Source organism: Pleurodeles waltl, chromosome 3_2 (assembly GCF_031143425.1).
Source record: "Pleurodeles waltl isolate 20211129_DDA chromosome 3_2, aPleWal1.hap1.20221129, whole genome shotgun sequence".
Classification (NCBI taxonomy): domain Eukaryota; kingdom Metazoa; phylum Chordata; class Amphibia; order Caudata; family Salamandridae; genus Pleurodeles; species Pleurodeles waltl.
The window spans coordinates 43,520,926-43,665,104 of record NC_090441.1 but is presented as its reverse complement, the minus strand read 5'-3'; the positions used below and the strand labels follow the sequence as shown (position 1 = coordinate 43,665,104).

The 144,179-nt window shown below is 45.4% G+C and overlaps 1 long non-coding RNA gene across 1 annotated transcript; it reads left to right on the top strand.

Annotated features, from left to right (window-relative positions):
• The first annotated feature begins 42,415 nt into the window (after positions 1–42,415).
• On the top strand, positions 42,416–135,744 carry LOC138286747 (uncharacterized). The gene is made up of 2 exons (XR_011202048.1): positions 42,416–42,941; positions 134,331–135,744. It is a non-coding gene; the product is annotated as an uncharacterized lncRNA (long non-coding RNA).
• The last annotated feature ends 8,435 nt before the right edge of the window (positions 135,745–144,179 follow it).

The window sequence follows — 144,179 nt, the reverse complement described above, 5'->3', positions numbered from 1 at the left end:
TCCTTGTAAATCTCACATTTGATGATGGAACACAGGTTCTCAATGGGGTTCAGATCAGGTGAACAAGGAGGCCATGTCATTAGATTTCCTTCTTTTATACCCTTTCTTGCCAGCCACGCTTTGGAGTACTGGGACACGTGTGATGGAGCATTGTCCTGCATGAAAATCATGTTTTTCTTGAAGGATGCAGACTTCTTCCTGTACCACTGCTTGAAGAAGGTGTCTTCCAGGAACTGGCAGTAGGACTGGGAGTTGAGCTTGACTCCATCCTCAACCCGAAAAGGCCCCACAAGCTCATCTTTGATGATACCAGCCCAAACCAGTACTCCACCTCCACCTTGCTGGCGTCTGAGTCGGACTGGAGCTCTCTGCCCTTTACCAATCCAGCCACGGGCCCATCCATCTGGCCCATCAAGACTCACTCTCATTTCATCAGTCCATAAAACCTTAGAAAAATCAGTCTTGAGATATTTCTTGGCCCAGTCTTGACGTTTCAGCTTGTGTGTCTTGTTCAGTGGTGGTCGTCTTTCAGCCTTTCTTACCTTGGCCATGTCTCTGAGTATTGCACACCTTGTGCTTTTGGGCACTCCAGTGATGTTGCAGCTCTGAAATATGGCCAAACTGGTGGCAAGTGGCATCGTGGCAGCTGCACGCTTGACTTTTCTCAGTTCATGGGCAGTTATTTTGCGCCTTGGTTTTTCCACACGCTTCTTGCGACCCTGTTGACTATTTTGAATGAAACGCTTGATTGTTCGATGATCACGCTTCAGAAGCTTTGCAATTTTAAGAGTGCTGCATCCCTCTGCAAGATATCTCACTATTTTTGACTTTTCTGAGCCTGTCAAGTCCTTCTTTTGACCCATTTTGCCAAAGGAAAGGAAGTTGCCTAATAATTATGCACACCTGATATAGGGTGTTGATGTCATTAGACCACACCCCTTCTCATTACAGAGATGCACATCACCTAATATGCTTAATTGGTAGTAGGCTTTCGAGCCTATACAGCTTGGAGTAAGACAACATGCATAAAGAGGATGATGTGGTCAAAATACTCATTTGCCTAATAATTCTGCACTCCCTGTAGACACATTAGAAGTTAGTGATTAGCATAGAAAGCAATGGCAAATAGTGAAGGCCCTGGGTGACACCAAACCATATACTAAGTAAGTTGAATGTGAAAGGCAGCCTCCCACCCAGGGAAGTGGAATCAGTAGAGGGGGCTTGAGGAACTAGGAACCCCACAAGGTAAGTACCCAGGGTGCCCCCCAACAACCAGGAGAGAAGAGGTAAGAACCTGTTTTTTTCCCCAAACCCACAGGAGAGCTTTGGAAAAGGACTATGCAAGACTGAGACAAGACTGGGTAGAAACTAAAGGTGGATCCTGACAGAAGAAGACCTGCAAAAGAAGGGAACCATGTTCAGTTCGAGTTGGACAAAGCCTGAAGATCCCTTGGAGGAAGAACAAACAAGCCTTGATAGCTGCAAGAGTTGTGGTGCACAGGGGTACCATCCTGCAAGTAGAGGTAAGTGTTTACCCTCTCCCAAGTTGGACAGCTGGTAGAGAGGTCCAGGGGGACCACTGCAAAATGCCACCTGTGGTGCAGGATTCCTGCAGTTCCCAGAGGAGAGAGGATCCACGCAGCTGGTTGTCGTTGCAGTTGGTGCCTGTGGATGCAGGGGAGTGACTTCTTCACCCCAAGGGAGATTCCTTCTTACTTCTTGTGCAGGCTGAAGACTCATCATCATCAGGGGATACACAGCCAGGGAATGTTGCAATTGCTGGAAGGAGTCAGAGAAACAATGTTGCAGAGTGGAGTTGCAGATTGTCGGTTCTTGGGGGGGTCCAGTTGCAGTCCCATTGGCCAGAGGATGAAGTAAATGAAGCAGAGGAGTCCTGCTGGAATCTGGCACGTCGAGTCTGAGGACCCACCCGAGAGGGAGACCCTAAATAGCCCAGGAAGGGGGATTGGTCACCTAGCAGGGTGACCACCTATAAGGAGGGGGCTGTGATGTCTCGTGCCTGACCTGGCTACTCAGATTCTCCCAGGCGCCTCTGCCCACCTTGGATTCAAGATGGCAGAATCAAATGACCACCTGGAGGAGCTCTGGGAACCACCCCTGGGGTGGTGATGAACAGGGGAGTGGTCATTCCCCTTTTCATTGTCCAGTTTCATGCCAGAGCGGGGTATGGGGGTCCCAGGACTGGTGCAAACCGGTTTATGCAAGGAAGGCACCAAATGTGCACATCAAAGCATACAGGAGGCTTCGGGAGGCTACCCCTCCCAAGCCATGTAACACCTACTTCCAAAGCGCGAGGGTGTGGCCTCCCTTTCCCAAAGGAAATTCTTTGTTCTGCCTTCCTCTGCTTGAACTGATCAAGCAGCAGGAGGGCAGAAACTTGTCTGATGGGTGGCAGCAGCGCAGGCTGCCCGGAAAACCTCAGAAGACTAATAGGAGCAATTCTGGGAATCCTACAAAGAGCACCCAGAGTTCATGAAATCCTACAATCAATACTGGCAACAGTATTGGGGTTTGATTCCGACATGTTTGATACCAAACATGCCCAGGTTCAGAGTCACCATTATGTAGTTGACATAGGTAGTGACCTGTGTCCAGTACACAGGTAAAATGGCTTCCCTGCACTTACGAAGTCCAGTGTAATGAAGCTGGAGTTCATAGGGGCACCTCTGCTCATGCAGGGGTGCTCTCTCACACAGGTACCTGCACCCTGCCCTCTGGGCTAGGAGGGCCTACCATAGGGGTGACTTACAGTGACCCTGTGAAAGGGTGATTGCATCTTTTCATGCAGGCTTCAATGGCAGGTCTGCAGACACATTCTGCATGGGCTCCCATGGGTGGCACAATACATGCTGCAGCCCACGGGTAACCCCTGGTGCCCCAATGCCCTGGGTACCTAAGAACCATATACTAGGGACTTATATGGGGGCACCAGTATGCCAATTGTGGTGTGTGCTAAGTCCTAAGCAACCAAATTTATAAGTAGAGAACACAGTCACTGGGGTCCTGGTTAGCAATCCCAGTAAACACAGTCAAAGCACACTGACAGCAGGCAAAAAGTGGGGGTAGCCATGCCAAAAAGAGGGCACTTTCCTACACTAACTGACAGCCAAGTCCTGATTTTACTCTGATGTCTGAATGTTGCTCACTGTCCTTTATATGATTATAAGTCCAGGTTCCACTCACTGCTATGCCCTGATTGCTAACTTACTGCAGAGTTCAGATTCCTCTCACTACCACCGTGACTGCTAATTTATTGTTAAACCAAGGCTCCTCCCATTACCACATTCTGATTGCTAATTTATTGTTAATCCCAAATTGCTCTCACTGCCACTTGCTGACTGCTAACCCTGCTAAGCTCAGATTCCTCTCACTGCTACCCACAACGTGCTATTTATTGTTTCCTCCCACTGAAATTCACAAATTCTATGTCAGGACCGGAGGCTCAGATTATGCTTCTCTTTCCATGCTTTATTTTAACAGCAGCCAATGAAAATCATGGAAAGTAAAAAACTACATGACCCAACATTAGTCATATCACATGATCAACCATAGAGGAGGAAGCCTATAAAGTGTTGCATCACACCCAGCCACTCCTCTTTCTTTGCTGCTTCGCAGCCAGATAAGTGTGATTTATTTTATTTGCTTAACTGTATTGAGATTTTAAACAATGTTGGAGCGGGCTTTTCCCCTCCCCCATTAAGCGCCCCTTGGAACGCTTTCACGTCTGGTGGAGTGGGAGCAGGGAGCGTGGTCTCGCGCTTCCAGCGCAGTCCCTTGGCAAGCTGGTGAGGGTTTTCTTCCCTTTCTCCTTCCCTGTATTTACGATCGGCGCTCAGCGTGAGCGCGTTTTATGACCCACGTTCAATCTCTTGTCCGGCTCCACCGCGTGTTTATTAGACGCGCGTGTGAAGCCTGTTTCCCCCACTGCAATTGCCGATCCTCCGTCTCTGCTGCGATCGGAGCGCTTCGGCTTGGGCCCTCAATCCATTTGGTCACGCTCGGTCGGAGCGCTTTATTTGCTTGACTCGCGCGCTCGCACAGAGCACCTCGCTTAGTTTTCTTTCGATCCCCTAGAGGGCCGGACTGGAACGCTTGCTCCGAGCGCAGCCCAGTTTTCTCTCTTCACCTCGAGGGCGTTTAGGAGGCACTGCCTCGAGTAGATCAGCGCTCCTGCGCCGATATCATATCATTATTTGTGGAACTTTTAATTAGAGGTGTTACCTCATAATCGCTAAGCGTTTTGCAATGCTCTTAAGACCCTCTGAGAAATTCCTACACCGGCTCAGCTCCCATTACACCCCAGTGCTGGGACACTGGGGTTGGAACAATTTTGATTCAGGCTGGGCCTGGCTTAAGGGTTTTAACCCTTTCAGGGCAGCTCCCTCCACATCTTAAAGACTATTTTTGTGATTCCTGCCCTGATTTATTTTTCTACTGTTGTTACTATTTTATTTTTTATACTGCTCCTCTGGAGCTTATCTCTGCTGCAACTCAGTATGGCTGGCTATGATGACCCAGCCGAGGAACTGTACTATATGGATGATACTGCTGGCTCGTTTGACCAGGACTTAGTTTATGCGCTTGACGCAGGTGTGCGTCACTCAGTTAATCAGGCCTTAGTTCAGGCCATTCAGCCCATCAAACATCACCTCTTGGGCCTGGTAGAACAACAGGCTTGGGCAGCGCCAGGGAGTGCATCTACCTTGGAGGACCCCTCTTTTGCGGCAATCCCGCAACCCGAAAAGCAACTTTCCAACCCGCATGCTGCGGATTTCCAATCCCTTATAAGGAATATGGCTAGAGAACATGATTACAATGCAGGTTCGCATAAAAAGGGTAAGGATGTTCCACCCTCATCATCTTCTTCCTCTGAGCCCTCCTCAGAACAAGAGGACGCGCCTCCTCGTAAACGCAAGAAGAAAGCTCATCACGAGGAGGAACTTTTGAACCAGAGGACATTGTTCACCCCAGATCCTCTCTTTGGCTACCGCCCCCTGAGGTGGCGGATTATGTTGAAGCCCATATCAGGTATGGCTTTGATAAAGATATTCGTTCGAGATTAAGATCAGAATGTCCCAGACCAGATTTTCCATCCAAGGTTACAGAGACTCCGGAGTTAGATCCTACCCTAGTAACTTTTCTCAAAAAATCTGCTAAAGATCCTAAGAAGGGTATTGATCGCGCATGGCGTGGCTGCCAAGATAAACTCTTAGACATTTCTGGTCCACTAACCAAGATCCTCGAATTAGCCTTTCAGGCCAAGGAATCGGGTGATCCTATTAACCCTGATATTTTGGTAGGCTGGGCTCAGAGAGCTCTATGTTTCTTGGGCAATGCTAATTGCGCTATTTCGTCTGAGCGACGCAGGTCGGTTTTGATGAAATTGGATCCCAAACTAGCAGACCTCGCTGTTTCAGAATCAGGACCCGTGGCCCAGGGTTTACTTTTTGGTTCGCCTTTTATGAAGGAACTATCTAAATTTGTATCCACCTACGCCAGTCTGGACAAGGCACAAGGATCCATCCGGAGAGTGCTACGTCCACTTTTTCGAGGGGCCGGACGCTACAGAGGGCGTGCTTTCGGCCGTTTCAATCAGCAAGGCCCCCATCGTGGCTCCTTCCAACAAAAAAGAAGGGGTTATCAGGGATACGATTCCTCTACAGCTACCTTCTACCCATCAAGGCCTAGGTAAGGTCGAGGCAGATTCCGCAGAGGGAGAGCCAAAGGTCAACAATCTTTCTCCCAAGAGTCGGGAGCCACAGGTGAGCTTGGTCTTGAATTCAAAAGTGATTTTGGGGGGCAGAACTCAAAAATTTTGGGGGAATTGGCGTCTGATTTCATCGGATGCTTGGGTCCTAGAGACCGTGCAGGGGTTCAAGCTGGAATTTTACGAATCCCCTTATCTGACATGCCTTCCCAGACAGGGACATTTTTCCCTTCAAGAACACAGTCTTATTTCCGCGGAAATTTTGTCTCTTCTCAAAAAAGGTGCCATTATCAGAGTTCCCCATCATCCGTCAGGTTTTGTCAGTCCAGTATTTCTGGTAGACAAGAAGGGGGGCGGCTTGCGCCTAGTTCTCAACTTAAAAGACTTCAATGGTTTCTTACTTTATCGCCATTTCAAAATGGAAGGTATCCATTTACTGAGAGATGTTCTCCAAGAAGGAGACTGGTTAGTCCGCCTGGATTTAAAGGACGCTTACTTGACCATTCCGATTTTTCCTCCCCATCGGAGGTTTCTTCAGTTTTGTTGGGAGACAGACTATTACGAGTACAAGGTTCTCCCTTTTGGTCTATCCTCCGCCCCTTGGTGTTTCACAGAAGTGATGCGCCCAGTAGTGGAATTCCTTCGATCTCAAGGGGTCAGGTTAATTGTATACCTAGATGACATTCTTATCATGGCCCAGGATCAAGACCTCTTGTTAAATCATCTCGAATGGTCAGTGTCTCTACTACAAGATCTCGGTTTCATAATAAATGCTCAAAAATCAGTTCTAGTCCCCTCTCATCGAATAGACTTTCTGGGGTTCCAGATAGACTCGCTGCAGTCTCTTCTGATTCTTCCATCAGGGAAGATACGTTCAATCAAGAGAGAATTGAGGTGTCTATTATCCAAACAGACTGTTTCCTTGAGAGCGATTGCTCGCATGGTGGGCCTGCTCTCTTCTTCGATTCAGGCGATCTTCCCGGGTCCATTGCACTACCGAGCCCTTCAACGTTTGAAGATCTCTCACCTTCAGAAAGGGCTTCGGTATGCAGACCAGATTCCTCTGTCAGAGGAAGCCAGGGCAGAGATGCTTTGGTGGCTCGAGCATATGGAAGCCTGGAACGGCAGAGCCATATTCAACTCTCTCCCAGATGTAGTGATAGAGTCCGATGCCAGTCGGTGGGGTTGGGGAGCCCGGTGCGGATCAGTGTCCACGGGAGGCAGATGGTCCAACTCGGAGTTGAGTCTCCACATAAATTGTTTGGAACTTCTAGCAGGTTCTTTTGCAATCAAGAGTCTTTCCCCCGTCAAGACGAATTGTTGTATTCTGCTTCGCATGGACAATATCTCAGCAGTGAGATATGTCAACAAGTTGGGGGGAACTCGTTCCTGCATTCTGGCTGAGATTGCCAAGGAATTCTGGCATTTTTGCCTTCAACACAGGATTTCAGTTGTGGCGGAATACCTTCCAGGGACCAGCAACTTAGTGGCCGATTGGAACTCCCGTCACCTGAGAGACTTCAGCAAATGGAGGTTACATCCCAGAGTTTTCCAAACGCTTTCTGTGAAGTGGGGCCCCTTCTCGATCGATCTGTTTGCATCTCAACTCAATCGTCAGATAAAATGTTTTTTCAGTTGGAGACCAGATCCAGAGGCATCAAGGACGGATGCGTTTCTTCAGGACTGGTCTCTGGAATTGGGTTATGCCTTTCCTTCCTTCCTGATGATTCCCAGGGTCTTGGCCCAGATCAGGCGCCAACAAGCGGAGTTAGTTCTAGTGACGCCTCTTTGGAGGTCGCAAGCGTGGTTTCCGGTAGCTATGGAACTGAGTTGCGATCATCCGCTACTTCTTCCATTCCGAGAGAATCTTCTCCAGGACCCTCGGGGTCTGTCTCATCCGTTGATCCTGTCAGGCAAGTTATCCCTGATGGCATGGCGTCTTTCAGGGAAAGATGGGTCATCCCAGGACTTTCGCAAGAGTCTTCCGACTTCATTGCGGGTGCCTGGTCCTCCAGTACTCACAAAAGATACGCTTCAGCATGGAAGCGATGGAGTGCTTGGTGTAGTTCTAGGAGTGCAGATCCTTCTTCAGCAGGCATCTGTCTGGTCTTGAATTTCCTTTCCTCCCTAGCAGCGTCAGGGTTGGCTTACCGTTCTATTAATAATTATAGATCCGCTATTTCAGCAGGTCATGTACCAGTGGAGGGTAAGCCCATCGGAGAGTCTCCTATTGTATGTAAATTAATGAGGGGTATCAGGTTAGCTAATCCCCCTCGTCCCCGTTATTCATCCCTTTGGGATGTTAATGTTGTCCTTCGATTCTTAGAATCTTGGCCTGCTAATAGATTTTTGTCTAGGAAACAATTATCAGCTGAACTCACCATGTTATTGTGTTTGATATCTTGTAAGAGAGTTTCAGATGTTAGAGCTCTTGATTTGGCTGGGAGAGTGTTTTCTCCTGAAGGAGTATCGTTTTCCATTTCGCGTAGAACAAAATGCAATTTGAAGTCAGTATCTTATAGAGTATCTTATAAGAGATTATCTTATACAGTATCCTGTTTTGTGGACAATCCCAAGCTTTGTGTGGTACAATGTCTTAAAGCTTACGAGGTGAGTACGGAAGAGTTTCGTTCTGATATGGGAGGTCAATTACTAATTTCTTTGGTTAAACCATATCATCCTGTTTCCTCAGCCACACTCGCTAGATGGATGCGTTGGTTGCTGAGTGAAGCAGGTATTGTTGTTTCTAAATTTGGTGCACATTCGGCCAGAGGAGCTATGGCATCGAAGTCTTTAGGTTTGGGTTCTCGCTTAGAGGACATTTTAAAGGCAGCGGATTAGTCCTTGCCTTCAACTTTTAAAACGTTTTATTATAAACCTATTGTGGATATAGCATCGGTGGTTGTAAATCAGCTTTGAACAAGCATAATCTGAGCCTCCGGTCCTGACATAGAATAAAAGAAATTCTAGCATTTGCGCTAAGAATTTTTCAATTCTATTAAGGACACGGAGGCGAGGATTATCCCGCCGCACTGTGTAAAATATGTATATATAATTGTAAAGTTTCATGTTATTTGATTTGTGTGCAAGTGACTGTACTTCAGTGCTATCCCTCCCTATTGAATAATGGATATATAAGTATTTATTGTATTATTCAGTTTTTATGGCCTGGACTTTTTTCATTTTTTCTAGGAAATGATGAGAAGTAATGCGGACTGCCGCGATTTCGTTCTTCTTCCGGTCAAGTCGGATGCCAGTTCATCTGTTCTCAGGATTTTTCGTTGGCGTATTTCGTTAAAACTTTGACTTTTCTGTTGCGAATTTTGAACAAAGAAAGAGGAGTGGCTGGGTGTGATGCAACACTTTATAGGCTTCCTCCTCTATGGTTGATCATGTGATATGACTAATGTTGGGTCATGTAGTTTTTTACTTTCCATGATTTTCATTGGCTGCTGTTAAAATAAAGCATGGAAAGAGAAGCATAATCCTCGCCTCCGTGTCCTTAATAGAATTGAAAAATTCTTAGCGCGAATGCTAGAATTTTTTTTATTGATGACTGTTAAACCCAGATTCCTTTCATTGTCAGCTCCTGATTGCTAACTTATTGTTAAGTTCAGATTCCACACCCACAGTCCCCCCCCATATGTCTAACTGATTGTCAATTATTACTTCCTAATTGCTAACTGACTGCAAAGTAGCCTGTCGCTGTCCATCCTTAATTGTTACTTTTTTATAAAGTTTTTTTTAATGCAAGATACACCAACACTGTTATCACCTGCACTTTAATTCACTATGTAGGTATTTGCATTGATGTTTGTTGAGGTGCAGCACTCTACAAAACATGTAGCACATAATGAAATGCAAGACTAGATGAATAAAATATATTTTGATTGTATCTTTCTAACACCGTCTACTGCACAGACTGACACATCCTGCTTACATCAGTGACAAGTCCAGAATTTTGGCGAACTAGGGATTACTATTGAGGACCCTATTCCTATTGTTACATCAAAAAAATATACCTTTTGATGGCTAACTTCCTCAATACCTGATGGTCCTCTCCAGGGTCAGGACAGGCTGAAGAAAGAGTCAGCATCCAGGCCCTCGCTCCAGAAGGGTTTTGTGCAAACCAAGGCATTCCTTTTCTTCTGTGCTGTGGTCAGTAAGTTCCTACTTCTATCACTGCACTTCTTAGATGCTGCTTCCACTAGCTGCAAATAGAATCCGGAGACCACCAGCAAGCCCTCACCCCAACACCAGCTATACACAGACCGACAAACTTATTTGTTGGAAGAAGTTTTATTACAAATTTTTCCTGATATTTTACTACACATCTAAATCATAAATCACTTCAAGTAATCTTCAGTCATATTTACAAAACATAAAACACATCCATGAGATACAATTCGATAACCATAAATCATTTACTTATGACAGGATCCCTTCCTGTCCTGAACCACCATTGGACCACACAATTGAACCGTACCTCACCTGTATCCCTAGGAGGGGCGGTTGCCCTACCTACACCGTTACTTGTCCACACGCTCAGGGTTCCCCCCCCCCCCCTCCAAACACCAATCTGCCTAGGGGTGTAACGGGGCGGCCAGGAGCGGGAGCCCCATGGCCCCCCCAGCGATCTGTGCTCCCTTACCTCTTAATCTGGTGTGTATATCCGCAGGTTGGCTCAGAACTTCAGGATCCTATCTCTGGTGGTCTCCCGTGGCCCCAGCCTTGGAGACCCCTCTGTTGTTTCTAGTTACTTTAATACCTCACTTTCCGCTAATACCTTCTTCACAACCTAAATTGAGAAGAGGGTGGGTGGGACAACCACGCGCCGTCCGAGAGTCCAGCCGCCGCGCTACTGAAGAGAAGGGTGAGCCTTTTTGGGGGGGGATGCTTAAGTAGCCCCCCCCCACCGGTATGCAGCGGCTGGAACCGGCCGGTGGCTATCGCAGCCGCAACGTTCCTAAACCTCTAGACTTCCGCCCCCACGCCTCATGAGGCGTGGGGGCGGAAGTCGCAGGCCAGCCCAATGCACAACTAGTGCGTAGGGGTTCTTGGGCCTCGGCGGCCCCGTCTCCTAAAGGGCCGCGCCCTCCCATCTTGGGGGACGCTTTTCCCTAGTCGCATGTGTTTGGCAAGCGTTGCTGAGATTGTCATTTGTATTCTCCTTAGGGTGGGTGTAAATCGCATAGTTCTGTGTAGCGTAATCATGCACTAGTACCTAAGAATTCCGCAAGTCTATGCTTGACATGCGAGAAGAGTAATTCTGTGTTTATTGCTTTCTCTTAGCGCCAAAATTATCCCTCGCATCCAAGAGAGATGCATCCAAAAGAGATGCAAAAGAGATGCGAGGATGCAGTTTGTGATGAGAAATATTGCTAAATGCCACAGAACAGGAATAGCAAGAGCTGGCTAAATGTGCTCCTGGGGTAGGATTTTTTCCTAACTTACAATTGCCATTTAGCCCTATTTTCTTTGCGCAAAATGTACCCTCAAGTCCAAATTGGACACGCGGGTGCATTTTGCCTAAGAAACACCTCTAAATGCATCCATTCACGCTCACTTAATGTGCTCTTGAGGCAGCATTTTCCCCCAAATTACTCTTAATTACGCGAGGAAAAGAAATCACGCAATTAACGGCAATTCCACGTGAAAGATTAACACAGAATTACTGAAATTACCTTGATTACTCCAGCCCAATCCTGCCCAGGCCTATGTCTGTTAACTCAATTTGTTGCAGTAACATAAAACTCTCATTCAGTATTTCATGGAACATTTGCTGTAATGTGGTATTACTTGATTCGTAACGAGGCGATACCGCATCCCTTTAAATAACAAAAACACATACAACATGCAGTAAAACACTTACTGCACCATTAACTAAGTTTTGCCTCTCTCCCCTTTCACAGATCACTCTGTTCTTTCAGATCGTTTAACCAGCCTCTGGAACAAATGCTTTCAGGTGTTGTTCTGCTGTGTTTTAGCATTTCCCTGGTTAATGGGCCGTGCGTTCCTCGTATTCAGCTCTGCTGGAGAGCTGAGAGGTGCCTGAAAAAAACACCCTTTCACTGCCTCTGTTCGACTTAAAATACATGTAACAACTGCTCTCCAATAATGCAGATGGACTGCAGTTCACATCCTACAAGCACTGCCTTTCATTAAAAGACAGGGGTCCACAAAATGATGGGGCTCCGTGCAGGGGTTTCGGCAGGAATGTTTTACACACAGGAAAATCGGCACCCACACTCTGACTGGAAGCCCTGGTTATTTTACAGAATATTGCGTTTTCTCCCTTAGAACTCCCACCATACCACATTCCTCTCACTTTCAACTGCCCTTTGGGCTCCTCTCATGCAGCCTGCTTGTGGTATAATGTATTTGAACATTATATGCCAGCCTGATTGAAGGAAATTCTGAAGCTCACACCCCCAAAGCGATCTTACTGACCAAGCTATGACCCCGGCTCCCTGCAGAATGTGAAGAGGAGGCCTTTAGCCTCCCATATCTCACAGGCAGTAATTGATCTTGGGTTAAATAGGGGTCCCTTGCAGGTTTGAGGGGCCCCTGCAAGGGGCCTGCATCAAGCCCCCGAGGAGTCCTGCAGGTTAATGGCCTCCAGCTGAGGCGCATCTCTAATGGCCCCCTCCCTGCCCTCATACTGTTCTTTTGTACACCATCCTGAAACACTCCCCTGCACTATTGAGAGTGCCTCATTGTATCTCACGTAGGCTGGCGCTATACACAGACCAGTAGATGATCTGTCAGGGACCATGTTATGCTCATTAGGTTGACACCCTGAAGAGGAGAGGGGGCCCCGCATTGGGTACCAGACTCCTGAAGGTATTCCTGCCGTTGAGTTGTTTCTTCTGCATCACGCACACACACCCTTTGGGATAGGGACATCCTACTAGTGGAAACCACGATCTAAAAGCTTCCCTGAAATGTGTGGCCTTTAGACCCTCTTGAAGACCAATAGTTTGGATTTTAATGTCGCATCACCTGCGTCCGAGACATTGGAGCATTAAACATTAACTCACTCGCCCCATGCTTGTGAGGTTGGCTTGTGTGATGGGCTAAGCGTCAGAACTAGATCTCAGCATTCCTGACATTGTCTTTTCTCCTGTATAGTTTACATTGGTATGTTTGCTCAAATTTATATATGTGTATTTAAGGGTATTTCCGAAGCAAACAATCGCCATGGCCTCTGCTTTTAAAAGGCGAGGTAAGGCTGCAGCCTTAGGTCGTGATGAATTGACTGAAACAAACTACAAGAAAGGGACAAGAAAATGGTCCTAAGTGACAGAGGCCACACCAACAGCAAATTGAATTTCTGCATCAAAGCACAAAGCACATCAGGGAGCGTTGTGTAGCCCCGAGCGAGCAGATTACTGCTTTACAATGGTGTAATAATCAAAAGTGTCCAGCAGATGGCAGCTGCGTTTCGAAATAAGGAACCTGCACTCAATTAAAGGTAAAAAAGCAACATATTCTACACAATAAGGGGTGAAAAAATGCCTAAAATTACATTTAATCTGAAGGATTCCGCACGTTTATCTATCCTATAGATTTAATTCCTCAGTCTAAAGGCCACATTACAAGTAAAGGTGCTATTTATCAAACCTCGTTAATAACGATACATTCGGGTTATTGATTGGGTGAGATAAGTAGAACCTATTACGAGTTATTGGGGAATAACGTGGATGTTTATGTTTATCACACCAAAGTCTTCATGATATGGTAAAAAGAAAGTGCACGTTTCCCCTGTTTAATTTTGGTAGGTTTGACCTGCCGAAATGTAGAAGGCTTGAGGTACTTAACGCATCCAACATTTATAGGATGCGTTAAATAATTTTTAACTTGTAATTCCTCCCCTGCATTAACAGGGGTTTACGCATGGGTCGGAATATAACATGCAACTCAAAATTAGGTCCTAAGTGTTGGTGAACGATCGACCGCACAAACAGGGTGCAGGGGAATTACCGCTATCACACGTATCAAGTTGGAACCGGTTAATGAGGAATGACGTGCTGTGACATTCTTTGAGACTGGTATTACCATGCAGTAGTACCATTAGGATACTGCTTTGGCTATGTAAATTTCTCCTGGTGTTACCTGGCGGAAATTGTGCAGGAAAAACGCTCACCAGGCACATTTGCAGAAAACATTAGGGGCCAGTTGTAGCAAAATCCGAATTTGCGACTCCCAAATTGTGAGTCGCAAACCCGGATGCAGGATGGTGTCCCTGACACCATCTGCGAATCGCAAGGGGGTCGCAAAGACCCACCTCATTAATATTAATGAGGTGGGTCGCAATTTGCGACCCCATTGCGATTCGCAGCACTCACAGGGATGTTGGCCTGCTGGAGACAGCAGACCACCATGTCTGTGACTGCTTTTAAATAAAGCAGTTTTTTTTTGTATTGCAGCCCATTTTCCTTAAAGGAAAACGAGTTGCAATACAAAAGAAAAAATGAAACGTTTATGTTTCATTTTTTCAGAGCAGGCAGTGGTCCATAGGACCACTGCCTGCTCTGAAAAAATATTTTCAGGGCCATTCACAAAGGGAAGGGGTCCCATTGGGACCCCTTCCCTTTTGCGAATGGGTTACCACCAGTGTGACACTGGTGGTAACTCACGATGCGAATCGCAAATAAGAAGGGGAATACCCCTTCCTATTTGCGACTCGCATTCCCATTTTGCGAGTCGGTAACCAGGTTACCGACTCGCAAAATGGGAATGAGCATCGCGATGTACTTTTTGCATGTCGCAAACAGTGAAATTCGCTGTTTGCACCATGCAAAAAGTTACGTACATCTGGCCCTTGGTAACAAACAGCCAAAAATTGCAGGTGCCTTATATTACAAGAATTCAATAGTGTACAACAATGATAACACAAAGACAACAACATACAATCTGCTTATATAAGGAATTGCATAGTATATTCAGGTAGAAGACTGATAAACTGTCAGGATTTCAAGGGAATTCAGGATCAGGCCAGGGTCAGTCCAGGGACTGCAAAGCTAACCCCACACCTAGCCCTTTCAGTCAAATAAGATCAGTAATGAAATCTATAATCTGTAGTGAGTGTACAGGGTTTAAAAGGGGAAGCGAGGTAAGGAGAAAATAAATACTTTTCAAGCGCCTCGACCCACCGACCTTGGGAGCACGGACTGGTGGAATGCATTTGGCAAGGAACCTCAGTCCACAACGGAGTGGCTGGTGACCCCCCTTAATGCTATAGAACAAGGTGCCAATAATGTCAGTACACTTGTGAACAACAGGATACAATGTCTTGCCAGTATCAGTAGAATGAATTACCATGAGGATGGAAGTGGAAAGGTCGTGACAAGCCCTCAGATAGCCTGGATACTGTTCGGGAACTGAATACGAAGGTCCGCCTCCAACAATAGAGATGCTAGGATGATTTGAGTGTTTGATGTTGGAGCAGGAATTACAGAATGGCAGCAAGGAAAGTTCAGTATCAGTGGAAGGAAGGGTTAAAATAAGTTGCCCTAACCACACAAGGCAACCGAAGGACAGCAAAACAGCAAAGGTGCAGGGAACGCAAACAGTATAAACTATGCAACCGGAGTAGAGAACCCATCAATCGCTGTTGCCAGGCAAAGTGTAATACAGTGACTGGTGATTAAATCTTCCCAACTCTTGCTGACGCAAGAGTGTCTGAAAAGATCTAGCTCCTTCATAATTTTACAACTTTTCCATAATGTTCTGGCTCTTCTGGAATGTTCTGGCTCTTTCCACTTTAGCCCGGAAGTGCTGATCTGTGACTCTACTCTTCTTCATCTCCCCATCCACGACTGGGCCGTCTGCCACAGTCTCCAAGGTTGGATCATAGCAAGCTTGTGTCATGGAGCCTGAGAAATGTGACCGAGTCCCTGCGACACTGGACACAATGCCTGGAGAGCACAAGCTACAGGATTCCTGATGTACACAGCATGGCAACTGCCTGATAAATAGCATGACAAACTGAAACTTTTTAGCACAACCTAACGACTAACAGTGCAAACAGAGTAGCATTACCCCCATCTGCAAAGCACTTCAGGAACTCTTCAGGGGCAGTCACCTTATAAGTATATATACGATACTATTTGACCAACTCATTCACTGTAAAACTCACACAGCCACTCACTAACTAGCTCACTCAAACAGCCAGGGACCACCAAGTCCCATTTAAGCCAAAATGGACCAATTCACAGCTCCTCTGAAGATCATTGCAGTGGACCGGTTTGCACAGGGCTAAGTACACAGTGATTGTTTTTTTAATTTTTTGATGCACTTAGAAAGATGCACATTTTCGATTAGAGAGGAGCTCTTGGTTTAGGAAGAAAATACTAAACAAACCCTCATTGATTTGATCCTATTTGTTGGGGAAAGGTTTGTGTTAAAATAAAGCAACCTGAATTCCTGATCTAAAGGGAGTGAAACACTTTTCCACACTTCTCCAGATATTCACAACCAACCATACAAAATGATGGTATGTTGTTAGCAGCACACCTGGTGAAAGGTAAATGGCATAGGAGACAGACTAGAGACACTGGATATCAAGACTCTTACTGGTGGAGACACCTACTTTGCGGGTGCTAACATATGCCGGTTCATTCAGGAAATCTAAAAACGAGATTCATATTTTTAATAGATGATCTCTACTCTGAGGCCTTAGACCTAGCTGTAGCAAATTATATATATCTACAACATATTCATGCCACAGACTCCCTGTTGAAGTGGGGGATCTTTGACGTTCCTGAAACTGAAGCACAACTAGAATTTTTGTAAATTACATACTTCTGTCTGTCGTAACATCACTGTCTTTTCTGATAGAGTAACTGCATTCGGTTGTGTCAGCATACTCTCTGGGTTTCTACAATACACTCAGGGATGCGTCTTAAACTGCAGCAAAAATAAGCAGGTTTATCTCTGAAAAGGTGCTTTGAGCTATTAAAGTATATATCCAAAGTATACTTTTCCTCAGCTTTAACTCCAAAATATGCTTCCAAAAGAAAACAAAAGACCTGTTTTAGATTTTGGCCCTTTGTCCCATCTGCCGAAATTTATATCTCATAGGAAATAATGGGATTTATATTTCGGAAGAAGGTATATCCGTCACCATTGTGATGGAGTAACCCGTCAGCCGACATCTAAATCAGGCCCAAAATGTCTCTTAGTTTTTCGCACAGTGACACAGTATCTTGATTGCCTACCAAGGACGCACTGAACAATAAGGAAACATACCCTCATTGATTTGATCCTATTTGTTGGGGAAAGGTTTGTGTTAAAATAAAGCAACCTGAATTCCTGATCTAAAGGGAGTGAAACACTTTTCCACACTTCTCCAGATATTCACAACCAACCATACAAAATGATGGTATGTTGGTTAGCAGCACACCTGGTGAAAGGTAAATGGCATAGGAGACAGACTAGAGACACTGGATATCAAGACTCTTACTGGTGGAGACACCTACTTTGCGGGTGCTAACATATGCCGGTTCATTCAGGAAATCTAAAAACGAGATTCATATTTTTAATAGATGATCTCTACTCTGAGGCCTTAGACCTAGCTGTAGCAAATTATATATATCTACAACATATTCATGCCACAGACTCCCTGTTGAAGTGGGGGATCTTTGACGTTCCTGAAACTGAAGCACAACTAGAATTTTTGTAAATTACATACTTCTGTCTGTCGTAACAACACTGTCTTTTCTGATAGAGTAACTGCATTCGGTTGTGTCAGCATACTCTCTGGGTTTCTACAATACACTCAGGGATGCGTATTAAACTGCAGCAAAAATAAGCAGGTTTATCTCTGAAAAGGTGCTTTGAGCTATTAAAGTATATATCCAAAGTATACTTTTCCTCAGCTTTAACTCCAAAATATGCTTCCAAAAGAAAACAAAAGACCTGTTTTAGATTTTGGCCCTTTGTCCCATCTACCGAAATTTATATCTCATAGGAAATAATGGGATTTATATTTCGGAAGAAGGTATATCCGTCACCATTGTGATGGAGTAACCCGTCAGCCGACATCTAAATCAGGCCCAAAATGTCTCTTAGTTTTTCGCACAGTGACACAGTCTCTTGATTGCCTACCAAGGACGCACTGAACAATAAGGAAACATACTTGATAACTTAAAAATCACCACAACCATTTCTAAATATCATGAAAGTTCAGTAGATTCATGGGAAATGTAGTTTTATGTTAATTTGCCTATGTGTAGTGCGTCCTCCAGAGCAGTGGAGTATTTTCCTAAGCGGTGCCAAAGTTCCCCAAGTAGTGCCAGCCTTTGCTTCCCCACAATGAAAGCAGCACTAATGAGTATAGTGCCCACATGCCGAATGAGTGCAGTAAAGTGACTCTGGGCCACAGATTAAGGAAATGACTTCAACTAGGTTACACCAGGTATACTTTACTGCCAAGAAATGCAGATCTGCGCTCATATTTTGTAAATCATCTCTTTTACACCATTTCCTTATTTTCAAAGGATACATTTTTGCAATGCTCTTCAAACTTTTCATTTGCACACTCCCTCATCCCCCTTGTGTAAACAAAAAAAAATTCATGCTACCCCCCCCCACCCCCGAACCATAGCTGTTCCATAAAATTGGCTGCTATGACATATTTAGTAATTTAAACACTGCAGTTATGTTTGGCTATCCCTTTTAAAAAATGCCACTGAATATGCTAGTGGTAGCCTGAACTCCCTAAACCCTTAAAAATGTCCACAATGTGTTCTTTTATCAGAAATACGGGAGGTAGCCCCTACACTTGGACACCTACTTCCATCCAGAATGGCTCACTCATACTCTGTTTTCTTTCACTGTAACACAGACCTAAGCATGATGTATGTCTCTGTTGTCTAGGGGTATAATAAATGCTTCTCTTGAAATGACCATTCTCCCTGAGATCAAGTCAGGCACCCCCAACCCGCCACCTCCCCAGAGCCCACCACCCCACTCTGAAGGCCCCTACTTTATGGACATGTAGCACATATGTATATGTCACTTGCACATTTTTCTTTTGTCAATCATGCATATTTTACGCATACTGATCTTAAATATATTTGCTACTCTTAAGTTTGTCTGGGAGCAACAGATACTGCTGGAGGCTTATTGGAGGTAACAGGCATGTTTTCCTGTATTTGTTTTTTGTATTTATTGAACAGTGTCTATAACCTGGACTCCACTGTCACCCGCCAGGAAAACAATCTTGAGTATTTCTTAGAAGGGTAATGGTAGTCCAACCAACTCAAGGATGAAGGTTTTTCATAAGCCCTTTGTCCCTATTGTGCATCGCAATCCTTATCTTTCAGCGGGACCCATCAACCTTAGATAGGCGCTTTGTTTGGTGCTACCACAACTAAACCTGTTTTCAAACTCCTCCTCACATCCCCCACACAAAAGAGCTACTCTCCCACAATGCATAGTGTTTTTCCTCATTACCATGATGCAGTATCTTGGTGGGTTTGACCACTAGCTCACCGAAAATTAGTATTTCTCCCAGGCAAGGAGCATGCTATATGGTCTACCCAGATTTGTTTGTTTTGGATCACCCTGTTTTTGACCTTTTACTGTGAGGAAGCTTCATAGAATGGGACTCACCCATGATAAACTCCTGGTAAAATGGACTGGGCGTGTTTACCGCTGGTGCCGCCTTGCTAAGTTGAGGCTGTGGCGATGCCGCAAGGGTAGGAGGCCAACAGGTGGTTAAACTGGAACACGTGTGCACCCACGTGTGCACCCTTGTGAGGGCTGCGCAGGGAAGATTTCTGTTAATGCGCAACCCGAGAACTGCACCCAGGTAGCCTGGTAAAGAAGGGACAATTCAGAGTGGGTGGTGACCTGGAGTAGGCCCTATGAGATGGGTGTACACATGTGAGGGATAGATAGTCAGTGTGCTTACTCTCTTTTCACTGTAGTGACACTCCATTAAATGTCAATGGGAAAGGCTGGCCTAAGGCCCAATTCCAGTTGCCTAAGTTCCACAGACTCCAGAGTTGCACCAATGAACACCTTAACCTCTATGACAAGAGTAATGCAGTAGGTTGCAAAGCCATATTTGTACAACTTATGGGTCATCCAGGAATGTGATCTTTCTCTGACTCAGCTCAAGATTAGGGCCAATTACTGCTCTGTCCGGCTGCCAGAGCAGGGCCTTGCATCAATCAGCCAGCTGTTATTCCGTAACAGGAAGCGGTCAGAGAGGCCCTGGAAGGAATGTCAGGGATGAGGGCTGAGACTTTCAGAGCACATGTGACAACTAACTCCTGGACGACTCCATTTTATGCTATACCAGAAGACTGTGCTTGAAGGAGGGGACAGGGACAAGGAAGTGAGTGATGTGGCACCTCTGGATAGGCCAGAGGTGTAGGTTTGCTGGTCACTTCTGTCCCCACTTAAAAGGTCTTGCACAGGGGTGGGCACATTCTCTTGGCTGTGGTTCCCTGCAGGACACTAAGACTGAAGATGAGAGTCATGGGCAACTGGAAGGCAAAACCCCCTGACTGCCAACTGGGGCAATAACTCTGCCCCTGAAAAACTCCAGACCCAGTGGGGCACACACTCCAGGACCAGGTGAGCTGTTCCCTTACACCCCCTGAGGCCCAGTTGGGGAAAAGACTGGGAGCTGGCGCAAGGAGGGCACGCAGCCCCAAAGAAAAGATGGCACCCAAATGAAAGGTTGGCACATGGAGTCAGTGGGGCTGGCTCCCCAACCAAGATTGGGATCTTTGAGGCAAGGAGGCCTGAAGAAAGTGCTCCTGGTGGGAAGGGCTTGCCACCAGAAGCAAAAAGACACTATGGGCCAGAAATAGCAAAAAAAAAATGTGCAAGTTGCAAATTGCGAGTAATAGCGACTTGCAATTTGCAACTCGCAAAATGTAATGCAGAAAGGTGTCTCAGACACCTTCTGCGACTCGCTATGGGGTCGCAAAGACCCACCTCATGAATATTAATGAGGTGGGTCGCAGTTTGCGACCCCATAGCGAGTCCAGGCACTCACAGGGATGGTGGCCTGCTGGAGACAGCAGACCACCATGTCCGTGACTGCTTTTTGAATAAAGCAGTTTTTCTTTTTTCTTTTTGCAGCCTGTTTTCCTTAAAGGAAAACGAGCTGCAAAAAGAAAAAATTCTGAAACCATTTGGTTTCGGTTTTTTCAGAGCAGGCAGTGGTCCGTAGGACCACTGCCTGCTCTGAAAAAATATTTTTATTGGCATTCACAAAGGGGAAGGGGTCCCATAGGGACCCCTTCCCTTTTGCGAATGAGTTACCATTCACTTCAAGTGGATGGTAACTGCGAGTTGGTTTGCGACCGGATTCGCGGTCCCAAACCAACTCAGCATGGCGATGCGGTCACAAATAGGAAGGGAACACCCCTTCCTATTTGCGAGTCGCAGTCTCAAATTGCGAGTCGGTACCGACTCGCAATTTGCGGTTGTGCATCGCGTTTGGCCTTTTGCGCCTCGCAAACTGCGTTTTTTTGCAGTTTGCGAGGCGCAAAAGGCTTCCTACATCTGGCCCTATGATCGTGCAAAACGTCCCATGGGGGCTCGAGTTATGAGCACTGGAAGGTCCATGACCTTTGACCTTTTCATCACGAGCAGCGAAGTGCGTGGGGCTCCGCCACTGTTGTGGTCTGTGCCACAGGGGTGGGCCAGGGTCCGGTGGCTGCCCGTGAAGAGTAATGGAGCCGGGGAGCGTTTTTGCATGTCACCAGCGAAAAGGAAAGTCAGAGTGAGCATCGTTGTGTTCCCTCGAAGATGAGGAGGGGGCTCAGGACCCCCATCCCGGGGGCCCACAAAGAAGTAAAGTCGGGGAGAGCTGTCACGCTCCCCGTGAAGATGTGGTGAGGGGCCCCAGAGTCCATTTCGGGTCGCCAAGAAGTCAAGCCCCCGTGAAGATGGCCGCCGGCTGCGGACTGGGCTGGTGGCCAAAGAAGCAGCCGTCGCACTCCCTGTGAAAATTGCCAGAGGGGCCCCGGATGCCATCCTGGGGCCCTGCGAAGGAGAGGAAATGGGAAAGCACTGTTGCACTCCATGTGAAGGTGAAGAGGAGCTCGGACCCTATCCCAGGGCCCCAATGGTGCAGAGGAGGAAGGGGGAGTGCCTCTGCACTCCCCCTGGCGGTGAGCCGATTGCAGCTGCACGTGCCTGCCTGCAGGAGCGGGCAGACTCCAAATAGAGAGCCGGCTCCTGCAGCCACATGTGGAGGTGCTGGCAGGACAGGGAACCGTCGGGAGCAGACAGGGGTGGGCTCCCTGCGCTGCCTCTTCAACAAAGAAACTCACCCGGTGTGGGGGAGTGTCTGGGTGGGACTGGGCACCCGCAGGGTGGTGATCCATCCATGGCAGCATTGTGATTCTTCCCAGCGCAGCGGGAGAGCTGCTCATAGAATATGCATGCTCCCAGGGAGCTCCCCATAATGCCCTGCAAGGCACAACAATTTGGCCCAGGGAAAGTGCTTTTTTCTCAGCTTGTGGTGGCCCCAAGAATATGGGGTCACCGCCATCAGAAAGCCAATGGATAGGGGGAGCTGCAGGTGCAGCGCAACCTCCCCCCAACAGAAAGTTTTATGTCCCCACCCTATGTTGGGTGGGACTTGAGAAGGATAAACCCAACACACCCTGCCCCCATACCCTCCCCCACCCAAGGGTTCCAAGGTGTGTTTCAAAACAGGTCCCAGCTGGAACTTTTGTTCCAGGGTTATGAAACTGCACCCTCTAGGGGCAAAGATCTTGGCTACAGTTCCTGTGGCCTGAATTGTGATAATAACAGGATTGTTATAATGGTGAACACCCTCTAGGGCTGAAAGGCTGTAATTGCGGGTGTTTTTACAGGAATGATGTCCTTTAGGGACAGTGGGACAAATGGTAGCATGTTATGCTAAATGTGTTTTTAAAAATATGTGGTCACAGTGTTAAGGCCAATGGTATGACTTGTAAAGGGTCATATGATAAGGCACCCCCTAGAGGTGACAGGGGTATTGCATATGTTTAACAAGAATAATCCAAGATTAATCTGAAACGCAACCGTAACCGTACAAATCATTCCAACCTGCCTATCCATGCTTCTTGTTCATGCTTGCTTGAGTAATGAGATTGACAGCCACCAGTGATTAAAGTAGATGCACTTTATTGCCAGAACTAGGTGCTCTCACAGACAAATGTTGCATTGGGATACAAGTAAATGTTTTGCCATGTGGGTTGTTGGACTATATCTCCCTGAGAGAGAGACAAGAATGATGATAACACAATGTCATCCAAAAGTAATTCCATCAACTTGTGTATATTTGTAAATTGGTGCGTAGTATTGAGCAGTGTGTGGGTAATAAATGTACCTTTGCTCTATCAAAAGAAAAAGCACAGTCTGGACATTCATTTATTGAGTGATGTCCTTGTGTGCTTGTTATCTATTTATCTATCTATCATCTTTGCAACATATCAATATATCTGTTGTCAAGTCTGCTTACCAATGTTTTAAAATAAATCTATCTATCTATCTTTTCATATATTGACCTATCTATCCATCTTTCTAGAAGACCCTCAGTATCTATCTTTCTCTATCGATCTGTCTAGACAAGCCTCTCTGTCTATCTGTCTTTCTCTGTCTGTCAAGTCAACTCTCTATCTGTGCATTCTTCTCAATGTATGCAACCTTCTCTATTTAGCTATCTGTCCGTGCAACCATCTGTGTAGCTATTTACCTCTCCATTTACACAACACTATCTATACAACCCTCTCTAGCTGTTTTTGCAAACACCTCTATTTATGTATCTTTTCACCCTCTTTAACTATTTGTTATAAAGATTTACAAAAACATGACAATAAATCATTAGTAAAAGCAAGAGGCTGGCAGCCAACGCCAGAATGATCAGCTTTTGTAGGTCTGGTGTTAGCCAAGACCTTTTGATTTTACTAAACGTACATGTATAACATAGTTATAGGGGTTTCAGCCATACTCCATCCATTATTGTGTTTTTGTGTCTTGCTAATTTTTCTTCCACCTCCTGCATGCATCATGGGGCAGTGAGTTAGTCCCCTTCAGCCATGGGCTGACTTCATAGAGAGTTACAAAATGCTTCACTTTAACAAGGTGCACATCCACACACAAAGTAGTTCCTTGAGTGCCAGGGACTACTATAGTAATGTGTGCTTTTTGGAGACAAAAACTATGTTTACCTTCAGCCAATGTTTCTTTAGATTGATGAGAGCCAAGCAGACTTCGCAACAATAACGTTTTGCAAAAAGCATGGCAGAACAAAACAAGAATTGCTAAAGACAAAAGGTTAGCAGGCAGCACCCCACTTATTTGCTTTGCCAGTGTTTGCTTCTTGTGTTAAGTTAGCTGTAAAACAGTGCAACAAATGCAATGAAGATGTTGCCATGTGTGCAGGTAGAAAAAGCATTACTTTGGGCTTTGTAGTTGCCTACGTGTGCACTGCTGCACCTAAAGTAATATTTACTCCTGCAAAAAATTCACTTTCTCTCAATTAATTCAATATTCAAATAGTGCTCTTGCATAACTGCCTTTTGAAACCATAACTTTTTATTCAATTTTTTTTTGTCAAAATGCGTTGGAAATGCACAGTTTTGCACTCCGATTTTCAAAGTTTTCATGAAAGAGAGACCTCTTGACACTACCCTTCACCAGGAATGAGGCGAGCTCGATGAAAATCACAAAAAATGTACACTGTGCCACTTTCAAATGTCACTTCATATAATTGGCAAGCAATCAGATTGCTTCCTGGGTTGCTGGAGGTTATTCACCAAGGTGCATGTCCATGAACGTCATTTAGGGGTCGCCAGGGGTCGCAGCTGCGACCCCCAGCTTGCCATTTGGCACTGGCACTGTCTTTGCGACCACTGTCTTTGGAAGTGGCAAAATCAGTGCACTGACCACAGTGGCAGCTCATCCTGAAGGATGTTGCTTGGGCTCCACTTCCCTTTTTCCAATCAGTGTTTTTTTTTATTATGCTAATAGTGAAAAATATATTATTCAATATTAGTGTAATAACGAATGGAGTGCAGTTAGCAGGAACATGACCCTCCTTGGGAGCTGAGGTAAATAAAAAACCCTTTTAAATGTTTATTTTGTGTATGCTTGTGGGTGAGATGTGCATATGCAGAAGTGAGTGTGTGTGTGAGTGAATGTGTGGTTGTGTAAGAACACGTGTGTGAGTGAAAGTAAAGAAGAAATGGGGCGTGATGTCACTTCCGCTACCTCTGGAATTTTGGCGAATTGACGTCCATGTACATGTCTGCCCTTGAGCTAGCTATAAGCGGGTAAGATGTTGTTGTTTTGTAGCAGTACTGTTGCCCCAGTGACAGTGGGAAGATGTCATTAAAGAGCGCGCTAAGAAACACCGCTAACAGTTCTAACTGTAACACCATATTATCAACAGCTGACAAAAACATTTTGACAAATGAACCCACATTAAAGTCTTTCTGTCTTTTTGCCTTCTAGGGCGTTATTACACGTCACAAGGCGCAGGGGCCCCAGGATTATTGGGGCTGGAGTCGCCAGTTGCAGCCAGTAATTCCACCCCTGCACCATGCTATTATAACTGTTCGGGTGTGGAATGGGGACTAGCGTGCTAGGCCCAGATTTGCCAAACCTTCACTGCATGCGTAAGGCTGATTCTGCACAGCAAGGGTGATTTTAGTGAGGAAACAGAGGTGGAGAAGGCAGGTACGAGGCCAGTGAACTAAGAATCGGGCAGGTGTTGGTTCACCGCTCCACCCTACTAGTAATCCATTAAAACACATTTCCTGCTGACCTTCCAGCTACCTCCTACCTTTTAGGTCAAGCGTGCAAGCGCTCTGACCTGTTGTAATCTATCTGTGGGCTTTTTAACCACGCCTACCACACGCCCCTCACTATCACTCATTCATGGGCCTGCCTTTCAAAAATCCATTGTTATCTTTGGTAAATGCTTTACGTTTGGCCGTGCTTGGGGCGGTTTTGTTACCGCCTTGGCCATCGACCCTATTACATGGCTTATTGCACTTTTGCAGATACTTTTGACAGCAAGCGGGCTTCTTTTTTTGTCTCTCTCCTTCGCACTCACACTCATGGCGGCTGTGGCGCTTTGAATGGGCTCGCATATGTCAACTGTTTTACTTTTCATTTTCAATTTATGTGGCAAGAAAAGTCCAGTTAGGAATTTACAACACTAATAGCTCGAACTCAAGCAAACGCGAGACCCATTGCATCGCAAATGCTTGTTTTAATTTTGGCCACCTTGTGAGCTCAGGGCCCGAACAGCGCCAACTCACCCACCTTGTTGGGGGGCGGGGTGGTCAAGCGCACCCCCTCCTATCCTTCATCTGTCCTTCTCATCGAACGCACGCGCACACGGCTTCAGACGCCCAACGAGAGATCAGAAAACATTTATACAAACTGTGCCTGTTTTGGCCAGCGAGGAGACCTCCCCCAGGCTGTCGTGAGCGGTTTCTGCATGTAGAGCGCTGACAGACATTACTCTTTCGCCAGAGGAGGTCTTCTCAGCTCTTTAATAAAGGAGCGCTACCTCTCGGCGCTCTCATCGATGACAAGGCCTGATGTCACGCGTATACAGGGCTGAATGAGACCCTGGGCGCTCTGCGGGAAGTCACGCCATAGCCGTCGTTACAAACCTGATAAATTGCAGGCCAGTTTGACTGGGAGCTACAGAGGTGTGCATGGGGCATTCGAGGATGGAAGTTGGGGTGAAACTCGTACGAAAGAAAATGTCACGTGCTAGGTGTGTGTGCGCGCGCATGGGTGGGTGAGTATGTGTGTGAATGATTCTGTGTATAAGCGCATCTGGGTGTGTGCGTGTTTGTATAGCGTGTGTATGTGTGCGTGGGTTTGATTGAGAAGATTAATGACTAATGCACTCAAGAGGCGAGTCCAGGGTTTAAAAAACACTTGAGTTGCATTTTTTTTTGTTAATTAGTTTCTTGTCAGAGAAACAACACGATAGATCTACGAAAACGCTACCTACTCGCAGACTATGGCCCGCTGCAACGACAGACCAATAGGGACCTAGCTGTCAATGGTGCAGCAGGTTAAGTAGCACTGGGGTCCAATGGCTTAGGGGGTGGAGGCAGTGAACCCTGACTATGACCACGATTTATTTCCCAGCCAGCTGCCACAGAGCCCATCTTCCTGACTTGCACTAGGGCCCATGGCTCCTGCTATTCCACTGCTGGCCAATATCTTTAAAATTGTTCCTGGCTGGGGGTTAGGAGCTGCTGTGGTCTGACAATCTCCCAGAACTCACTATTGATCTCAGGCAGATTTTAGTAAGAAATCTGAAGGTGGCAAAGGATTTCAAAATCCAGACCTTCTCTTCAGCAATAAGTAACACTCCTGTGCATGGTTGTCAGCCATGCTTCACTGTGAGTTGCTGTACTCCAGCAGTACTTCTCAGCAGGGCTGCTCAGCACTCATTGCCAAAAGTCCTCTACCAGCACTTATCAGGTCTGTGGTTCTTCACCAGCATTTCGCTGGGAACCGTCCTACACTTTTCAGCCGGGCTGCAGTACTGGCTAAAAGCTGGCTTTGCATGTTGGTGGTAATTCCCATCCTGTACAAAAACCTTCCCTTGCATATTGGTGGTAATTATTGGCACTTTGGGACAGTTCTGACCACCATGGCAAAACACTGGCTTTGACATATTGATGCTAATTCATGGTACATTGAGGACATGCAAAGAAAATCTATCAATATGTGGCATTAGTACTTGAGATGAGAACAATAAATTCCTGTTGGGACACTGAACATGTATTTAATAAAAATGATACGCTTTGTCGGAATCATTATTATTTTCCCAAACATTATAACTGTGCATCTGATAGTAAATGTGTGCATTTTCATAAACAGCCAGGCTGATCTCTGGGGTTACAATTATTATATTTCCCAGTACAGTCGAAGCTTGTCTCTGAGTGTTAATCACTACTGCAGTCCAAAATCTTACCTGGCATAAATGGTGTAATCTGCCAGCTTCCCAAACCTGTAACATCTCTGTAATTTAAGTAGTAGTACAGATGTAAGGGCCTGTAAAATATGTCTGGCTGTGCTGCACTGCCTTAGATTACGAGGATTGCCTAGTTTGGATTTTTCCACGCTGTCCCGTTCAAAGAAATTACCAGTTACAACATAGGATCGAGAATCCCCTTGGGAAAAACAGGCTGGCAACACCAATAGGAAACAAAATGTGAAAGTCTAGGTTGATGCTATGAGTTACATGAAGTTACTTTTTCTGAACTGCTTATATCACCTAATAATTTTTACACATTTGTATGGAAATTGTGGTGAAAAGTGCACCATTTTCCCAAAATTATGTTGTGGCACGAAAATACTTGAACTCTACTGAGGTATAAACAAGTTAGATTTTCTTCAATGTGAATAACACTTGTGAATGGTTCACTGCTGGCGTGCCTCCAACATCAACTTACATGGAGCGGGGGAGGCAAACACTACTATGATCAAACCTGGGATTACGATGAAGAGGGAAAACTCTCCAAAACCATGTCCTAGGGGCTGGTAGCCCTGATCCGCTTCCTGGTTCCTAAGATTGGGGTGAATATTAGATTAGGTCCTGATGAAGCTCTAGTTGACCCTTTTGGCCATACTCAGGTGTGAAACACGTAGACTAGACTAGAGGGACCACCAAACAATTAATGTTGTATTGGTCTTTGGGTTCTTTTAAATCTTGGCAGGGCTCCCCATCGAATAAAGCAAATGCATGAGGGACTCTTAAGTCAATTTTACCCTGTACATTTACTACACTCTATATTCACAATTGCCCGCCATATCACTGATGCAAGGATCACAGTAAGGGGCAGTGAAAAGATTTCCCATCAAAAACTGCCCTCCCCCCACTTTGAAGGTTGTAGGACCTGTTAGGTATATCAGCACCCGACTAGCATGGACTCGAACCCGATGATGAATATGCCACCTCGGTGGGTTCTAAAATCCTAATTTTGGGATGCCCTTGGCGAAGGCACACAAACACTGGGAGATTAAATACTGGACACTTTGTAGACTGATTACCCGTTAGGGTTGGGCTAACACTCTGGAACGTCATATATTTTTATTGTCCCATGGAAAACTGGAAGACGTGAGCCACACTGCACCATAGCCGTGGCTAAATCCGTGCCTCACTCACGTTAGCAGCCACCACCCTTTTTAATATATTTAATGCATGTAGTGTCAGTGTCCTCTTTTACTATGCATCACTGCCTCTAACTGTGCTCACGCACGCTAAAATTGTGCCTATCTACCTGATCTCGGTCTGTTAAAAATACTTCCTTTCTGTAATAAATACAAACACAAAGGGTGAGATACCAATAGAAAGTACATGCCACCAGCTCACACGATTACTAACCGCTTTTCAATACTTTGTGTTGCAGGTAAGACGAGAAGTTGGACACACACTGAGGGCACAAGCTCCCATTCATAAATTCTGAAGGGAGACTTGACAACAAGGCCGGCAGGGCGCGTGCAAAGGCGTACGTGACGTCAGCCTTCCTCAAAGCAGCTTCCCCGAGTCTCACCAATGGGCGGCGACATGACAAGATGGAAGCTGGTAACCGCGTGCCTGTGGAGAGCTCAGCGGACCCTGGGGCGCCTCCTAGTGATGTACACGCTCCTGCTGGGAGCGTTCCTGTCTGCTGCATGCATAGTGCACTTGCTGACAGTTGCCTTATAATGCACCCCTGCACCGGCCTAGTGATGTATAAAGGCTCCCCCTTGAGGGTTCCTGTCTCCTGCCAGGGCCGACTTCAGCGCTCGTGGCGCCCAGTGCCACAGTCTTTATTGGCGCTCCCCACCCCAGAAACTACCTCCTCCACGAATTCTCTCACTACTACAAGCCACCAGTGACCCTCATCTCTCCAAAGCCCCTCTCACACATGCATTTAATTTGTTCTATATCGCTTCTTAGCCCAATGTAGGGTGTCAGAGCACATTATACCACATACACAATACACCGAACTATTGAATCCTACTGTGTAAGTTTATGGGAAATGTTACATAAAACAATGAGGATTGCAAGGTGTAGGAATCATGTCACCGCTTCTAGTAGCCAGTATATTTTAAGAATGATTGCTATTGCGAAGCACTCACGCAGGATTCAAAACAGTGATTGGGGTTGGCCTTAACAATAATGATGTAATTCTACCCTAATGAACCTTTTTTAGCAACTTTAGGAGAATGAAACACTGGGGAAAAACATTACATCTAAGCTGCACCATGCAGCTTGCGTGCAGCTCTTTGATGCCAGTTCACAGCTCACTGTGCTATATTAGGGTTGTAACAGCTGAACTGCAAGTATTAGAAGGATCTATGTGACAAAAGCAGTAACCCACGGAGTATCCACGTAAAATACAGTTTAGTGACTTGTTTGGAACACATTCTCTACAGCAGGTACATTAACCCTCTCTGCTACTTTATCATGAACGGAAACCATGCTAACAAAAGATCTCTCTCTAGCAGGAGCATTAATCATCAGAGTTATCTTGACATTTTTATTGTTGCCTGAAAACTGCTGGGCACACAAGGAAATCAGCAGCAGGTGCTTTCTAATCCTGTATTATTGTATACACAGCACCACTTGAAGTCAGCACCAGGTGCGGCTGCACCGGTCACACTGCCCTAGAGCCGGCCGTGTCTATAGTGCACTTTCTTGTAGGAGTCTAATGATGTACACACACCTGCTGAGAGGATTCCTGTCTGCTGCATATCTATGATGCATTTTCTACACTGGGCTAGTGATGTACAGGCTCCTCTTGGGAGGGAGGATTCCTGACTGTTGTATATATAGTGTGCTACCTCCCTCCTGTACAGGCTCCTCCTAGGAGGATTCCTGTCCTCTGCACTCACAGGGGACTTCCGTATACTAGGCTAGTGATGTACATGCACCTGCTGGGAGGATTCCTGTCTGCTGCATTATAATGACTGCTTGCAGTAGACTAGTGATGTACACACACTTCCAGGGAAGATTCGCCTCAAGATTCCTGTCTCATGGTTTGTAGTGCACTTCTCGCACTAGACTAGAGATACACACACACCTGCTGGGAGGATGCCAGCCTGCTGCATTATAGTGCCCTTTCTAGCACTAGACTAGAGTTACACGCACTCCTAGGAGGATTCCCGTCTGCTGCATTATAGTGCCCTTTCTTGCACTAGACTAGAGATACACACACTCCTGCTGGGAATATTCCTGTTTGATGCATTATAGTGCACTTCTCGTACTAGACTAGAGATACACACACTCCTGCTGGGAGGGTTCCCGTCTGCTGCATTATAGTGCACTAGACAAGAGATACACACACTCCTGCTGGGAGGATTCCTGTTTGATGCATTATAGTGCACTTCTCGTACTAGACTAGAGATACACACACACCTGCTGGGAGGATTCTGGTCTGCAGCATTATAATGCACTTCTTGCACTAGACTAGAGATACACACACACACACACACACTCCTGATGGGAGGATTCCCGTCTGCTGCATTATAGTGACTTCCTTGCACTAGACTAGAGATACACACACTCTTGCTGGGAGGGTTCCCGTCTGCTGCATTATAGTGCACTTCTTGCACTAGACTAGAGATATACACACACTCCTGCTGGGAGGATTCCTGTTTGATGCATTATAGTGCACTTCTCGTACTAGACTAGAGATACACACACTCCTGCTGGGAGGATTCCTGTTTGATGCATTATAGTGCTCTTTTAGCACTAGACTAGAGATACACACACTCCTGCTGGGAGGGTTCCTGCTTGCTGCACATAGAGTACCCTTCCTGCACTAGACTTATGATGTTCATGGTCCTCAAGGGAGGGTTCTTGTCAGGATTCTTGTTTAATGCATTATAGTGCTGTTCCTCCACCAGGCTACTGATATACATGCTCCTGCTGGGAGGGTTCCTGCGTGCAGGGCTTATAGCACCTCTTAGCACTGGACAAGTGCTACTGAGGGGGATTCCTGTCTGATGGGTGTGAGTTACACTATCTGGCACCCAACACCAGATGTAGTGAGCACACTCACAGGAATATTCCCGCCTGCTGCATTTACAGAGCACTTGCTGGCACTAGGATACGTAGGTACTGTGCACACTAAGGAGACAATTCCTCTCTGAGGGGTCCATATTATACTTTCTGGTGCCGGATTTACTTCTGTACAGTCCATGTATTACATCAGATGAGTTCACTTTCACCACCCTAGGAATGCACTGTACTCACTCATTTCTGCTGGCTGCTTATTCTAGTGTAGGCACAAGACTAGTGATGTTAGGACCCTGCAACTGGAAGAACTTCAGTGTACATGGCTCTTGTGCTACTACCTAGGGTTGCGCAAGATTATTGTTAACGCATGTCTACTAGACTAACTTTTGTCTTCTAACCTGCCGGGCCTGAGTAGGTGATGGACAAAAAGTGTCACTGCTCTCCAAAATCCTTTCCTACCTTGCTGTAGAAGGAATGACCAAAGCAGTCAATGCTACTTCTGAAGCAAATGCAATTCATAGCGTTCCTGTTTGCACTGTAAAATGATTACCCAAGACAATGATTAAATCTCTTTCCTGCCAGTGTCAATGAACGGCCACACTTTCCATCCACTCCTCTGCAGCAGAACATGTTCTCTGATGCTATCACTTGTGCTTATCTTTTGATGTTGTCTGCAAGGCGTTGGATTACCAAACATGACTGCACGTTGTTCTAACTGTATGATGTTATGAAACCCATAAGCTTTAATTACCTAAAGTTGTTTTCCATCACCATTTCTGAGATACATATTGATGTGGTTCCGACCAGATAACCTTCACGGTGCTCAGCAGTGACATCCATGGATCTATCTTATCTGTACAACGCGTGATGCGTACATCCTGCCAATTTGTCCAGCATTAGGATGCATTCAATCTGCCTCGATATCTTTCATTTGCTTGCCAATGTCTGTTTCACATGCATATTTATTTATCTTAATATAAAACTAAAATCATTTTTTCCTAGATCTAATCCAAATATAACGTGTGCGGGTCTTCAAAGCAATCTCAAAAAGTGAATCAGTGTTTATGTTATAAAGGGTGTAAGCTCAAACCCTTGTTCTCAAATAAACTGCCTTTCCAAAGCTTGCCTATCTCACTATCAACACGAGTATTACATCAGGACATATCTGACAAAAAAGGTGAATTACATTGAAAGACATACCGAGAACTCCAGGGAGAGGAGGAGGAGACTTGGTAAAGGACATGTTTGAGCTGCTCCTAGATTTCAGGTCCTTTGTTAAGATCCTTCACCGGGGAAAAAACACTCTCAGCTGGCTGTGCCCAGATGTGTCTGATCGTCTCTATTGGCCTACACACCTCGCCTGGTTGCATCAAAACGATTTCAAATCTGAATAAGATTATTTCTCACAGTTTCAGGGCATGGTCACGTGCTGAAATCACGCACCAATGTACGCCAACATAGTATATGAGATTAAGAAGAAACACACATCATTCACAATCATACACACAGCCAATGCATCAAAACATATATATATTTATTAATGCCTGTTTTTGTGATGTGGGCTGTGAGCGAGAGTTCATTATGCACGTTTGTTGATTAAATTAACCAGATTACTACCCTACTTCATCGTACCCAACTACAAAATAAACCATTCATAGCTGTCACAGTTGAACTACAATTGTGCACAGTCGTACAACTAATTGTTTCAATAGCTGTACAAGAAGTGCAACAACTAGTCGAAGAACTAGAACCGTTGGACACAGTGAAACTACAACATACAACTATTCATTTCATAGCTGTCACAGTAGAAAAAGCCAGGACCTAATGACTACCAATATCTTCCCTAAACCACACCCCGGTGTTGATGACTACGAGTCATCATTAACCTGCACTTTAACACTGACTACAATATACTTAGGGCCAGATTCAAAGAAATGTGGCACAGCACAGTGCTGCACCACAATTGGCAGCACCGTGGTGTGTCACTTTAGAAATGCAGGGATGCGCCGTATTTAAGGAAATGCAGTGCACCCTTGTGTTTCCCCCTACGCTGGCGCTAAATTTGGCTGCCAACGCAGGCATTCTTGCACCATCGTGCAAAGATGTCTGTGTTGAGGGGATTGATTGTTTATGTGCCGGAAGGTGTCTCTTCCTGCACATAAACAATCACTAATGGCGCTTTGGCACTTCTGTGTGTGCTGCACAATGCAGCACACACAGAATTGCCAAAGCATAATTTTCAAATGATTGCAGGACGGTGTCCCGGTGTCCCTTCCTGCACATAAACAATCATTTGAAAATTACGCTTTGGCACTTCTGTGTGTGCTGCTTTGTGCATCACACACAGAAGTGCCAAAGCCCCATTAGTGATTGTTTATGTGCAGGAAGGGACACCTTCCTGCACATGAACAATAATTTCTGTCATTTTGCTTTTTCTATGTGTACGGCAGAATGCAGCACGCATAGAAAAAGCAAAAAATGAGGAGGAATAAAAGTTTTCCTCCTCGTTGCGCCTTGCTAGTGCCACCCCTGGGGGTGGCGTTATATTTTGGCGCTAAATCTGAGGCAGTGTCAAAATGCAGTGGGTGTTGCTGTGGCACGCCCACAACAATACCCATTGCACGCCCCTTCCACACACAGTGCTGCGTGGGAAGCGGCCATATTTGCAAGGTGGCCTTAAGCCACAAAAAGTGGCTTAACGCCACCTTGTAAATACGGCGCTGTGCTTAGCACCACAGGAGCATCACAAAAAGTGACGCTTCTTTGGCGCTAGGGGCCTATAAATACGGCCCTTAGTTTCCATTTGTAATTCACAATCATCTTGCACGCAGTTTGACATGGTGGTCTAGATTTGTGCGTTGCTTTGACAGAGATGCAGAACAGATTCCTAGAAAGGCTAAACTTGGAAGGAAGTGCTGACAACCAAAACAAAGGGTTTGTGGGCATGGACGGTGACAAGACTAGCAAGGAGACAGGGCCTGACTCAGGCTCCGCCCACATGATGCTTTTTTCCATATTTAAAAAGGGGAATCTTCTATACTTAAAAAGTCAGCGCAAAAACTGAAGCATATTTTGATATCGAATCTTACAATAAAGAGAGTTTGAGGCACTAAAGTATGAATGACAACACACTCACAAAGGCTGTCATGTTTAAGATAAATCACTAACACATAACAAAAAGCAGCATTTTGAGTACCACTGATTCTAGGTTCTTTTCTTAGCTCAACATTTAATATGTTTAATGACATGCAGAGAAGATGCTGCCACCTTCACCCAACTGCTCATTTATACCTTTCGTCTTTTTTAGCCATTTTGTCTCCTTCTACATATATTGCATGAAATCTTGTCTGTCTCACAGGAGGCATGGACTGGAGTCCAGTGAATAGGAAGCATATTGCTTGGGATCCTGGTTGAATGTTGCATTCTGGCTACATCCTACCGAATTTGCATCTGGAGGAAATGAAGACTGCGAGAGAAGCTAGGAGAGCAAGACTAGAGACTTGCTGATAGTTGTGGCAAGCAAGAAACCACAGGAAGAGGCTGGCTCCCGATTCTGCAGGTCACAACTAGGAAACCAAGATGGCTGCTACCAAACACCAGCCATGGAGGAGTTGCTGTGGCCACAGCAGAGCGATCTCTCTCCAATCTATATTGAGGAGGTGCTAGCAGGGAGCAAGGGCCAGAACGCTCAGCAGCTAAGCAGCAGCAAAGTGTGCAGAGGCAAGGTCCATACTTAAAGCGCGGTGGGCCTGCTCGATTGGAGAGTACCTGCTGCGAAGGTGAGAAAACTCCTACACGGATTCCACGTTCCATGGGTTAAAACAAACATTTAGGGACCTCTGGCTCGGGTAGGGATGAGAAGAGGGGTTTGGGGAGAGTGGGGGGAAAAAAACAAGAAAGTTACTTTGTTGCCACTATAGCCAAAATCTCGTGTAATGTTTTTGACTGGTTCAACCAACCAGCTGGCAAAATCTAGGTAAGTTCTTCCACTTCCAAAAAAACAGGTGCGGAAGAACCTAACATGTAATAATCAGGCGGAATAAAATTAAGACATGTAAGCATGTTATAATGTTCTCATTTCTGACTCATAATAGGGCCCTATGCTGAGAAGCAGGCCGGGAGACACAGGCAACCTTATCCCCAAAACAGTGACCCAACCAGGATGACAATAGGAAAGGCATGGGGAAAGAGCACGGTGCCAAACCTGCCAAGCAGCCTTATCCCAGAAAGTACAGGGAGGAGAAGAACAGACAGTCTCTGTTGACCTTTGGACAGTACACTAGTGCTGGGTGATTGACATGCCAAAGCATTAATAGCACTGGAGATCTCCCAAAAAGCACCTAGATGCTGAATACTGGAAAGAGGGGGTGGTAATAAAAGAGCCATGCAAAACAAAAACTGGCAGGACATTCCGGACCACGAATGGAATTCCACTTTGCCGGCAATGGGGTATCCTTCGAAAATGAAGGAACCAGTGACTCTCAACCGATGCACGTGGAAAGTGGGACCCTTGCATCACTGCCACTACCACTCACTTGAAAAATGCAGAGATACAGAGAGGAGATAAATTGATGCAACTATGGCACCTATTGTATCCACTAAAGACACTCTGGGACATAGGATAGACACAATGTCTATTTGATATAAAGACGGAGTCTGAAGAAAATTCAGGTGAGACTTTATTCCATCTCCAATGCTTCAACTGCCTATTCTCTTCACAGGTCTTCTCTCCAACCGTTCACGTCCCCTCACAGCCTACTCTTTGCCTCATTCCCAACATTCCGATCAACCCAAAATATAACACAGGGGGAAAAGGCACAAGGGAAATACCATTCCTATACATTGTTTACTCTAACACATATTTACACTAATATGCCACTATAAATATGTAATAAAATAATACTATACTATTGTGATAAAAAATACTACACTAACTTACTGCATCACAACACACCTTCCCCTTTAACGAATATTGATATAACACATTGACCTTTTACTAATAAGGTTATATGATAATAAAATGACAGGGTGACAAATAACTAACAACAGATTACAACTATATAGTCAAATCACAACCATATTTATATCAATATATTAACTGATAAATTATCATTTCCAAATTTCATCAGACCGTATTCATTTATGTTATATTGGAGGTCATTTCATAGTCTTTGTGCCATATTGGAGGGTTGATTTGTCGAAGTCCCAACCTCCTTTGGAACTTGCTTCCAAGATAGTTTTTTGCCAATCCCTCCAACACAGATTCTTCCACCATGTTCCCATCTTCTTCTTCACTAGATGCCGAAAACTTAACGAGTCTGTCCATGCTGCAGCATTGACCATTATCTAGTATTACCACATTTTTCTTAACTTTATCAATGCGGAAAGGGCCCATGAATTTGGTGTCTTTCATGCCTGCCCGTACACTACCACTAGGTTTCTTAACATACACTTGATCATTGATATTCCAATCCTGTATTTTCGCCCCTTGTGTGGTTTCATACCTACTTTTATATTTGTTTTGATGTTTGGAGATTCTGATATTACTAAGCCGGGTAGAGAAATTACACTTATCCCCACCCCCTAACCAGACAGGAAAGAATTTGGTACAAGGCTTTCTGCCTTTCAAAGCTGTAAATGGGGAAACATTTGTGATGGAATTGGGAGTGGTGTGATATGCCCACAACATATCCTTGATAGCATTCTCTACATTCAAGTGATTGATACTCGCAAGTTGAATGCAATCTTTGATCATACAAATTGTCCTCTCTGCTAGACCATTAGCTCTTGGACAATAAAGAGCTGTAGTAAGGTGTTTTACTCCAATGGATTCAAGGAAGTTCTTCATTGCCAAGGATGTCAATTGAACTCCATTATCCGTAATGAGACATTCCGGAATACCCTCCGCCGCAAAGGAGTCCTTGAGAAAATTAATAACCGCATAAGTATTTATTTGATTGACTAATTTGGTAGTTATCCAATGTGATCGGTAATCGATCAGAACTAAGCCAAATCTTTTACTAACACCTGGAAGATTGATAGGGCCGATGATATCAAAGGCTACTTTAGCCCAGGGTTTATCAGGTACTTCGACAGGAGAAATCGGGATTTTGTGAACTATTTTACTTTTGTCACTAAGTGCACAAATTGAGCAAGTTTTAACTTCACGCTCAACCATAGCATCCATGTTGGGAAACCAAAACCTTTCCCTCAATCTAGCTTTGGTAAGGCTTCTACCTAAATGACCTTCATGAGCTAACTTAATGATCTTGAGTCTCAAATCTTGTGGCATAATAATTTTATCATTCCTGAATATTAGATTATTATGCTCATTGATTTCGTACCTCACCTCCCAGTAATTGCTGATGATTTCCTCAACGTCCTTCTTTGACGTTGGCCACCCCTCCCTTGCCTTGGTCCTAAGTAAAGTTAATGACTCGTCCAGTTCTGACGCCGATATCCATTCCTCCCTACTGATTGAAGGAATGTTGATCATCATAACAGGGAATTCTTCAACTTCAAAGTCCTCTTTAATGTCTAATGGGACTCTGGATAAGAAATCAGCAGCTGTATTTTTGTTGCCAGGGAGGTATTCAATTTTAAAATAAAAAGTTTCTAAACCTAAAATCCATCGAGCAATTCTAGGTGTACTGTTGGGAAATCCTTTGGACGAGAAAATATAAATCAATGGTTTGTGATCAGTTCTCAAGTCAAATTGAATGCCCCATAAGAAAAATTTAAAATGTTTGATGGCCCAATAACACGCTAAAGCCTCCCTCTCTATGACAGAGTAGTTAGTTTCTGCTTTACTCAAAGCCCTGGACGCAAAAGCTACAATCCTTTCATTGCCATCCACAATCTGAGACAAAGTAGCACCTAAACCCCGTTTGCTAGCATCCGTGGTGAGGATTGTTTTCCTTTTATGGTCAAAAGTGCATAGGTACGGAGCATTAGATATGGCTAATTTAATTTCTTTGAATGCATTTTCATGGTGTTCAGACCAGTCAGATGGAACATGACTTTTGAGTAACTCCCTGAGACTAAATGATATCAAGGACAAATTCTTCACGTACTTTGCCATAAACTCAGCTAGTCCCAGAAAAGATCTTAATTCATCTTTATTTTTGGGAGCTTCTGCCTTTATCACTGCATCCACCAATGAAGACTTGGGTTTGAATCCATCCTTGGAAATAATGTGGCCTAAATACTCTACAGAATTAACTCCTTACGACACTTGTCTTTCTTCAAAGTAAGACCTGCTGCTTTCAACTTATTCAACACATTCATCAGATTATTCTTGTGCTCTTCCTCATTAGCTCCATAAACTAGGATGTCGTGTTGGAAACAGAGTGTGCACTTAGCATCCCCAATAATGTGTTGCATGATTTTTTTAAATACTGCTGCTGCTGAAGCCAGCCCAAAGGGCATCCTATTAAACATAAATTAGCCGAAAGGAGTGGTAAAAGCAGTAAGCATTTTGGATTCAGGATGCAATTGTACCTGGTGATATGCACTCGACAGATCGAGTACCGAAAAGTAACCAGCTTCACCCATTGTGCTTAACAATTCATTAATTCTCGGGAGGGGATACCTTTCTACCCAGATGTTCCTGTTCAAATCTCTAAGGTCTACACATAACCTAATGTCATTGCAATTGTTTTTCTTAGCTACGACTATGGGGGCTAGCCACTCTGAGCATTCAATAGGTTGGATAATTTCTAAAGACTGCAGTCTTTCAAGTTCTTTTTTGACTGCATCTTTCAATAGATGAGGAATAGGTCTGGTTTTGTGAACTATAGGTTTATAATTAGGTTTCAGTTTAATTTTGTGCTGAAAATCTTTAAGAAGGCCTAATTCTTCACGAAAAATTTCAGGAAATTTCTGAAAAATTTGATCATCAGCAGTAGAGGTGTCTACAACTAAAACTTGTTCGGGATCATTAGGATCTAACCTTATTCCAAGTTCCCTTTGATGTTGCCATCCTAGTAAACTAGACCCTTCCTCTACCACGTAAATTTTCCCGACTGTAGAGCGACCCTTAAAAGAAATGATTGCTTTGAACATGCCCCTGAGGAGAATAGGATCCTTATTGTAACCCTTAGGGTTGACATCCGGTTTAGTTAACTCAATCTCACTGTCATTCGTCACATACTTGAAATCATCAGCATTTACTATGGTGGACGGTGAACACGAATCAGCAAAGACCCTTATGTTTTTGTTATTGACCGATATAGTGCATTCAGGATATTGCGAAAGAGCAGAATCTTTACCTTTGACTTGAAGCACAATCTTCTTAATTGTTTGGGAGTTATCCTCCCACTTCTTATTATTGGAGTCTACTTTGGTTGGGTTCTTACATACCCTAGCAAAGTGGCCTCTTTTGTTACATTTCCTGCAAACTGCCGATTTTGCTTGGCAAAAGGAAGAATTGGCTAAATGATTATTACTCCCACAACGGAAACACAATAGCCCATTTCTGTTATTAGTTTGTTTGTGTGTAAGCTTATCACTAGTTTTCACCTTAAGGACATTCTCACTAGGGGCCAGATGTAGCAAAGTGTTTGCGCCTCGCAAACGGCGAAAATCGCTGTTTGCGAGGCGCAAAAGCCACTTTGCTATTCAGAAATGCATTTTGCGAGTCGGCTCCGACTCGCAAAATGCATTTCCGACTCGCAAATAGGAAGGGGTGTTCCCTTCCTATTTGCGACTCGCAGTGGGATGCAATTCCATTTGCGACCGCGTACGCGGTCGCAAATGGAGTCGCAGTTACCATCCACTTCAAGTGGATGGTAACCCACTCGCAAATTGGAAGGGGTCCCCATGGGACCCCTTCCACTTTGTGAATGCACCCAAAAATATTTTTTCAGGGCAGGGAGTGGTTCAAGGGACCACTCCCTGCCCTGAAAAAATACCGAAACTAAAGGTTTCAGTTTTTTTTTTAAGTGCAGCTCGTTTTCCTTTAAGGAAAACTGGCTACACTTAAAAAAAAAAACTGGTTGATTTAAAAAGCAGTCACGAACATGGAGGTCTGCTGACGTCAGCAGGCCTCCATGTTAGCGAGTGCCTATTCTCGCAATGGGGCCGCAATTTGCGACCCACCTCATGAATATTGATGAGGTGGGTCATTGCGACCCCATTGCGAGTCGCAGTCGGTGTCTGAGACACCGTACTGCACAGCAATTTGCGACTTGCAAATTGCGAGTCGCAGGGACTCGCAATTTGCAAGTCGCAAATTGCCAAGTTGCTACATCTGGCCCTAGGTGTGTTATCTGTAATCTCATTCACCTGCTCGATAGCAGAAGAGGACCTGATTTCCTGCAGGCAAATGGCCGTGTGCTCAATAGATTTTGCTATCTCAATTGCTTCTTGTAAATCAGGTTGTCTTTGGAGTAATTTCTCCTGTATCTTAATGTTATTCGTGCACCGAACTAATTGATCTCGAATGAGGGAGTCATTTAATTCTCCAAAATTACATAATAAACTTAGTCCTCTTAATGCAGCAACGTAACTGACTACATTCTCTTGTTTTCCTTGGACGCGAGAAAAAAACTTGTGGCGTTCAAGAACTACATTAATTCTATCTCCAAACTGTTTTTCAAGCTTTACATATGTGGTGACATACTCATCTTGCGCTTGCCCTTCAGGGATATGGGGTTCCGGTAGGGATTCATATATTTTTCTTCCATGGGTGCCCAAATTATGTAAAAGGATATGCTGTTTCCTAATTGGATTGAATTTATCCCCCCCAATAGCAATTAAATATGATTCAAATATTTGTATCCATTTTTTCCATGGCACATTCGGTTCCCCCATTTCATTCAAAAAAGGTACTGGTTGAGACATGCCTGCAGCTGCCATTTTACAGGAATTACTTATTGGTACAATCAAGTTTAACTTGAGATTAACTGTACAAATCAATACACAATTAACTGTATTTGTAAGTGAATATTCACGTTGTAGAGAAAAGAAAGTACACTGGAAAATCCTAAATTAAGTTTGGTTAACAGTAATAAATCAATAGACTCAGTAGTATGTACAAATATTTGCTTGAATATGTGTAATTGTGAAGACTGCCATTGGATTGTTAATTATAAACAGGGAAAGCTGTGCCTGTCAGCGTGCGAAGCGTAACAGGCTTCATCTCGTTATTTCTAGGTCAAGCTGTGCCTGTCAGCGTGCTTAACAGGCTTCGTTTGTACTTATTACCGGAGAGTTCCTGCTTTTCTGGGTTTTTCTCAGGTCCTGTTCAATCAGAACACTTGAGTCAATAAAATCTGCGTGCACTATGAAATTTCTATAAGCAGAAAATGCCGTTGTCTCTGAGCTCAGTGAACTAGTTTCAGAATGTGTACGATTGTGTGGAACGCCTTTCACCGCGCGTGCCACACTGACAGACTCGAAGAATTCTTTTCAGAGCCAGTTTAAAAAGCGTTCTCTAGTAAACTTCAGTTGCGGTTGTAATTAGAGCGGAATGCTCTCTCAGCGACGTGCGCACCGGCGCGTGCCACACTGACAGACTTAAAGAATTTTTCTCAGAGCCAGTTTAAAAAACGTTCGTTCTCCGGTTAAAAAAAAAATATGCTTACATGCTTAAATTGAAATCTGTGCGAGCCTGCCACCTGCTGTTGAAATTAGGCTAACACGTATCTCTAGTAAACTTCAGTTGCGATTGTAATTAGAGTGGAATGCTCTCTCAGCGACGCGCGCACTCGCGGAAAAGTTACCTCAGAACACTTCCAATAAAATGAAAGCAAGAAAACAATCGACTTGCTGAAGTGTCAGACGGAGTTCATACCGCTTGCTGTTCAGTCATATAATGCGGTTAAAAAGCACAGTCATTAAATACATTTACTTGTTAACATCATAGAGAGCACGCTTTTGTAACAGCTGTCAGCCGGATTGAGAGAAGAAAAATAATTTTCCTCAAATGTATAACGAAGAAATTCTAATTCACGAAGCCTCCAGACAGCAATTGAAGAATAATGAAAAGATAAACATCCTAGAGAGCACGCTTCTGTAACAACTGTCAGCCGGACTGAGAATAAAAATAATTTTCCTCAAATGTGTAACGACAAAATTCTAACTCACGAAGCCTCCAGACAGCAATTGAATAATAACGAAAAGAGGGGTGGAGATGGCGATGTCCCCTCACACACCAACTCGTCGCCAGTGATATAAAGACGGAGTCTGAAGAAAATTCAGGTGAGACTTTATTCCATCTCCAATGCTTCAACTGCCTATTCTCTTCACAGGTCTTCTCTCCAACCGTTCACGTCCCCTCACAGCCTACTCTTTGCCTCATTCCCAACATTCCGATCAACCCAAAATATAACACAGGGGGGAAAGGCACAAGGGAAATAACATTCCTATACATTGTTTACTCTAACACATATTTACACTAATATGCCACTATAAATATGTAATAAAGTAATACTATACTATTGTGATAAAAAATACTACACTAACTAACTACATCACAACACTATTGACTTGAGACTGTTGCAAAGGGGGCCACAGAAAAATGGCAGATCAAATCAGTAAAGCAGAGACCACATTAAGTGAACTAAAACTGAGCACTGAAGACTCCAGAAACAGGTGAGAGACCTAACTAAACAGCTAAGATTTATAGAGTGGAAGCACAGGCCTCAGAAAGCTGTGCCAGAAGCAGCAACATCCGAGTGGTGGGGCTTCCATAGAAAGTTGAGGGAAACTGCATGGTCTCCTTCTTGAAGCAATCGCTGGCGTAAATTGTAGCCTTGCGGAGCCAGCCTCCGTTCTGCACACTACAAAGAGTGTTGGCATTTCTGCCTCCGGCCAGGTCTCTCCCTTAGGCAGTTGTGGTAAGATTGCTGCACTACCAGGACCACTTGCTACAGAAGGTACAAGAGAATGATTGCTTCCCTGTTGATAACATCAGCATTTTAATAAACCTATATTTACCTCCTGCATGAAGGGTGGAGCGTTAAATGCTCTTAACGGATCAGTAAGCACCACTGAACTTGATAATTACCAAGACTACCTAGTTGTGGGGGAGGGGTCAACTGGAGTAAAGGGCAGAGATAGTGCTGAGCCATCCCATTGTTAGCTGTTTAATGGGAGTCTCTTTTTGGATACCAGGACCAGCATACAAACATCTGTTAAGTTAAATAGGGCCAGAGGGCAGCAGCGTTCCAGGCCAGGGAAGGGTTGTTGGTAAAGTTAATTGTTTAACAGTTAAGGAGGCCACATTTGTGGAAAACTGTACAGAGTGGGTTGGAGCCCCATTGTGCTCCTGTTTACGATTATATAGCATAGGTAGACCAGGTAGCACCAAACCTAGTTAAGGTATATAATACTGCAAGAAAAGATTGATGCCCAGACTGATACATGCTGATCAGTACATCCATGGGGTGCAAAATTGCAAACAATATCTGGAGGCCAATCCAAATTATACATCACTCATCAGATACCCACCCGAATGCCTCTTGAACCGAAAACTAGTGCACTGAGTTTATTGCACAAGAGAGATGCAAAGGAAGCGCTATCGTGTAGGGATTAGGGAATGGAGACCTTAGGAAAATTCTACAAATGGGGAACCCCTTGAGACTTCAGGGACTCCTTGGAGGGCTGTGGGCTAAAAGAGGGACACTTCTGCTTCATGGCTCAATCTGTGCTGCACCTCACAGGAGTTGGAAGACATGTCACAACGAGCCGGCTACACACTTTGGGGTCAGAAACCACTGATGTACCAGGCACTGGTGGGAAAGTCCAAACTCATTGCTCACTGGTCAGCCTAAGAGATAGATAAGCCTGTGACATTAATTAATAAAACAGCAACGAGGACCAGAGACGCATATTGGTTAATGCTCCAAGATATCCACAAATGCAAGATATCGATTAATACATCCATAGGATCTACATAACACCTAAAACAATAAGTAGTCGGTGCAGGAGCCTACGCAACATGCCTAAGATGTGGGGAGTTACATACAGATCACTAACATAAGGTACGGCGTAATCCTGGGATCTCTGATTTGTGGGCGGAAGTCTCTTATCTAATGAATGAGGCAACTGACAAGAACATTGAGGGGACATCAGGAGTTTGTATGCTCAAAGAAAGTCAGTAATAGACTTTTTGATATGGCCCTGGTCTTAGCAAACATCTGTTACAATGAACTGGAAGGCACCTGAAGGCCACAGAGTCACTCGTTGGAAGCGTAAGGTATTTACTTGGGTGGAATGTGAAAGTACCACCTTACACATGGATACTGGAAGATGGTTAAGGAAACCTGATCTTGCAAAGGCTGGGTACATCTTCCTGATTTCAGTCTCTGGAAATTAACCCACCAACATTCTCCCCTGCACTGATAGTAACACAAAGAGAATCGAATTGATACTGGACCCTGAAAGAAACAATTGATAGTCTGCATCTTGAAGAAGTTACAATCACGTGAAGTCGTATCTGTAGATGTACCCATAATGACCTAAGGTTGCTTATGTGTTTGTTAGAGACATCCTTATAAATTGCAATTCAGTGGTGACACCATAGGTGAGCTACTTTTTATTAATAATATTATTATTACTGCCCTCATGAAATAATATAAAAGATCATACTGCACCGAATGTGCTCTTAATGGTTGTTATGTGGTATAAATAATAATACATGTTCAACAAAAAGTCCTATCTCATCTCGACGGTAAATTGGCAAATCCGGTGGCCTAGCTTCCTATCCGCCCTTGTCAAGTTGGTAAGCTCCTGGTGTGCCATTTATGAGTTGCTTTGCCTGTTGCTTCAGTTTCCGTGGTGAAGGGACCATCTGTACCTAGTGTGTTAAATATACTGAAGTGGAGGTCTTTCAGGTGGTAAGTTAGTTTGACTGTTCGGAGTGCACTGTAGAAGTTCTAGGAATCAGTTTGGTTCATTCATTGGGTCTGTTTTAAGCTCTGGTAGGTGCTCTGGTTGGGTCTTCTTTGGAGAGCATGCGTTGTATTTGATGATGAAGGGAAGGAAGACTGCAGGGGAAGGGTCTGACGACAGCTGGGGCTGTATAGCTGCTTTGTTTCTTCAGTATTATCAGAAAATTCAAGAGAGAGAGAGATAGAGAGATAGAGAGAGTGAGAGAGAGAGAGACTCCTACTACTGGGGTTTCTGCTTGTTTTATCATTTAGGGACATAATTTACTATCCTGTGGACGTTACAACCCTGCTTTAATGAATCTGTGCCTTTAGTAATAGGCAGGGGCGGCTCCTCCGTAATAGCGGAGGTGCGAAACACCCCTCCTCAGTCAGGCAGTGACAAATAAACAAAATGGTAGTAAAATAACTTTGTTATAATTTTCTTTGCTACTGCCAGACTGAGCCATGCATGTCTAGGTCGGGGCCATAGGGAGGAGGAGTGGTGGGCACTGTAAAGTGCGCATGTCAGTTTGGCAGGCCGTCTTAGGACAGCCAAACCGAAACAAGCATTTGCAGTGCAACGGGTCTCGCGTTTGCTCGTGTTAGAGCTGATAGCGTTGTAAACTCCTAACCGGACTTTTCGCTGGTAATGAAACCTATTGGCAAAGTGCAATTATGTACGTAACCGGAAAAAGTGCAATTAACTGTGTAACAGGGTCGATATTATGTAAAGCGCTCGACTTTTGCAAATCGAGATCTCGCTGGGAAAATAGAGAAAAAGTAGTCCAGACGGGCCTCGCATGTTTTCTGTACTTGGTCGATGCGTTCGAGGAGGGCTATCCACTGGAAAAGGCATGACGTATGCATGCCTTCCATTAAAGAAATCAAGCAGATTCTGACAGGCAAGCCCACGAGCCAATAAAAGACACTGACGTGACATGGACAGGGCTCCGAGCCCTTTTTAATTCCTAAAGCGTCTTGCTTAGTGAAACGCATGCGCAAGAGCATGCGACGCTGGCTCGACCCTAAAAAATGGTAGTGGACATAATATTCGAGCTCGGCTGTTTGCTCTCCATTGATGCCTGCCTATGATTTCATTGAGGAGTGCTTCTGTTCTCATTCTCCAAAGGTGCATGACCTCATTTTCTTCTGCTTTCCACTATTTTGTATTTTTTTATTCCGACCTGTTCGTGTTTTTTCTGCTTTCCACTATTTGGCATTTTTATCACGGCCTGTCAATTTTCTTCTGCTTTCCACTATTTGCGATTTTTTATCCCAACCTATTCGTTTTTTACTTTCCACTATCTGGTATTTTTATCACGACTTGTTCGTTTTCTTCTGCTTTCCACTATCTGGTATTTTTATCACGACCTGTTCGTTTTCTTGTGCTTTTCACTATCTGGTATTTTTATCACGACCTGATCGTTTTCTTCTGCTTTCCACTATCTGGTATCTTTATCACGACCTGTTCGTTTTCTTCTGCTTTTCGCTGTTTGGTATTTAGTATCCCGGCCTGCACATTTTCTTCTGCCTCCTTCATTCTGCTGTTCTTTGGTTTCCTGCTCTTCCCCTTAACCTTCCTTTCGTTACTTTGTCACTTGCAGCTGTTTCTTCCCGTGCTCCCAGCTCTTGCTGACCCTCTTCTGTTTTATATCTGGAGTTACATCTACAGAGATGATCTTCTAGAATTATATTTTGCTCCACGTCTGACTTTTTTTCTGCACGATTTAGAGATTGCTGCTAAAGATTAGAGCTAATGTGTAAAACTGTTTTTGTGGAGCTTTGTGTGCGTTCCTGAAGGATTTTTGCCTGTTTTTGTCTTTTGCTCCGAGCTAAGGTGGTGGCAAAGCTTTACGTAAAAGCCAAGGCAGTAAATCATCTACAGAAGTATCTCCTGACATTAAGACTATGCACTAAAAACAGAGACTTAGCTATTCACGTGCACAAGGTACAGTGGCATTGGGGTCCACTTATCTCTCGTTATCGCCATATTTTACTACAAAATCCGCTTTCAGGAGGCCCATGTTCCTTTCTGGCGCTCGGGCCAATGACGTCACTGGTGCGCCACTGCCTCAATATCATCCCACAGTGTGTAGATTTAGGGCTGAATTTAAGAAAAGTGGCACTACATGCAATGCAGCGCCACATTCTTTGCGCTCCTTAGAGACCCCCTAACGCCACCATGTGTGCACCGTATTTAACATACGACACACCATGTTGGTAGGTAGGGAACTAGCGTCAACATTTTTGATGCTAGTTTGGCGCTTTGCCGGACTAGCGCCAAAATTGTTGACGCTAATCCTACAAAGCACATTGAGGCCCACTGAAAACAATGATGGGCCTCCTTTTCATGCCTGCTCTGAGCAGGCGTTAAAAATTCCATTAAAAATGGCGCAAAGAAATCTATTAAATTTAATTGTGCCACTTCTTCTGACCCCCTAACCGGGGAACACCCCCCTTGCATGCATTATGCCTTGCCCAGGCATAATGTGGTGCAAGGGGTTACAAAGTCGCACAATACATACATTGCACCATGTTGTAAATAGGGTGCAGCGGTTTTGCCATAATATCACCACATAAGCATTAAAAAATGACACTAATGTGGTGATATATGGCTCTAGGCCCTCTTAAATCCAGGCCTTAGTGTTATAAACTCAGATGGAACTATATTTTTGTAGATAATATGTTATACACAATATCTGTGACAACCAATATTGTGGCGATGATATTCTGGCACCATGCCTCGAAGGGTTGGCGGTTTCCCCTCTGCCTGTATTCAGCACCTAACCAAAAATGGATTTAAAAAACATTTTTTTCTCAACCTCTAAATGAGGCAGATGTCTTTGCTCCAAACCTCCCTGTAACGCACATTGGCCATGCACATCAATAGGTTGGGTGCAGGGTCTGGTCGCAGGGCAGGTCCTGCGCCCAACCTCCTATTAGCGCTCTACCATCAAAGCGTACGGCCTCTGGCCATGCGCAGCTTGCAGCTGGGCGCGGGGCTTGGTCACTGGCCCCCAACCCTCCCTTATGCTCCTCTCTGTGCTGTTTCTTCTCTTCGCCTCGACTACACCTCTCAGTTTCCTTTGCTACCGAATGCCTGTATGTTTTTTTCTCAATAAGATTCGCATATAGGTCCTCATTACAACCCTGGCGGTCTGTGATAAAGCAGCGGTAATACCGCCAACAGGCTGGCGGTAAAATAAATGGGATCACGACCACAGCGGAAACCGCCAACATAAACAGCCACTTTAACACACCGACCGCCACAGCGGTAGCAACAAACACTAAAGTGGTCACTGCCAACAGACAGGCGTAAAACAATGTACCGCCCACCCTATCGCTTTTCCGGGGTGGTACCAACGCCATCCAAAGCACGGCGGAAACAGGACTTGGAAGGGAAACCACTCACCTCTCGACAATCCACAAAGAACCAGGACGCCATGGAGCCCGAGCTGCAGGTCCTGCTGATGCTGGTCTACCTCCTCATACACGACGGATATCACACGCAGCGGCGACGACCACGGTGAGTACTGCACCTAGCACACACCCCCACCCTCACCCACAACACCATACACACAAAAACATGCATCAACAGTACATTTACACCCCGTTACCACCTGGAAGAACGCAGGGACAAAAGCAATTGAGTTCAAACTGTGATATTTTGAAGTATGCTGATATGGTTAACGATTAGAAAAACAGTATATACAAATATTTACAATATGTACAGAAGGCCATACACTGTCCTTTGCAAATGTCCGTGGCCCACTGGGCCAAAAATCATGGGCGAAGCCCACACTTGACTCCTGCCTCAAAACGAAGAGAACACTGCAGGGGCATCAGGTCATAAACACACAGGCACCTCAAGGGGAAGGGGGGGCACCTCAGCCGGAAGATGGTACTACGCCACTGCTCCTGCAGGGGGCTACATACCCACAGCAATGTCCTGGGGAGTGCAAAGCCACAGTCGCTCAAGTCTCTCAAGTGGGTGGTTTGCCCACTGCTTGGTCCTGGGGAGCGCAAAGCCACAGTCTCTCAAGTCTCTCAAGTGGGTGGTCTGCCCACTGCTTGCTCCTGGGGAGTGCAAAGCCAGTCTCTCAAGTGGATGGCTTCTCCACTGGTTCTGGAGAGGGCCTTGTGCCCAGTGTGGTTCATTCTGCTAAGGAGGGGCTGAGTGGATGCCTTCTTCCACTGGTTCTGGAGGGGACCTTGTGCTCAGTGTGCTTCATTCTGCTAAGGAGGGGCTGAGTGGATGCCTTCTTCCACTGGTTCTGGAGGGGGTCTTGTGCCCAGTCTGCTTCATCCTGCCCAGGAGGGGCTGAGTGGATGCCTTCTTCCACTGGCTCTGGAGGGGACCTTATGCCCAGTCTGCTTCATCCTGCCAAGGATAGGGTGAGTGGATGCATTTCTCCACTGGTTCTGGAGGGGGCCTTGTGTCCAGTCTGCTTCATCCTGCCAAGGATAGTGATAGTGGATGCATTTCTCCAGTGGTTCTGGAGGGGGCCTTCTGCCCAGTCTGCTTCATTCTGCCAAGGATAGGGTGAGTGGATGCATTTCTCCACTGGTTCTGGAGGGGGCCTTGTGCCCAGTCTGCTTCATCCTGCCAAGGATAGTGATAGAGGATGCATTTCTCTACTGGTTCTGGAGGGGGCATTGTGCCCAGTGATGCTGCACTTGGGGTGTGGCAGTTCACATTCCCTCCCCTGGGTGTCTGAGGCACGAGATTTGCAGGGAACAGGTAGCATGATACTCCATGGAGGCAGGGCCAGACTCCATCCTGCGGCGACTAAGGCTGCTAACTGGTGGTAGTGCCGGTGCTGGTGGGGGTGCTTCAAGTGGTGGTGGGAGGCTCCAGCAGCCTCAGACGGCTGCCCACTGGGATGCTGCTGCTGACAGTTGTTGTGGCACCGGCTGGGCATGTGGCGGTGCAGGCAGCGGTGCATGCAGTGGTGCAGATGGCGGTGCAGGTGGCGGTGCAGGCGGCGGTGCCCGCGGCGGTGGTTGCCGCGGTACAGGTTGCGGGGTTGTCGGTACTGATGGTGGGCACCAGTCCCTCACCTGGAGCCTCCGAGGCCTGAAGTGCCTTTCCTTGGGTTTTCTTCTTCTTCCCCACCTTGGCAGATGCTGCTGGGACCTTGGCACTGGCAGCTTGAGTTTTCGAGGAGGCCTTGCTGGGTGGGTCGTGTTCCTTGGCCGTGCTGCATGCTGGCCCCTTCTTCACCTTGGCAGGTGGTGGAATGGGTTGGTCCTTTGCAGGTGTCGGTGGCACACTGGCTGCCCTGACGTGTGCCCCTTTTGATCCTCTGGGACTTGCAGGTACCACAGCGTCCACCGACTTGGTGGCTGAGGTGCTGGCCTGAGATCTGGACACCCTGGCCCCAGGGGAAGGACGGGGGGGGGAGGTGTAGGGAAGAGGTCAATGTTTGCCAGGGAAAGTTTTTTAGACACACTGCAACGGGAAGATGGAGAGGGTTTGGGAATGGAAGAAGAGGGAGTGGTTGTAGGAAGTGTACGTCTGCTGAGTTTGGGTGAAGGTGCATGGGCTGGATGCTGTTGTGAGGTGGATGGCTGTTGGGTGGGTGTGTGCTTGCGTTTGTGTACTTTGGGAGGAGGGGTCACAGACACACTGGGAGAGGACACAGGGGATGTGTGCATGGTTGTGGGGGCTGCTCGTGAGGGCTGTGTGTTGATGTGTGTGCTGGTGATGGAGGTAGTGGATGAAGATGTAGTGCATGCAGGTGTGAGTGTAACGCTACTGGGAGGGAGGTGGACGAGGAGGAGGAGGGGGACACGGTGGAGGCAGTGGATGTTGGTGTGTTTGCATGGGCATGGTGCTTGTGTGAGTGCCTGTGAGATGAAGTGTGGTGCTTATGTTTGCCTGAGCCACTTTTGTGTGGTGATTTGGGTGCATACTGGTCTGAAGGTGTGCTTGGGATAGGCTGCGGTAGAGGGGATTGGGTCTGTGTAGTGGAAGTTGGAGCGGGAAGGCTGGACACAGGGACAATGGCTGCCATCAGTGCTGAGGCCAGAGCCTGAAATGCTCTCTGTTGGGCCGCCACGCCAGAGTGAATGCCCTCCAGGTATGCATTTGTTTGTTGCAAATACCTCTCGACACCCTGGATGGCATTCAGAATGGTTGACTGCCCAACAGTGAGGGATCTCAGGAGGTCAATAGCCTCCTAAGTGAGGGCAGCAGGGCTGAAAGGGGCAGGGCCTGAGGTGCCTGGGGCGAAGGAAAGGCCCACCCTCCTGGGTGAGCGGGCACGGGAAACATGCTGAGGAACTGCTGGGAGGGCGGTGCTGGTAGGGGGGGTGTCGGCTGTACCTGTTGTTGGGGTGGCCACGGAGGTGTCTGCCACCGCCAGGGAGCTTCCATCGGAGGAGGAGTCGCTGTCAATGGTCTCCCCTCCTGTCCCCGTCGTGGAGCTCCCCTAGCCCTCGGTCCCACTGGTGCCTTCACCCTCAGTGGATTCGGCCTCCAGGCCCATGTGGGATGCAGCTCCCTCCGTCGCAGGTGCCTCTGCTCCTCCGCCAGATGATGCTAATGCACACAAGGACAGGGTGACAAAACATAAAAGGGGGGGGAAGAGACAGAGGATACACTTGGTCAATGCTAGCAACACCACTAACGTTGGCGTACACAACACACAGGGAGCCGCCCTATGGACTAGGCCAAGCACAACCATTTACTGAGACAGTCACCAGCACCTGGGTTACAATGCCTAACACCAGCATCTGTACACCTGAAACCCACAGGACCCTGCACAGCAGTAGATGGCCACTTACACCAGTGGGATAGGAGTGCGCCAGAGCCTGCACCACAACAGCGACCTACCCTGCCATGATCGCCGTGGCCTAGGGGCACCCACAGCCCACATCCCCCACTCAGCCACCTCCTAAAGTGCACAAAGTCAGCTTTCAGAATCTGTACTCACCCCCTTGTGGCTGCTGTGATGCCCTCAAGCGCCTATCAAGCGCCCATCCAACTCCGGATAGGCCACGCCAGGATGCAGAACATCAGGGGGGTCATAGTGGGACGGGCACCCCTTCACGTTGGGATGCCAGCACCAGCTGGGCCTCCGCTGTTTTCTTGGTCCAGCAGGAAAGGTCCTCTCATCTCTTACGGCAGTAGGTGCTCCGCCTGTGGTAGACCCCTAGGGTCCGCACCTCCCTGGCGATGGCACGTCAAATACCCTTTTTCTGGTGGGCGCTGACCTGGAGGGGAAAGACAGCAGAAAAGGAAATTACTCACCCGCCCGGACCGTCATACTCATTGCCCACCAGTTGCCAACCATGCCCTGACACACATACACTGACCACCTCTCATGCAGCACTCAGGCCAGGACGCCTCAGCACCCCCCAACATGTGGCTTACATCCACACCACTCCAAACATGCATTACCCACACATCATGCTCACAGTGTACTCACCTGTTTGTCTGGAGGACCGTAGAGTAATGTGTACTGGGGTAGGACCCCATCCACCAGTTTCTCCAACTCCTCCGCAGTGAAGGCAGGGGCCCTTTCCCCAGACACATGAACCATTGTCGCTTCCAGACACAGGTCACAGCAGCACTTGCAGTGTAGGCCCTCTCCTGTTGACGGTCAGGTAGCAAGTGAGTGAATAGTTAGAAAATGGTGGTGATGTCTGCGGCGGTGCGTACCGTCACCGCCTGCGTACATCGCCATTGGTTCCTGGAACCCATAGAGCCTAATAATAACCAATGTGAATCTGCGCGGCGGTCATAGACTGCCTACTGCGACGGCGCACAACGCCAGCGCTCTTACCTCATTTCCACTTGTCCCTCCTCACAGGTAAGGCAGCCGCCATTTCAGGGGGCACAGGGCATGGCACCTAACTGCGTCACAGCAGACATTGGCACAGCAACTGACTCTCGACTTCACATACTGCTTCTGTAAAGTAAATTCAGCAACATTAGTGCAATCTATGTGGAAATATGACCCTCTGCTCACTATTCTCTTCCATTGGCTACAACCGCTGAGGCAGATTATGAGATGGTGGCATCCTCTGGTGTACAGACCCCTGGTGGACCTGTCGACAATGGAGTGCAGACACATTATCATCACATACAGATTTGATCGTGCCACAATCCAAGAACTGTGTGCCCAATTGGGGCCAGACATGATGTCAGCTATCCGCCAGCCCATAGGTATCCCCCCTCTAGTGCAGGTCCTGTCAGTGCTCCATTTCCTGGCAAGTTGTTTCTTTCAAACTACAGTGGCCATGACATCAAGGATGTCTCAGCCCCTGTTCTCCAATGTGTTGACCAGAGTGTTGACTGCCCTACTCAAACACATGCACAGCTACATCGTGTTCCCCCAGGTGGATGATTTGGCCACAGTGAAGGCTTACCTTTATGCCCTAGGACATATCCCCAACATCATTGGTGCCATTGATGGTACACATGTAGCATTCCTCCCCTCCCTCCCCCCTGGAGAACTGAACAGGTTTACAGGAATAGAAAAAGCTATCACTTGATGAATGTGCAGATGGTGTGTTTGGCGGACCAGTATATCTCCCATGTGAATGCCAAATATCCTGGCTCTGTGCATGATGCATTTATTTTGAGGATAGCAGCATCCCATATGTGATGGGCCAACTCCAGAGGCACCGGGTGTGGCTAATAGGTAAGCCAAAGGTCCCCACCGAGTATAAGTTGGTGTCTGGGTATGGGACAAGGGCAGAGGAACGTTACAATGAAGCACATGGGTGTACAAGTAGGATAATTGAGAGAACCTTTGGCCTCCTGAAGGCCAGGTTCCGGTGCCTCCATCTGACAGGTGGCTCCCTGTACTACTCACCTAAGAAGGTGTGCCAGATCATCGTTATATGTTGCATGTTGCACAACCTGGCCTTGAGACGCCAGATGCCTTTTCTGCAGGAGCATGTGCCTGGAGATGGTCTTGTGGCAGCGGTGGAGCCTGTGGACAGAGAGGAAGAGGAGGCAGAGGAAGAAGATGTTGACAACAGAACAGATATAATACAGCAGTACTTCCAGTGACACACAGGTAAGACACTGTAACTTCACTTAACATTTCATTAATCTGTTGGACATTGTACATGGCAGCCTCTTCCCCTATGTCTATGGCCACTGACTGTTCCCTTTGGATTCTCTATTTTCAGATCTGTGTTCCCCATTCTGGCTCCTGCTATATGTACTGCTGCCTACCAACGGTCATCCTGCAGTATATTTCACTGTACATGTACGTTGCAATGCTTTGAGAATGTTGTAGTACTACATTTGAGATTCATCACACTGACTCCAGTATGGTATTTGTTTCAAGGGTGTTTATTTATGTTCTAATAAGTATAGGGGTATGTTCAAGGGGCTGGGGTGATGGTGGAGGAATGTCCAGTTAGAGTCCAGTCTCTTGGCATCACAGGTGCATTGTCCAAGGGGGCATAGGAAGGGGAGCAATGGCAGTTCAAGGTGAACAGGGTGACAGAGTGGGACAGAAGGGTGACTATCGGGAGAGTCCTATTTCCTGGTGGGGGTCTTGGCAATGTTCTCTGTCTTCTGCCTGGATTGCAGGTCTCGTTTGCGGGGTGTTTCTCCTTCTGCAGGGGGTGGGGTGCTGGTGGCCTGTTGTTCCTGTGGTGGGGCCTCCTGTCCACTAGCACCGGCGGAGGGAGAACGCTGCTCCTTGGTTTGGCTAGTGTCAGGCACCCTTTGTTGTGCCACTGCCTCCCTCATGGTGTTGCCCATGTCAGCCAGCATCCCTACAATGGTGACCAGGATGGTGGAGATTTTTGTTAAGTCCTCCCTGATCCCCAGGTACTGTCCCTCCCGCAGCCGCTGGCTCTCCTACAACTTGGCCAGTACCTGGCCCATGGTCTCCTTGGAATGGTGGTATGCTCCCAGGATGTTTAAGAGTGCCTTGGGGAGAGTGGGTTCCCTAGGCCTGTCCTCCCCCTGTCACACAGCAGTCCTCCCTGCTTCCCTGTTGTCCTGTGCCTCTGTCCCCTGAACCGTGTGCCCACTGCCACTGACCCCAGGTCCCTGATCGTCCTCGGTTTGTGGGGTTGCCTGGGGTCCCTGTAGTGGTGGACACACTGCTCACTGACGTTTCCTGGGGACAGTGGAATGGGCCCGCTGGGTGGGTACTGTGCTGGTGTTTCCTGAGGGGGGCGGCTCTGTGGTGGGTTGGAACTGTGGCAGGGGAACCAACTGTCCAGAGGCCCCTGATGGGCCAGGTTGGTCATCCTGATCCAGGCGTGCAGAGCTGCTGTCGTCACTGTGGGCCTCTTCAGGGGGAAGACTGGATGTAGCTGGCACCTCCTCTCCGGTGACGTTGAGTAGGGGTCCTGTTGGGATACAAATGCATTGTTAATGTATCTGCATGTGCCATCTTGTACATGGGTGTGGTTCCCTGTATGATTGTGCTTTCCCTGTTAGCTTGGCCTTGTGTGGGTGGTGAATTTGTGGGCTGGCTGAGTCTCCCTACTGGGCATGCTTTGGTGATGGGTGTCCATGCAGGTCTGTGAGTGGTGTCCATGCATTGGTGTTGCATGCAGGGCTTGGTATTGGGATGGGTGGGTTGTGATGGTGGGGTATATGTGAGGTGATGGAGTGATGGGAGTGACGGTAAGGGTGGGGGTAAGTAATGGCATGCAGGTGGGGTGGGGTGGGGGGTGTAGTAGTAAAGATTTGACTTACCAGAGTCCAGTCCTCCTGCTACTCCTGCAAGGCCCTCAGGATGCATTACTGCCAAGACTTGCTCCTCCCATGTTGTTAGTTGTGGGGGAGCACTTGGGGGTCCACGCCAGTCCTCTGAACAGCAATCTGGTGACTTGCAACCACGGAACGCACCATCCCCCGTAGGTCGTTCCACCTCTTCCTGATGTCATCCCTAGTTTTGAGGTGCTGTCCCACGGCATTGACCCTGTCCACGACTCTCCGCCATAGCTCCATCTTCCTTGCAATGGAGGTCTGCTGCACCTGTGATCCGACTAGCTGTGGCTCTACCTGGATGATTTCCTCCACCATGACCCTTAGCTCCTCCTCTGAAAACCTGGGGTGTCTTTGGGGTGCCATGGATGTGGTGTGAGTGATATGTGTGAGGTTGTGTGGGGTGATGTGTTGTGGTGTATGCTGTGATGTGCGTGAATGGTGTATGGGTGAGGGTGTTCTGTGCCTCTGATTGAGTGGGTGCTCCTTGCTTGTCTCTCTGTGCTTGGTCTCTTTTTTTTGCTGTCAGGTGGTTGGGGGTATTGTGGTTTGTGTTTTATATTGGATTGGGTGTGTGGGTGTGGTGTATGTATGTGAGTCAGGTGTGTGTATTTTGAATTGTCCAATGTGGTGTAGTTTTGTAAGTGTGTGTGTATTTTGAGCGCGGCGGTATGTACCACCAATGGTTTACTGCGATTGAAAGACCGCCGCAGTGATTCGTGGGTCGTGGTACTGTGGGTGTATTCCTGTTTGCGTAATGGTGTGGGTTTTGGTACCGCCATTTTATCAATGACCTTTGGTCTGACGGACTTGTGTGGGTGTCTGTATTGTGGCGTAATTCTATGTGGGGGTCATAATACCTGTGGCAGATTACCACCGCGGTCACGGTATGTTGGCGGCCATTTACCGCCAGGGTTGTAATTAGGGCCACAGTGTCGCTTCTTGAGAAAGAGAAACCAAATGTGTCTCACCTTCAGTGCTAAGATCCCTAGTGGTGACCCCAGATGCTCCCTGCTTACCATGCATGGGGGGGCCCAGATTCCTGAGCCTCCCTAAGCCAGTATCAGGGGGGTGAAGGAGAGGTGTGTCAATCATCAGGAGCTCATACGGGTCCTACTGGTTATGATGCACTGCTTACTGTACCCATTATCTTGTTACCCTGTTTGCTGTATCCATAATCTTGTTACTCTGCATGCTGTACCCAGTATCTTGTTACTCTGCTTGCTGTACCCATTATCTTGTTACCCTGCATGCTGTACCCATCATCTTGTTACCTGCATGCTGTATCCATTATCTTGTTACCCTGCATGCTGTACCCAGTATCTTGTTACCCTGCTGGCTGTATCCATTATCTTGTTACCCTGCATGCTGTACCCATAATCCTGGTACCCTGCATGCTGTTCCCATTATTTTATTACCCTGCTTGTTGTACACATTATCTTGTTACCCTGCATGCTGTATCCATAATCTTGTTACCCTGCATGCTTTACCCAGTATCTTGTTACCCTTCTTGCTGTACCCAGTATCTGGCACCTTGCTTGCTGTACCCATTATCTTGTTACCCTGCGTGCTGTACCCATAATCTTGTTACTCTGCATGCTGTACCCAGTATCTGGCACCCTGCTTGCTGTACCCATTATCTTGTTACCCTGCGTGCTGTACCCATATTCTTGTTACCCTGCGTGCTGTACCCATTACCTTGTTACCCAGCATGCTGTACCCATTATGTTGTTACCCTGCTTGCTGTACCCATTACCTTGTTACCCTGCATGCTGTACCCATTATGTTGTTACCCTGCATGCTGTACCCATAATCTTGTTACCCTGCGTGCTGTACCCATTACCTTGTTACCCTGCATGCTGCACCCATTATCTTGTTACCCTGCTTGCTGTACCCATTATCTTGTTACCCTGCATGCTGTACCCATTATCGTGCACTGCGGTGAGACGTGGGTGTTTTAACATAACCTGCATCTTGCTTTCTCTGTCCTTGCTGCAGCCACTCGTTATTAGAAAGGATTATGACGATAATGAGGTTTAGGCTTCCCGAGACTTCCTGAGCTTCCTGGGTCTATTTATTATTACATGATGATTAATGGGACATTATTGGCTGTGGTTCTTTTAATGTAGTGGGTGACTTGAAAACCCCAGCCAAATAAAACGCCTGCTTCCTATCATGCCCTGCTGGGTTCTCTCTAGCTAGGTTTACACTTGCTATCGTTCCTGCTGGCTGCAGCAGAGGGTGAGCACAGTGAACTCAGGCCACAAGCCTTGTCTCTAGATCACCTATTTTAAAGTTAACTGGCAAGTTTATATATTGTAGGGTATGGTATGGTGCAGTACTATACGGTACAGTGTGGTTCGGTGTGGTGTGGTATGGTACCTATGAATGTCCTCCAGAAGGCTTCTTGGAGTTGTGAGAAAACGGATGGAAGAGCTAAAAGCTTGAGTTAGTGTACACGTGTGCAGGGTTTCAAGGGATGATGCTTTTTCTTGTAGCAGACACATTAGGGGCAGGAGCCCGGAGCAGGGCAGTCTGCAGAGAGAATAATCTGCCACCAGGCTGGGGTGTGCTCAAGAGGGGACCTGGAATCCGAGCGCTTAGAGCCGTCCCGAGAGAGGATACACGGTGGTGAGTGAACATATGGAGGAGAGGCCTGGCGACTCATGCAAAGAGACCTCAGTTTATGCAGAGACTGCCCCACGGTTCTATCATCCCTTTTTGGCGAATTGATGAGTTCATCGCTGTTGACCTAACTTAAGTGGTAATCGTATGGAAAAGCTGTATGCTGACAAGACACTGTAGTACAGTGGGAACCACCAGACCTCCAAGACTTTGTACTCCTGTAATACCAGGAGCCATCCTTCAGCTACACACATAAGGAGATTTGAGTCATAGATAGGGCTAGAGGGACTGAAAGGGCAGGTACCATTTTTATATCGAACATATAACAACTAATCCGACACCCAACCAGTGGGCAGCAACTACAACATAATACCAACTCCCAAGGGTTAATCTGGTATAGTTGCTCAAGACAGATAAGAAGATACAAAACAAACTGGCTCGATGCCATGACCCTTGAAGGCTTCAAACCCCAACTCTTACCGAATGCCAGATCACTTGGATTCTCTTTGGACACCAACTTCTCCCCTCAAGGAGCTCATTGCCAAAAATGCCAAAACGGCCTGGCACCATCTCTCTCTCCTAAAGAAAGTCAAAGAGTTTCTTACAGAAAGCCCCTTCAGAACTGCTCTTCAAGACCTTTTATTCTTACATCTGGAAAGTGGTAATGACCTGCTCCACAGCCTCCCAAACTTCACACTGGCACCCATTAGGGTGATGTAAAATGTGAGGTAATTAGCAGTGTATGGCACGGGCACATGTTATGGTTAGTTGAAGGTATGAGTTATAGTTACTTGAGAGAACTATAACTTGTGAATAGATCATTGTAGTAAAATGAGGTTTGGGGTGAAGCAGAAGCAATAGAGGAGGGAAGATCTACCCGGATGATTTACTCCACCATGACCCTTAGCTCCTCCTCTGAAAACCTGGGGTGTCTTTGGGGTGCCATGGATGTGGTGTGGGTGATATGTGTGAGGATGTGTGAGGTGATGTGTTGTGGTGTATGCTGTGATGTGCGTGAATGGTGTATGTGTGAGGGTGTTCTGTGACTCTCATTGAGTGGGTGCTCTTTGCTTGTCTTTCTGTGCTTGGTCTCTTTTTTTCGCTGTAAGGGGTTGTGGGTATTGTGAGTGTGTGTTTTATATTGGATTGGGTGTGTCCCTTTAGAAAGGGTTATATGGGAGATCATAGTAGAAGCATGAGGTTTGGGGAAGTCAAGGGGTGATAGAAGAGGGAAGACTCAAGAACAAATCTTAGGGAGATAATAGTAATAAAATGAGGTTTGGGATGAGTCAGAGAATGGAGATTGAAGATATACAGTATTGAGAGTCATAGGATGAGACATTGAGTAGTGCACAAGTGCACTGGAGGAAGTTGAAGGCTTTTTTCCTTCTTTCTACAGGAGGAGTAAAGTAATAAATATATAGATACATAACTACATAGGATATTTATTTCTAAGAAAAATAATAAAGAGATAAAATTGTATTGCATAAAGTTCTATATGTTCAAGTATGGATAGATAGTTAGAAATTCAGACTTTCAGGTGTTGCTGTACGTAAAAGCTAATTTATGGTATGGTTTAACTGAAATTGTTATCTAACTACTGAACCCTTTAACATTTGTTTTTTCAGTGAATTTCTAAAGATTGTTTTTTAATTTAAAGTAACAAGTTAACATATTTCAGTACCTTACAATAACATCACTTTAACCTTTGTTTTTTTCAGTCAATTTCTATGTTCTTTTAAGCATAAAGTAAAATGTTGATTGCCATGCATTTCATGGAGTTGGCCCCAGGCCAGTCCCTGTGCCCTACCCCCAATGAGCACCCAAGACATCACATGCGCCCAACCCCCCTGTTATGCACATTGGTCATGCACATCGGCGGGATGGGTGTAGGGCAAGGCTGCAAGGCAGGTCCTGCGCCCAACTCCCTATTAGCACCCTACCCCCACAGCACATGGCCTCTGACCATATGCAGCTTGAAGTTGGGTGCAGGGCTTGGCCACTGGCACCCAACTCCCCACTGCACATGGCCTACATACAAGCACTAAGTGGGGCTGGGTGCAGGGCCTGGCCGCAGGCCAACCTCTGTGTCCAATCCCCAAAGGTTGACCATGGGATGCTACAAAATAAAGGTGTCAGTCAGAACACCAAAATATAAAAAATGGGCCTATTAGCTTTATCAAGGAGTCAGCATATCAACATATATTAAGCAGATCTATTGTCTTTGTTAAAAAACATCAATAATTATAATCAAATCTATATTTCATTAATTCACTCATTGCAATGTTTAATAAAAATGATATTCATAAAATACTATAATAAAGTTTCAATAAAAAACATCTTGGGGGTTATTCCAACTTTGGAGGAAGTGGTAATCCGTCCCAAAAGTGACGGTTAAGTGACGGATATACCACCAGCCGTATTACGAGTCCATTATATCCTATGGAACTCGTAATACGGCTGGTGGTAAATCCGTCACATTTGGGACGGATTACCACCTCCTCCAAAGTTGGAATAACCCCCCTTGTCTTTGAGTCTTTCTTTTAACATTGTTCAGCCTACAAAATTTAGCCATAGCAAGACCCACAAGAGAGCCCTGCACTCCAACTGAAGAACATATAGCTCCAGCTATGAGTGCTTTAAACAATATGGTAAGCTCTCTTGAGTTCATGGATTTAATGGGTAGTTATAATTAGGACCATTCTTCCCTAGCAATTTTAGTTTCCCTAACTGGATATTTGCACATAGGACCATGTTTCCATAGGAAAAGTATTCCTCCTAATAACTTTGATGCCATTTGACGAATCATCATAAAACGTTCCAAAAAAACCCCGCCCATCCACCTCAGCTCCTTTCTGGAACGTTTTGAGGTAATCAATCAAGCAGAGGCAGAAGAAAAGGGTGGTTCCAAAATGCATTTTCCCCATTCATTTTTTCACAGGAAAATTAGACACAGCTAGTGCTAAAACCGCTGAATGGATTTACACCAAATATGACACAAAGGTAGATCTTAATCCACAAATTGAGCTTTCTGTGATTTGGTGTGAATTCATTCAGTAGTTTTTGATAAATTAAGGTTAATATAGCCCCATCCCCCAGGGCCAACATTATTTAAAAAGGGGAGCAAGAAGGGGGTAAGCATACTTCCTTCCCAAAACTACAAAGACCCAGGGACCCCATCCCGTAGTGCTGTGCAAAAATTAAAGGAGAGTGGCATGCACCCCACAACCTCGAGTCTGCAAAGACCCCAGGATCCCCATCCCCAGGGCTGAAATAATTTAAAAGGGAGGGGGGGGGTCACACCTCTCACTTCCTCAAGCCTAGTAAGGTCCTATGTACCCCATGTCCGAGACCAGGTCAAAATATGTGTCCCGGGGAGCCCACCCCTGGGACACAGTTTCCGTGCCCATAAGAGCGTAGGCAGGGAAAAAAATGTGAACTTCTACATGGCGGGTGCAGCAAAAATGCTATCGCTGGTTGGCAGCACATATTTCCTTCACTGCCCATGCTTGTGCAGGCAGGGGAATAGACATTGCTCCCACATGCAAGGAACATAGAAAAACACCTTCTTCTGTTGGCTGGGATTCAATGCCAGCTCCCGCTGCACCCAAGATGAGTCCCTCCTCTTTACTTAAGAGTGCCCGTGGGGTCCCAAGGGCCTAACAAAGCTCAGGGAGAGGTGCTACACAGCTCTCCTCCCCTTTACTTAAATTAGTGGCCTCAAGGATAGGGTCCCTAGGGCAACAATGGTCCTGGGGTGGGTGGGCCTCGTACCTCCCTCCCCCCTAATAATTATGCTCGACCCCAGCGGGTGTGGTCCCCTGGGCCGAAACCCACCCGGGAGGGGGGGTCGCATGTCCTATCCTCTGAACATGATGCCGGATCCTGGAGGATGAGGATCCCAGGGCTGAAATCAGCCCGGGGGAAAACATATTATGCCAGGCCCAAGGGGATGGGGTCCCTGGGGCCCCTGGGGCCAAAATTGGCCTGGGGAGGGGGGCCAACTGTCCCTTCCTCCCCTTTATTTAAAAGAGTGACCGTGGGAGATGGAGTCCCTAGGGCCTTATAAGACTTAGGGAGATGGGTCATTCAAACCCCCTTCCCTTTATTTAAATAAGTGGCTGTGGGGGGTGGGGTCCCTGGTGCTGAAAGGCCCAGGGAGGGATTCCCCTCTCTCGTTAAGAAAAAAAAGACCCTGGGGGATGGGGTCCCCAGGGCCAGGCACTGTGGCCAACTCCCCACTGCGCAAGGCCGAAGTCTGTGTGCAGCGTGGGGTTGGCTGCATGTGGGCATTGGCTGCAGGCCTGGCCACAGGCCAGGCTCTGCAGCCAAGCCTCCGCTGTGACTGGCTTAAGGCCAGGAGTGGCAGGGGGTTGGATTTATGCATTATAATTAAATATTAGCAGCACTAACTACAACATGTGACTCCCCCATGTACTGCTTATGTCCTCACATATGACATCACTCATGACATGTTCTAAGACATCATTTATGACATCACTGATTACATCACTAGTGACGCAAGCTTCTTTTGTTCACATTGCTCTTTAAATGGGTATACCATTAAAGCTATGAAAGCAAGTGCAAAATAGCTCAGGATAATATGAAGCTTCTTTACTGCTATCATACATACAACCACCATAGGTAAAGCTAGCATGAGTTATTTGCTATACTGACCCTAAACCATACTCTACATGGGTAGCCGAGGTAATGTTGACCATGTTAACCACAGATGAAAGGGTAACCTATCCTGTACATGGTGTTCAATCTGTATACAACTGTTCAGGGAAAACCAATTTCCTCTAGATACTCAAGCCCTGTTACATAACTAAAGCCCTACTACAAACACTCTTTACATGTATCAAACACCTGGTTAGTCACTAAACCTACATTGGGAAATGAAGTGGATATAAGTGGAATATTTGGTACTGTTAACATTGTTTACTCTACAGAGAGAGTTTATTGTGTACCATACTGTTTGCAGACAGTGAAACTCTCATGAGAAAAACACCACAGAGTATTATAAAGTATCTTCTAAGAACTGTGTACACTCAGTGCAAAACTGTCCAGAGTGACTATTCATTTAAGATAACCAAGGTCTGAAGGTGCTAAAGATTATACCACCTGCAGCCTTCATACTGTGGTGAAAACTTTACAGATAGCCCTTTTTCTGAAGCAACACAAGCACATGTACATAGTGTCTATGTTAAGCAGAAATTGTCATGCTGAGATGATTCTGTCCAATAACTCAAGTCTGCTTACAATGCTTACGGCCTCATTTACAAGGCCTTTGTGCCACCGCTGCATCATTTTTTTGGACGCAGTGGTGGTGCTAGCAGTGCTTTACACTGCTTCAGATTTGCAAACAGTTTGTAAAACTGTGTGTCACATTATACCTGCGCCAGGTACAATGTATGCAGGATAGGCATTCCCATGGGAAAAGCCATGCAGAACTAATGCAGTGAAATTTACATTTCACTACAACATTCTGCGACTTCACTGCATCAGAATTTTACCACCTGCTCAGAGCATTGCTGGAGTAGCATAATGTTTTTGACGCTAGCCCAGCAATGTGTGCATTTAGTGCCAACAAAGGCATCAGAATTTCTGACGCATCTGTGAAAACATGCACCATGGAGCTCTGTACTGTAAATACAGCAAATCCATGGCATCGTTAGGGGATCGTAGGGCAGCGCAAGAATCCTGACGCATCAGGCCGATGCGTCAGATTCTTGTAAATGAGGTCCTTAGTATGTAGTATGTACAGTCTTTGCCCTGTTGGAAACATTTTCTGCAGTACCAAAAAACTTGAGTGCAACATTATGAACAAAAGTCAACTGTCACCTGCACCTAGAGTTAGTCTTCAGTACAAAGATTTATAACGTGGTCAATACCTCTACACGCCTATGGCTCATTAGGAGCACATGTGTTTTGTATATACTTATACCGATTAGCTGGACACAAGCTGCGCAAAATATGCTAGAAAAGTAATATGGTAGACAACTGCCACTATAAACTGTAAACTATAAAACAAACTAGCATGCTCATTGGATGATGTCATCAGTGATGTCATTTGAGATGTAATTAGTGATGTCATAAATTATGTCATAGAACATGTCATGAGTGATGTCATATGTGAGAACAGAAGCAGTACATGGTAGGGTGCAAGTTATAGTTAGAGCTGCTAAGTATAACTGATGTATTTCTGTGTTTTTTTAGTTCAACCCGTTAATGTTGTCACTGACAAGTTCACCTACCTATAACGTTTCATTAACCTTTGTTTTCTTTTAGTGAATATAACTATAGATATGTTGGTATATATATATATATATAGTTCAAACCCAGTGAAAAGGAAAAGTCGCCGGACGGCTGCACAATGTCCCGGGGATAGCATAGGCTGGGAAGAAAAGATAAAAAATTCTCAAATCGAGATCATCCGTCAACTGTTTATTGTTTTAAAAATCCATATAATATAATCAGAACAAATTTGTGATCACTCTTTCGTGACCAAAGGTCTACGCTTTTCGGCAAACAAAATATGCATACATATATATATATATATATATATATATATATATATACACATATACATACATACAATTATGTCCATATATATATACACACACATATACACATATGCATGTATATATATATATATATATATATATATATGTATATAAACACACACACAGACGAAAAAAAATATGCATTAGTGACAATGAAATAGTGCTTCAATGAGCAAATATACCAGAGGAAGCCAGAATATAAAGTTGCCGTTTACCACATAAATAAGGCTTAGTGGGAAAACAGAACTCTGAGGAGGGACTGTATCAGGCAATGCGGTTGCACATGTCCTAAGGGACACCACGTTTCTAGTTCTCTCTCCAGTGTCTTTTATTCTAATTTTATGTCAACTTATCTGGAAAATGCATCTATTAAGATAATAAACTGTGTTCCATTTTGCATGTTGAAAAAGGCTGTGCTGACTTTCTCCCATTGCTCTGCGTTGAGTTCCCTTTTGAAAATGTGCACTGTTTTGTATCCTTGACTTATGGCTTGAGAGGCAAGACACCTGAAGATCGTATTTTCTACTGTGGCATCAACACCAGTAAAGCACATTGTCTCGGAGCTTTGACTTCCTTTTCGCATTCCTTGTTAGCCAACATAATCTTATTTTCACAAATCGCTCATTGAGTGACCATGATACCTCCATGGGGTGACCTCTTAGCAGCAGTCATCCAGTGTTCACAGAAAACTCCCGGTGGATTTTCATTTAGGCATTTATGTCTTTCTTGGTGCTGGGTCTAGCATGTTGTGGTATTTTTGAGGGGGTTCGCCCAAGTGTTTCCTCTGTGGTAGGGCATGAAATGTTATAATTCATTAAGATGGAATGATGCAACCAGGGTACCTCGAGTCAGCATTCTGAGCAGCTATGCCATGCTTTGCCCACTTGCTGGTACTAAGTGCTAGGATAGGTAGTCAGCAGGACTGACAGCTCCCTGCTCTAATTACTCATTAAACTGATATCTCCATAGCTGAGGAACCACGTTTAAATTAATCATTGGAGATTAAGACACGGACCCTTGTAACACGGGTTTATGAAGCATATGTTCGGTGATGACTTGGAAAGGATGGCCGTAGATATACAGATAAAAATTCTGGCATCCTCAGAAGATTGAATGTGTCACTCTTTCATGCTCTAGATATGGACCACCAAATTGACATACTAGATCACATACCGTTATATCTTTAAGCTAAGTATATATTTACTAAGTATATATTTTCCATTCCATATATATTTTCTATTCCAAACTCCACATCACCCTACTTAGTTTACCTTGCTTTGTGGTAGTAAGGTCAAAATAGTGGATGCTATATATTAGCAGTTTGTTATGTCGACCCTGGTACGGACATAGAACACCTCCTGCACACAGGCATTGTGTCCTGGTTTACAGGGTCTGGCATTGACCTCACCTTCCGTTGGCTGACTAGCCTTGAGCTATGCTGCGGTTGCGTGGTTAAATGCTTGATGGCCTGGGACACCTCTTGGAGCCTCACTGTACGCACCCACTTAGTTTTGTCACTGGGAAGCCAATAATATATCTGCCCAAGTGGCCGACTTCTTAAAGTGTCTCCTCTCTAGGTGATCATGCTCAAGAGGTTTCTTCTCACAAAGGTATCTGTGGTACCGACGCCACCATTATGTCACTTACCTTTTGTGTGTCTGCGGACTTACCGTCTGCTGTGAGTGACTATGAGTCCAAAATCTAGAATAGGTTTCAGAAATTAACAGGAAAGAATGAGTCAATCTTCATGGATTCTTCACAACCTTCCTCTTAGGTGCTCATGATGCTACGACTCTGATGTGGCAATGTCAGGAAGGTCAGTTGCAAAGCAGTCAGTGTTTGTGCACATTGACTTTGCCACTCGACCTTCATTTTGTTCTGGGACAGATAGTACAAACCAGCAGCTGCTCAAAGTGGCCGTACTGGAGGATTCTCATAGCTCTGCCTTATTAATATCAAAGAGGCAGGATTCTAAATACACAGCTCACTGAAGGTCTAAGAGATACACCAGACCTCCATCCCTGAAAGCACATTTAAATACAGCTGTTTTTTAATGAAGCCCCTCCACCTTGAAGGGTTCGGGCCTGCTTTAAAAAAATGTTGCCTTTTGTGAATGGGACCGGGGGAGCATGCAACAGTCTCTGGTCCAGTGTCTGCTCCACAATGCCCACGGGCCATATTCACAGGGTGGAAGCTGTCCCTCGAGGAATAGTTCCCCTGTTCCAACAGGCAACGCCCCCTTTCAGGAGCTATATCTGATCAATGCAATTATTATACAAAGCCCTTGATACATATCAACGATAATAAGAAGGAGGATAGGACGCAACCATCATCTTCTGAAATGTGAAGGGATCACATAGTGTACTTTGCAACTTGGAAAGCTGTTTCTGATTCACCTTTGTAGATTGAAACTGGGGTTTGCAGTCGCAAAGCTTGTGATTTGGTGACTCATAAGCTTAGCAGCTGCAAAACCTCTTGTACATATGGCCCACAGTATTTCCGAAGGTGCCAGAAAGCTGCCAAGTTTCTCAGGTCCATGCGTGATTTGGTTCGCCAGTTCAGGTTTTTTCTTTGAATTCTGGAACTTGTAGTCTTGATTTATAATGGAATTTACAAGACTACAAGTCCCAGAATTCAAAGAAAAAAACCTGGACTGGCACAGCCCGTCCACATGAACCTGAGAAACCTGGCATGTTTGTACCCAACTTTCTCTTCTCACGCATGTTCAAAATGGGGCCGGTTTTCTCCATGGGTAAAAGAGACCTTTCGAAACCCCACGTTGGTACATGGCATCTTCTTATGTGTCTTCCCATGCGTCTTCCTGGCCTCTCAGATCCGGAATCCTGACCAGAGGCCTGGATGATGTCATCTCCCAGAGTCTCCTCTTCTGCCATGACGTATACGCTTGCCAATGGCGGATTTCAGATGATTAAGAGCTGTATCCTTTCCAGCGGATGATGCCTGTTCTTACCGGCTCAGTGGAAGCCTGCTGCAGCTTCCTATAGCACGTTCCCCGCTAACACAAGTGAGAACCGAGCCAGCTGGAGCAGGCTTAATGGCTGTGCAAGCTGTGAGGACATTAGAAGTGCAGAAGTCGTGCTGAGTCCTGCAAGCGCAGATGTTTTAATAACATTTTTTAACAAGTGTTCATGTATTCTGAATAAGAGATTTGTGTGGAAAATATAATAACATAGAAAAATAATGCACGCATTTGAAAATGTGATTACGAAGAGTGGTCGCCAATGTTCACAAAATGTACTCACTAGTGAATTAATATTGTGAAACGTTGAATATATGTTTGATTAATGTAGTTGTATGTCATATTAAGGGTTATGCCTTACACTTTAGCTTTAATTAATTGTAGGCCTTAACTTAGCCAATGTCTTGGCCTAGTTTGCCAGGCCTCATGTAAAAGCTGTATTTCTTAAAGTTTAATAACTGGCTGTCCTTCAGATTTAAACCGTGATTTTCCATTTTGCATTATGTGCTCGTAGCTGAGAAACCTTTCCCATGAGAATGACTGCTAGAAGATGCTGTTCTTACTAAATTAACATTTTATGTGTAATGTGTGTGAGACTGACTTTCTCAAGAGAAGGACAATGGAGATACTAATTAGAGTGGAAGCTGCAACAATATTTTTACCTGACAAGCCGGATGATGAGGACGTTGCAGGACAAACCAATCAACGACATGTGGACAGAGTAATAGTAAAATTCACAGATTTGGAGTTTTAGTTTTATTGGACAAAGTGTGAATATGCGATTAACTGACTAATAGGAATTTGGGAAGTAGTTTTAGTAATTGTAATTTAACGATGCTGCACTGAGAAGAACCCAGCAGTCTGCCCTTGCATTTTGCCTTAAGCATCCTGCATTTTGCTATTACTGTCATTGCCCATTTTCTTGCTGGCCGAAAGGCTTATTCTTGTTTATCTTGCATCTTGACTTGACAAGAGACATGCTTAACTTTACTGCTTAAAGACTTTGGCCCATATTAATACTTTTTGACGCAGACCAGCACTGGTTTGCGTAGAAAAATGTACCGCCAGCTAACGCCATTCCAACACGCCAGGCGGGCACCTTATTTATGGATTGACGTTAGCCGGCACTGTGGGCTGGTTAGAGTAAAAAAAAATGACTCTCACCAGGCAGCGCAGGCGTAGGGAAGAATGGGGGTTGTGCATCAAAAAATGGTGCAAGTCAGGTGAGAGTCAAAAATCATAGCTCTAACCGGACTTGCGCCATTTCTTGACGCACAACCCCCATGGAAATGACTCCTGTCTTAGGAAAGACAGGAGTCATGCTCCCCTGCTCAATGGCCATGCCCAGGGGACTTATGTCCCCCGGGCATGGCCATTGGGCACTTTAAAAAAATATACTTACCTCTACTTACCTGTACTTACCTGGGATGAGTCCCACCATCCATGGGTGTCCTTCAGGGGTGGGCGAGGGTGGCAGAGAGTGTCCCTGGGGGCAGGGAAGGGCACCTGTGCACTGCTTCCATGGTCAGAGACCATGGAAATGAGCCCACAGGTCCATTAACACCTGCCCTGACCCATGCGTTAAAAAACGGCGCAAATCAGGCTGGGTGCCATTTTTTAAGGCCTGCCCCCTCCTGTGCATCAAAATGATGCAGGAGTATAAATAAGGCGCACACACCTTAAAGTAATTTTTTTGGACAGGAATGCCTACCTTGCATGTCATTAAAGCAAGGCAGTTTCCCGCATCCAGAAAATGATGCACACTGCTGAATTTTGACATTCGCGGGGTCAAAGTATAAATATGGTGTTAGGTTTGCGCCGAATTTGCATCAAAAATGTTGACGCAAATTCGGCAAAAACAGAGTATAAATATGCCGCTTTGTGTTTTCTGAACTTTGATGCTGAATCCTGGTGCCTTGCAGATCTACTGATGTCCTGAGGAGGAAGACTGACTCTGCTTGCTGATCCACACTGAGGATAGGTATTATGAGCTAGACTGTTGATTATTATGCATATTTGCTTTTTCTTTCTAGGTACCACCTGCATTGTTTTGATAGAGCCATAGTTAGATGTTTTTCCAAATTTATGTTACTAAATTGTTTTGCATGAAGCACAACATACTGATGCTAATCTGGTGTTAGTTAAGGATCCTCACTAATGAAATAACACTGACAGGGATTGATGCTTGAAGAATTTCTCTGCTAAACTTAATGTATGTGATTACTTTGACGCAGTTGACTTTGTCATTATTTTGCACCATAACCTTAGAATGTGTTGTAGTTCAAGCTTTGATTAGTTTATGTTTTATCCGCCGCTTTGGAGAGCCAGTGTTGTTTCTGTATGTGTTTCATTTGATTTTTAGATTAATCTACATGACTTTAGCAGCGTTAATATAGGGAAATAAATATTTTAACTTTTACTAAATGGTGTGGTTATTCATGACTGAAAGGTTATGGTGTGTGACAATTACTGACTCCATTGATTATTACTGTTATTGATTGTTGTTGATTATTGGCATTGTGTATTGGTTATTGATTATGTACTGGAGCTATGGTAAGAACATCTTAATTGCGAGTCAAAAGGTTGATCAGCCTATTCATGTCCCCTTGTAAGTTTACTTATTAAGGTCAGACGCACTAACAGACATGGTAACAAAGGCAATGGTTAGTCTCCTTAAGAGCTTACCATAGATGTCCGGTATAGGGTAACAGGTGTTAACAGTATTGGTAAAGAGAAGTGAAGGTTCATTATTATTGAGATTTGGATTTTATTTTTCAATGATGCTAATTGGAGAGAAAATGTTCCCTTAAGCCTGGAAATGACTTTCCCAGACTCCTGGATCCTGCTAATGGTTGTTTGAGGATGTTCTCTGTGTTCTAGTGATTGGGTGAGTGAAGTAGGTTGCTCTTGCACAGCTTATGCACATCGCAGGTGAATTGTGAAGTTTGTAAAGGTTTTAGGGAGTTTGCGTACTCCAGATGAAGTTGTAGAAGGAGTGTGTGTACTCCGCATTGTGAGAGTTGGGAAGTTGTTGAACTTCACATGTGTGTGGCGCTTTGTGCTAAAAAATTGTCCACCTGGTTTTTGATGTACGGACCCTGAGTGAACTAAGATTCCTAAGTAAATTGAAAAGTGTATGAGACACTTGGTTTTATGTTGTAATCTGTCTGGTTTAGTAGGTTGATCGGGCGTTGTCAACAAGTCAGAGTGTGAGTAAAGTGAGTGAGTGAAAATTTCGACTGAGATTTGGCGAGTCTTATGTGCACCAAGACAGACCCATTGATCAGTTGAGAGTAAAATTTGCGGGTTGAATTTTGCTTGTGAATCTGGGAGACCGAGAAAGGAGTAGCTGTAAGTGCGGGAAAAGCCTTTAGTGAAAAATCTGTAAGGTTTCTGAAGTGATTGTGTTACCTTCCGTGTCGTAAATCAGCAGATTTGTTTTGGGGTTTTTGTTTTTTGATTAGTGCTTGTAATTTTTGCATTAGTTTGTGTGAATCGGAGTTTGGGAGGACAAGCCGCAAGACTTTGTCAGTCGCAGTACGTGTGAGTGTGACGTCATTGGAGCCACGCTGGAATAAGTCGGTCAGTGAAAAGGGTCACACACGGATTGGCAGCCGTCCGTGAGAGGCAATTGGTTGAGAACATAGGTGAAAGGAATCTTGGGATTAAAAGTCACTTCCTGATTTGATTTTGAATAAAAAAAAGGTTGAAAAGATGAAATTTTTCAAAGCTTTAAAAAGTGCCCTAAGGGGAGATACCTATATCACATTGAGTGTAGGCGAGGCTACACCGCCAGAAGGTACACCAGCTTACATTGTAATAGAAGACAAAGGTGTCACGCCATGTCTTTGGGTAAAGCAATGGTGTAAATTGACAGAAAAGGACGGGTACTTAGCGTTTCCTACAAATGGGGCTTTTAAGTTGAGGGCTTTGGAGCATTTAAGGATGGTGCTATATGAATCGAAGCCCCTTCCGAGACCAGCACAGTTTGAGGCATTAGCAATTTGGGAGCTAGTAGTTTGGAGGATGGTGACTTTGCATAGAATTAAGTTGTTTCCAGCAATGACGCATGATAATGAAAAGGAAGGAAGGAAAGTTATTAGGAAGACTAACAGAAGTCTATCCGAGAGTAGGAAGGCGAAAAGGTCTTCAACAGAGGAGGAGGAGAAATCGGATGATGATGAGTTTATTACACAAATATTGAGAGATCGCCCACCACCATATACAGTACATGAGAGTGGTCCAAGTACCAGTGCTGATCCCACAGCTCTGACAGAGGTCAATGAGACAATGAATCCGGTGCAGGTTAATGCTAGCCTGACACAGAATGTGATGCAGAGTAGTATTATTGTGCCTACAACTCCTGTAGTGCAAAAGCAGGTGCAACCACCACAGGTTCAGAGAATTTACCCTGATGTGCCCATTATGGAAACAACTTCGAACTTAATGGTGTCTACGGAACAGGTTTACCTGAGACCGTTGTTGGTTCAGACTGAACCAACTCCACTTTTACTGCCCCAAGTGAAGCTGCAGGTAATGCCAAGATTTACTCCAGTAACAGGGACAGATATTACTCCAATGATGAATCAGAATATGGGAGTTACTCTCCCACAGAGTGTAAGTGCCAGAACAGCCTCAGATGCTATATCGCTACCTATTACTGTTGGTCCAGGTGTACCTTTATTTGCACAGACAAAACCTACTGTAGGTGAACAGGGAGAAATGTCACAGAGTATAATGAGGGGAGGACATAATGAAAATGTTCAGGTAGTCTCTCCTGTGGGACAGTCTTTTGATGGATCAAGATCATTGCTAGACCTTAGTCCATTTGTAGCACTTCCAGATACTATGGCAGGGTCAACCATTAGTCAGAGTTTAAAATTATTGACACCACAGACCCCAAATGTAGTTCCACAGCAGGTGCCACAGGTCTTAGCAAGTACAGCTCAGCAGTTGACTGAATGGTTAGACAAGCTGAATACCCCACAGAGTGCTCCATAGGGAGAGGAATATTTGAATTGTGCGAGGCTAAGCATGGAAGCGGGTGAGTTCATTGAAGGATCTATGCAGGTGAATAGGTTAGAGTCCTACACAGAGGCAGAATTTAGATATTTGTGACCGAAGATTACGAGAGAGGTGAGCAATGTACGTCAGAAGCTAGCAGACTTGGCAGACAAGTACGGCATAGAAAAAGAAAAAACAAAGCATTTGAAAAGGAGTTACAGATTAGATTTTGAGGCTAAAGATTTTCAACACATGAGACCTGCCGGAATTAAAGCACACCTTAAGGAATTGCTTCAAAGTGCTCAGACCTGGGGAGCATTAGGCAGATGGGTGAACAATAGAGACAAGAGAAAAAGGGATTCTTTGGAGCTGACTGCAAATGTGCAGCAGGATAAAGATCCAGTGAAAAGTTTACCAATGAGAGAGATTCCAGGGGGGAATTATGTTCATGTCCCGTAGAGCAGAAGTGACATTCTGTTGTTTACAAATGATTACCAAAATTGAGAGAGAAGCTAGTAGAGTGGTTTCAGCAGACTGACAGGTTTGTGAAACTTGCAAAGTGCCTATGGGAGGACCTGAAGACATTACTAGAGATAGTAGTTCCAGCTGATCTGTGGATAGAGTGTAAAAGGAGTGTTGATTGGCCAACAAGTGAACCGGAGAGAGACAAAAATACAGGTGCCCCGTCTCTTGAGGTAATTAAATATTACTATAAGGTGTCTGAGGTTTTGAAAGTGATGATTTAGCCAAAGAATATTGAATGACAGAGGATTGACAGGACAGTTCAGGAAGCAAAGGACTAGATACATGCGTACTATGAGAGATTGTTGCAGGCATTCACGCATTACAGTGGTACAGAAACAACTGAGGCGAAAGACATGTTCCATTTTGTGTTCAGAATTGTGGAAGGATTGAGACCTGATATTGGCCAGATGATTTAGAGTCATTTGATTTGCTTGCAAGCAAAGCCGATTGATGAGGTGCTGCAGTATGCAAAATATTGTAGTGATGAGATTGAGATGAAGCAGAAAAAGCAGAAAGAGAAAATGATGGTGATGCAGATTAAAGCAGCTCAATCAGGAGTGCAATAGAATTTTCAGCAGCAGTTACCACAGCAGCAGCAGGGAAACATGATGTTTCAGCCCCAGATGAGATGCAGAGGTCGTGGAGGAAATATGAATCATGGTCCAGACTTAGGTACTGTTGTGGTTCAAAATTAATGTGCAGGGAATGAAGAAGTTATTGCCATGTCACGTTTGTGGAGCCGTTGGACATTGGAAACGGGAGTGTCCAATGATAGTGCAGGAAGGTGTTGTTCAGCAGAGTAATGCCATCAATTCATTCCAGAATGTGGGAGGACTGAGGGTAAGAGGTCCTAATCCAAATTTTCAGAATAATGTGAATCAAGTGTAGAATTTTCAGCCCATGCAGCAGGTGCAAATGCCATGTGTACAAATGTCACAATTGCAGCCAATGCAACAGCAGGTTCCCATGGTACCTAGACACCAAATTCAAATACCTCAAGCCCCGATGGAACAGCAACAGATGATGCCTTCTCAACAGGTCGCAGGTCAGAGGCTTAAGCAAAGTAGTAACACAGTGCACCAATTCCTGTTACACAATGAGAATGTAATAATGATGATTGGATGAGTGACAGTTCAAATGAGGAGCCGTGTGTGCTTGAAACCTCCTTAGAAGTAGATCAAAGAGGTCCCTATGTGAAGGGAAAGGTTATGGGTCACAGAGTTTCATTCTTGGTTAACACAGGAACTACATGCTCTACAGTGAGAAGTGCAGAAGTTCCAAATGTGCCCCTTTCAGGTAGAATAGTTCCGGTTGTGGGAGTAGCGAACCAGTATTTGACAAACCCGATTACAGATCAAGTTCAAGTTGAGATTGGCAACTTTCAGGGATTGCACAAATTTGTAGTCTGCGATTCAAGTCCGGTATCCCTACTGGGAAGAGACTTCGGGCCAGATGTACGAAGCTTTTTGCATGGCGCAAACAGGGAAATTCACTGTTTGCGCCATGCAAAAAGCACATTGCGATGCTCATTCCCATTTTGTGAGTCTGTAACCTGGTTACCGACTTGCAAAATGTGAATGCAACTCGCAAATAGGAAGGGGTGTTCCCCGTCCTATTTGCGATTCGCATCGCAATGTAGAATTGCTTTGTGACCGCGAACGCCTATGGACCACTGCCTGCTCTGAAAAAATGAAACACAAATGTTTCATTTTTTCGTTTCTGTTGCAACTCATTTTCCTTTAAGGAAAACGGGCTGTAATACAAAAAAATAAACTGCTTTATTGAAAATCAGTCACAGACATGGTGGTCTGCTGTGTCCAGCAGGCCACTATCCCTGTGAGTGCTGAGAATCGGAAGGGGCTCGCAAATTGCGACCCACCTCATTAATATTAATGAGGTGGGTCTTTGCGACCCCTTGTGCTTCGTAGATGGTGTCAGGGACACCATCCTGCATCTGGGTTTGCGACTCGCAATTTGCGAGTCGCAAACTCGGACTTTGCTACATCAGGCCCTTGCTGTGTAAAACAAAGTGTTTGATAAACTGTTCAAATGATGGGATTGAGATCCAGAGAAATAGTGATGATGAAGATGACCAAACCCCAGAGACCCAGTGTGAAACTACATATGAGGAATACCCTCTGATTGAATTTTTCCAGATGTTCACAGTGAAAGAGCTTCATCTTGATTTGCAGGGAACGGTTAAGGAGAAAGTGTGGGATTTGACAGGAAAATAAGTAGGTTTGATAAAGGGAGTTGAGCCAGTTAAAGGTACTGTGAAGCCAAATACAGTTTTCCCTCAACTTCCACAGTACCACTTGCCGCAAAATGTCCTTATGAAGGCAGCTCAGATGATTGCAGACTTTGTAAAGCAAGGGGTTCTGAAGGAAGTATTGAGCAGTCCATGTAATTCACAGATAATGGGTTTGCAAAAGCCCTGTGGGAAAGTTTGAATTGTTCAGGATTTGAGAAAAATAAATGAGATTGTGGTCAAATGTTGTCCTGTGGTGGCAAATCCAGCTGTGATAAAGTTTCAGATTCCATGTGATGCAGAATGGTTCACCCTCATTGATTTGTCACAAGCCTTATTTTCTGTGCCTCTTCATGAGGATAGTCAATTTCTCTTTTGTTTCAAATTTATGAATCAAGTTTATTGCTGGTCAAGAATTCCTCAAGGGTTTTCAGAGTCACCTTCCATATTTAATCAGATCTTGAAAAGGAATTTGGAGTCGTTGGAATTGCCTTTCCAATCGACCTTGGTGCAGCACATTGATGACTTGCTGATTGCGTCCAAGACAAGGGACAAGTGCAAGTATGATGCAATATCCCTGCTGAACCATTTGGGAACGAATGGTCACAAAGTGCCTCTGCTTAAACTGCAATACTGTCAGAAAGTAGTGAAATATTTGGGTCACCAGATTGAGAGGGGTTCAAGAAAGATATCCTGAGAAAAGATTACCACCCTATTGCAGATAAATCCCCCGACCACACAGAGAGATGTCAGGATGTTTTTAGGGATGGTAGCTATTGTCGCCAATGGATTCCAAATTTGTCAGTCATTTTGAGACCATTGCAGAAGCTGACTCATAAGGAAGTAACTGATACCATAGTGTTACACCAGGCTGGAATGAAAGCGTTCACTGAATTGAGAGAGAGTCTGTGCAAGGCTCCAGCATTGGGTATGCCTGATTACACGAAACCTTTCACATTGTTTTGTCATGAGCGTAATGCATGTTCTTTGTCTGTCTTGACACAGGTCCATTGAGGTGTAAATTGCCCAGTAGCATATTTTTCAACTACCTTGGACCCAGTTGCAGCACCCTTACCAGGTTGTTTGTGTGCAGTTGCAGCAGTTAGTCAGAGCCTTACACACTGTAAAGGCATTGTGATCGGATCATCCCCTGACTGTAATGGTTCCTCACTCTATTGAGATTTTACTTACAAGGACGAAAACCCAATATTTGACTGGTGCAAGGTTAACCAGATATGAAACGAGTATTCTCGGGTCACCAAATGTGTCATTGAAAAGATGTACAGTGCTGAACCCGGCAACCTTACTTCCAAATGAAAATGTCGAAATTGAGCAAGTGGAAGATGTTGAACATGATTGTTTTGAAGTAACTGACTTGTGCCAAAACAAAAACCAGACATTAGAGATACCCGATTGGGAGAAAATGACCAAATTATCTTTGTCGATGATTCTTGTCTGAGAGACAATGCAGGGACACTGAGAGCAGGATATGGTGTGTGCACAATTACTGGTATTTTGGAAGCTTCTTCGCTTCGAGGAGTGTATTCTGCCTAAGTAGTGGAACTGGTAGCCCTTACTAGAGCGTGCCATGTTTCTGCTCAGCTGAAAGTTACAATCTATACAGATAGCCAGTATGGATTTGGAATAGTCCATGATTTTGGCCAGTTGTGGTCACAGAGAGGATTCATGACCTCTTCTGGTTCACCAGCGAGAAATGGTGAGAGAATTAAAGAATTGTTACATGCTGTCCAAATGCCTGAAAAGATTGCCGTGGTGAAATGCAGTGCACATCTGAAGTCGCAGGGCTATGTGTCATTGGGAAATGGATATGCGGATCAATTCGCAAGGTTTTGCGCATTGAACAGTATATCATTCAAGGGCAAGTGGGAACTGTTATCTGAAGACGATGAAACTTGTACAAGCTATGCATTGAAAATAATTGACACTTTGGAAGAATTGAAAATGTTGCAGAATAATGTTGACAGGGAGGAAAAATGTTCATGGAGCAAAATTAAATTTGTGCAAAGACATGATGAATTGTGGGCTTCAGAAGAGGGTCTATTGGTTCTGCCAAATAGCTTGTTGTCTCAAAGGGCGAGGTACTGTCACGGTCAAGCACATATTGGGAGGGATGCAATGATTCAATTGTTCAAACATGACTGGTTTAACCCAAAGTTTAGACAGGTTGCTGAAGCAGCTTGCCATCGTTGTGTCATTTGCCAACAGCTAAACGCAGGAAAGGGACAGTGGTTAATTTGAGCCACATTGGAAGAACGGGAGGTCCATTCAGCAGAACTCAGATGGATTTTATGAAGAAGAAGTGTTGTTGAGAGTACCCACAACAGCAAGACAAGTCTCAGGGCCGGAAAGAGAACAAAAGGGAACTGAGACCGGATCTGAGCTCATTGAGGAAAGTTCAGTCACTCCTGTGAGAGACAAAGGAGAAGACTCCAGGAGGGTGCCGGGGAGCCTATCTCAATTAAGGAGGAGGGCTTTCCCAGAAGCAGACGATCTTGAAAGACAAACAGAGCAACTGCCAGACCCAGAGGGGAAAGGAGTTGAGGTGGATCAAAGTCACTGTGATCTGACTCTTCCTGAACCGATTGCAGGTCCGTCAAGAGAAAACACCACAGAACAAGGAGAATGTTCAAGTTTGACTCTGAAAAGGACACTGACAAAAGGTCCACTGAAAGGAGATAAGTGGACAGAGTTGCAAGCAGGAAAAGGAAAAGAAGTGGTTACTGAGACAGCAATACAGGAAGAAGTAGATACCACAAGGAAAGATGATCTAAGTGAAGGAGAACTGAATGGTGATCGAAAGTTGAAAAGAAAGAGAATAGCAAGTTGAAGATACGTAGGTCCTAAATCGGCGTATGCAACTGCAAGTGAATGGGAGCAAGAGTTTTTGACTTTTTGTTTTGATAGAGACATTCCGGGTCAGTATTTTGGCACTTGAAGGAAGCTGATGAACTGAACTTTTAAAACAATCTGATAAAAAAAATTGAGAAAAGAGACTGTTGAAAGTAACCTGAAGAGACATTGATAACCTGATTTGACTTTTGAAACCTGATTTTGACAAAGCTGCTAACCGATTTTGACAAGGGATCCTGGAAGTGAGACTGAGAGCTGTAAATAACCGTTGAAAGAAGAGTTGCCTATTTTTTATTTTTTTGCTGCAAGTTTTTCTAAATTTTCATCTGCTTTCTGATTCTTTACAGATCATGAGTAACATTAGTTAACACAGTAGAATACTAGGCACTGTAAATTCATGAGTATTGGGTTGTAGATCATGTGTGGGATATTGTTTATGGTGTTGATTGTGGGTATTTCTGTTCTTGATAAGAGTGAAGCCAACAATACTTCTGCTTTTGAGATGACTACTGCACTAGCGGCAATAGAGAGGTTTAGGTAAGATGAGAAATATTTGCATGGGGATACTAATGCGCAAGGAGAACGTTCTTCTTATATCTTCTATCACTTGTTGAGGTAGTATGTTGAGACGATGGATGCAAAAGAATTGTTATGTTTCCACGCAGATTCCTTCATCAGTGGAGGAAGGAGTTGCCTATCATAGTTTGCCACTAATTTATGGAATAAGTTGTAGTCTGTTACTAACAAGATTTTACAACCAGGAGTACGTACAGTACTTTTACTCAAATTATGATGTTTTGTCTTCGTTTGTTCCTATAATTAGGTATTGGAGTAGAGTGGCTAAAGATAATGACATAGTAACAGTTAGAGGTTTCTTCTAACCTACATTGAAGTTTGGCATAGTTTATGCACACCACAATAATCTGACATGCTTGCTTACACCTTTAGAGAAAAGTTTCTTAGATTACACAGATGGCAGGAGAAAGGCATTAAAGGAGAAATTAGAAAAAGGCTTAGAGAAAAGGACTTACAGGAATGATTAAGCTTATAGTGTGATTAAAACGCAAGGGAAATTAGCTTTAGATGCAGAACACATAGGGAAACTTTGTATATACAGGCCTAAATCATGCACTGACATTTTATTTGTGGGAATGAGTGAATGTAAGCATGTGTTTTTGTTTTCAGAGTAAATGGATGTTTATGGTGAATGGACAGGACCCGGAAATTCCCGGAATGTATTATATCTGTGGTCTTAATGCTTATTACCATCTTCCAAGAGGATGGTATGGGACATGTTATTTGGGTATAGTTTTCCCAAAGATTTATCAAATGAATGATTTGAAGAAATTTCCAAAAGTGACTGAATTACATCATATGAGACAGAGGAGGGAGTCCTCTTCTGGTATAGTGGGAGATATATTTGGGGCAGTGATTCCTTCAGTGGGAGTTATTTTGAATTCGATAAAGATTCAAAAGTTGTCTACTATTGTGGTTAACATGCTGACAAATTTTTCAGGCACCATACTCCTGATAGATACCGAGTTAGCTGCTGATAGAGTTATGACTCTTCAAAATCGTCTTGCTTCAGACATTCATTTAGCAAAGGATGGTGGAGTCTATAAAATGATTAATTCTAGGTATTGTTGTTCTTATATTCCTGATAATAGTAAAAAAATTAGATGCTTAATTACTAATCTGACTAATGAAAGTACTGATTTGAAATAATTGAAAGAACCAGGTGTTTGGGAAAGTGTTTGCAAAGGTTTTGCTTCAGTGGGAAATTGGCTCAGCAACATTTGGAAAAGGATACTACTGAAAATCTTGCAAGGGATATTAATTTTTGTGGTTTGTCTAATTCGAATATGGGGACTTGTGTAAATTGTGCAAAATGATTACATTGAAAAGGTCAAAGAATAGTCAGAGGAGGGAAGAAAGGAAAAGGGAACAATTGTACAGGAAAAATTTAAAGGGAAAACAAAAGTATGAATTTGTGGGTGGTAGTTAGTGTGATGACACATTTAGTCATCAGAGGAGGGATTGGTAGCGCAGGTGTTTTAATAAAAATTATTAACCAGTGTTCATCTATTCTGAATAAGAGATTTGTGTAGAAAATATATTAACATAGAAAAATAATGCACACATTTGAAAATGTGATTACGAAGCGTGGCCGTCAATGTTCACAAAGTGTACTTACTAGTGAATTAATATTGTGAAATGTTTAATATATGTTTGACTAATGTAGTAGTATGTCATATTAACTTCTTCTACGCCGAGGACGAGCCTTGGACGAGATCACCTCGTCCTGCACCCGACCCACACCCCCCGGTCGTGGATGGAAGGGGGGGGGGTCCGAAAACCACTAGACACCAGGGAATTTATTTTCTTTGTTTTTGGGCTGCGACCCCTTAGGCAAGGGTTGCTGCCCCTGGAGCAATAATTTTTTATATGTTTCGGCCCCCCCTGGGGCTAGATCGGCCATGTTTTTGGCCGATCTGACCCCCGGGGGGTCGAAACCCACTAGGCGCCAGGGATTGTGTGGTGTGTGTGTGTGTTTTGTGTGTTTGGGGGCACCCCTTGGGCAAGAGTCGCCCCCTCAAAGGGGGTACATTTCATATTGGCCATCTCACAGATGGGCTTATTTTTGTAGGCCCATCTGCCCCCAAGGACGGCAGAAACCACCAATACGGCAGGGATTTTTTTTTTGTTCCCCTTTTTTTGTTTAGTGCTGGGGGTGCCCCCTTTTGCCCCATTTGGCAAGGGTAGCCCCCTAAAGGGGGCACAGAGGTGTTGGCCATTTCTTCCCCCGTTAGGGGCAGATCGGTACATTTCTTTTATGCCCATCTGCCCCCAAGGGGGTCAGAATCCACTTAGGCACCAGGGATCATATGTGTGTGTGTGTGTTTTGTGTGGGGGGGCACCTTTGGCAAGGGTCGCCCCCACAAAGGGGGCACATTAGTGATGGCCACTTCTGCCCACCTTGGAGGCAGATCAGACTATTTTATTTAGGCCCCTCTGCCCCCAAGGGGGGCAGAAGGCACCAAGATGTCAGAGATTATTTTTTTGGTTGCCTTTGTTTTTTGTGTGCTGGGGGCACTCCCATTTGCCCCCTTTGGCAAGTCCCCCACCCCCCAAACAGGGTACAGAGCTGCTGGCCATTTCTGCCCCACTTGGGGGCAGATCAGCCTATTTCTTTTTAAGCCCATCTGCCTCCTAGTGGGGCAGAAGCCACTTAGGCACCAGGGACAATTTCTAAGTTCTTGGTGGCAGGGTGTTTGTCAACTGGCGAAGTATTTGTATTTGTGATTATAACAGTTTATTTCTTCTTTTTGTTCTCGTTCAAAGCTTTTGCTTCCTTTGCTGTGGATCCTTGCGGTTTTGGCAGTAGTTGTCCTGCGGTTTGCAGAGTTGCATGTTTTAGGTAAGTGAAAGCAATTTACTCCAAAGGAGTATTGTTGACATGCATGCATGACATGTTTGTAGGTGGTGTACTAAATGCAGTATTGTGTGTGAAATTGTCCTTAGATTTGAGCACAATGATATTTGTGCTGTCATATGTCTAATTTGCTTTTTTCTTTTTAGTGGGATATCATTGGTGATTGCTGTGTCTGTGCAGAGTAGTTGCTGGTGAGTAGCTTTTTCAGGCAAGTGAGTGGTATAGTTTTTTTAGTACATAACTGTTTGTGATAAAGCTACATTTTGTTTATTACTTATTTTAGTGCTAGTTGTTGTTGGCAATCCATTTGTTGTTAGTGAAGATCATGGCTAACCGCAGAGTGACCGCTTAGTGGGGTGTTGGCATGCTCTTTGAGTCGTCTTCAGACCATGATTACAAGACTGACTCTGCATCTGAGGCAGAGGAGGAAGTGAGAGATTCTGGCAGTGAGTTTTCTGTCCGAGAGTATACTTCTGATGAGGAAGCTACTCTCAGTGCAGATGAAGGGCCTGTTTCAGAGGAGGACATTGATGTGCCAAGAGTGCAGCAGCCTGGGGCTGAAGGGTTTCCAATTAGAAGACCTGATACCTGGATTGCCCCAAACATGGAGCAGCCACAGTTACCTGCATTTACTGGTCTCCCAGGGTGTAGAGTCAATACGGAAAACTTTTTGCCTGTCCATTTCTTTCACTTGTTTATGGACGATGTATTTTTGGAAGAGATTGTGGAGCAGACTAATTTGTATGCAGAGCAATATTTGAGGGACAATGCTGCCAGACTTAGGCCTCAGTCTAGAGTTACTCAGTGGGTTCCCACATATCTGGAAGAGATGAAAAAGTTTTTAGGTTTTACTTTTTTGATGAGGTTGATCAGCAAGACGTCACTGGCTTCTTATTGGTCTACTAGTCCCTTGATGGCAACAGCTGTATTTCCTGCAACTATGACACATAATCGCTATTTGCTTCTTCTTCGTATGCTGCATTTTGTAGACATTGCTTTAGCCTTGCCACGAGATCACCCTGATTGTGACCGTCTTTTTAAGATTAGGCCTGTCCTTGATCATTTTGTAGATCGTTTTTCAGAGGTGTATGTTCCAGGCAAAGAGATAAGTGTGGAGGAGTCTTTGGTCCTTTCCAAGGGCGTTTAGTTTTTAAGCAGTACATCCCTAGTAAGAGGGCACGGTATGGGATTACATTGTATCTGCTGTCAGAAAGCAGTACAGGATATGTGTATAATTTCCGGGTCTACACTGGTAGGGATTCCAGTATTCACCCTCCTGGTTGTCCGGCCACTTTTGGAGTTAGCAAAACAAATGGTGTGGGAACTTGGTAGACGACTGTTTAACAAAGGTCACCAATTGTACATAGATAATTTCTACGCTGGAGTGCAGTTGTTCAAGGAGTTGATTAGAGTGGACACTGTTGCTTGTGGCACAATCCGTTCTAACCGGAAAGGCTATCCAAGGGAGCTTGTCTGTAAAAAACATGAGAGGGGACAGAGCAGTGCCTTGCGGAATAATGAGCTGCTAGCTCCGAAATTTTCAGACAGGAGGGATGTGTACATGCTATCTACCATTTATGATGAGAGTACATCCCCTGTGACTGTTTGGGGTCAGGTTGCGGAAGTGCGCAAACCTGCATGCATTTTGGACTACAACAGGCACATGGGTGGTGTTGATAGAGTAGGTCAGAGGTTGGAACCTTACACTGCTCTTCGTAAGTCTTACGTGTGGTATAAAAAGTTGGCCCTACATTTATTTCATTTGGCAACTTTTAATGCTTTTATTGTGTTCAAAGATTGTTCACCTGAGTCAAGGATGACATTTGTTAAATTTCAGGAGTCAGTGATAGAGAGCCTTATTGTGGTGGAACAGGCAAGAGTTTCTAGAGTAGAAGTGGTGGAGGATGTGGCTAGATTGAAAGATCTGCACTTTCCAGATCACATTCCTCCCACTCCCAAAAAAGACTTGCCCACAAAGAAATGTAGAGTATGTGCCCGGAGAGCAAACCGGAGGGAGAGACGAATGTACTTCCATGATTGCCCTTCAAAGCCTGGGCTGTGTGTGCCCGGCTGTTTTAGAAGTTACCACACCAGGAAAAACTTTTGGGAAATACCGTGAGCGTAAACTGCTTATTTTATATTTTCGTATGTTCAGTTTCACTATTGGCATTACTTTCATGTATTTAGTTAGAGCTTTTGTGTTTGTAGTTTTGTACTTATTTTATAATTAGTTAGTGGTTTCTTTGTTGTTTATAAACAAAAAAAAGTGATGGCGGTGTGCGTGGGGTGGCGCTTGGCTGGCAGTGTGCATGGGGTGGTGCTTGGCTGGCGGTGTGCGTGGGGTGGCGCTTGGCTGGCAGTGTGCGTGGGGTGGCGCTTGGCTGGTGGTGTGCGTGGGGTGGCGCTTGGCTGGTGGTGTGCTTGTGGTGGCGCTTGGCTGGCGGTGTGCGTGGGGTGGCGCTTGGCTGGCGGTGTGCGTGGGGTGCCACTTGGTTGGCGGTGTGCGTGGGGTGGTGCTTGGCTGGCGGTGTGCGTGGGGTGGCGCTTGGCTGGCGGTATGGGTGGGGTGGCACTTGGCTAGCGGTGCCAGCCAAACGCCAGTCCACACACTCATCAACTGGTGTGATTGCTGTATCAGGCATGTGGGCGTCTGAAAGTGATGGACCCCTGACTGGCGCTGTCTGTCGATGCGAGTGTTGTAATGTGCTGGGCCCGTGGCTGGCGGCGTGAAATGTCTTGTGCATGTCATGTATGAAAGGTGTATGAATGGACTGTAAAGTGGTTGTTGCCTTGCCGTGGCTTTACAGCTCATGAGCTGTGAGTCATTGGTTCAGTTTTTTGGTCTTTCGGTTATTAACAGTGCATTTCACTTTTGTGAAATCTCTTGTTAATAAAATTTGATCTACTGAACCATCACTCACCCTCGTGCCAAATCCAACCAGTATGTGTGGTAAAAAATTAAAAACCTGCTCCGCTGTAATCAGCCGTCGCAACACACTTGTGACACGCTAGGTGTCTCAGGTGGGACCCCAATGATGAAGCATGCCACCAACGTGGTTGGTGGGTGAGGGGTCTTTTTCACATAACCTAAGTGCGTTTCTTTTCACAATTTTAGTGTTTGGCACATCACAGACATATGTGGACACATCAAAATTATATATTACAACTACCTGTGTTTGGTGGGGAGGGGGCACCTATGTTTTTGGTCCTGGGTGCGGCCTTCATCTAGGGAACCCTACCAAACCCAGACATTTTTTAAAACTAGACACCCCAAGGAGTCCAGGGAGGTGTGGCTTGCGTGGATTCCCAACATTTTCTTACCCAGACTCCTCTGCAAACCTCAAAATTTGCTTAAAAAAGCATATTTTCCTGACTTTTCTTTGTACGATCACCGCTCCAGCACAAAATTCCTACTCCGCAGTGTTCCCCTCAGTCTCCCAAGTAAAATGACACCTCACTTGTGTGGGTCCCCAAAGCAGAGTCAGCCTGAAGATGTATAAAAGAAGAATATGTACTCGCTGTGCTATCCCCATAATCTCTACAAGTTTGTGGCCTTTTTCTGTTGCAGGCTCCTGGCCCACCCACACAAGTGAGGTATCATTTTTATCGGGAGACTTGGGGGAACGCTGGGTGAAAGGAAATTTGTGGCTCCTCTCAGATTCCAGAACTTTCTGTCACCGAAATGTGAGGAAAATGTGTTTTTTTAGCCAAATTTTGAGGTTTGCAAAGGATTCTAGGTAACAGAACCCAGTGAGAGCCCCACAAGTCACCCCATCTTGGATTCCCCTAGGTCTCTAGTTTTAAAAAATGCACAGGTTTGGTAGGTTTCCCAAAGTGCTAGCTGAGCTAGAGGCCAAAATCTACAGGTAGGCACTTTACAAAAAAACACCTCTGTTTTCTGTAGAAAAGTGTGATGTGTCCACGTTGTGTTTTGGGGCATTTCCTGTCGCAGGCGCTAGGCCTACCCACACAAGTGAGGTATCATTTTTATCGGGAGACTTGGGGGAACGCTGGATGGAAGGAAATTTGTGGCTCCTCTCAGATTCCAGAACTTTCTGTCACCGAAATGTGAGGAAAATGTGTTTTTTTAGCCAACTTTTGAGGTTTGCAAAGGATTCTGGGTAACAGAACCTGGTGAGAGCCCCACAAGTCACCCCATCTTGGATTCCCCTAGATCTCTAGTTTTCAAAAATGCACAGGTTTGGTAGGTTTCCCTAGGTATCGGCTGAGCTAGAGGCCAAAATGTATAGGTAGGCACTTTGCAAAAAACTTTTTAAACAAAGATAGGGACTGGGAGATTGATTGGTCCAGTGCACAGTCTCCCAAAATGAACCTGTAATATCAATATAAGTGCACTGTTCCACAAAAGAAAGAGAAAAAACAAGAGAACTACTTGATTTCTATTCGGCAGAGATTAAACTATACAGGGTATTTTAGGAGAGCCCTCAAGCACCCACTAGGGTGACAGGTATCATCATTGGGCTTACTCCTCGCCAGACTGGTGCTGCAATGCCTGGCGGGCCACCCAGCATTCTGGGTGGCTCTCAACCATTGTTAAATTGCTAACAAGGAAGTCTGGGAAAGAGACTGGCTAAGAAACGAAGAATATGAAGGAGAGACAAGGAACTCTTAAAATTAGCTCAGAACCTAAACCATTATTTTAATGTGTTGGAAACTAGGTCCAGGCCAAGATTAAAAACAGGAATATAGGAGTGTTACTGGAAATAATGTACCATTACACTCTCTAATTAGGGAAGGTAGTTTACCTAGTCCTACACGGTCCGCGTCTTTTGTGGAACAGTGCACTTATATTGATATTACTTTGCAAAAAACACCTCTGTTTTCTGTAGAAAAATGTGATGTGTCCACGTTGTGTTTTGGGGCATTTCCTGTCGCAGGCGCGAGGCCTACCCACACAAGTGAGGTACCATTTTTATCGGGTGACTTGGGGGAACATGGAATAGCAAAACAAGTGTTATTGCCCCTTGACTTTCTCTACATTTTTTCCTTCCAAATATAAGAGAGTGTGTAAAAAAGACATCAATTTGAGAAATGCCCTGTAATTCACATGCTAGTATGCGCACCCTGGAATTCAGTGATGTGCAAATAACCACTGCTCCTCAACACCTTATCTTGTGCCCATTTTGGAAATACAAAGATTTTCTTGATAGCTATTTTTCACTCTTTATATTTCAGCAAATGAATTGCTGTATACCCGATATAGATTGAAAACCCAGTGCAGGGTGCAGCTTATTTATTGGCTCTGGGTACCTAGGTTTCTTGATGAACCTACAAGCCCTGTATATCCCCGCAACTAGAAGAGTCCAGCAGACGTAACGGTATATTGCTTTAAAAAATCTGACATTGCAGGAAAAAGTTACAGATTAAAACGTCAAGAAAAATTGCTGGGTTTTTCCCCTCAATTTCAATATGTTTTTATTTCAGTTATTATTTTCTGTAGGAAACCCTTGCCGGATCTACACAAATTACCCCTTGCTGAATTCAGAATGTTGTCTACTTTTCAGAAATGTTTAGGTTTCTGGGATCCAGTATTGGTTTCATGCCCATTTCTGTCACTGACTGGAAGGAGGCTGAAAGCACAATAAATCGTAAAAATGGGGTATGTCCCAGTAAAATGCCAAAATTGTGTTGAAAAATTGGGTTTTCTGATTCAAGTCTGCCTGTTCCTGAAAGCTGGGAAGCTGGTGATTTTAGCACTGCAAACCCTTTGTTGATGCCATTTTCAGGGAAAAAAACACAAGCCTTCTCCTGCAGCCCCTTTTTCCAATTTCTTTTTAAAAAAACGACATTTTCATTGTATTTTGGCTAATTTCTTGGCCTCCTTCAGGGGAACCCACAAAGTCTGGGTACCTCTAGACTCCTTAGGATGTTGGAAAAAAAGGACACAAATTTGGCGTGGGTAGTTTATGTGGAGAAAAAGTTATGAGGGCCTAAGCAAGAACTGTTCCAAATAGCCAAAAAAGGGCCTGGCACAGGAGGGGGAAAAGGCCTGGCAGCGAAGGGGTTAAGGGATATGCATTATACTTTAGCTTTAATTCATTGTAGGCCTTAACTTAGCAAATGTCGTGGCCTAGTTTGTCAGGCCTCATGTAAAAGCTGTATTTCTTAAAGTTTAATAAATGGCTGTCCTAGAGAGTTAAACTGTGATTTTCCATTTTGCATTTGTGCTTGTAGCTGAGAAACCTTTCCCATGAGAATCGACTGCTAGAAGATGCTGTTCTTACTAATGTAACATTTTATGTGTAATGCGTGTGAGTCTGACTTTCTCGGGAGCAGAACAATGGAGATACTAATTAGAGTGGAAGCTGCAACAATATTGTTACCTGACAAGCCGGATGATGAGGACGTGTGAACAGAGTAAATAGTAGAATTCAAGGATTTGGAGTTTTAGTTTTATTGGACAAAGTGTGAACATGCAAATAACTGACCAATAGGGATTTGGGAAGTAGTTTTAGTAATTTTAATTTATCAACACTGCACTGAGAAGAACCCAGCTTTCTGCCCTTGCATTTTGCCTTTAGCATCTTGCATTTTGCTATTACCGTCATTGCCAATTTTCTTGCTGGCCAAAAGGCTTATTTGTGTTCATCTTGCGTTTTGACAAGAGACGTGCTTAACTTACTGCCTAAAGACTTTGCGTTTTCTGAACTTTGATGCTGAATCCTGATGCCTTGCTGATCGACTGATGTCCTGAGGACAAAGACTGACTCTGCTTACTGATCCACATTGAGGATAGGTACACTGAATTAGACTGCTGATTATTATGCATATTGACTTTTTCTTTCTAGGTACCAACTGCATTGTTTTATAGAGCCATAGATAGATGTTTTTCCAAATTTGTGTTCTCAAATTGTTTTGCATGAAGCCCAACATGCTGATGCTAATCTGGTGTTAGTTAAGGATCATCACTAATGAAATTACACTAACAGGGATTAATGCCGGATGTATTTTTCTGCTAAACTTAATGTATGTGATTACTTTGACACAGTTGACTTTGTCATTAATTTGCACTGTAACCTTAGAATGGGTTGTAGTTCAAGCTTTGATTAGCTTACGTTTCTTCCGCCGCTTTGGACAGAGAGTGGTGTTTCTGTATGTGTTTCATTTGATTTTGAGATTAATCTACATGACTTTACCATTGTTAATATAGGGAAATAAATATTCTAACTTTTACTAAATGGTGTGGTTATTCATGACAGAAAGGTCATGGTGTGTGATAATTACTGGCTCCATTGATTATTACTGTTATTGATTGTTGTTGAATATTTGCATTGTGTATTGGTTATTGATTATGTACTGGAGCTATGGTAAGAACATCTTAATTGCGAGTCAAAAGGTTGATCAACATATTCGCGTCCCCTTGTAAGTTTACTTATTAAGGTCATGTGCCTCAGGGTCTATTGTGCGGCTGGTACTTTTAGCACAGATTCAGAGACTCTGCGACGCTGTGTAGCAGTGTACCACTGCGTTGTGTCATTGCTGCTGGTGCTCTACCTCCTGTAGCGTGCCCTAGGCTCATACATTTGTCCATGACATTTCCAAAACCAACTGAGCTTGTGCTTCTGGAAGGCGTGGTAAGACTGTACCAGGAGGGTACCACCATTAGCGATCCCATACCTACAAAAAAGCCTTTTTAGTAGGTGACCTGGGGTGCTCTAATGGCAAAATGCTATTTTGACTGAAACAATGCCAAGCCATGCACCATTCCCAGCTGCTGATATTGTTTTTGGACTTGATCTAAAAAGAGTTGAGACATCTCTGCAGATGCTACTCTAACCATAACTGTTCCTACTGCTAACATAATAGCCCTCCTACGGTGATGTCTACCAAAGTCTATGTTTTAGGGATTCAAGTACTGATGCTGCTGTTCATCAGAGTGGCATATGTTAACCTTTCTGCAGTGAATATGGCTGCATAAGACATTATGGTACCCGTTCTGCAAAATTTTGTGAATGACCCCGACAATCAAGCACATTCCACCAAATGAAAAACAAAACTTGCCTGCATGCAGTGGTACTGGACCAGATTTCAGAGTAGAGGTGCAAATGGGTCCGCACCACTATTAAAAAGGTGGTAAAGTATTACTGTTTTACAACCGGAATTTAGTCACAAAACAGTAAAACATAACATGCCGATTCGGTGTTTGAAAGGGATGCCCAGCACACGCCCCTTCCAATTACGGAATCCGAATGCAATTTGCCGATTTGGTAACAAGTTAAAATTTCTTTTTGCAATTTGTACATTTAAAAATGCATTTTTCCAGGCATAACTGAAGTGTTATGGTTTGTTTTTATTCTATTAAATCTTTGTTTACATGACACTTCAGAATTAGAAAAAACAATGTGCGATATTTGGTCTTTAATTGCTGTTGATATATTTTGAAATATCCGTGAAGTACATTTAACAAGTATTTCCACTTTGTCGTGTGTTACAAAATATTTGACATATTGCAGCTTTCTCCTTTCACACACTCTGTGCCCCAAGAGGATTGTTACTTAGTTGCACAATTCACTCTATTTGGCGCAAGAGAAGGGAAAAGTAAACACCAATCTCCATGTTAAAAAATAAGCAGAAGGCATTGGCTGAGTTTGACGGCTGTCTTTAAAAATAAAGCGAAACCTACATGATACAAAAATCGAAAGGCCTCTTCATTGATGGTTCTCCTTTTGAACTCTTGAAAGGTTATTCTGGGGGTGCTGCAGCACCTCCCGCACCCCTAATTCTAGCGTTCATGCTTCCATAATACATTAGAGGCAGGAAGAGCTCGAGGGACTGGTGAATGTCCTACTTTTCCCATGGCACATTCCAATCCATCATTTTTTAGTCACTAAGACAGAGATCTGTCATATGCAAATCAGTTGTGGTCATGCCCTAAAATGATCAGTTCGTGCTCCTTCAGCTGATGCATAAAGAATAAAATTAGAAGCAAGTCTGAAAAGTAGACAAAGGAATGTTGAACACAAGCAAGAACTGTTGTTAAATTAAAAAAGTGTAAGAATCACAGATAAGGCTGAGGCAGAGAGAACAAATGAAGCGGAGAAAGGAGTCGGGAAAGGTAAGGATGACATAGAATAAAGCTTGGGGATGGCAGTATGTTGGATATAAAAACACCTTCGCAAGTCAGGGTCCCAAAAGGAAAATAAACAGTGTTGAAATGGTGGATAATGTGAGGTCTGAAGCTCAGGTGCAGGGGTTTTCTGAGCCTAAGGCTAAATGCCAGTTTACCAATCGGGTACTTCTCTGCCACACACAACAAAGTCATTTGTAAAACATTTTATTTCAACCTGACGCCCTCTTGTGGCCTATTGTACCATTCCACAGTAGTACAGTATAGTACACTATGGTATAGTCATAAGGCAGCTGCCATCAATGTTCCTAACATAACTCCAGTCCTCGAGGGAGGCAACTGCTGGCAGCTGTAACAGAAGCAGGGGTAAAGAATGAGGCTCAGGTATGAGTCACTGGAAGTGACAGTACAGACAGGTGAAGTTTGTTGTGTTACCTTTAGTGTGTTTGATGTACTGCTCTAAGTGGCAAGGGTATGCCCAGACACGGGTCCCGAGCTCACTGTGCCACTGGAACAAAGTTATCCCTGGTTGAGGAGCCCTTATCTGGGCAAAACCGGTCCTAGGTTGCTTGTGTTCTGGTTCAGTGACGACCTGGCCTGGCTGTTCGGACAGGGCAATACCGATGAAGAGAAGGGCTAAGGCTGATTTGCATATGGCTGGGTCCAAACTGAGTTGGCATGGTGAGGAAAAGAATAAGGGGTTGGGATGCTACCCGAGCAATTACCTGTGGTTAGGCAAACTTCAAGTATTCCTCCCACCATTTTTTGTGAGTTTGTTCCTTTTAGTTTGTTTTTAACAAGAAGCAAATTGAGACAGCAGATGCCTTAGATACATTATCTTCATAGAATCAGAACGTGGCCTCAGTATATAAAGAGGAGGCCTGCTTGAGATTGGCCATGTTGATAAATATGGGTAAACATAATGCAAACCTGGAGGAATAAAACACTGTCCAGCAGGTGCTGCCACAAGGCAGATTCAGGATTGGTTGGTAATAGAAAATCAAGTTCCTGGAGAAAGTGCTAAATCCAGAGAAAAATCCACTGATGGAATTTCCTCCAAAATTCCACCAGTGGATTCACCTCAGATCAAGGGCCTGTTGTACGCTTTGTAAATCACAAACTAGTCACAAATGGATTTGTGACCACCACAACAACAAAATGCGGTGTACTACGGCCTAAAACAGATGAAGCTGTAAGACTAGGACACTAACCAGGAAAAAGTGTGAGTAACTTTTGCTTGTAAGATTTATTCTTTACTGTTACCAAATAATGAATCACATTTAATATGTACTAAAGATTTGGGCCCAGATGTTCTAGCATTAGGAATATCTATTTCATATTTCATATTTGCAATTATATCCAAATTGCAATTGTGAAATCAGTATTTCTAATGTACAAAAACTTTTATTTCTATATAGCAATGCATATTAGGTCGCAAATTGACCTACCTCATGAATATGAGTGAGTTAGGTTGCAATTTGCGACCCATTACCATCACAGTGAGGGTGGCCTGCTGGAGTCAGGAGACCACCATATCTGTAATTGTTTTTAAATAAAGCATTCTTGTTTTTTAATGCAGCCCATTTTCCTTAAAAGAAAACCGGATGTGTTCAAAAAGAAAAAAATTAAACTTTGAAGTTTTTGTTTTTAAGAGTATGCAGTTGTCCGTGGGACCACTGCCTGCTCTTCTAGATTCTAAATTTGCGAATGGGCCACCTCCACTTTGAAAATGGTGAGAAAGTATTACTGTTTTGCGACCGGTATTCAATCACAAAACAGTAATACATACCATACTGATTCCGTATTTGGAATGGACACTCGAAACACACGCCTTCCAAATACTGAATTGCAAATGCAAATTGCCGATTTGGTAACAAGTTATCAAATAGCATTTTGCAATTTGTACATTTAAAAAGGCATTTTTCCAGTCACAAACCGCCTGATTCTGTGAATCAGGCTGGTTGGGACCGGTAAAATTCTTTGTACATCTGCCCCTTGGAGTTTGTGAATAGTTGGATAGCTCCATTTTGCCCTCATAAATAACCAGCAAGTAGAAACAAGAAGAAATTTTCATGGTGTTGCTGCACCAGGTGGGGTGTTAGAGATTGCCCGCTCTAGGTTTTTCATAATGTTCTGAATGCTATGCTGAGTCAAACAAACATATTTTTTGCATACATCTCTCTAGACTTCTGGAATAGGCAGACATGTTTTCACAAAGAAGTTCATCACTATGCTCAACACAGTCTTCAACCAAAATTTTAAGTTTCTTTTATGAGAATTTGTGTTTACATTTTCTGCTACCTTCTTTCCTCTGGGTGCCCCGGTATGCAATGTTTTTGTCAGATTTGACGTTTCCTGTGCGTCTCTCCTGAGCTCCCCTGCGCGTGTGGTGATCTGCTTCCTGGTTGTGATGTCATTAGTGGCTGCCAGAGTGACATTTGCAATTTGAAACTCTAGCCCAATCTCAATTGCAGTGGCGGCTGCCACTGAACAGGGGTGGCGGGGCAGAACGGGTGCGACGGGATTCCCAAAAAATAAACAAAATAAAAACATTTACCTTCAAGGGGAGGCATGTTCGTCTCCCCCCGTCCTCTTCCTGTTCCCAGTTCCACACAGGCTCTCAGCCAATCATGACACTGCTGTCACCAGCTTCACCGCTCAGACTGGGAGTGGGAGCCTGTGCATGTTCTCCACTCGGCTAGAGAAAATGCAAAGTGTGCATGTCTATTTGGCTGGCAAACAGACATGGGCACATTGTAGTGCAAAACCCCTCCTCCGGCCCCCTCCCTCCAGCCCCGCCCCGCACTCCAAGGAAAAATAAAATGATAATTACATATTGTACGTTATTATCATTTTATTTTTCCTCTTTCGAAAATCCAGTGGGGTGACGCTCCTCCGCCTTAGAGGAGGAGCCACCCCTGCTCAATTGGCAATTCAATAGTTTAAGATATGTGACTCCTTCGGAATAGCAAAACCCAGACAGGCACTCATTAGTACATATGAATTTACAATTCCCAATGAGCAAATTGGGAGAGGATGTGGCTTAACAGCCATTGTTGCCGACTATGATAGTGGGGAACCAGGTTTGAGACTTGTAGTCAGCTCAACATCCTGAGATTTTGGGCAAATCACTTAATAGCCTCGTGCCTAACCACCCCCTCCCTCCCCAAAAAATAATGTGTTCTTGTGTAATATAACTAGTGCTCATATAAAGCGTTCTAATCCCTTCGGGTCAAGTTCATGCTATATAAAACTGCAAAAAAAAAACTGTTTGTTCTCAAATTCTAATATTAGCTTTTCGGTTCCTACATCCTTTTTTCCAGAAATCCCTAAAATATAAATCGGGTCCACTGTTTGGATTTGGTACTAAAAGTAAATCGTGCAAAACAGAAATGCAAGTTTAAAAAGAGTTTAAAAAGAGAAAAAAACTAAAATGCTGAAACCAAATAGTTAATCTCAGCAGCAAGGATACAAATAGGCCAGATAGAAGACTGTTTGGTTAACCCAAGATTGCATACTTGCTCATTCCTTCACCTAAAATCACAGATGCAAATCGGATGGGCAGGAATGAAGGTCTACCTTGCCATTGGATGATTGTAAACAAGCAAGCCGGTTGTATGAAGAATACTCCAAAAGCTACAATGTTTGATAAGTAGGTGTTCACAAGACCTACTATCTGATCTCGTGCTCATGTCAGCAAAAACGAGAGATCAGAACAAGGATATGTTGGGCATGGCCCTTCTTAGGGGATTTCCCTGATTTTTTTGCTTTTTCCTTCTGTGTTTTTTGCGGACTCTTTTTGCATCGCCTTAGGACTATGGGCACTTTCCCATTGTACTGCAGTGGGACAGTGTGTGCGCCCTTCCTGTACATGCCAGGAGGGGGGTGCTTACGTTATTGGTTCAGGACCTGTACCCAGGTACCTCACATACCCGGGCCAGGTACAGCCCATGCTACCAGTGGGATGTTGCACTGAGTGTGCCACCCACAAGAATAGCCTGTCAAGCATGCATCTGGCCTGATAATGCAGACCTGTGGAGGTGCAGTTGTGCTTGTGCTTAGGTTGGCACGTCTAACTGCATAGCCAATCCTGAGTGGGCCCTCTGCTACCCCTAGAGCACCCCCGAAGGGTGTAGCCGGTGGTAGATGGAAGGCTGGGCATGTACACATGGGTGTCCCATGCCCGGTAGTGAAGAACCCCCCACATGGGTTTTCCCTACCTAGGGGATCGGCTCTTCCCATAGGTTCTTGCTGATTCTCTAGCCAGTGGCCTTAGGGCTCTGGGCTCTTTCACACTATAAGTACAGTGTTAAAGTGCGCAAACATTTACCTACATATGTTTGGAAGTGGCGCTGGCCAGTGTGGGCATGCGCACCCACTGATGTTCCAAAGAAGTGCTGAGCCTATTATAGCAGGCCTGTGTGTTCACATGCACCTAATGTATTTGTAAATATGTGTTGAGCCTGTCATAGCAGGCCTGTGTGTGCACACTTTCACCTATGGTGTTCTTAAACATGAGTCCAGGTTGTCGTTGCAGGCCTATGTGTGAGCACTTGCACCTATAGCGTTCTTAAACATGTGTCCAACCTGCCATTGCAGGTTTGTGTTTGTGCAAATGGGGAATGAGGAAGACCCATGTGTGTTTCCACTCCACATGCAAGCTACTTTGCCCCTAGGTTAACATGGTGGAAGTTTACAATTATTCCTAGCTGCAATAGTGGATTGCAGTGGAGGAGCATCATAATGTTTACTATCATTGGGTTTGTCCTGACAAACCCTTTCTGTGGTAAAGGTGGTTTTGTAAATAATAGCTTAGAAATGCCACTTCTAGAAAGTGGGCATTTCTCTTCTCTAAAATGCTTTGTTTGCCTTTTAAATTTGACTCTGGTCGAACCTGTGGGCTGGGGGAGCACATCTGTGCAATCCCCAGCGACAGCTATAAACCTTGGGCACACAACTTGAATGACAGACCTCTGCCAATTGAGGGCCTGGCTGGATAGATTGTAAGGAGAGGTTTTGACACTTGGCCTCTCAGGCCAGATCATGGCCCCACTAAAGATGAAGATCTGGATTCCATGAACCCATAGCTGATAGGACTGACATTTAGGGGAGACATCTGTGGTTCAAAAGGGAACCCTCTGAACTTCCCCCAACTTCAAAGGCACACTAAAGTATAACTACTGGTGCCAAACTGCAGAAAAGGAGACATATGCTTGTGGTTACAGAGGACCGGAGATACTGGACTGCATGGTGCACACTGCCAGAGGAATCTGTTGTGCACAAGGAGTAATTACTGCCCTTGGGAGGGACCGTGCACCCTTCCTGAATAGTGGCTGGCCTAGGCTGATTGCCTGCTGCTGTGTGGCACCCCAAAGTGTGCTCTCCAAGGGCGTGTTGACTTGCACTCTGTTCTCTTATGGAGATCTCAGGGACATCAAAGACCTACCGCAAGGGACTTACACCTTCTACCTGTGACATCTGGAGAGCAGTGCCATCTTAAGTGCCCACATTTTCTGCTGGATCCCATCTGGTTGCAGTGGTATGAGCGTGGAACCATGCTTCCAAAGAAAAGAGCTGTAGTCGTTCCAAGACCATGTGAAGTAAGAGCAACCAAAAAAGTTACTTTTTTTTACTAAGTGAAGAAACTATTATGTGACAAAAATGTCCAATGTATCTACTATTCACTAAAGCAATCCTAGAGATGTTTATGAAAATAAAAAATGTTTTGTTACCCCTAAATAAACTCAGGGGTATGCAAGATATTGCACGAATATACAGTAATTGGTCAATGTATGAATGATATCACTTGATTTATGTTCTTGGTGCATTTCATTATCTGTCCCATTTTCACTTTTATTCTTGCTCTCAATTTTATAGTCACACCAATGAACATCAAATTTGTGACTATATTCAAGAACTACAGATAGTTTGAAATGTAATAATGAAATCTATGATTTAAAAACAAAGTGATTTTAGAACTCTAAAGAATAGACTACAGGAACACATTTACCATTGTATGCACAAGAAGGGGATAGATTGCAAACTGTGTAAGAGCACTAAAAATTAAAGAGACTAAAATGTATACTAAAATATAAGCAAATGGATTTGTGTGAGTAATGTACTACACATATATCATAAGGATAAATTAACTGTTGGGAGCTCTTATATCTAACTTGCCTGGATCTAGCAAAAAGGTTATTAAGATTGAAGTCAAGGACTGTAGATTACATCGTTTAAGGAGGATGTCAGTCAGCTCAGAAATAACAGTTCAATTGAGAAGATTGCCTGGTCTCGATCACTGGTCTATGGAGGCTGGGGTTGAACAGTAGGAAGAGGGCCTTCTGGGAAAGAATCAGAGCCAAATCAATCCGATTACAAGGATTAAAGAACCTAGTACTTTGTGGCAGCATCAGAAGAATCAGTGGTAGTTTACTTCTTTCAACGACCCAGCTCCTGCAATTTTGTTGTGTTTCCCTTTCATTTGCTTGTTTTCCTTCCTCATCAGATTTCGGCTTATTTTGAACAATATGGAACTAATTTATAAACTGCACTTTGTAGTAAGTGTTGTAGTACTATTGTACCAGGAGACTGTATTTTCAGTGAGAAGAGTTATGATACAGTGTCTGTCTTTCTTTTCTATCCACAAACCCCCATTTCCTGCACAGGAAATTGTGTTGACTGTTACAATAAATTCTCAAGAGCCCAGCTCATTAGTCTCCCTCAAGAGGTGGATGGGGGATTTTCATTGGATAACTTGTCACCATTTTCCCCCATTTGTTACGACTCTGTCATCCCATTTCTAGGGGGCGCTGTAAGGGGACTCTTGGTAGCCTGGGAATCACCTTGAACACTTATCTAGACCCCCTTGCTGACTCTTGTTTGTTTCTCTTTTTGCCATGGTATACTTGTGTAGTACTACATTTGTTTCCTGGGACTGCAAATCCCATAATGCACAGCCTGGTAGTCAGGAAAGCCTGGATTCTGTTTCCCATTGTTTTCTATTGGAGAAGTCCAGTTGCTTCTCTTCACCGGATCCTCTCCTCCAGGATTGCAAGTGTCTGAACCTACACAAACCTGAGACCTCTCCTGTGCAGACCAGCTTGGAACTGCTTATAAGCAGCCATTTCCTCAAGATCCCGCCGTGCATTGGAGTTCAATTCCTTTGTGTTACAGACCCCTTATCAGATGGTGTTCCAGTTTTGTTCCTGTTCAGTTCCAGCTTGATCCTGTTTCCTGTTTCTCTGCCCTGCTCCTGATTGTTCCCACTCCATGTATTCCAGCCCTGTCCTTGCCTGTTCCAGCCAGAGCCTGCTCTCAGTATCCTAGTCCTGTCTCTGTCTGTCCCAGCCAGAAGTTTGCACCATGTTTTCAAGTCCTAGTCCTGCCTTTGCTTCAGCCTGAGCCTGTTCCCAGTTCCTGCCTCTGTCTCTTAGTTTGTCCCTTCTGTTTCTCTTTCCTCTCGGTATTTGTGTCTGGTAAGTGTTCTATCAGTCTTCACCTGTATGTAAGTGTTCTCCTTTGTACTGGGGTTGGCTCCTGGTCTCCAGGAGGCAATTCCATCCCCCATCCTTGTCTAGTGTTATACGTTGTCTTTCGTGCCTAACAGTGACAGTGTGCTATTGCTGTTTTTCCAGTAATCGCCACTGTGTTTCCAGCTGGACCCAAAAGAGCGTGTCTTGTGTATGTAAGTACTATCCTTGTTTGTGCTCTAGGGTCCAAAGACAGAATCACTTCTGCTGCCTCCTTTCTATGAGGCTGGCAGGGTGATTATCTGTAAGAGCAAACTGCACAGAGGAATTGACATTCTCTGTCACTGTGGGAGGTTCTGTGCCCTACTCTGTGTACAACCCCAGCGTGTTTGTCCACTAGTAATCCGTTTCCTGTTTGTTCACACGAGGGTTGCTCTGCTTTTACCTTCCTGTTTCCTGTGCCTGTCCATAGCTGTCCTTTCCGTGTATGCCTTTAGCTGATCGTCTTCCCCAGTACACTACCTCTTTAGGATATTCGGTGACCTCAAGGGGTGTCCCAACCAGAGTCCTAATCAGACCCGGCCGAACCTGTGACACCATTGAAACTGAAATTATTGCCTGTTGGAAGAAGCAAAAAAGAAAATCTAATGTCAAAAGATATCATAAGAGGATGACCAGTAACAGTGGATATAGGCTGGGCTTTGTACTAACATGATTCAATTAGTATTTTGAAAATCAAGATCCTGAATTAAGATAAATGAATGTGCAATATCTTAGTTTAGCTTTGAAAGAGGCACCAGGAGTATCCTCTCTCCAAAGCTTTATTCATAAAACATTTAGCAAAAATAAGGTAAAGAATAATCATAGTAGATGGATTAACCAGTGAAAAATAGAGTACAGAATATTATGTATTGCAGATAACTATTTATTCTTTTTTATAACACATTGATAATCATTTATTGATTTAATGGAAATATTAGTTTTCTGTGTTAATATGAAAGTTTTAAATAAACCCATCAAAACACAGCTTCTCTCTGTACCTCAGCAGGGATAATGTGATCATATTTATTTGACTATTATCGTAACATTTCTGGGAATTTATTCCAACCAGTAGTTTAAAGAACTTTGAAGCAAACATTTTACCTTTGTTTGAGAAAATAGGCCTTATATTAAAATTATCATTATTTAAAATGTATCTATTGCTCTAATTATGTATAAGTTTAACCATATACAGAAAGATGGGAATACTGGGCTAGGAAAACACAATCTCTGAGATTAGGAGAAGCAGAGCCTGGGACAGTTAGACATGGACATTGGGACTCTGTCATATAGAACTGGCACACACGGAAGAGAGAGAGGTGGGAGGGAACACAGGAAGGGAGGGTTGGCTAGAATGATTGAGCAAGTACATGCAGTGGAAAGAGGGGCAGGTGAGAGGGAGCAACGAGGAGCAGACAAAAGAGGAGAAAGTAGAAGGACTTGGAAAGAGCAACATGGAGCCAACAGAGGGAGAAGACTGTGTTATTTTATCGGATCTTCTCTGATAATGGCCCAGCACGTTTCTCTGCTCCCTCAGGGAAGCACTGGTTTACTAACTTACCAGCTTGAGTGAGGAAAACTGACAAGCTAGACCCCACATATCTCTCCCAAACTTACCTGGAGCACTCTGGGCCTGATTTATACTTTTTTAGCGCTACATTTGCGTTATTTGTTTACGTAAAAGCGGAGCAAACTTACAAAATATAATTGAATTTTGTATGAATGAATAATCTTTATTTGCATGATTATTTAAAACCTTTGCAAAGAGCACAATAGTAAAAAAATAATACAATAAAACAATGACCATGCTAAAATTACACTTCATGACATCTATCGTTGTGCCATTACCTAAAGTACTCTTTGACTAGAGTGGACTTAAATCACCGAACTTGGTTATAGTTATAGAAGGCGAAATGGCGTGTAGATGATCTTTAAAAATGTAACATACCCACATCTTGCAATACATATTAGTTACTTGTTACATAAAAAGGAATCCCTGCATGCACCTATTGAAATTGAAGAATCTGGGTGCGCTTATGAAAGCTTATTAGAGGGAATTATGTAAGAGTCACCACAATGTGTATGGAGTGTACAAACCTACATGACATAAATAAAACAAACTTGTTATAAGCAACAAATAAAATGATTGTCTAAAAGGAGTATAATAAAAATACCAAAAAAATGTGGGATAGGGCAAATCTATAACAGTGTGTATAAAAGTTCACTAAAAGACTTTAAAACGGAGAGACAGATATCCTGCAATGCATAATCCACCTCCATTCGGGTCCTGCCCCCTGTGACAGTGTGCTAATGTTCAGGGTCTATGTTGGGTCTCATATGTAAGTATCGATGGAGCGTGCAATTGCCCTTTTTGAAACTATTCCTAATCAACATTTGGGGGATGAGTCAACCACTTAGTTAGCAACGTGGCTTTAGGTGCTGCCTCCCGCTTTTTACTTCCTGTACGTTGTTGGGTGCATGCTTGCAGTAGGTTTTTCCTCATGCTGATGAAATATTTCTCAAGACGAGCCAGCTCCATGGGAATCTCTGCAGTAAATATGTATTTATCTGCTTCTTTACATGGTTTTAAAAGTTGATGTCTCTCTGAGGCCAAACCCGGGTAGCAGCATATTAAATGACGAATGGATTCAGTGTGATAATTACAATAAAGACATTCCTGAGAGTGCTGCCACATTGATTTCCAACTGTATCTAAATTCCCAAGCTGGTAAAGTTAGGAGTCGCATATGTAAAATGCTTTGAAAAGTTTGAGCTCCCAGGGCTGCTGTCATATAAGGCTGAAGGTTAGCGACACTATACGACTCGTCTAAACCCTCTGCACCCCTGATTTCCCTGATTATGGCAGTGTCCTGTTCTCTGGAGAATTGCGTGCCGTGATCTTTCAGTATCTTTTTCAAGAGGGCCTTCGATATTAGGGGATCCGATGAATACGTGGGGACTAGATCAAAAACACCCTCAGCATGCCTGAGATAGGTGGCCCAGCTGCTGGAACCGTCTTCAAAGATTACTTTCAGCGAACCGCTCAAACTGTCGGTATTGGCCCTGGAGACAGCATGAAATAGCTTAATTCTGTGCATTTTGTAAATCATGTCCATAGTTGTTATGTTAAATTCTAGGCGTATCCCTGCATGTCTGGTGGATTTAGGGATCTCAAAGATTCTTTTGTATGCTCTCATTTGACATTTCTCCAGAGTTTTTGTTATCCTGCCTGGGTATGCTAAATGGCCGTAAGTAATAGTGGGTAGAAGTTTTGCTTTTATAACTTTCCTAATTGGTTCGGATGTAGGGGCTTGGAGCCGGAGATAGAGTTTAGCTAAAGCGTAGGTGGTTCTCTCTGCCTTTGATCTTAGTGCTGTTGCCTGGTGTACTATTTTACCAGCATTAGATAGCCATACCCCAAGGTACTGGTATTTTTCTTCCGTTTTTATTCGTAAATCACTAAGCTTCCATGCCCTTGGATATTTCTGCGACTGGTGTCCGAACACCAATACCTTGGTTTTCGCTGCATTAACCTTCAGAGCCTTTTTTTCGTTGTAATCGTGCAAAATGGCCAATCCCCTTTTCAAGTCCAGTTGAGTTGAATTTTGTAAGTTTGCGTCGCTTTAGCATCGAACAATGACGCAAATGCAGTGCTAAAAAAGTATAAATCAGGCTCTGTGTGTTTGGCATGTATCAAACCTGTTAAGTGTTTGATTATTTGTGAGTTAAAGGTACCTTTCCCCCAAAACCAAGGACACACAAGAAATCCACACTGTTTATTTTAAGGCTTTATTTAAAGACAATCTTAGCACAGAGTATATGTAAATGATATTGCTGATATCCAAATAACAGTAGCAATCATGAATACATTATAAAAAGAGACATAAATATTATGTAAAAACAAGCAACATATTGCATTGTGAGGGTTAATATCAAGCCTTAGATAGTCCCACCAAAGCCTGCCATTCTGTGAGGGTTCAGTATTTAGATGTTTATTATTGCTTACCTGAACTTCAGCTATGATTTTCCAGTCCGCAACCTGTTTGCAGGACAAGGTTATGTCCCTGTTGCCAGGTCAGTGCTTTATTTGTAAAATAATAAGTGCGGTGCCCAAAGCACTGCCCAAACACCCGGGGCTGACACTATAAAATGTCGGAGTACAAATCGCAAGGGTGCGCAGTCCTAAACCCACATCAGGCCTCTTTACTACACCGCCAGGCATTCCCTGGCCGTTATCTCACTTTTACACGTTTCTGCTTTCTCCCTTAGTGAAGGATTTTCTATATTTCTTTTCCTCTGTCTTTTCGCTTTATTTGTTTTTCCCGCTGTTGGTCTTGCGAAATGTCTGATGTGGGGCATTAAGTACCAGCCCCCAAATTTAAATGCCGGTGCCCCTCACCGGCAACCACAGGTTGAAATTAAGCACTGGGCCACGTCTGTTATCTTGTAATGGACTTGGTACAGTCACATGGAGAACTGCTCCGCTGGAATCCAAAGTACTTCTCTCCCCAAGAGAGATTCAAGAGCTTATTTTATATCATATACGTTATTTTGAGACAAATACTCTTGTGATGCATGATGTAAGGTGGGAAGAAAAGCATGGAAGTTTACTTACATACCTTAAAGCCTGTATGCCTTTCTACAAGTATCACACAAAACCTGAATATATGAACTAGAAGCACACTTTCAAAATGCATGATGCATATAGCACTAGGATCCGGAGGCCTCCAGACAACTCACACTCCCCCACCAGAAATACACAGACCAACAAACTTGAGGTCGTTGGAAGTGGTTTATTTAAAACATTAAAAAACATCTTATAACCTTTTAAGCATACTAATATATACCAAGAGTAATGGGTATCAGTTCCCCAAACATTTATCATATTTACATTTTCATATTTACATGTTGTGAGATTTTGTGACCATAAATCAATTCTGACAGGATCCCTTCCTGGCCTGAACCACCATTGGACCACACAGGTGACCCATATCTCACCTGTATCCATAGGAGGGGCGGTTATCCTGACTACACCGTACCTTGTCCGCATGCTTCGGGTTCCGCCCCCCTCCAAACACCAATCAGACTCGGGGTGTAACAGGGGGCCAAGAGCTGGAGCCCCATGTTCCCCCCCAGCGATCTGAGCTCCCTTACCCCTTGATCTGGTGTGTACATCAGTTGGTTGGCTCAGAACTTCAGGATCCTATCCCAGGTGTCCTCCCGGGGGCCCCACCTTGGGGACCCCCGTTGCTTCTAGTCACATTTATATCTCAACTACCGCAAGAACCACGTATGACACCCTAACTAAAGGAGAGGGTGGGTGGGACAATCGCGGGCTCCCGCATGCATCCAACCGCCGCACTGGTAAAGAAGGACTAGCCTTCTTGGGGGGGGGGCTCTTAAATAGCCCCCCACCGGATTGCGGCGGCCGGACCCGGCCAGAGCCCAACGCAGACCCCACATTCTGCACCCAGAGTACTTCCGCCCGAAGCCTCGCGAGGCCCGGGGCGGAAGTCCAGCCGGCCCCTGAGCACCACTGGTGCGCCCGAGGGGAGTGCTGGGCCTCGGAGGCCCCGACCCCTAACGGGCCACGCCCCCCCACTTTGGGGGGGCGGTGCTTTACCCTAGGATCCGGAGGCCTCCAGACAACTCACACTCCCCCACCAGAAATACACAGACCGACAAACTTTAGGTCGTTGGAAGTGGTTTATTTAAAACATTAAAAAACATCTTATAACTTTTTAAGCATACTAATATATACCAAGAGTAATGGGTATCAGTTCCCCAAACATTTATCATATTTACATTTTCATATTTACATGTCGTGAGATTTTGTGACCATAAATCAATTCTGACAGGATCCCTTCCTGTCCTGAACCACCATTGGACCACACAGGTGACCCATATCTCACCTGTATCCATAAGAGGGGCGGTTACCCTGACTACACCGAACCTTGTCCTCATGCTTCGGGTTCCGCCCCCTCTAAACACCAATCAGACTCGGGGTGTAACGGGGGGCTAAGAGCTGGAGCCCCATGTTCCCCCAGCGATCTGAGCTCCCTTACCCCTTGATCTGGTGTGTACATCCGTTGGTTGGCTCAGAACTTCAGGATCCTATCCCAGGTGTCCTCCCGGGGGCCCCACCTTGGGGACCCCCCCTGTTGCTTCTAGTCACATTTATATCTCAACTTCCGCCACGAGGGCGACCAGGGTCCAAAAGGTCCTTCGCCCTCCCCACCTAAAAACAGACTACGAGCGCAAGACCACATGTCACAAATGAATTGATCAGTCCCTGCATCAGATAGATGCACCTGGTCCTTGTGAAACATGTAGGAGCCCTTTAACAGTTTGTTGGGGATGTTCCATAATCGCCCAGGGCCTGGGCAGAGTTTGGCCATCTCCGCGTTAAGCTGGCGTACTAAAACATTGATCGTCGTAGCACCATGTGGGACCATACAATTGCAGCATTTGGAAATTGTTTTGCCAACTTAGTAATCTCTAAAAATATCATTTCTCTTAGAGTCTTGCGGCCCAATCGCACCAAGTCGTTGCCTCCTAAGTGAATAATGATAAGATTCGGGGACTGTGGCCCCCCACATCCTTTCGCCATATTGACCAAATGCTGTAGCTGGGTGATGCCTACTCCACCAATTCCACACCAGCAGAACGCCAAACCTTGTACCATCGCCGGATTCGACCCACGGAGCTGTTGCACCTGGTACGCCGCCCGTCGAACAAATGAATGCCCCAGAACCCAAACTACACGTTGAGACATTGCACTGAAATGAAAAGAAAAGAGCGTGAGGAGATCGCATACCAGCACCACGCTGCCTTTATATCAATTTGGGCCTGATGTAACGCCTGTAACAATCCGATGACCACCGCCCGATGCCTTTTACTGCAGAATCCAGCAGGCCAGCAGCTCCCGCCAGTGTAGCTGCCCCTATTCTAAATGAATGGAAGGAGTAACCTTTTTGCTTGACCCCTATTGCTTTCAGGGCCAATTTGAAGACTACCAAGAACTGGTATCGTGATAGGCAGTCCCCGTTAAGGTGTAAGAACAAGGCAGAAGAGCCAGTCCGAGGGCGGACCGCGAGGTAACTATTTGTTAGCAATATTGGGCATATCGGTGATCCCGGCGCGGCCCTGAGTGTGATGTGCACCCCCTTCTTAAGCTGATCCGTTTCAGATTTGCGCAAGTCTATGGAAAGGGAGCCCATGCTGACTGTAACGTCACCCCACTGTAATCCGCCCGCGTGGTCTCCCTTGGATGAGCCCACCAATTCACTGATGCAGAAGGCCCCGTAGAAAGCCACTGCGAAAGCTGCGGAGAATAAAGCTGACTCAGTGTGGGACGAGCAGATGCCAGGGAGTGCACCCAAGATGTTCTCAAGCAGGGGTGTAGTAACGGGGCACCTAGCGTCTGCTTTAACATGAGCCACCCTGGCCCAACCTGCCAAGGCCCGTTTTATAATAAAGGTGTTCAAAGGTGCCTCAAGTTTTCTGATTTTTGCGAAAAAATTTATCTCCGCCTAATAAGCTTTTGCACACGTCACAGGGCGCCCCAGGCTTTTTAAATGCTGTAGGAAAGCGCAAACCGCGGACTCAGTGAATATTTCGCTAATATGCGGTGACTGTAAAAACTGTCTGTAATGGTAGAAATCATTCTCGTAAGCTTTTCTAGTGCGTGGTGCTAGAAATGTTGCTTCTGAATCGGGGAGGGCGGGGCACCAATTCTCCACAGAGACTCTGGGAACTCGTCATCTTCTTCATTGCCTGGGGATGATACCGCAGAAAATCCTGCATTACTGAGCGAGACAGAGCGTCAGCTGCGTTGTTATGAACCCCAGGCACATGTTTAGCCCTGAAAGTAATATTGTGTTGTAGACAAGTCAAAATCAGGTGTTTTAAAAGGCGTAGGACCAGCGGGCATGAAGCCCCTTGTCGGTTAATGTCTTCCACTACCGCCATGTTGTCAGACCAAAAGATTACCACCCTGTTCATCAATACTTCCGCCCAGATATTTACAGCTACAACAATAGGGAATAATTCCTAAAAGGCTATGTTCTTGGTCCAACCCTTGAAGACCCAATCATCAGGCCAGTCAGCTCTGCACCACCGGGAGCCCAATATTGCTCCAAAACCTATGCTACCTGCCGAATCAGTGTATAAATCCAGCGTTGGGATGGAGATTGCCTTATCAGGCCAGATGACAGCACCATTGAATTCTTGGAGAAAAAGATCCCACAACCTTAAGTCTTCCTTCACCTCCCCAGATAACCGAGTGTGGTGATGCTTTTCAGACAGCCCGGACATTGATCGAGCGATAGATCTAGAAAAGGGGCGGGCAAAAGGGATGATCGTTAGTGCGAAATTCAATTGGCCTACAAGCACCTGGAGCTGGTGGAGGGTAACTTTCTTCTGAGACAATATTGTATGAATGGATTCCTTGAAAGGCAGCAACTTCTCCTGAGGTATGCGACACTCCCCGGCTACGGAATCAATTTCAATCCCCAGGTATGTGATGCACATAGAGGGACCAGCCGTTTTTTCGGGGGCCAAAGGAACCCCGAATTCCTCAAACATTGCGATCAGCGCCCTGAGCGCCCACCCGCATTTGTCGGACCCAGGGGGACCCAGGATTAGGAAGTCGTCCAGATAATGAATGACATAGCGGTGACCAGTACGAAGTGAGAAAGCCCACTGGAGAAAAGTGCTGAATTGCTCAAAATAACTACATGATATACTACAACCCATGGACATGCATTTGTCATAGAGGTATTCACCGTGGAATTGAAAACCCAATAGATGATAATCGTCAGGGTGGACAGGAAGAAGACGGAAAGCTGACTCAATGTCGGTCTAAGCTAACAAGGCCCCCCGGCCTAACGCCCTTACTTTTTCCAATGCGTTGTTAACTGATGCATAGCGGACCGAGCAAAGCTGGGGATCAATGGCATCGTTAACTGATGACCCCCGGGGGGTAGACAAATTGTGGATCAGCCTGAATTGCCCTGTCTCCCTCTTAGGAACCACTCCCAAAGGGGAACACATAAAGCCTGCTAAAGGTGGGCTTCCTGGCTACCACATAAGAGTTCTGTGATGCTGACATTAAATTCTTACAGTGATTTACTGGTGAAACATTTGTGGCAGGGATCCTGAAACCAAAGGAAAACACATGAAGAAGCAACTTTGCGGAATCTAAGGCTGGGTAAGCCTGTAACCAAGGAAGCAATGTGTTTCGTATAATAGGTGAAGGCAGAGGGCGGTCAATTTGCTGGCTTATCCGGATCTCTGCCCTTCTCTTTAGACTTCTTGATACACTTAAATTCGGGGTGGGAAGGGTGCCCGCAAAAGGAACAGTTATGCCTGAACTTGCAGGCTCCTGCGGGACGTGAACACACCTTTCTGTTGAATGCCCAGCAAGAGCCCTTCTTCTCACCGGACACTTGTGGCCGAAAGGGCTGCCTCCCCGAGACCTTGTTGTTAACGCATTCCAGCCAAACGTTAACCTCTGTTTGATCCCATCCAATGGATGGATCCTCTACCATAGCCCAGCGAAAATCCCTGTCATATTCCAACCAAGCATACCCCCCATAAGTGTGCTGTGCCTTCAATATTTTCTTTGCGTAGTAAATTAAAGAGGAGCCCAACTCAGGTTTTTTCTCCAACAAGACTGACATGAATACGTTAAAACCAAATAACCAATTTGTAATGTTCTCCTCCACCTTGGGCTTCCTATCACCCAAGGATGAAGACTTAGGTTCTTTCTCTTTAGTCTCGACCTCCCTCCTTTTCGCCCTTATCAAGGAAAAGATGTCCACAAATTCCCCTTTCCAGATCTTCTCTTTTACCTCTGAACCAACGTGTGCTGTCAGCTTACCTGGTCTGGATAGTAACGCATCTGTTGTCCCTTACTTTGTAGAATTATCCTGACCCAGAACCTTGCTGGAACTAGGCAGGGCGTTTTGAACTATGGGGGGTGATGCGAGAATGCCGCCCGGTGTCCGGGTGACGCTCGGGCTGTAAACAGATGCTTGCGTGGTATTTGAGGTATGTGCAGCCGATAGTGCGTCCACCTGGCGTTTTAGTTCTTTTAGCGTGTTCTGTAAAGAATCATTTGACCCCCACGGGGTTGTAGGCGGGGTGCGCTGTTAGGAGGTGCATTAATACTGGCTAACAACCTGGATACTTCAAGTAACGCTTGCCTGGATGGGTCCTGCACCTGTGCCTGATGCTCGGTAGCCTGAGGAGTAGGGGGGGCACAGGCAGCGTGGCAGGCACCGCTGCGGGCAAAACTACCCCTGGTAAAAGGGCGGGAGGGGCCCCTGACTGTGTTGTGGGTACCAATGAGGCCAAGGATTTCCAGATATCCGCTAGGACCCCTTCCAACCCCAGAACCGGTGATGCAATGGTGTTTCCTGCTACGCCCTGAGTCACAGGGGGAGGGGCTGCCAATAGGGCAGGAGATTCTGGCAGGTCAATCTGAATAGGGGGGCTGACTACTGCAGTGGGGGTCTGCTTAGAGGAGGCCGGAACCAGCGTTTTACCACTCCTCTTGCGCTTGACTGGGGGGGAAGCAGCGCTTGGGCGACGCCTCTTATCCCCCCCAACATCCTTAACAGGTGACCCAATTACCTCGGCTGCTTCCTCGCTCCCCAATTTCTCTAGTACCAACCTAAGCAACTGGGATAATTCTGGATCCCTCCCATTTCTTTTTGGGGCGCTCGCCTTTTTTGGTGGCATGATCAAATGTAAATGCAAGAAACCCTCTTACTCTGAAATTGTAAAAATATATATATATATATATCTATATACATATATATATATATATATTTTTTTTTAATTGGTTATTGATGATCCTGCAACAAAATGAATACAATCACAGTTAACCAGTGAATCAAGGGTTTAACAAGTCACACATACCTAACCCGGCCATGAACCGCCAGATAATTCAACCACCGGGGCTACACCCGCTCTTTGGCTGACCGCAAATGGGCCACTCCTTAATACAGGCTCATGTAAGTAACACGTTTAGGCTTAACCCTGTGCTAAAGCATGAGAAATTTGCTAAGGTACGAGAAAATTACAAACCAAATGCTAACAAACTGTAAGCCCCCCAGATGTAACCACAGCTTTCACATAGACATTGATTTCTTTGCCAGAGAACCATGAGCTTGAGGGGCTTACGCCGATGCAGAAGTTACCCCTTTTTGCGTCACAGCAGAAACTAGCGAAATTCCCCAGCTGACCTGTGAGGCGGAAACTTGCAAATTTCCCCAGCTGACCTGTGAAGCGGGACCCCACAAATCACACCAAAACGAGACCAATTCGCTAAGCGCATATGGCAGAAAAACAAGATTAAAACAAGTGTTTTAACACAAGAAAGCTAACCAAATCAAACTTGGCAAAATGCACAGCACGACAACAAGATTAAAACATGCACCTAAGAGCAAGGTAAATACCTCACACAAGGCCAGATAGCCTAGCCTGAGCTTCAAATGCGCTGTAAGCCACTAGGTAATCTGCCACAGAGACCCGGTAATTTTTTGCCACGCAGTGTCACAAACCAAAGAATAATAATGCTGGTCCACTCATGCGGTCCTTAGACCTTAAAAAATTGCGCCTTGGAACGCGCTGCTTAGTTCAATAAATAAAGCCCCCAGAGCCGTGGGGGCCGAAGACTAACCGAGGTACCAAATTGCGCCGCAACGCGCTGCCCGGCTTTTTAAAAATGAGACTTTAAAAACACCCCGCGCGGCTTGAACAACAGGGGCGCATCGCTTGAGCGCGAGCAAAACAAGCTTGTGCGCCACGCAAAATACTCACAGTACAGCAGCCCATGAAGATCCAGCGACGGTCGAAGCAGCAAAGAACAGACACCGGCAGCAACTGAAGAATCCGGGGATGCGTAATCACAATCGCGGGCTCCTGCACGCATCCAGCCGCCACACCGGTAAAAAAGGACTTGCCTTCTTGGGGGACTCTTAAATAGCACCCCACCGGATTGCGGCAGCCGGATCCGGCCAGAGCCTAACACCGACCCCACGTTCTGCACCCAGAGTACTTCCGCCCAAAGCCTCGCGAGGCGGATAATCGGCCAGCCCCTGAGCACCAGTGGTGCGCCCGAGGGGAGTGCTGGGCCTCGGAGGCCCCGACCCCTAACGGGCCACGCCCCCCCACTTTGGGGGGGGGGCTCTTTACCCATATTGCCATATGGTATTGAGCACACGTGCATATGAACTATCCAGGAGTTACAAATCAATAGCAAGATTTGAGGCCTCGGCTATGCTTAGCAAATACACACTGTAAAGAGCTCTTAGCAGTCATAAAATCAAAATACATGACACTGTAGTTGTGAAATAGGCCATCAAGCATTCAATTGGAAACAGAATGATTCATTCAATAACATGAGGTGAGAAACTTATACTCATTTAGACTAGGCCAAAGATGTGATAGGCAAAGTCTCAAGTTAATGGCTGGAAGTGACTGTTCAAAAAGAATTATTAAAATGGAGGGATGCAAAGCCCATTCTCATTATATTACAAACGATAGGTTTATTTAACAGCTATGCCATCAAAATCCAGAACAAAAATCCAGAAAAGACAATGAACAGTTACATTTCACGAACACAATAGTCCTTCTTGATGTACAACAAATGTTAAAAATCAACATTTATTGTTTGCAGACTATAATCCATTAGCATTAATTGGTTATAACAAGAAGGTAGCGAGAATGTAAATCGTTACATTGACATATTCCATCAACAAAACTGTGGCCTGCTCGTATTAAGGACTTCAGCAGTGTTCCCACTTGTAGACTCCAGAACAGGGGTTTCAATCAGTCACTGCAGTATCACCTAGGTTTCCCTTCTGTGACTGAACTGACTAGCACATGGTGCCCTCATGAAGCTCACAGTACTATATTTTCTGCAGTAACAAGGAGCTTAAGTGGTCATTACAACCCTGGCGGTCGGTGTTAAAGCGGCGGTAAAACCGCCAACAGGCCGGCAGTAAATAAAATGGAATCACGACCGTGGCGGAAACCGCCAACATAGACAGCCACTTTAACACTCCGACCACCACAGCGGTACAAACAAACACCGCGGCGGTAACCGCCAACAGACAGGCGGAGGACAAAGTACCGCCCACAGTATTACAACAGTCCAATCCGCCACCTTTTCCGGGGCGGATTCACCGCGAACAAAAATACGGCGGAAACAGGACTTGGAAGGGAAAACGCTCACCTCTACACACCCCACGAGGAACCTGGACGCCATGGAACCGGAACTCCACATACTCCCTGCCTTTGTCTTCCTGCTCCTCTACCAGGAGCACGAACGCCGGCGGCGAAGACCACGGTGAGTACTGCACCCACGACACAGGGGAGGGGGGAGGGAAAAGATAGTGACACACACACGCAGCACGTAACACCCACACCCCCACCCTCACCCACGACAACACACACACTAATACATATTGATACATTACAGCAACCTCCCCCATCCCCCGGAAGAATGCAAAGACAAAAGGAAATGAGTTGAACGTTTGTAATCTATTAAAATTCAGTATTCAAAAAATCTATATACACTATTAACAAATATATACACCAATAATACAAGTCCAAGGTATTCCAGCATTAAAGACCGTGGACCACTGGGCCCAAAATGCATGGGTGAGGCCCACACAAGATACCCGATCAAAACAGAGAGAACAGTGCTGGGGCATCAGTTTGAAATACAACAGGCACCTCAGGGGGAAGGGAAGGGGAGGCACCTCAGCCGGATGAGTGCACAACGCCAGATCCACGAGGGGGCTCCATGGCCATTGATGTATCCTGGGGAGTGCAAAGCCACAGTCTCACAAGTCTCTCAAGTAGGTGGTTTGCCCACTGCTTTATCCTGGGGAGTGCAAAGCCACAGTCTCATAAGTCTCTCAAGTGGGTGGTTTGCCCACTGCTTTATCCTGGGGAGTGCAAAGCCACAGTCTCACAAGTCTCTCAAGTGGGTGGTTTGCCCACTGCTTTATCCTGGGGAGTGCAAAGCCACAGTCTCACAAGTCTCTCAAGTGGGTGGGTTGCCCACTGCTTTATCCTGGGGAGTGCAAAGCCACAGTCTCACAAGTCTCTCAAGTGGGTGGTTTTCCCACAGCTTTATCCTGGGGAGTGCAAAGCCACAGTCTCTCAACTTGATAACAGTCTCCACTGGTTCTGGAGGGGGCTTTGTGCCCAGAGTGCTTCATCCTGCTCGTGGTGGCCCCAGTTGCGTCAGAGCTTTTGGCGCTCATTGGCCTGCGGTGCTTGTGGCGGCGGTGTCCTTGGCAGCGGTGCTGCTGGCGGCGGTGTCCTTGGCAGCGGTGCTTGTGGCGGTGGTGTCGTTGGCAGTGGTGCTTGTGGCGGCGGTGTCCTCTGAAGTGGTGCTGGTTGCGGCGGTGTCCTTGGCAGCGGATGCTTTTGGCGGCAGTGTCCTTGGCAGCGGTGCTTGTGGCGGCAGTGTCCTCTGAAGTGGTGCTTGTGGCGGCGGTGTCCTTGGCAGCGGTGCTTGTGGCGGCGGTGTCCTCTGAAGTGGTGTTTGTGGCGGCGGTGTCCTTGGCAGCGGTGCTTGTGGCGGCGGTGTCCTTGGCAGCGGTGCTGGTGACGGTCTTGTCCGCCGTGCAGGTTTTCTGTGACTTGCCTGTCTTTCTGTGCCCCTTCCCCACCTTGGATGGTGGCGCAGCTGTCTTCCTACTCCCAACTGTACTCCTGGAAGAGGCTTTGGTTGTAGATGCCTCTCTACATCCTGGATAGCATTCAAAATGGTAGACTGCCCAACAGTGAGGGACCTGAGGAGGTCAATGGCCTCCTCACTGAGGGCATCAGGGCTGACTGGGCCAGGGGCTGAGGTGCCTGGGGCGAAGGAGATGCCCACCCTCCTGGGTGAGCGGGCACGGGGCACACGCTGAGGGGCTGCTGGGAGGGCGGTACTGGTAGGGGGGGTGGCGGCTGTACCTGTAGATGCGGTGGGCACAGAGGGGCCCCCCACTGCAAGGGAGCTCCCATCAGAGGAGGAGGCAGTGTCGCTGGTCTCAGCTCCTCTCCCCGCCGTGGGGCTCCCCTCGCCCTCCGTCCCACTAGTGGCTTCAGACTCCCTTGTTTCGCCCTTCAGGGCCATGTGGGGTGCAGCTCCCTCCTGCTCCGGTGCCACTTCTCCTCCGCCTGATGATGCTAATGCACACAAGAACAGGGAGACCACAAAAAGGGGGGGGAAGACAGAAGAAAGACATGTTGAGTGCATGCAATACCGCTACCGTTGGCGGACACTACAGACACAGAAGCCCCCTGTACTACGTTGTGCACTTTGAGTTCCCTAATTAATCACAGGGGCATGGGTTACAAGGCCTATGCCCGATTGCTGCACACATGGAAGTCACAGGAGCCTGACTAGGTGTAGTTGGCTCGGAACACAGGTGGGGTGGGGTGCCACATGGCTTGCCTTATGACTGGACCTTGCCTACTAAACTCGCCCTGGCCTAGGGGAACTCACAGCCCATCTCCCCCACCCAGACACCTCCACTGCACGCAGAATCAGCTGAATGTGACTGTACTCACCCCCCTTGTGGCTGCTGTGATGCCCTCAAGCACCCATCCAACTCCGGATACGCCACCGCCAGGATCCGGAACATCAGGGGGATCATGGTGCGACGGGCACCCCTCCCACGTTGGAAGGCCATCCCCAGCTAGGCCTCCGCCATCTTCTTACTCCAGCGGCGAATGTACTCCCATCTTTTACGGCAGTGGGTGCTCTGTCTATGGTGGACCCCCAGAGCCCGGACTTCCTTGGCGATGGCACGCCAAATATCCTTCTTCTGATGGGCGCTGACCTAAAGGAATAGTACAGGGGAAAAGGAGAAGATATAACTGTCTGCACCGTCACAGTCATTGGCCAGCGCAGTTACCTCATATCCCCTTGTCCCGCATTACAGGTCAGGCAGCCGCCATTTCAGGGGGCCACATGGCATTAATTTTAAATGCGTCACACATATCTAGGCCTGGCAAACACACTAATACAGGCACATAGCGGTTTTAAAGAATTGAGGAATAAAGTTGTGTTAATGTACCGCAGTGTTGGTTGACTCTCTGCTCGCTGTTCTCCTCCATAGAGTACGTCTGCTGGGGCAGATGAGGAGGTGGCGGCATCCTCCAGTGTACAGACCTCTGGTGGACCTGTCGACAATGGAGGAGCGACATGTAATTGTCACCTACAGATTTAATCGTGCCGCAATCCTGGAACTGTGTGCCCAGTTGGAGCCAGACCTGATGTCAGCTATCCGCCATCCCACAGGAATCCCCCTCTAGTGCAGGTCCTGTCAGTACTGCATTTCCTGGCAAGTGGGTCTTTTCAAACAACAGTGGCCATAGCATCAGGGATGTCCCAGCCTATGTTTTCCAACGTGTTGTCCAGAGTGTTGTCTGCCCTGCTGAAACACATGCTCAGCTACATTGTTTTCCCTCAGGTGGAGGATTTGCCTACAGTGAAAGGTGACTTCTATGCCCTGGGACATATCCCCAACATCATAGGTGCCATTGATGGGACACATGTGGCCTTGGTCCCCCCCCGCAGGAGCGAACAGGTGTACAGAAACCAGAAGAGTTACCATTCAATGAATGTGCAGATGATGTGTTTGGCCGACCAGTACATCTCCCATGTGAATGCCAAGTTTCCTGGATCAGTGCATGACGCTTAAAGTTTGAGGAATAGCAGTATCCCTTATGTGATGGGGCAACTCCAGAGGCACTGTGTGTGGCTATTAGGTGAGGACATGGAGCCTATACAGTATGACTAGGTGTCTGGGTCTGGGGATGTCCCTAAGAGTTAGTGTGTGTCTAACAGATTTCCCTCGACATTTGCAAGTGACTGTGGCAACCCCAACCTGTCATGGCTACTGACCCCAGTGAGGAATCCCAGGACAAGGGCAGAGGAACGCTACAATGAGGCCCATGGGCGCACTAGGAGGGTGATCGAGCGGACCTTCGGCCTCCTGAAGGCCAGGTTCAGGTGCCTCCATATGACAGGTGGATCCCTATTCTACTCACCAAAGAAGGTGTGCCAGATCACCGTGGCCTGCTGTATGCTTCACAACTTGGCTTTGCAACGACAGGTGCCTTTTCTGCAGTAGGATGGTCCAGATGGAGGTGTTGTGGCAGCTGTGGAGCCTGTGGACAGTGAAGAAGAAGAAGCAGAAGAAGAGGACATCTACAACAGAAACACAGTGATCCAACAATACTTCAAGGGAGACACAGGTAAGAAGACATCACTGCCTGCTACATCTGATATAATTGTTCGATCTCTCATCTGTCTGTCACCTTCACCCAGTGTATGGACCCTGAGTTGTCACTTTCCCTTTCAATTTTCACAGATGTGGGTCCCACTGTGTGACATCTGCTTTGTTTCCTCATGGACTAGAGCTGTGTGATATAGGCATGTTGACAATACAATGGATATATAATTTTTACACACTTATTGGAAATGCACATTTTCGAAAGCACAGACTGACTCCAGATAGTTTTGTGCTTTAAGGGTGTTTATTTAAGTGCTAAATATTGGAGGGGGTTGTAAAATGGTCAGGGGTGATGGTGGAGGAATGTCCATGGCAGAGTCCAGTCTATTAGTCTCACAGGTGCATTGTCCAAAGGGGCATAGGAAGTGGAGCTGGGGCAGTTTAAGGATGGACAGGGTGACAAAGTGGGACAGAAGGATGACAATCAGGGTGGTCTCATTTCTTGGCAGGGGTCTTGGCATTGTTCTCTGTCTTTGCCCTGGATCTCAGGGACCGCTTGTGGGGTGGTTCTCCATCTGCAGGGGGTGGGGTGCTGGTGTCACGGTCCTGTGGCGGTGCCTCCTGTCCACTAGTGCCAGCGGAGGTGGTGGGCAGTTCATCGTTCAGGCTAGTGTCAGGGGCCCCTTGTTGTGCCACAGTGTCCCTCCTGGTGTTGACGAGTTACTTTAGCACCCCTACAATGGTGCCCAGGGTGGTGTTGATGGATTTGAGTTCCTCCCTGAACCCCAAATACTGTTCCTCCTGCAGCCGATGGGTCTCCTGAAACTTGGCCAGTACTGTTGCCATTGACTCCTGGGAATGGTGGTAGGCTCCCATGATGTTGGAGAGGGCCTCATGGAGAGTGGGTTCCCTGGGCCTGTCCTCCCCCTGTCACACAGCAGCCCTCCCAGCTCCCCTGTGTTCCTGGGCCTCTGCCCCTGAACCGTGTGCCCACTACCACTGCCCCCAGGTCCCTGGTGTAGTTGGGGTGGTGGGTTAGCCTGGGTTCCCTGTAGTGGTGGACACACTGCTGCTTGACGTGTCCTGGGGACAGAGGCCAGATTAATTATATTTCGCTTTACACTGAGGCCTGCTTCATACAAGCACATTCATTACATTTCAGATATTGTTGACATAGTAAGAGTACTGCAATAATTTACAACTACCCTAGTTGCCAAGCAAATTGAGACACAGCCCGTTTGCATATATTTCATACTCACCTGATTTATTCTGATCGATAGGGGATTTTTAAACCTCAATCTCTTGGAATTGTCATCAAACAGAATCACCTTTGGTAGTCGACTTGAAACACTGAGGGACAGCTAGCATTCAGAATTAATTTACATTTCAACTAAACCAATACAGTTCCACAATAACGACTATTAGTTCATCAGAGTCAGCAAAGTTAGCAATGATTATTGAAATATATTGTTACAGGAAAAAGGGTAAGACGATCAAGCAATGGATTTTAGTATTATGAAGTACAACATGAAAATAATCAATGTGTAAAGAATGCAAAATATATAAATTGAGTGCTCCATAAAGAAACTAATTCTAGCTAAATTAAGAAATGCATGTGTGAAGGGAATTTGTAAAGGGAAAGGGAGGAAGGTGTCAGCATCATGTGAACCTCAGTAGAAGTTCAGAGGAGACGAAAAGAGTGTTTAGCATGAAGCTTTGCACTTAGAGAAGTCAGAAAGGTCGAAAGATCCGCTCTCTTTCAAGTCAGGAAAAGGTATCCGCTCTAACTAGTATAAAATACCAATTAATACACAATCCAAGGTCCCAGATTATCCATATCTTGCTCCTACAGTCCAGAGCCAATCCCACTGTGGCATTTTCCGAGGGCCAGTAACCCCCTAAATCTCAAAATAATTAGATACACATCAGCTCGTCCTTGCGAGTTACATCTTACCAGTACACCGGATACAGGAGACTCCTTTAATCATCATTTCTTTGCATCTGGTGTCAAATTTTCGTCTTCATGCCTCACTATCAATCTAGTACAAAATAATGAGCCTTTCTATAACTAATTAGGGACTTGAGAAGACAACTGCAAAGAAAGGAATAAACTGCATATTAACGATTTAATTTCTTTGCATCTACTGTCAAATTTTCGTCTTCGTGCCTCACTATCAATCTAGTACAAAATAATTAGCCTTCCTATAACTAATTAGGAACTTGATAACACACCTGCAAAGAAAGGACTAAACTGCATATTAACGGTTTCAAAATGTGTAACACTCAGCTAAGGCCTAATGCTAATGTAAGGTAGCTCGAGAATCAAAATGGAGGCACATTAACATTATTGACCATAGGAAAGCAAGCTGTCATCATTATACCATAAATATCTTAGAAAAGTAAATGCATGAGTTATTTATTCACTCCAATACAAATACATCTGATTTCTGAATGTGCACAGCAGTGTTTATCTATGGTGATGCCTAAAGGTGAAACACACAAGTTAATGAGTTATGGCACACGTCGTATATACAAAGTATGTATTGTAACAGATGAATACAATATATGTAGAATGCGAAGTCTAGATTACGTTGCTCCAGGCAAACACAGAGAGTACATAATCTGAGGAAGCCATCCAGGAGCAGTTTTGGAGAAACCCATAGGAAAGGGCATTATACAACCAGCCATGTTAAATGCTTGTTAGACTTGACATCATTGGCGTGGTCTCCCCTAACCTTTTGCGTCTGTTTCCAGGGTTGTTGATGTGTGCTGGACTCTGTATTTGAGGTTTTTGTTACTCCGGGCACTATACCACTGCTATCCAGTGCTAAAGTGCAAGTGCTCCTATATAAAATGTGTATGTAATTTGATCTCTCTGATTGGCATATTTGATTGACTGGTAAGTCCCTAGCACAGTGCACTAGAGGTGCCCAGGGCCTGTAAATCGAATGCTACTAGTGGTCCGGCATCACTGGTCGTGCCACCCACATTAGTAGCCCTGTAAACATGTGTCAGACCTGCCACTGCAGTGTCTTTGTGTGCAGTTTTTAAACTGCCAATTCAACTTGGCAATTGTACCCACTTGCCAGGCCTAAACCTTCCCTTTTCTTACATGTAAGACACCCCTAAGGTAGGCCCTAGGTAGCCCCATGGACAGGGTGCAGTGTATGTTTAAGGTAGGACATGTATTAATGTTGTTTATATGTCCTAACAGTGAAATACTGCCAAATTCGGTTTTTACTGTTGCAAGGCCTATCCCTCTCATAGGTTAGCATGGGGGCTGCCTTTAAATATGATTAAAGCGTAGATTCCCTTTGGGTGAGGATAGACATGTGGAGTTTTGGGTCTCTGAGCTCACAGTTTAAAAATACATATTTTAGTAAAGTTGATTTTAAGATTGTGTGTTTGAAAATGCCACTTTTAAAAAGTGAGCATTTTCTTGCTTAGAGCATTCTGTGACTCTGCCTGTTTGTGGATTCCCTGCCTGGGTTAGTTTGACAGTTGGGCTGTTTGCACCTCTCTCTAGACAGTGACACAAAGGGTCCTGGGGTGTAGCCTGCATATCCTGATGAGCCATCTGTGCTAGGAGGGAGGGGGAGAGTGGTCACTCACACCTGAAAGGGCTGTGCCTGCCATCACACAATGCAGTCTCCAACCCCCTGGTGTGTGTCTGTGGCCTGGCCTGGGCAAGGCAGGATTTCACTAACAAGAGAGACTTTCCTTTGAAGTAACCCTACTTCAAAGGCCAAAATGGGTATAAGGGCACCCAAAACCACAGACTTTAGATCACTTCTGGACATGAAGAGGAACCCCTGCCTGGAGAACAGCTGAGGAGAAGTGCTGTCCTGCCTGTGACTGTCCCTTTTCCCCAGGCAGAAGCAGCAACTGCAGGATAGCTCCACAAAGCATAAAGACTGGACTTTGTTGTGCATTCCTGCTTGTGAAGAAATCTCCAAGTGCTTGTCCTGAGCTTGCCTCCTGTTGTTGAAGTCTCAGGGCCATCAAAGACTTCCCCTGCCAGCACCTGGACTCTGTGCTGAGACTCCTGTCCTGCCAAGTGGTGCCCTATCCAGGTCCTAGGGCCTTGATAGGTGAAGCTTGAAGACAAAGACTGAAAATCCACGCACCAACCGCCGTTCGGGGAAATTTCTGACGCAACCTCTGAGACGCGGCTAAAGAAATGATGCGCCGCCGGCTCTGTGGCTGAAATCGATGCAATGCCTGCAGCACGGATGGAAGATCGACGCACACGGCTGGTGAAAAGACACACCACATTGCCAACGGAGGCTGGTAACATCGCAACCCACACAGCGCAGTTTTGCTGATATCATGCAGCAGGATTTTTGACGCAAACCTTGCTGGGCGCAGAAAAACGATGCAACGCCTGCCCAGACCGGAGTGCTGCTGGGATCGGCGCATCGCTCCCCTGCAGAGTGGAAAACCGACACATGCTTCCCCGACCGGAGAAGGAGAAACGACACACGGTCTCGCTTGCGGGTGAGAAATCGACGCATAGCCAAACTTTTTCCACGCACACTCGCCCGTGCGTGTTATTTTGACGCTACCTAGGTACTTTTCAACGCTAACAGTTTTTTTTACTGTTTACAAAAAGGATGTAGGACTCTTTTGCTTTTAAAATTAATAACTTGACTTGCGTATGTTGGATTTTTATTGTTTTGGTCTTGTTTTGTTTAGAGAAATATTTTCTATTTTTCTAAACCTGTGTTGTGTCATTTTGTAGTGTTTTCATTAAGTTACTGTGTCTGTTGGTACAAATACTTTACACCTAGACTCTGAAGTTAAGTCTGCCTGCTTGTGCCAAGCTACCGATGGGGTGAGCGGGGGTTAACTGAGGGTGATTCTCCTTTACCCTGACTAGAGTGAGTGTCCTAGCTTGGGCAGGGGGTAACCTGACTGCCAACCAAAGACCCAATTTCTAACAATGCTCTATGAGTTAAGTGAGCTAACACTTTGGAACACACAATACAGCCAGCCATGGTATTATCTGCAAATCAACCATAGTTAATTTGTTCTAGCATCTATCCACTACAGAGGAGCATCCCGTAGGAGAGTGCATCTTTAAATGTCACTGAGGCCAATATGTGACGAGTCCTCTGAGTGTGAAAGGCAAGCAGCTCCTTCTGAGTCCTTGGTGTCAGTGTCAAAAATTTAGAAAATACTGTGAAGGGAATAGTTTGGGATGAATGAGGGTAAGGAAAATGGGTCAGCAGAGGACACTAGATAAATAATATACAATGCTGTAATCGTCCACGTCAGGAAACATGTCAGGAGGGATGGCTTGCTGCTAAAAGACTGTAAGCACAAAGGAAATTATACTCTAAGGTCAAAACCCCATCATGCGGGGTCCATTCTGAAGAAGAAAAGGATGACAGTCCTCATAGAGTCTGGAATGAGGCTTTGCCTGAGTTGAGAACCCACTATGTGATGGTGCCCCAGTGACAAACTACATTTCCCAGCAACCCCATGAACTCTCACATTGCTTAAATTTGGGGGCGGCCATCTTGTATTATTGGGTATAACTTTCCTCATGTTTCACAGTATCCTTGCTTGGCAGGCATGATACAATGTTTCTACAGCCGGGAAGTTGCTATGCGAACTTAGGGGCATATTTACAAGCCCCTATTGCCTCCTTGGGCGACATTAGAGTAATATTTTGCACCTTAAGGTGGTGTTAAGGAGGCACTTTTGCCATGCCATATTTACAAAGTGGCACAATGCATGCATTGCACCACTTTGCACCCTCTTGTGCCACATTATGTGTGCTTCAGGCATAATGTATGCAAGGGGGCGTTCCGGGCACTAGAAAGCCCGTAAATATGGCGCAGTGAAATGTACCTCAAAGCAGGCCTTAGAATGACACATCCATAGTAACTTATGGGCCTCCTTGCACTTTAGCACTAGCGTCAATATTTCCTCACACTAGTGCAACAAAGCCCCACAATAGCATCAAAAATTCTGACGCTATTGTCCTAACGACCACCACAGTGCACCGATATTGTAAATACGGCACACCTATGGTGTCGTTAATTGGGGCAGAGGCAACGCAAGAAAACTGGTGCATCAGTGCTGATGCACCAGTTTCTGGTAAATATGCCCCTTAATATCAAACTAACGTTGATCTATGTTAAGATTTAATTGTGAAGTGTGTTTCTTCTCTCTTTCCTGATTCCCCTTTTCCCGTTTCTTTTGTATATTCTTGTTGTATGTGGTTACTGGTCGAGGCGGTGAGAGATGGAAGGCAGTTGAGACCCCTGACACTGCTTTTGTGACCCCTGGCCTCAGAGGTGGCAAAATCAGTGTCAGGAAGACAGGAGGCCACTCGTCGATATGGACGATGTTTTGGGATCCAGTTTCCTTATTTTCAGGCAATGTTTTATTACACTAATAGTGTAATAAATATTAATATTTTATTATATTATTCACTATTAGTGTAATAAAGACTGGAATACAGTTAGTTGGGATATAACTCTCCCTGGCAGCGGAGCTAAGTAAAAATTTCTTTTAAATGTATGTTGTGTGCATTCTTGTGTGTGAGAGTGCGTTTATTTGAGAGAGAGAGAGAGTGTATGTGTAAATGTGTGTGTATATGTAAGCCTGTGTGTGTGTGAGTGAAAGTAAAGGCCAAACGGCGTGTGTCACTTCCGCTACCCCTGGCATTTTGTTGACTTGACGTTCATGGAGAGGGGGCACCCAGGAGCAGGTTGGTACTCTGCCTAGGGGTGGGAAATGTAAGGACAAGAGGTGAGGAAGCAATTGTGACTAATGAGGGAGAAAAACAGCGGTTCTTCACTGTGAGAATGGGATTCAGGAAATGGATATGGGAAAACAAGGTAATGGGTGAAGCTCTAGTCCCTGAAAGGTCCAAACAGGGACGTCACCTCTGTTTAATCTGAAAGTCTTTAAGCATCCCACCCAGGATGGGTTTTGAGCAGCGCGTAGAGTTGATTTAGTACCAGTGAATGAATTGTGCTGTTTCCAGGGCATGCAATAGATGTGGTATCAGTATGCACAGCATTCCACTAATACAGTAATAATTACGTTTATCTGTAAAGAAGTGTCGCACGGATATTTATATTGAAAGGTTGTTCTCGAGAGGCCGTTTCCAGGCAGCAGATGTGGACTGTGTAGTATGGAAGCATTAAACGGCGGAGGGAGACTTCACGGCCAGTTTGTCACTCATTTCCCCTGACTGAACAGCTGCAGAGCCCATGCCTGACTCTGCATGCCCTGCTGGGCCTGCGATATGACACGATCTGCAGCAGCCTCCACTTGGCCCTGACACATCCAGCTGCCTTGGCTTCACAGGGGCTGATGTGACTCATGACTGCGAACAGCAGGGTCTCTGCCTGTCACACACGTGCCCATCAGCTAAACTGCAGCTTCAATGAGGTCAAACAGAACCGATGAATATTTCTGCCAGATATAATTCCTTGGAGCCTTCCTATACCATCTGGCCCCTGCCACACAAACACATGTCCTAATTGCTGGGTGGCAGTGATTCTTGTAATAACGAATAGTACTTGAAACCTAGAAATCCGAATGTGCTGGTAACTGACACCAACCTATGTAGCAGAGGGCTTACACATTTCCTGAGATGGAAGTAAGCATTAAAGTATGTAATGGTGCCCACATTTGTGTTTCACAGTCCAGGAATCGCCTTGACCTACAGAACAACCACTTCTACCCCGGGATGCCATGCGTGAGGTCTCGATTACAGCATCCAAGATCTGACCCATAGTGGGGTTCTGTGAGTAGCAATAGGAAAGGCTATCTCTCAACTCAGCCTGTGCTTACCGATGGCTAGAGTTGAGTCACATTACATGATCCTGTCAATTGATGCGATGGGACATACCATGCTAAGCCCTTCGAGAATACACCAACAAGCAGGCAAACCAAAAGCTCCTGAACCCACTGTGTGCAAGGTATTAGGCTGAGCCACCCTCTGGAAAATGGAGTGGGATCTCCCCTGCTCTCCTCTCACCTACGAGGCTGGCAGTGCCTCGCTGAGACTCTAGGACATCAAGATTCTTTCAGTTCCTTCTCACCTCCAAAACACTGCAGCACTGTAGACGGGGCCCCAGACCAGATCAGTGCTTACCTGCCCAGGTCTGGGATCCCAGAGGATCCTGTCCAAGCCTGTGTAAAATGTTTGCTGTTTTTCCGAAATCCACACTGGCCACACTCTATGTCATGGCGAGGAGGATGAGGATCCTGGCAGATTTGAGGAGAGGGAGGAGGAGACATGAGCGCATTTTTATAGTGCACATAACCATTTTTGACCAGACATAGGAGGATATATATGAGAAGTAGAGGTTAAGCTCAGCCATGATACTTGACCTGATAGCTGATCTACAATCCATTTTGCAGCACACCACACACAGGACCAATTGTATACCCACCAATGTGCAAGTATTATGCTCCCTGCACCTATTAGCCTCAGGGAGCTATCCAGGGCTCATAGCAGCAGCAGGTGGGGTCTCACACACTGCCCTCTCACAATTTTTCAATGCATTTCCCAATGCCATGCTGAGACAAATTCAACAACACATAAGATTCGCCAACACCCCACAGGAATTACTACAGACAAAATTTGATTTCTACCAGATTGCCAAATTCCCACATGTCAAAGGCGCCATCGATGGGACACATGTCCACCATCGGCCACAAAGTATGTTAATCGCAGCCGTAAAAATTCAATTCCATGAACATACAAGTAATTAGCAATGCCTCCAACATCATAACCGATCTCAAGCCAGATATCCAGGTAGCACACACGACTCCTACATCTTTAGCCACAGTGGAATATACACAAGACTACTAACTGGGGAGTTTGGCGAAGGATATCTACTGGGTAATGTCATAGTTGACAATGTTGCATTGATGTGAATGTGACGTAAGATATAACAAGTACTCATTTTACTCTCATGTCATTCCAGAAGACAGTGCCTACGCCGTGCGGTCCTTTATCCTGACACCCTGCCTGAGTCCTGCAACACCAGTCGAGAGGAGATACAATGCTGCTTACAGGACAACCTGCAGTGTTGTGGAGAGGACCTTTGGACTGCTGAAAAGCTACTTCAGATGCATCCACAAGAGTGGTGGTGCACTACAATACAGCCCTGAAACAACCTGCAAAATCATGGCTACATGTGCTATGTTGCACAGCATTGCAACAATAAGGGGCATACCTGTGGAACCCAGCGAGCGGGACTCAAATGAGGATGGTGATCCCTTACCACCCCTTCACCCAGTAGACAGGAGCAGTGCAGCAGAGGGCAGACAAAGATATGCTGACATCACGCGTAACCAATTCTGATGTAAGTAATGACAATACTACGTCTATTATATGTATTGCTGTAGGTAGCATCGTTATTACCTTGACTTCAGGTAACATATGTGTGAATAGGACATAGCTATGCACTAAAGACAAACAGGTGCGGGTAACATTGTCACACTATTAGCACCATAGTATAACTGTATTGCTACATGTTACGCCAGTCCCCTGTACCTCTTATGATCACTTCCTACGTCCACTCACTTCACTTGAGTGCTCAGTGGCCTCGCTGGCACCTCTTGTAGTGGGTTCAAAGACAGTACTAGGTCTGGTACTGTGACGCCTAGGATCCATCACAGGGCCTGTGAGACTGTTGAGGCTAGAGAGCTCCTCACTATCACTACTACCCAGTTCACTGTTTGTAGCACTCCGTGCTGTCTGCATTGTATCCAGAACATTGGTGATTTGCACCAATCCCTGTGCAACGTCCCGACTGCAATGTGCCATCTCCACCTGTATGCCCACAGCACGTCGTGATATCAAGGCAGTTGAGGTAGCGAGCCGATTGACCGATCTACTGAGCCCATCCACCCTGCCCATAAACTGGTGATGGCGCCTACGGTGGCTGACACGCTCCTGCTGAATCACAGTGCAGAGTTCCCTAATGGCGTTTGTCATCTCCTTTGTGTTTTCTGCTGCTGTTTGTTGTCCCTCATGCAGCTTGCACATGTTTTCATTCAGAGACTCCAACTGCTTGTGCAGTACTCCCAAGTTGTCATTGTGAGACACCAACTGCCTGTGCATTGACCTCATGTGTTTGCATTGCAGGTGCTGCACCAAAGAGTGATGGGCCCTCTCCTTCATCAGTGCACTGTCTGCCTGCATTGTGACGCCTCCTGAGGGAAGTGGACTGACGTTGGGGCATGTACTGCTGTCTTCCTGTAAATCCAGCCTCTGGGGTGATTTGGGTACTTCATCCGGCATTTCATCTGAGTCCAGGTTATACTGTTGCCCTGCGTCTAGTTGGTGCAATAATGAAGGACTCACTGGTGTTTGAGTCGGACTGTGGCTGTGTTTCGCTATCCCCCACATTTCCACCTTCCGCTGCGTTAGGGGCTGGAACATCTACAATGACAATGTGTAGCATGTCATTTTTGAGTATTTCACAAAATGTTGCATAATAGTATTAAATGTACACTAACATCGTTTCACTATGAGTCGTATGTGTTGTTTCTCTATGTGGCTGGACTTTAGGGGTGTGGACTACCACTCTCATAAGGCATTGTTGTGTTGTATGTAAGATGTGGCATGGACTTCTTATTACACTGCATCGAGCTAATAGCTATTTTCTAGGGGGCATTTGTACATGCGCATATGGGGATACACATCATTACTGCCCTTACCTCTGCTGGTGCTGGGTGTCCCTGAGGTGTCAATGTCAGTGACACCACTGACAGCTTCAGGAAGCAGCGTGGACTCCAACATGTCTTCCATTGGTGAGGACGGTGTCTGGGTGGATGGTACTCCTCCAGTGCTCCTTGCCTCCTGTAGCCTGCTGACTACTCTCTCTTTGGCACGGAAACGCAAGTCATACCATCGCTTGCATATCTCCTCAACAGAGTGCTGCGCAACACCCACTGTGCACATTTTGGTCTGGATGTCTGACCACAGTTTCCTTTTTTCACTTTCAGGTACCTGGAGTGAGTTATTCCCAAAAAGTCTGTTGTGGTTCCTGAACACCTCCTCAGTGAGCACTTCCAATTCCTGCTCACTGAATTTGAGCTTGCACTTCCTGTCTCCTTTCTCCTTTACATTCCCATCAGTGGCCATGTTGCTGTTTGGTCCTGGCTGGATCACAAGGCTGCTTCCCTGGCGCTGAGCTTTGTCTCTGTGCCTGCCATTGTGGGTGTGGCTCCTGGAAACAGCATGGGCTGACTCACTTCCTGGTTGTGATGTCATCAGCCTGTTCCGGTTTGCCGTTTTTGCAATTTGCAATTTTCAAATACCGATTCTCAAATCTTTTGCGATTCGGTATTTGCAACTCGCATATTGCATTTGCGAATTTTAAGAAAGCGCTATGACCGACTCACAATTTTTACACATCCCATTTTGCATTTCTTAAATAGCAAATTCTTAAATTCACTATTTAAGATATGCAAACCAGGAGATTGATACATCTGGCCCTAAATGTCTTGTGGGAGCAGAACATGTCCTGTGGAGGGAATTCCCTTCTTCAATCAGCCCCCTTGCCAGTATCTCATGTGGCATTCCATTACCAAGTATGCCACAGCATTCAATTTTTAATTAAAATACTGCAAAATGTGCATAATGTTCATTAATTTTATGGAATTTCTCGAGCTTTCATTAAACACATTTTCTCAATTTCTCACACATCTAGCCTTACAAGTGTCTGATCCAGGCAGGGTTTTTGTGCCTAGTTCCTCTTTCCAGGGGGACAGTGGAGCAGACAGATCTTTCCAGTGGCAGTTTCCAGAACCCTGACAGAATTCAACTCCCACTATTGTCTGACTGAAGAGATTCACACATTCTCACTGAACCCATAAGGTGTCCCTCATGTCAGCTCAAGCACATGCAGGCTGTTTTTAGCGCCCCCACTGGCTAGAAGGCAGCACAGCACTGACCCAAACATACAGACCACCTGAGGCCAGCTCTAGGTGGCAGGCTAACTTCTTCCCGCACAGAGAACTTAAAGGGCTCCCTTCTCACAATCCCAAAAGGAGATGGGACTTCCTAAGGACCAACATAAGTGTTAGAAATTAGGTTTTTGGTTGGCAGTCAGGTTGCCCTCTGTCCAAGCAAGAACCCTCACTCTAGTCAGGGTAAGTCACACACAATCCAAAATCAGCCTGTGCCCACCCTCTGGTAGCTTGGCACGAGCAGTCAGGCTTAACTTAGAAGGCAATGTGTACAGCATTTGTGAAATAAATCATAAAATACCATAATATAACACCACAAAAATACACCACACAGTGTTTAGAAAAATATATAATATTTATCTGGGTATTTGCAGGTCAAAATGATCAAAGATGCAATATGAATTTGTAAAGATATCACTGAAAAGTGATATAAAGTGTCTTAAGTCTTTAAAAAGCAAACAAAGTCTCTTTCAAGCACAAAGTACCTGGTTTCTGGTGGAAAATCTCCTCAGAGGGCCACAGGAGAAGAGATACGTGGAAAAATGGTGTGTGCGTCGATTTCTCCCCAGCACACACGGACTTGCGTCGTTATTTTTCACGCAGGGAAGTCGTGCGTCGTTTTCTGTCGCGGGGACAGTCTCTTTCTGTGGATCGCGGGGATTACCAGATGTCCCGGGTCTGTGTGTGGATTCTCCTGCTTGTTTTCCGGCTGCGCGTCGTTCTGCGGGTCTGTGTGTCGAAGTTTCGCACTCACGGCAGGCGTCGCGTCGATTTCTCCTCTGGAGGTCGGGCGGCGTTGTCCTTGCGAGGCCATGCGTCGAAGTTCCGGTCGTCCCGAAGGCGTCGCGTCGATCAGCGGCGGTGTGCGGTGTTTTTCTCGCCGTGGAACAAGCTGTGCGTCGAAAATTTCGGTGCACGAAGCGTCCAAGTGAAAAAGTGAAGTCTTTTTGGTCCTGAGACTTCAGGGAACAGGAGGCAAGCTCTATCCAAGCCCTTGGAGAGCACATTTACAGCCAGACAAGAGTTCAGCAAGGCAGCAGGCCAACAGCAAGGCAGCAGTCATTTGTAGAAAAGCAGACAGGTGAGTCCTTTAAGCAGCCAGGCAGTTCAGCAAGGCAGCAGGCCAACAGCAAGGCAGCAGTCCTTTGTAGAAAAGCAGACAGGTGAGTCCTTTGAGCAGCCAGGCAGTTCTTCTTGGCAGGATGTAGTTTCTGGTTCAGGTTTCTTCTCCAACAAGTGTCTGATGAGGTAGGGCACAGGCCCTGTTTTATACTAAGTTGTGCCTTTGAAGTGGGGGTGACTTCAAAGAGTGTCTAAGAAATGCACCAAGCCCCCTTTCAGTTCAATCCTGTCTGCCAGAGTCCCAGTAGGGGGTGTGGCAGTCCTTTGTGTGAGGGCAGGCCCTCCACCCTCCCAGCCCAGGAAGACCCATTCAAAATGCAGATGTATTCAAGTGAGGCTGAGTACCCTGTGTTTGGGGTGTGTCTGAGTGAATGCACAAGGAGCTGTCAACTAAACCTAGCCAGACGTGGATTGAAGGGCACAACAAGATTTAAGTGCAAAGAAATGCTCACTTTCTAAAAGTGGCATTTCTAGAATAGTAATATTAAATCCGACTTCACCAGTCAGCAGGACTTTATATTACCATTCTGGCCATACTAAATATGACCTTACTGCTCCTTTCAGATCAGCAGCTGCCACTTCAACAGTGTATGAGGGCAGCCCCAATGTTAGCCTATGAAGGGAGCAGGCCTCACAGTAGTGTAAAAACGAATTTAGGAGTTTTACACTACCAGGACATATAACTACACAGGTACATGTCCTGCCTTTTACCCACACAGCACCACGCTCTAGGGGTTACCTAGGGCACACATTAGGGATGACTTATATGTAGAAAAAGGGGAGTTCTAGGCTTGGCAAGTACTTTTAAATGCCAAGTCGAAGTGGCAGTGAAACTGCACACACAGGCCTTGTAATGGCAGGCCTGAGACAATGTTAAGGGGCTACTGAAGTGGGTGGCACAACCAGTGCTGCAGGCCCACTAGCAGCATTTAATCTACAGGCCCTAGGCACATACAGTGCACTCTTTTACATTTACATTTTTACTAGGGACTTATAAGTAAATTAAATAGCCAATCATGGATAAACCAATCAATAGTACAATTTACACAGAGAGCATATGCACTTTAGCACTGGTTAGCAGTGGTAAAGTGCCCAGAGGTCAAAAGCCAACAACAACAGGTCAGAAAAAATAGGAGGAAGGAGGCAAAAAGTTTGGAGATGTCGCTGTCAAAAAGCCAGGTACAACAATAAGCAATAGAAAATGATAAACAGCAGGTTTCTCCATTTCTCTTCTGATACAGTGCAGGTCGATCCCCTATGGGTCACTGCACCCGACTATTATACCTTTTAAAATGTCCCATGTTCAAGAGGAGAGTAAATGAGTGCCCATTACCTCTGTGATGTGAACATCTGCTCTTAAAAGGACATCTGAACCATCTACCTCATTTGTTTGATTAACCTTCGATTGTGTGCGAGATAAAAGCCAGAAATTCACAAACAAGCATTTATTGTTTGCTTTTTACATTTTATGAAATGGTCAAGTCCATTTCGAGAAACCATGTGCATGGAAACAACCTGCATGTCTGCAACAAATGATGACTAACACAGGCAGGCTGAGTGCTTTGAGTGTTTATGTTCTAAACAGTCAAAATTGCTCTATGTGACATTGCAACCGACCTGTCATTTTAACTGGGGAGTTGTACGTGATGGGGAAGTAAATAATTGTGTTATATTGACAGAGGGAGGCAGAATGGGATGGAATAATGCTAGAACAAAGAGAGAGGGGGTGGGAAGCAAAGGCCAGGGAGAAAGAAAGACATCCGAATAGAAACAGCGAGAAAGAAAAGGGAAAAGGCAAATGTAATGACAGAGCTACAGAATGTGACAATAAGCAAGAGAGCCAGGGGAAATGAAAGAAACAGAGTGAACAGTAGATGGTGGCAGGTATGGAAGACAGATCGAAGGGAGACTATGACGAGGAGAAGAGAGAGATGAGAAGGCTGTGATAGAAAAAAAAGAAAGTGACAGCGAACAAGAGATAGGGAAAGAGAGTGAAAGGAAGAAAGTGGCAGGAATAAATAGCAGGAAGACAGTGACAGTGAAATGAACTTGGAAAAAGACGATGTAAAGAATTTTAGACGGGTAACAGTGAATTATGGGGATGTTTTTCACCAACAGATTATGAGTGAGTTCAAATAAACAATGAGAGCGAAGCTCGAGTTGTCTATGATGTCACTCAGAACTCCGGGGTACAAAACATACCAGTAATTCACTTTTTACCCATCTTTCATTTTATGTTAAGTATGGCCTCCAAAATCGTCTGCCTCTGCTTTCTACTTACACGGTGGGACAGAAGAGCATCTGGGGAGCCATACATAGCAGAGCCTCTCCACCCTGTCCCAACTGTAAACAAACAAAAAAGAGTTTGCCCTCCTGCCACCCACCCCCGCCACTCTCTGTGCCTTCCCTTCCCTCGGTTCCGGAAGCTGTGCTGACTGGTCTCCAGCGCCTCCGGACAGGTCCTCAAGCAGCCCCCGCAGAGCAGCCTGGAATTCCTTTATGGTGGAGCAACAGTGGTTGACAAGCTCTTTTACGCATCGGTACTGCCTCCGCGGAGACTGCACTTTCTACTCAAACCCACCTGCACCTAGCGAGCTGCTGGTCACCTACCCCTCAAAGTGCAGTTGAATTATGATCAAGACCCTTCAGCACAGCATTGCTCTGCTGCCTCTGTCTTCTCCTGTATAGTTTGGCTCCTGTCTTCTCCTGGAGAGGACATCCCTTGGCACTCCATCCATCCCGCCCTGACCAGCCTGTTCACATTTCCTCCTCTTCCTCTGTAAAGGAGAGTCACAATATCTCTTCCGCGTCCTGTAAAGGACTGCCCGGGTCATTCCTCTCTGCGCCCCCGCCCCTGATGTGTATATAGTGCACGTTTGCCATTGTTATGGCCATAAGGATTGTAGGCTTTGTGGAGGGTTAGTTTACATGTGGATAAGAGGTTTACTCGCTGGAGAATAGTGGCTGTTTTGTGGAATATTCCCTTATGGTGTTAATGTCCCAGCATCTGCACCTCATGGACGTCATTTAGGAGTCGCAGCTGCGACCCCTGGTCTGCCCCTTGCGACCCCCAGCACTGCCTATGGGACTCCTGCCCTCAGGTGGCAAATTCAGTGTCAGGATGACATGGGCAGCTCGTCCACATGGACGTTGTTTGGGTCTCCAGGGTCCCTGTTTTCTGGTAACTTTTTATTACACTAATGGTGAATAATACTATATTATAAAACTCGCTATTAGTGTAATAAAGAATAGAATACAGTTAGTTGGAATATAACTCCCTGGCAGCAGAGATAAGTAAAACATGCTTTTAGAAATATATTGTGTGGATTCTTGTGGGTGAGAATGTGTTTATGTGGGAGAGTGTGCGTATGTGTGTGTATGTGTGAGTATGTGTGAATAATGAGGTATGTGAGAGTGAAAGTAGGGGTCAATTGGCATGTGATGTCACTTCCGCTACCCCTGGCATTTGGACGAATTGACGTTCACGCTGCATCTCTCTTTATCTGTGCGCCCCCCTGTGAATTAGGTGGTGAACAAAGCGGCCTGGGGATAAAGGAGAGTGTGGGATATGAAGGGAAGGAAATGGAAGGATTAGAAGAAGGGAAAGATTTGGAACAAGAGGGAAAAGAGAAAACATTATGGAGAGGTGAACGAAGAAGAGGAGGGAACAAGAAGCGAGAGGGCGAAGAAGTTAAACGAGAGTGAGAACATGCCACATGAAAGTGGAAAGGAGAGAGGGATTAAGGTAAAAAGGGGGAACGAGTTAAGAATAGAAGAGGAGATAGAGGGAGAGAGGAAGTGAGATAATGTATGAATGGGGAATTTTGTAACCCGCTCAATGCGTGGTTATTGGTTTAATGTGGTACCTGGAAATGTTAGATGCCTCCAGTGCTTTGAATTTTTACAAGGATGTTTTTGGCCTACGTCTTTCATTCATTGAGAGAGAACGTCCCCCCTCCTTTTATAACGTGTCTTTCAAGTCCCTTTAGGATGTACCCAATCTTACAGGCACAATGAGCATTATTATGCACTTTTTATAAATTGTTCCCAATCTCGTTTACAGGGCAATTCCAGCTATTTCCTTGTGAAGTGGATGATAATTCCAGTCATTATTCAATAAATCCTACTAGTCAAATGGACTTTAAAAACTTACCAGCTAGCACCAGTTTCCCTGTGAAGTCTCCCTTGGTAGACAAACCAATACCAAATGGCATGTTTAAAGCGTCCCCTTTAAACCAAACAGGGTTTTCACATGTTATTTCTGGCCCAATGTGATTATTCTGACACTGCAACTGGGGGATAACCTCAACACTAAGGGGCCTGTTTCGCAAAGAAAAACTTACACTTTTGTGTAACTTTACAAACTGCTATTCACAAGTGTATTTTTACAAGTAGTGTCTTTACAACTGCAGAGTCTCCACAAATATAAAGATATATCATGTCTTAAAAGTCTGTTTGCTTTGCTTTCTTGCATTTATCTCTAACGTATCAGCATTTCTGCCCCTGATACGTTTTACAGACAGCTATTGTTCATTGTACAGAATTTAAAACATTACTGCTGCTCGATCTGGGGATACTTTGGAAACACCAGCTACAAGGATACAGGTTCAGCAGCTGACCTTATGGCAAGTCTCCAAAACTCAAACATCTGTGCCTGGAGCTGGAAAGTTCACAATCTCGAGATATACTAGTTTCCTCCCTGGATCAAACATTTCATTCACTATTTTTTTCAGACTTGATAATAACTTTATTTTGTATTTGCAGATCAATGTTTATAAATGTATGGTGTTAAAATAAAGACACAACTGGACTTCATGTACTTTAACTGTTGAAATCTTCTTTTTCCAGGTACTGGGGACATGACTCCAAATTATCTTGCAGGGACATCTGCAAGCAGAGGAAGGCGGGCAATCCTAGGAGAGAATCCAAGCCTCCTCCAAGTCACAATGTCGGCAGCAAGTAAGAGGAGGAGGAGGATCCAACAAGGAGGACATTGCTGCCCAAACACAGAAAATCATCAAGGCCACTTCACAACTGGGCAGCACTTCTGAGGCTTTCCAGTTCCCAGCTATTAGCTAAGCATCCAGTCATGGCTGGAGACTTGGCAAAGTGGTGGGGCGAGGGGAATAAAATGAAAACAAAACAAAACAAAAAAACTTACCTTAATTAACTGCTGCACCACCGCTCTCTGCTGCACTCCAGGCACAGGCTCCCAGTCTGCCCTGCGGCCAATCATGACGCTGCCCAGACCAGCATTATGAATGGCTGGAGCACCAGGCTGGGCACTCCATCGCAGACTGGGAGCCTGGGCTTCCTCTCTCCAACCCGGCAACACAGTCCTGGGTTGGAGAGAGTCCTTGTGCACATGTGAGATTGGCCAGCTCCAGACGACTGTCCAAACATACATGCGCACTGAGGGGAGTGCTCTGTGCACTCTCCTCAGAGCTCGTCACCCCCCTGGCCCTGCCCCTTTAAAAATAAAACGATAATAAACATAATTTATTATCATTTTATTTGTAAAGGTTCGCAGCTTCTGCTGCTGGCGGGGCGATGCTCTTCCGGCATAGCAAGGATCAGCCCCTGTAAGCATCCATGGATGTTTAGGCAACAAACCCCCTCTACACAGTCCTCCACTAACAGGTACCTCTGTACAATCTCCAACACACTCCTCCCATGAAGGTACATCGCCGGTCTTCTCTCGGTTGTCTGAGGGACAGGACACCCCTATTGAGGAGCAGTTATTCCCCATTTATCATTCCACCCCACATCGACTGCTCTAATGGCCATGTCAGACAGCCACCCCTCAGAGATGAGGGCTGGCATGGACCAGTTTTTCTATAATCAGTGTGATGTGTAGGAGGATATTCATGCAACGGTGGCTCATCTCCATGTCTCTGTTAAAGGACTTCCTCAGATGACTGGGAGACCTGCGCCTTGGACAGCATTGCAAAACTCTACCAAGACATGGCAAAGATGCATCTAAAATATCTTAGAATCTTTTGAGAAGAGAGTGTGAGGCAAATGTTTTGGCCATGAAAATTATAGAGGCAATAAGCAAAAAATGCCAATGTCATTCTTCACGGCCAACAGAGGCACGTCAACATATGAAGGTGACATCACCTGTCGAACTCAAACCTATACCAATTCCACTAGCACGACCTCCAGTACCTGCATCACCTCAAACTCCAAAATAAAAATGACTGCTGTACCCTTAACACATCCAATGTAACCGATTTTATGAAATAAAAGTTTGCACATTTCATGTGTATGAACTCTGTGTTCTACTTTCATCAGTGCTGAATGTTTCATGTTGCATTTACTACATGCGAGTGTTTTAGCTACACTGTGGCCCGTATTTATACTTCGTTTGCGCCGAATTTGCGTCGTTTTTTTCGACGCAAATTCGGCGCAAAACTAACGCCATATTTATACTTTGGCGTTAGACGCGTCTAGCGCCAAAGTATGGGCAAATAGCGTCATTTTTTTGCGTGAACGCCTTCCTTGCGTTAATGAGATGCAAGGAAGGCGTTCCCGTCTAAAAAAATGACGGCGACGCATAAGCGTCGTATTTATACTCCCGGGCAAAAATCACACCCGGGAGTGGGCGTGGCAAAAAACCCCGCATTTGCGCCACTTTTTAACGCCTGGTTCAGGGTAGGCGTTAAGGGGCCTGTGGGCTCAAAATGAGCCCACAGGTGCCCTCCCATGCCCCCAGGGTCCCCCCCTGCCACCCTTGCCCACCCCAGGAGGACCCCCAAGGATGGAGGGACCCACCCCAGGGACATTCAGGTAAGTTCAGGTAAGTATAATTTTTAATTTTTTTAATTTTTTTTTGGTGGCATAAGGGGGCCTTATTTGTGCCCCCCTACATGCCACTATGCCCAATGACCATGCCCAGGGGACAGAAGTCCCCTGGGCATGGCCATTGGGCAAGGGGGCATGACTCCTGTCTTTACTAAGACAGGAGTCATTTAAATGGCGTCTGGGCGTCGAAAAAATGGCGCAAATCGGGTTGAGGCGATTTTTTTGCCTCAACCTGACTTGCCCCATTTTAAGACGCCCTAACGTCATTTTTTCCCAACGCCGGCGCTGCCTGGTCTACGTGGTTTTTTTCCACGCACACCAGGCAGCGCCAGTCTGCTTGCGCCGGCTAACGCCATTCCATAAATACGGCGCCCGCATGGCGCTTCGGAATGGCGTTAGACGGCGCTAAATTTTTTGACGCTAAACTGCGTTAGCGCAGTTTAGCGTCAAAAAGTATAAATATGGGCCTGTGTATTTATACTTTTTTAGCGCCGCATTTGCGGCATTTTTTGACGCTAAATCGGCGCAAACTTTCAAAATGCAATTGCATTTTGGAAGTTTGCGCCGATTTAGCGTCAAAAAACGACGCAAATGCGGCGCTAAAAAAGTATAAATACGGTGTATTCTTTGTTGACCTTCAAAGTTTTATGCATTGAAAAAGTGAATTCTGATATAGTAAGCATCTGTCTTCAAAGTAAATAAACATTTCATTTGGCAGACGTACAATGTGTTATTCTGTGAAGTTTGCAAAAAGGAAGAAAAGAATAATGTTTGAGTTTTCATCGGGACCATATTCTTTTTCCCTCTGTGGGGAGGGGCCAGGATGAAATAAAATCGAGTCTTAAATCAGAGAAGCAAGGCTAACTTGGAGGGGTTTGAGCAAATAATAAAGACAGGACACGTCAATGGCGACAGTCCATATACAAAAGGGAAAAAACAAAGTCCAGAGACCATAAGTAGTCCAAAATCAAGAGTTCACTGCTCCAAAGTGTAACAAATTCATCCTCTTAAGCCAGAAGGGGTGAATGAATCATGTCCCTGGCTTGGGCCAAATGTTCCTGGCCATCATCACTCTCTGTCCATACCACAACAAAGAAGTCCTCCTCAGATGCAGACCTCAAATGGCTGGCCACGGCAAGACCAGACAGCCCACAGGAAGAAGGAAACACAGAAGTAGTAAGGGAAACAGATATGAATGATGAACTGGGAGAGGGGACAACAGAAATAGGGGGTTTGGGGAGTCAGACACTATGTAAGTGATGCTATCAAGGAGGTATAGAGTCACAAAGTTAAAAAAGCTCAAAGACCATCTCTTTGAGTATCCACACCTTTCCAACTAGGTCTTAGATATAAAGAGAGATACCTCCCTCTACCTCTCCGATTGGCCTTAGGACCTTCTTGAGAGTAGACAAGAACATGTATTCTGAAGGAAGGAAGTGAGCTGCACAAGACAGCAGTGGGATGTCAGACAGAATTGTCCTTTAACTGCTGGCATTTTTCTGGGCGGGCACTGGGAGGAAGAGAGGACGCCTATGCATGGGATGCAGCTGGAGACTCTGAAGAAACATAGGCCTCTGATGCTATTGAGGGGCTTGGTATAGACCCTATGTTGGTGGGGCCTGCCCTTCGGAAACCACAGGTTGTTGTTGCTCTAAGCAAGTAGGAGTTCCACAATGTGATTCCTCCTGGCTGGTGTTGTCCATATTCCCTACACCTTAATAGCCAGTTGCCTCTTCAGGCCCCTGCCCAGAGTCTCTTGGTGAGAGATCAGGTCAAATCAGAGGTTATTTATTTGACAAATCCTGTGTTAAAAGTTGAAAATGATTGTTTTCAAACTCTTCCACACATCTGAGATAGTGTATTTGTACAAAGCCCCAAAGTGTTGTAAAGGATTATGAATTATTTATTATTTTATCGTATATTCCACACATTATCAATTAATTGTGTGACTCCCTGGCCTGGAGTTGCAAATGTGTGACATTCGGAGGGTTCAACAAATATTTCTAGGTGATCCAGAGGGAAAATACCTTTGGAGAATATGTGACTACAAAGATTATCCCACAAACCTTTCTATCGGTTCTTAATAGTTCAAGTTAAGGACCATTAAGCTTTGTAACTTCTGGAAACACTGGCCTACAGGACTGTACTAATAGGTATATTGTGCCTGATGCTGAATGAATATAAATATGTGCTTGTAGTAGAGGAGTTAGGCAATTAAGGATCTGGGTCCTGAAGAAAGCATAGGACTCGTTTAGGGCCATGATACTGGCTGAAACACATTGCCCCATTCAGATGCCGGGCTATTAGACAGTCCCATGCATCACCATAGTATTTAATCATCCCTTAGACCTACACTCATTAAACAAAAAGTCCTCAAGTTAAGGTATAGGTATGTTTAAACTTTCCAGATCCTGATTCCACATTAACCCACCACTGCAAACATGCTCCTTGTACTCATGTGGATCACATTGACACTAGAATCTTCTCTGGTGAATGAGGTGCAGCGATGATGAAGCATGACATCCGGGGGGGGGTGAGGCAACACCTTTATTTTTTTGTGATTTCTTTGGCCCAACACATGTTTAGGAACATACCACAATGGACTCTTTGAATAGGGGTTATTTCCTGGACATGAGCCTGTTTGTTTAACCTGGTGACTTTTTGCCTATAGTTTCTGTCGATTAGTCAATTAAAACAAAAGAAATACTATATATGCATGTTAGCAAGGTAATACTTTTAAAACTTTCATAACACACAAATAACACATGTTTAACTCAAAATGGAAGGTTAGAACAAAGTGAACACATGAGAGCCCACCACTATCAAAACACATGTATTTCCTGCCCTCTACTGCTAAAACTCTTCCAGCTGAGCTTGGAGGGTTGGCCAGGCAGCACTCCAGACCCTCCTGGTGAGTAGTGTTGGTGGGGTATCAAGGATGTGGTTCAGAGGACTAGAACATAATGTCTTGGGCCTGGATTCGGGCTCAGCACCGAAGGTCCTCACAGGGTTAATAGCAAAATTTCCCATGCCGGGCAAAGACACCCATTCCACTGCAGCGTGTGGTGATATCCTGATGCAGATTTGGGCCTGTATTGCATTACTCCACTTGATATCCAATCCCCATAAAGCTGAGTTTACTTTCTGATGCCCCCTAAGCTGATGATCTCCAATGCAGCATCATTGAAATGGATGCCTTCTCATCAAGTCCCTCTGCCATGTTCGGGCAAGATCAGTGGAAGAAGTAGCAGGATGGACGAGGATGGTATTGTGGTGAAGAGATGATGGCACAGCATGACCACAAAATGGCTGATTTTGTCTTACTGTATGTCAGTAGGCAGAGGTCTCTGCCTGACTGTAGAGCCTCAGTCCCGCACGCATGCTGGAGACTCTGCATTCACAGCCATGGTATAAACACTGTGTCATATGCAGATGATACACAACTCATCATTTCCCACACCAAAGACCACAACATGGCCAGAAGGAACTTTCATGCAGGAATGGAAGCCGTTGCCACCTGGATGAGAGAAAGCTGTCTCAAGTTGAACTCTGACAAGATGGAGCTCATCATCTTTGGAAATGCCACCTCAGCTTGCGACGACTCCTGGTGGCCCACATCCCCCAGCGCCCTCCCCCTGCACTGACCGAGCACACCCGCAACTTAGGAATCATCCTCGACTCCTCCCTATCCATGACCCGCCAGGTAAACTCTGTTGCCTCCTCCTGCTTGCACACACTCCGCAAACTTCGGAAGATCTTCACGAGCAAGCTTGACTATGGCAATGTCCTCTATGCTGGCAAGTCAACTATGAACATCAAAAAACTTCAACTCATCCAGAACGCCACCGCCAGACTCATGGACCTTCCTCGCCAAGAACACGTCTCCCAACACCTGAGGACCCTCCACTGGCTACCGGTCGAGAAGAGAATCACATTCAAGCTTCTCACCCACACATACAAGGCCATACACAGTGCAGGACCAGCCTACCTGAACCACCATGTCTCCTTCCACACTCCCGCCAGATCCTTCCGCTCTGCCCAGAGGGCCCTGGCCACCGTCTCTTGCATTCGCAAAAACACCGCCAGAGGATGATCTTTCACCTATACTGCAGCTGGAACAACCTCCCCCTGCACCTCAGACAAAGCCCGTTGCTCACTATCTTCAGAAAGAACCTCAAGATGTGGCTCTTCGGATGAGGCCTCTCTCCTCCCCCCCAAGCGTCTTGAGACCCTCATGGGTGAGTAGCCGCACTTTACAAATATTGATTGATTGATTGAGTGGAGACTACACAGGTGGGAGGAAAACCTCTGCATGTGGGAGGGAACATTCCACATGTTTGATGAGACCCCCGCTTGTTGAAAACTGCTAAAAATTATATATAATACCAACATAAATACCAGGGATTCTTTGTGTACCTAGTGTATGTGTGTTATGTAATGAATTCAGTATGTTTGTCCCAAAACATGAGTGTAGCTTATGAGATTTTGTGACTGTATGCAAGTCAATAAGTGTTTGAGTGTTTAAGGATATGAAGTCAACTACTTTTAAACTAGAGCATATCATGTTAGTTGACAACACGATGTGAAATAATCAGAATTGTCTTAAGATAGCATATATGAACAATGTGTTAGTCATCCACCATTCATCTTTGACAAGAGACTGCCAAACTACTTAAATGCTACACCCAAACTAGCAGTTCAAGAAAAAATTCAGCACTTGAATACCCAGACCTCTATTCTGGACCACAAGGCCTAGGTAACTTGCAGCAGGAGCCGCCGTCATTCTCCCAGCGCCATCGGGCGCTTTATAGCTAACTACACCTTCCCGCTGCGTGGCACGTGAGGTTCCGGGAGCACAAGGCCCAGGTAACTTGCGGCAGGAGCCGTGATAATTTTCACAACGCCATCGGGCGCTTTATAGCTGACTGCACCTTCCAGCCGCGCGGAACATGAGGGACCGGGACCCCAAGGCCCAGGTAACTTGCGTCAGGAGCCTCTGTTATTCTCATAGTGCCATCGGGCACCGTATAGCTGACTGCACCTTCCTGCAGTGCAGGATGCGAGGGGCTGGGACCACAAGGCCCAGGGAACTATGGCAGGAGCCACCGTCATTCTCCCAGTGCCATCAGGCGCCTTATAGCTGAATGCACCTTCCCGCTGCGCGGGACGCGCGTGGGCAAAGCCCTGACCAAGGGTGGGCCTGCCTCATGACCGTCAGTGCCAGCCACCTTGGCTCCCCTTTTTAACATCATTGAGTCTTAATCAGCCAACTACAAAAGTCACCTATAGTTGCCAGGTTTACTAATAATTAACCTCTACTGACTAAAGCAGGGTAATGTTTGCAACCTGACCAATAATTTATGAGCTGCTATTTATAAATTATCGGGAACGTTGGGACTTTTTTCGGGTTGCTGTAGTCCCAGGTGTCTGTAATCTAGCTTGTGCTCCTGTTTTTACCAAATCCTATATAGGCTAAGCAATCACTTGAGGATCCCAGGTCTGATTGAGGGTTGACACCATGGTGAAGCGGAAGGCAAAAAACGTCCCACAGGGACCAGGGGGTGCTAAAAAGAAGATTTTGAGACATTCAGCAGAGAATTGTACGTTAGCAGAAATTGATGAACTAATCAAGGAAGTTGAAGGACTGCTGTATAGACAGATAAATGTCCAGATAAGGTGGCCAAAAGGCTGGTACAGAAAAAGGTGGTTAAAGAACACATGTATAATGGCATTAGACCGTTTCTCAAACAATTTAATGGTGCAAGAGCTACATCCCCATGAACAAACGTGGTGTAACTACTACCCAGCCTCCCTCTTCACCCAAAATAACATCTAAGGAACAACCTAAACAAGTCTAAACTATTCCCATTGAGGACCAAGAAATATTAATAACTTAATCTATACCTAGAATGGATTGTTCTAATAGATATGAGGTACTGGGTACCCCATCAATAGAACCCACTGGCTTAGGGACTCCAGATACATCTAATGCCTCATCTACCATAGGCAATAACACCATAGGTGAACAATTACATTCCTTCAAGGGTGAAATAGTAAGCTTTCAGAAGTGTATGAGACGACTGGCAAAAGACTTACATACCAAACTGGATAAGCTAAATGCACTGGCAGAGGTAATAAATGATACATTAGAAGAATTACATAAAAGACCTGACCCAGGAGGGAGGGATGCAATAGCATATTGCCCCAAGTTAATCTCTCCATGCGACTGCAATCAATAGTACTAATGAACCTAGGCAGAAAAGAGTGGGAATGCACTCCTTTAGCTCTACGACTTATAAGGACAGACGACACCAAGATCATTGCGCATTATTAGTGCCAGAGCCACATTCAACCACCCTGAAGCATCATAGAGCAGGACCCCTAATTAGTCAGGTTTTTACAAATGGAGGAAGAGGTCCAAAGGCCATGCATGGGAAGACACACGACATCTTTATGATTATTGACCCCAAACGAATAACTGATAGAAGGGAACGCAAGAAATGCTTATCAATAAAGCAATACATTGGATAAGACATACGAAAGGCTGTTGGTCAGTCATTAGAGAAGATCTTGTCCTTGTCATTCACCTCAATAGTAACAACAATTGGAACACAATAAGACTGGGGTTAAGTTCAAAACATCTAGTGGAAGGCTTACTATCTCTTGACCAAAGATCCCGACTCACTATACCCTCCCAAATAACCCTCAAACTACACAACCGAAATTAGAACAGTCCACCGTCTAACGCCACATCTGCACACTCCCATCTTCCTATTGGACAAATCCCCTTTGGATGGGTCAGGAAGCTGACCTGAATGAGACTGATTAACTAAGGGGAAATGGGAGGAAGATAGTGCCCTATAACATGAGTACAGATGAGGATCGGGACCACATAGAAGGGTTAACCACAATAAGGTTAGCCGACAACCTTGAGATTACCATGCAGAAACCTCAATTGGGTGGGGGGGGCTATAACTAGGAAAGAACAGTCCACTAAGGATTTAGTACAAAGACCAGAGAGAGACTTGCCATGGGGGAACCAAATAAACTATTGCCCTGGAATATAGCTGGACTAAGAGCTAAACTTTCAGACCCAGAGTGGAGATGCTTCATAGATCAGCATCACATAATACTCCTGCAGGAGACTTGGGCAACTGAACCAGTGCATAAATCTGGGTTTATAACATATAGTGTAGAAGCCACTCCCTCATCTTCAGGGCGGGCCTCAGGAGGCTTACTGGTCTGGCTCCGATTGGATCTATCTGTTCCCTGCCGTTAAAGTAATCCCATCTGAGAGCAGGGTTCTGCTAGGTCTTGAAATCAGAAGTTCCACCTATTACGAAATAAAAACTATAGCTATTGTGAATATATACCTAAGATCTATCTCGCCCACCCGCTTCTCCCCAGTGATGGATCAACTCTTGAATCTGCTAGATAAGTTCCAGGGGAACTCGCTGAAAATAATAGCAGGAGATTGCAATGCCACAATAATAATGGAGATGGAAAGGGAAAGAGGGGAGATCTATTTACCTCATATAACGGCAAGACCTAGCTCCCTTAATGTTAAGAGAAAAAAGTCACCATATGTAGCCCTACAAATGGCTGACCTGATTTGGACTCATGGCATGAGAGTAGTAAACAGTAATACCAAATCTGACACCCCCAACCCCCAACCTTTCAAAGGAGTTTAACAACAAGTAATATAGATTAGATTTTTCTAGACCAGCTTTGATGGCCCTTTCTAATAGATATGGAAATTGTGCTAAGAATGGACAGTGACCACCATGTTCTAAGTCTTAGGATGAATCTGACCACCTATGAGAACTCAGACATGAATCCAGTAATTAAAGTTGATATGCTTCAGACCTCTAATAATTTGAGGAACATAAATTG